This window comes from Pezoporus flaviventris, unplaced genomic scaffold (genome assembly GCF_033815535.1).
Source record: "Pezoporus flaviventris isolate CSIRO_AGI_PZ_B2104156 unplaced genomic scaffold, CSIRO_AGI_Pfla_v1 ptg000131l, whole genome shotgun sequence".
In the NCBI taxonomy this organism is placed as follows: domain Eukaryota; kingdom Metazoa; phylum Chordata; class Aves; order Psittaciformes; family Psittacidae; genus Pezoporus; species Pezoporus flaviventris.
Genome location: NW_026892679.1, coordinates 1521495 through 1661538, shown reverse-complemented (window position 1 = coordinate 1661538; position 140044 = coordinate 1521495). Strand labels below are relative to the sequence as shown.

The 140044-nt window shown below is 41.5% G+C and overlaps 1 protein-coding gene across 1 annotated transcript; it reads left to right on the top strand.

The window, feature by feature from the left end:
* The first annotated feature begins 35504 nt into the window (after window positions 1-35504).
* ATG10 (autophagy related 10) lies at window positions 35505-128600 on the top strand. The gene is made up of 8 exons (XM_061478745.1): window positions 35505-35556; window positions 37424-37549; window positions 42722-42841; window positions 92804-92930; window positions 102186-102283; window positions 127300-127397; window positions 127661-127780; window positions 128138-128600. The coding sequence occupies exons 2-8, from the start codon at window positions 37424-37426 to the stop codon at window positions 128148-128150; spliced, it is 702 nt and encodes a 233-aa protein (XP_061334729.1). The 5' UTR covers window positions 35505-35556; the 3' UTR covers window positions 128151-128600.
* The last annotated feature ends 11444 nt before the right edge of the window (window positions 128601-140044 follow it).

Sequence of the window (140044 nt, the reverse complement as noted above, 5' to 3'; positions counted from 1 at the left end):
TTCCTGTTTTTCTGTTTTCCTGCTGATGTCCAGAGCAGTTAAATGTCTGCATTTCAGCAAGTCCAGTGGTTTTACACAATTCCATCAGTTTACAAAAGCATCATTAACTTAATTTTCCTGCTTCAGTGGCGTACAAAAGCCTATGCTCTGACAGTGCCCTCATTTTTTTCCCGTTACTTTCACCCACAAGCTTGCAACCCATCCATCTTCTTTCCCACCCTGGACTTTAGATCAATTCATGCACAGTCTTGATATGCAAGAAAATGCTACTTCTCTTTTACCTTCCCCATCCTTCCAGAGCAAGTTATACCCTTCCAGATTAACATTCTAGTCATTTAAATTACTTAACAAGTGCTTGCTATGCCAATTAACTTGCAGTTTTGATCATGCACTGAGACTTTCAGCTCTTCCTGTTAACCCCCCTACTTTTTGCAATACAGAATCATAAGATGTTGAATAGATGCCTTCATCCTCCTCCTTGTCCCTCCCATAGCCCTATTATAAATATCCCTAGCTGTCCTACTTTGAGTATCCCTACTGTTCTAGGCCTTTGAATTGTACTTCTTTTTTCTAACAAATTCATGGATTCTTTTAACGAATTATCATTGTTTCTAACTTAATGTCCTCATAACTAGGGTGGTAAGCCTATGCCATCCCAATTAACAAAGACAAATCAGAAAAATAAATTTTAAAGACACTTCCTGCTTTCCAGCTAAATTTCAGGTGGCTGGAAGCAAGAAAGAAAAGGGCTGACTAAAACAGGAGATCAAGTAAGCCTGGCACGCTTAAAAAGGAGCCTTCACACAGAGGAAGTCACCTGTTCAAGGGAACCAGAGAGAGACATGGAAGAAAGTCTGGATTGCAATCAGGAAGGCCAAAGGTCTAGATAGATAAACAGGTATGTAAACTACCTTTTGGAGGCCTTTCTTCCCGAAACATTATACTCCACTGCTTAGTAAGCAGTTCTTGCCCAATTCCTGCATACTGCTATGGCAAAGGGGAAAATATTAAGCACACATTTCCTTGAGGTACAAGTACATTGGCCATAACTGAAAGCAGAATAAATAGGATTTCCCCCAGGACGGGCTGAAGCATTAGTCCTGGCATTGTGGTTGCAGTGGCTGGTTACTGTCCCGCCCTCCATGGTCATGCCTGGCTTTGTGCATCGGTCTCACAGCCGTGCAGTTCACACCACGCATCGGTACTCACTACAGTCACATTTCAAGTGTGTGACATTATGTACCTACACCTGAGCTTTGCTCACAGAAGCATCTGGCTTTTTGTAGAATATCAGCAGAGCATGGAGCTGATACTCAGGCTTTAGTAAAGGATTGGGATTTAATCTTATGCTTAAATCCCAGACTAATAGAGACCTAGGCCAGATCTGGAAAATAATACAGGTATAGAATGAAACCAGTAAAAAGATAGAAATGCACAGAACTGCAACACAGCAGAAACCTGGGGAGCTACCAAACAGCACATTTAGACCTCTGAAGGCACATCACCAGCTCAGAGTGGCATGACAATGCGACGTGGCCTCAACTATTACCAGGCAAGTGAGAAAAATATAAATTCTGACACTTCTATTTTTGAAGATGGATGATTTTTTTTTTTAAATTATTTTTCTTATATCTACAAAGGGACACAATCACAAAGATGTCTTTAAATAATACTTTAAGTAATTAAATAAATAATGTTACAGATGTTACCAGAAGTCAAGAACTCTACTGAAAAATATATAAAATAGTAGGATGAACTACAGGCTAAACTGAAAGGTGGCTTTTGAAATGCTTGTTAAAATAAAGCCCAGTTTTGAGGAAATAATAAAAAATGTAAGAATTTCTGTAATTTAATAATATTAAAATTCCCTGGGTTATTGAAGCTCCACAGATACTCAGAGAAGCTATTAGGAAAAATTTGGGGGGATTTAGGAGAGCCTTTCAGCATCTTGTGAAAGCACATTTCCTACCACATGTTTGTAAAGAAAGAATAATAAAAAAAGCACGTATTTTGATTCCATTGAATCATCAGCTGCATGAGAATCTTTGTATTCTTAAAGCCCCTTAAGTGCTTTCTCTGGATCAAATATTAAGAGGAACTTCTATTAAATAATACTTTTTTTTTTTTCTCTCTAAATGGCAGCGAGTGGGTTTGGAAGCTTCTCAGGAAATTTTCTAACAATTTGAGAAACAAGTTCCTGTTTTCTGGGATTTTTCCAGAACATTACTAGCTAGGGTATGGTGGCATTTTTATGATTAGCAGAAGATGTTGTTTATAATGCAGAAGCCTCCCTTTTACAAAATCAAGTGAAAAATATCAAAATAATATATTTTAATGTCACTGATAATTGCCATCACTTAGCAAAAAGCAAAAGCAAATCATATTCATGTGGAAGAATTTGCTTTCTCTCTACTCAGGCTTTACTGAATTATGATTTTCAAACTGTCTGTGATGATCACATGCATAATTGCTGCTCTTGCTGTTTTTTCAATGCTTCCAGCTTATTTTATGTTTCTAATGAAAACTGATACATAGCAGTCATCATGAATAAGCCAACATTTATCAACAATGACCATACAATGACATCGGGCAGCTATTGCCTTCCCAATGTTCAGACAAATAGACACGGGTGACTTAGATGCAACCTCAACACTGGAGGGTCCTGTCTCCCTCGGTGGCAATACTGCTGAAGCCACGTAAGCAGCTCTTCCACCACTCCAGCTGCTTCTTCCCACCTCTGGGCCGCCCACAGCCAAATATACAGCTGTGCCAACACAATGCAGCAGGCGGTACAGGAACAAGGACTGGGAATGAGGAGGAATGCTTAAAACGCTGCAGAAATATGTGTTGTGGTGTTGTACAGAGCTTCAGTTTCTTAGGTGGTTGTTACAGAATCATAGATTCATTTGGTTTGGAAGGGGCCTTAAAGCTCATCCAGTTCCAACCCCCGGCCATGGGCAGGGACACCTTCCACTAGACCAGGTTGCTCCAAGCAGCGTCCAACCTGGCCTTGAGCACTGCCAGGGATGGGGCAGCCACAGCTTCTCTGGGCAACCTGTGCCAGGGCCTCACCACCCTCACAGGGAAGAACTTCTGCCTAAGAGCTCATCTCAGTCTCTGTCAGGTTAAAGCCATTCCTCCTTGTCCTGTCCCTACAGGCCCTTGTCAAAAGCCCCTCTCCAGGTTTCTTGTAGCCCCTTTAGGCACTGGCAGCTGCTCTAAGGTCTCCCCTTAAGGAGCCTTCTCTTCTCCAGGCTGAACCAGCCCAGCTCTCTCAGCCTGTCTCCAGAGCAGAGCTGCTCCAGCCCGCACAGCATCTCCATGGCCTCCTCTGGACTCACTCCAACAGCTCCACGTCCCTCTTGTTTTGTTGCCCCAGAGATGGATCAGGACTGCAGGGGGGGGTCTCCCCACAGTGCGGCAGAGGGGGAGAATCCTCTCCCTCAATATGCTGCTCACGCTCTGCAGTTTCAGCCCAGCACACGGGGTGAGTCTGGGCTCAAGCACACACTGAAGCTGTGTCATGCGGAGCTTCTCCTGACCCAGAACCCCCAAGTCCTCCTCAGGGGTGCTCCATCCAGTCTGCCCCAGCCTATGTTTGTGCTGGAGATTGTGCTAACCCAGGGGCAGGACCTTTTAAAACCATCTCCATTCATTCACTCAGCAGAATTACTCTGATGCTTTTGCCCACTTTTGTCTTGGGGACAGCCTCAGAAGAACAGGAGAACAGAACATCCTATGGCCAGCCACAACTTCTTTGCCCTGTCGGTCCATGCTGAGGATTAATTAGTGTTCAAGAGCACTTGATGAAACTTCAACTATTGGAGGGAACTACAGGACCAAATCCAGCAGGAGACAAACCTCCTAGGGACACTAGAGCAAATTCTGAATTGGTGTACGGGGCAGAAATACACGTGGCCTTTAGCCACCTATGGTGGCAGTCCCGCCAACGACAGCATGTGGAATGCAAGCTGCAGAGCTGGATAGCTGTAGAGCTGTGCTGTCCTGCTCACATGGGCAGGTGGGTGGTTGGGTACAGTGTTATCTCAGGGTACCACAGCTTTGCAGCCCTGGTTCAGCGGATTGATGTCCCCAGATATTTGCTCTGTCCTGCTACAGAAGGAAAGCAAGCAGATTGTTCCTAGTCTCTGGCAACAGGTAGGTACGTAGACTAGGAAAAACCTCATCCTGGCCTTGATCCCAGGCATATTGTTTGCCAACAGTGTCCTGAGCTGCATCCCCAGCAGCATGAGCAGCAGGTCAAGGGAGGGGATTCTCCCCCTCTACTGTACTCTGGGGAGACCCCCCCCCACCATGGAATTCTACCCACTGCAGGGGTTTGGAAACAGATAAACTTTAAGGTCCCTTTCAATCCAAACCAGTCTGCAATTCTATGATTCTGTGCAAAGTGAATATGCGAATTTAAAGGGTGTTACCCAATCCACAGTAACAGCCTGTGTGCACCTTTCTACTTGGAGATAAAAGTGATGTGGTTCAAGGTAGCTTAACCCTCATTTTATGCATGGACACACAGTCAGCACCACCACAGGAGATAACTGTTGCAAATTCACACCCCAACTCACCCTGCAGTGGCTTGTCCATGTGTTGAAATCCCATGGCAATCTGGCCTAACACAGTGTGACAACGGAAGCGAGGCTGTTAGTGTCCCAAAAATGAGATGAATGACTTTCTAGCTGTCAAAGTAAAATCCAGGTTTGTAAAATAAGAATCTGCTATATGAATAAATGCTTTGGTAAAGTGGGCTAATACTAGTTCTCTCAGTTTAAGAAACCCAAGTCACATCCACCAACAAATGTAGTTGAAAGAGTATGTCTCCACAGTAGGCATTTTCCAGCAGATGAAAGTGACCACACAGTTTGAAACAAGTCATTAATTTGCAATTTCTTCCTAGTTTAAAACAACATAGGTGTATCATTTAGGGATTAAATCTCCTATTCTCTTAGGTTCTGTAACTGGTTTCAGTAGTTGCTAGAATCAGATGTTTCAAATAAAAGCTCAAGGAACTGTCAGTAAAGATACTCTGTAGTACTCTGCCTAGTATCTGTGTATATCTCACTTGTTCTCAGATTGAGTGATGATCTGGAACCTGAGGTTTTATATTTCCCTTCGTACATGTTTGTTTTATGTTTATCTATTATGGCTTTGAATGTTCTTGCTACTCGTACAAAACCATTGTTTTCTTTTGTAACTTGGAAACTACTTAACCTCAGTTGTCTATTGTGGCAGTGCACTCCCTCATCTAAATCCATGTGGTTTGATAAAATGTTTTCTTTTATTGGCAGTGAATTTGTCAACTTTCATTTTCAGTGACTGTCCCACTGTCCTTATGCATCCAGCAGTGGGAACAGAAGCTCTCAATCTTTTGTCTTTAAAAAAAAACCATGAAATCAGCATTGGTGTAGCAAGTAAGGGGCAAAGTGATCCTTATTCAGAAATAACTGCCCAACTGCCTATGCCGTTGCATCAACAATGCCATGTATCTGTTGGAAAGAGTATCTTAAAACGACTGACTGTTAGTTATGACTCTTAGGGGCTCAGAAAAACACTAAAATAAAGACTTGAAAGGGGTCTTTTGCTCCCCTGTAACTTCTCAGTTGTTCTATGCTAGTTTCTAAAGGCAGAAAACAAAGAATCGTTCAGCTTCAGGCATTAGGACTGCCTACATGCAATCCACCAGTTCCCCATCAGTATACCCTTCTTTCCATGCCAGTGTAGATGCCAGCTCGCAGACAGATCTGCAGTCTCCTGCAGGATACTGGCTTTATTGAAAAGCCACTGCAAGGCGCTCCTCCAAATTTACAACTGAAACAGTACATGTCTTTTATCTTCCCAGCCGGAGATGGAAAACTTTTTTTCATTCCAACTTTCAATTCCCAAACTCAGGTTTCTGATGTGCTACATCACTGTGCTGTATGGCACTAAGCCTTAGATGATTTCTTCTCATGACCTTCAGGATCTCTGGAGAGCTTCATGGAGCTTCTGGATCAAACTCTTCCTTGACTGAACTCCAGACAGTGTTCCGAGTTCAGTGTTACTTGTGCATGAGACAAAAATTGGATAGAAAGTGCCTGGAAGCTACCTGTGTGGAAAACAGAAGACATGTGGAAAAGCCAGGGAGCTAATTCTCATTAACTGCATCCTGAACGCTTGAAATAAGTCTCTAAATAGCTAGGCCAAACATGTTAACTTCTCTGAAGTTGTAGAAAAGATTTAAAAAAACAAGAAAGAAACCTAAGTCAACTTTGTATAGGTTGTAATAGCAAGATTTGGCTCAGAGAGCCCCTTGGTGAGTGCAAACAGAATGTGTATTGGTGTTTCATCAGAATTACAGAAAATTAAACTGGAAGGCTGAATGACAGTAATGGGTGACTCTCAATAAGGGCAATGGGCAAGTCTGATATAGTAAGACTGAATTACCCAGAGCTATATACCCATCTGTCTGCTGAGCAAATGTTAAAGGTACATAGCTCTGGGTACTACATGTGAAGACCTGATCTCACTGAGCTCAGCTGGGATGTTGAACTGATATTCTAGCATCTGAATTTCATGTCACTTACTCTTTAGAAAGAGTTAATGCTGGTATTTGTGTGTGTCTAATCAAAGTGTTATCTTTTTTAGATTGCAAAAAAAGAAAAGAAAAAAATAGAGGCTTTAATTAGCAGCGAGTAGTGTAGTTGGGCAAAGATCAGTGTGGAGAATACAGCTGAGAGAGCAAAGTGGACCAGTCTGGAAAAAGCAGCAGACGGAGTGCAGTTCATAGGACGATGTGAAGCGATAGGCTGGAAGAACGACCCATCCTGGACAGGGAATTACGGAAGAAATTAAATAGGCCAGCCTGCAGGAGGCAGCAGGGCTTACTGGGCAGCTTTGGTTTTAATGAGCCTCTCACAAGCCCTGTTTGCAGGATATCAATAGTACTCACACTGTGTTTGTTTTATTCATGAATAGGCACCTCTGTGGCAAAGGTGGATGGTGAGTATACCAAAGACACAAAACCACAACAGCTGGCACCAACACCTTCACATGGTGAAACCATGTCACAACACAGTGAAGTGTGTCATGACATGAAGCGGCAGTTGATGCAGTGATGGGAGTATTGGGATACCGCAGCTAACGGCAGCCGGGCTGATCAGACATGCACAAAATGTGAGTGGCAGTGGGCCAGCCTCATCCTTAGTGGGAAGAACAAGAGTGACACAGAGTTAGTTGCTCCCCGGCATGGCACACTGCCCTAAAACATGGGTGCTCAGTGGTGGCTCCTTACGTCCCTTCTTCGGAGCCGGGTCCTCAAGGACGAGCGTCAGGGTCGATGGGGGTTGCAGGTAGCAGGCGTTTTTTAAGTTTAAAAGGGGCCTCTAGGCACAAATCCAGAAAATCACTTTTGTATTTTGGGGTGCCAGCGTTGCACCCCAATGCCGTCACCCACCTCCGGGTGTGCCCAACTCCGCCGGACCTCACCGCGGCGCCGGGTGTCGGCTCCTCGGGCAGGCCCGGGCGGTGGCGGCGACGGCGCCTCAGGGCCCGGCAGGGAGGGCTGGCCCCGGGAGAGCCCACCGCCCGTGGGGAGGGCGCCTGGCCGGCTCCTGCCCCACCGACGGACTGCGGGAGGTCTGCCCGAGCCGGGGCAGCGGCCGTCCCGCACTCAGCGGCCGGACGGAGCTGGGGGTCCGGCCGCAGCTCGGCGGCAGGGGCCCAGCGCCGGAGGGAGAGCTGGATGCCCACAGCTCTCCCCGGGCAGCGATCTGCAGTGTGAATCGGCCCTTGCCAACAGACGCAGTGCCTTTTCGAGCTTGCGGGGTTCCCGCGGGAGGGAGAAAAGGAAAAATAACTCCCAGGGACGGGAGATCTACTCCTCCGGCGCTGCCCCACGACCCCTCTGCCGGGTCCAAGCTCCGCTGCCCGCCGCACTGCACCGCATGGTCAGCACGTCCCGTCCCGGTGTGCCGCCCCACTTCGTCTTGGCAGGGCACCGCCATCAGACGGAGTGGGAGGAAGAAACATTAACTCCAGCAGCTGTTTCTTGACCCCGGCTGTCAGCCTGCCCAGCAACACGTTAGGGTTTTTTCTTGTTTTTTTTTCCTTTTTTTTTGTTGATTTTTTAATTATTTTTATTTTTTTTAAGTTATTTTATATTCTGAGTCCTATCGGTGGCACAAACGGAGCTTCGGGGGGAAAGATCACTACCCCACCCATCCGCAAGTCCGCGCGCCCACACCCGTACAGTCCCGCGCAGTCCCGCTCAGGCACACAAGCACTCGCACACTCACTCCGTCACACACTCACACACTCACACACACACACACACACACACACACACACACACACACACACACACACACACACACACACAAGAGCTAAGCGCCGTAGCTCGACTTCAGTAATTCCCCAGCATGGGCGGCTTGAAACTGCTCGGGCTGAATAGCATTTGCTGTTCCGTCCCCGCGGCCGCCTCCCGCCGGCCCGAGCCGCGCTGCCTCTGCTCCCGCCCTCCCTTCCTTCTCCTCTCCTCCTCCTGCTCCTGCTCCCGCAGCGGGCCGTTGTGCTGACACAGGCCTGGCTCTGCCGCACCAAGTTTGTCAGCAGCGCGCTCCTCCTCTTCCCGCCGGCGGGAATGGTGGGACCCCCCTCATCCCCCTTATTCCCCTCATCCCTTCAGTGCCTATGGTGGGGCTGTGTCCCCTGAGGTGAGGGTGTACCTCACGGTAGGACAGCAGCCTGGTAGGGGGGAGGGGAGATAGTTTCACCAGTTTGATTTTTTTTTTTGTTGCGTTTGTTTGGTTTTGTTTTATGTTTTATATACTATTTATTTATTTATTTTTCTCTTTATTTATTTATTTTCCCTTAACGTGGGAAAAGTGACAGTGCACCATGGTCATCCTGCCTTGGAAAAAGGCAGCCCAGCAGAGTCAGGGGTGAGATTGATGTGGAGGCATCTGCATCTTCCTTCAGACAAAGAGGTGCCAACAGTGTCCATCCTTCCATCCCTGTGCTGAGCAGAGGTAGGGATCACTGGCTGTGTGAACACATGTGTGGTGTGTAGTGGGTATGCCTGCATTTTTATTGTCAGGCAGGACCAAGACTTCAGTCAGTGCCTTCCGCTTGCATCACACCGAGTTTGCTTGAAGTTGCTTCTGCATAGCAGTTCAGCATTTGGAGGTTTCTGGAGGGTGGTTTCTCTGTTGGCTTTGTGCCCTCTGTGTCCTCTGCAGGCTTTGTGTGAGGAGAATTAACTCTTTGCAGGGCTCGAAATGCACATTACCACATGCACAGCCCTCTGCAGCCCTAGCCTCTGAAAATACTTCAGTGGAGCCATAACCTGGTGTACCTAAGGGTCACAGCTAAAGGGAGGAAGGAGCGCAGGAAAGTAGCAACACTTGAAACTACTCCCCTGGCTCTTCCTCTCCTCTCAGTTTCTTTGTGTTTTACAGTGCTGGACCGTTGGTGAGCACAAAGCACACAAGCAAACCTGCACCAGTGTTTGTATCATAAAAACCTAACAGCTGGAAAGCTTTGGCTTGCAAAGTGTGGCTTGTGCTGAAGAGGTGCTCAAAGTACACAGTTTACCTTCCACCAAGAGCAGTCCCAGTGGCTTTAGAAGGATACGGTCGTGAAAGGGAGGAATGGCACTACTGGCTGTGAGGTATTCCTGCTGCTCACGGTGCCTCAAACATGCTGCCTAAACTGAGCATCTGTCCTTAGTGATCTGGTGCTATAAAGATGCAGCAGTGGTTCAGTCCTCCCCAGCATCCCTAATAAGGGAAAAGGAACTAGGAGGAGAAGGTGAATATTAAAAAGAACGTGCCTGTGGGTGTTTGTGTGTTGGAGAAAAAGGTGTGAGGAAGAGTATTGTGAGGGCTGGCTGAGGACAACCAATTCTCCAGGGGCCAAATAAAATGATTGGCTCTACATGCTATGCCATAGACAACAGGTGATTCATCCTGATCAACTTTTTGAATGAAACAGGTATTATGTGTTCTGTATTAACTGTAAAAGAAATCTTGAGAACATATGTTACAGATTGATTGAGGGATATTTGTCTTAAACTAGCCAAGAACAGTTTACCCATTTTGTAGACAAGGAATACATGTCTGTGACTGCTCAGATCTATACAAAGCCTCTGTATTTCAGGGTGATCAAAGAGATACATTTTAAGTTCCTCTAAAGTTAATTTGATTAGAGCTCATGGAAAGATGAATAGCTGTAGGTTTTGTTTGGTTTGGTTTTAAATATAAAAATTATGATTATATAACTGAAAGATTGCTGATGTGTTTTGGAATGTCTGGAGCTGGCTGAATAAAAAGCTGAGATGCTCTCACTGCTCTTTAAGAGAAATCATACCACCCTCTTACAGAGTTTCTGGAAAATACTGTATTAATGCCCAAGGTGATCATGCTGACCTATTTTCTTTTTTCTCTTTTTTCTCTTTTTTTTTTCCCTGGTCTTTCTAGTTAGTGCAGTTGTGTTCTGGGGAAATGGTGTTGAAGTTCCTGTAATACTTTGCCCATCATATGATTCTGCATAGGTTATATATAAACAGCGGTATTTCAGGATAAGTTTCCAGACAGCCAAGTCACTTTCACCAGTCCTTATTTCTAGCCATAATAGACTATAGTGGCAATTATACTGTGCCTAGTTTTTAAAAACTCCAAAACCTGCTGACTGACTAAGGAAAATAATGAAAGAGTGTATGGCTTTACACATCTGAAATATGCACACCTTTGTATTTTTGTGATGCTTTTACCTTGTTAATTGCATTTTTCTCCAACATTAATTGCCTGGTCTTTAGGTGAAAGGTATTATCCTATGTGAAAACTCTGAGCACTGTACACATTTGGATTCAATTACTTCAAAGTTAAATAAAAAATTAATTTGCAGATGTTGGTATCAGATGCCTTAGTGAAGGGCCAAAATAGGACATGCAAGCACAGAAGGCAGGTAGGGCTAGGTGCTGGGGGTGTTGAAGACATATTGTTAATTGGATATTTCATTGGAATTTTTTATCACACTTTGAAATCACATATAAATTACAGGTTGCAATTATATTATTTTTATTCCAAAAGTTTTATTTCAAAGAAGCTTTACAACACCAAGCTGTGTGGTGTGGTTGACACGCTGGAGGGAAGGGATGGGATCCAGAGGGACGTGGATCCCTGGAGAGGTGGGACCCTGTGAACGTCATGGAGCTCAACAAGGCCAAGAGCAAGGTCCTGCCCTTGGGTCGGGGCAGTGTCCGGGATAAACACAGGCTAGAGAAAACTGAATGTAGTAACCCTGAGGAGAACCTGGGGGTGACAGAAGCGCCCTGAGAAGCTCCCCATCGTCAGAGTGTGCTTGAGCCCAGAACCTCCCCATGTGCTGGGCTGCATCCCCAGAGCGTGAGCAGCAGGTGGAGGGAGAAGATTCTCCTCTTCTATTGCACTCTGGGGAGACCACCCCTGCATTCCTGTGTCCATCTCTGGGGCAACAACACAAGAGGGACATGGAGCTGTTGGAGGGAGTCCAGAGGAGGCCACGGAGATGCTGTGAGGGTTGGAGCAGCTCTGCTCTGGAGACAGGCTGAGAGAGCTGGGCTGGTTCAGCCTGGAGAAGAGAAGGCTCCTCAAGGGGAGACCTTAGAGCAGCTGCCAGTGTCTGAAGGGGCTACAGGAAAGTTGGAGATGGGCTTTGGACAAGGGCCTGTAGGGACAGGCCAGGGGGAATGGCTTTAACCTGACAGAGGGGAGACTGAGGTGAGCTCTTAGGTAGAAGCTCTTCCCTGTGAGAGTGCTGAGGCCCTGGCACAGGTTGCCCAGAGAAGCTGTGGCTGCCCCATCCCTGTCAGTGCTCAAGGCCAGGTTGGACGGGCCTTGGAGCAATGTGGTCTAGTGGAAGGTGTCCCTGCCCGTGGCAGGGAGTTGGAACTGTATGGGCTTTAAGGCCCCTTCCAACCCAAACCAGTCTGGGATTCTATGATTTATTTGAAGGCTTATTTTGAAATAACATCATGTGGGTAGCCACCCTCAAGTCACAGAACCGATGAGGAATTAAAGATATTTGGCTTCAGGATATTAATATGTACCTTCCCATTGGAAGTACATACCCATCTGCACTGCAGCTAAGGGATTATTCCCTGTGATTCTTCAGATGTATTTGGTTTTATGGGAGTCCTGTTCTGTTTAAACACCAGCCCCGTGAGTTGTTCATGGCCCTCTGGCAGAGCCGGTACTTTCAGACCTTTTGACTTCTGGAACCAGTGGTGCTCTTGGCGCACAACACTTGATAGATTGGGCCCTGGGCTGACCTCAGTCTGTTGCCTCAGTTGACTGGAGTGGGTCTGCCATGAAGAAATAATGCTTTAGTATTGCAGATAATTAGTGACTTTTGTGTGTTTGACTTCTTAAATCTTCTTGGAGAAATACAAATTATTTGATTGAGCTGTTTATCAAAGCTGTTTCTGAATGAGGTTTCAAGATGCACATTCATCATTGTCAGAAATTTCCTTCTGAGACCTATAAGGGGGTTCCTTCTCTAATCCATATGTATAGAAGTATTTTGGTAACTGAAAATTAACAATTTTGTGTTTCCATGCATGCTTATATTGTATGTAATATCAGCGATTGCTAATATAACCCACTCATTCTTTTAAATTTGCTGAGGCGTATTTGAGGCTGCCTATGAAAACTCTGAAAAAGGCAAATGAACGCATGCCTGTGTTCTTACTCTACCTACTTGCCACCATTTTGTTTGCAGGGCACATAAAGAGAAGAGCAAAATCTGTTCTTACACACGAGGTGGCGTACCTTGTGTCTGTGCAGAGGACACTGAGCCAGCCAACATTCAAATTTTCTTGTCATCAGTCACACAGATCCCATGACAAATTTTGGTATATTTAGTCCAGCTTCATGTAAACAGGAAAAACAGAAGTGTGGGGAATGAAAGGTAACCTCATTGTGATAGTTTATCTTCTGTGCTCTTAGTTTGTATACTCATGTTGCAGACTAAGGTTACTCTAATAAACTGTGTTTATAAAATAACTCCATTTATAACAGCGTTAACAGAAGCTGGTCATCAGCTCCAGCTGAGAGTGGATTCTCACAGGGTTGACCAAAACACAGTATCATGACTTTTTTGTTTTTGTCAATAGTTAGCATTTAAGTGCACACCTTTTTAAATTTATTTAGCATTTCTGTTAAAAACACTGCTTAAATGTTGAAATAATATCTGGAATGATGGGAATATTTTTGTACTTAATGTGGCATTCTCATGCAATAACTTTTTAACTCTTCTTGCAACAAACACCCAGTTATATATGTGTATTGCCATGTCTTGCAGGGCTTGTTTTACACATATTTAACAGTACGGCAGGAGGAGAGAATGTATTGCATGAGAGTAAAGATAAATCTTGTGTCACATTGTTCTGCACAAAACAAAATTAATGGTGGGATGGTAGATACAGCTGTAATAAACAGAGTTTGTGCACCAGTCACAGTTCACTGTGTTCACTGTTAGCTTGTGTAACTATTTAATGCACAGATGAAATGAAACTAATGGGAATAAAATGGTTTAATCTTTTTAGAATGCAGTTACTGAATGTTCAGTGAAGGCTATATCCTAGAATCCTACCTCAGTCGCAGCAGAGGAAAACATCAGTTTACAACAGAGCTGACTACATTGTAAATACTTGACTGATGTTTTACAGGAGACCTCAGTATTGTAGATCAATTTCTTGCATGTTACCTAGTGATAACTACGCAGCGTCCCAAACTTCTGAAATAGCTAAAGGGTTTTTCTACATCTAATCTGAGCTATAATCTGTTCCATATTTTAGACAAAAGTAACTTTAACTGCCTTGTAACTGTAAGTGCATCTTGTGCATATTTTAATCCACATGCAATATTTATCACTCACAAAGAGGGTGGTATGGTATTCGGGCAGAAGAGTAGTAATCAAAGTCCATACACATAAAACAACTTGGCAGGACCCTACAACTGCTTTCACTGAAACTGGTGACAAAACTCCAAGAGAGCTCATTAGTACAGGAGCAGTTTTCTAAAAAATCTTACTGTAATACAAACAGAAATACTAATACTAATACTAACTAATACTAATACTACTACTAATGGAGAAGAGTAAACAATTGGAAAAATACACCGTTTCATGGCCCATGCAGAAGAAATTAATGTTTTTCTGAAGTTTTCATGATAACTTTTTGTCCTTCATTGCAGCTGATAACTATCTCCATGATGTTTTGTGCAAGAGTGATTTTATATTGGCGTTGATGCCAGTTTTAACCCAAGCATACCTTGCCTGAAGTTGGAATCTGCGGCTGTTTTATAACATCATGTTTTTACATGTTTAGCAGCAGTGCTAATGAAGGTATGATATGTAGAGGGTGTGCTATTTTTATGTTTAGCTAAAACATGTATAATGCTTAGGTTTGAAAATGAAGGTGGTAACACTGAGATTAATGAGGTCTGATAAATGGTTGCTAACAGATTAAGTTATAATGTTCAACATACACGTTTTACTCTGAAAACAAAATTGCATTGTGTTGTCTAACTGTTAAAGAAATTTCTTAGCCTGGAAAGAATATGCTGAAAAAAGAGCTGATAATGTATAGTTATTATCTCTTAAATTACTTTAGATTTGGGCAGCAGTTTATTTATTGGTACAGTGGCTAACAATCTTCTAGTCATGAATCATGGCAGAGTATTTGAGATACCTCTGTGGACAAAACTGTAAATCTTGTTGTGGCACAATTTAGAAAATATTTTTGCTTACTGTGTATTAGGAAATTACTTAAATAATGCATCAAATGCCCATTTAGCATGTGGCTTGATTCATCGCTTATACAATAGGAAGACATAAACACCTGAAGTGTGGATTTAACATTTTAGTGGCTCTCTAAAATCTGTATTTATATCCTACTAATGATACAGGTCTGAACCACAGAGTAAAGGATGCCAGGTAGTGACTGCAAAATCCTCTGTATGGCAGACCTTAGATAAGGTAAGTAAGGTCAACCTTTTTGTCACTACTTCATAACCCGTCTGTGAACACTGCCAGGGATGAAGCAGCCACAACTTCTCTGAGCAGCCTGTGCCAGCACCTCACCACCCTCACAGGGAAGAACTTCTGCCTAAGAGCTCATCTCAGTCTCCCCTCTGTCACATTAAAGCCATTCCCCTTTGTCCTGTCCCTACAGGCCCTTGTCAAAAGCCCCTCTCCAGGTTTCTTGTAGCCCCTTTAGGCACTGGAAGCTGCTCTTATGTCTCCTGGAGCCTTCTCTTCTCAAGGCTGAACAAACCCAGCTCTCTCAGCCTCTCTCCAGAGCAGAGCATCTCTGTGAGCTCCTTTGGACTTGCTCCAACAGCTCTGTATCCCTCTTCTGAAGCTCTTGGGAGCTTCAGAGCTGAACACGGGGCTGCAGAGGGAAGTCTTGCAGGAGCACACTATTAAGGTGTAGCTCTTGGCAAGTAAGTTTTTTTACCATTTAGAACATTTCAGTAGGTAACATTTGTCAAAAGATTTTATTCTGGATCCTGGCTTTGCTACTGGTGGCTTAGGGTTACACGGTGGGAGTACTTGGTTCCTCTGATCAGCAATTAGGGGACAAATGTTGATTCAAGTGCAGAGCCATTTCAGGGTCTTTCTGCACCTCAGTTGCTCAGATACATGGTATGACTGAGAAATGCTGGATTGGTCTTGAGACAGTTTCTCTCTGCTAAAAAAACAGCGTTGCAGTCTACACATGGTTGATCAGAAGGGTAATGTGCTAGTCAGAGGTCTGATGCGGATGATCTCTGCAGTTGACTTCACGGGGTGCAGAATTGCTCTTTGCAGGAGGAAAATATGATGCAGTATGAACAAGGACTGTATTGCCAAGAGTGTGAATCTCCTGTGGTAGAACCAGTCCATGCTATTCAACACAAGGTAGCACAGCAGGATCTGTTCTTCAGCTAAGGTGGAATGAACATGGTTCTCCCCTGGAGCAGTCTGGAAAATGTTATTTCAGAGTAGTGCACAATGACTGTTTTTACATAGCTCTGTGTGCTAATGTAGCTTCCACAAACTGTAGCAGGAGCTACACTGCAATACAGAGATAAATGGCTTGATGCTTGAGAATCACTCTCAGTCTTTTTTGCCTGTACATTTTTTGAAGGATACTGTGGTGCTGTCAGAGTATATTAAATGTATCCCAAAATTGAAAGTGTTGTGACTGATGATGAAAAAGATTAAATTTCTCATCTACGAGCTGAGTTTGGTAATACAAGGATAGGGAGCTCAGCTAGGAAGCAAGTTTAATATTTTGTTTGTGTTATAAAAATGCACTGACAGTTTACAGTGTCCAGAGACTGCTCACAAAAGTCCCGTGAGAACTAACCTGTTCTCCACAGCCTGGCAAGCAGTCATCATTGGTCTTCATCACCATTCACCACCACCCTGCCCAACCTTAACATTATTTACTTTCCTGTGGTAGTAAAAAAGTGTATCCTGTCTGTTTTGTATACCAGCAGTTAGATGTAGCAAAGATGTAAGAAGTATTTCTCCAAAGTATAAGTACACACATCAGCATAGGAAAGGAATTTTTTTTTTTTCATAAACAGAATTAAACTGATTGATCTGATTAGTACTAGGAAGTGTGTTAATTATATGATTATGCAGCTATTACATAGTGGCATGCCTGTATTTATAACTATTCTGTGCCACCACTATAATTTCTGTAGAGTATTTTGTGTGTCCTTCATGTTTTCTCTTTTGGGAGGGAAAATGGTTACTGTTACTCTGTTAAGTCTACATACCAGTATTTTTAGCTGGGGAGGATAAATGGCTCATCAGACTGGCATAGCTTCACACAAGTATTCTAAAAATGTATGTGTTGCAATCTGGGAGGGAATAATACAAGCATGGATGGCTGTAGCCAGTGTCAAAGCAGCAGAACACTTGGTTGTACAATCTAAGTTGTATTCCCTCTGAAAAAAATTAGCTGAGCAGGGTGTAATAGTTCTGGAAGTTGAAGAGGAAGAAGTGAAACCAAAGCAGAGCTAGTGCTGCTGTATTTTTAAAACAGGGTGTGTGAGAGATTTGAAAAAAGATATTTTGTTTTTGTTTTTTTTTTTCCCTGGAGAAAGAAAAAAAAAAGAGTTAAATGAATTCCTGTAAGATTTTTTGAAAAGGCAGGAGTTAGAACTTCTGCTCCTTTTCATTGAAAGAAATGTCTTATTGATATGTTGGAAGGTTTTTTCTTGCAATGAAGCATTCCTGAGGCACTCTGGATCACCTCCCCTGATCCCCCCAAATTTTTTTGTGGGTTTATGCAAGAGCCATGGCAGTACCAGAAAAGTGGTTCCTGATTTTAGGCCCTGCTACTAAAGCCTTCATGCGTTTGTGGGTTACAGGAGTCATGAGGGGATAATCAGTGAGTGCTTCAGAGGTTGGGTATGACAGAACAGCTTCCAAAATGGCAGCAGGATTGCTCCCTCCCAGCTCAGGTCATAGCAACACCCTTCTGGTCTCAGCACAAAGCTCTGGTGCTTGAATAGCAAATAAAGTCACAGGATGGTTCTCTCTTGTATTACCCAGCATCTTCATCTTCATTTCGATATAGAGGGTTTCAAGCCAGCCCTTTCCGGTGATTACAAAACCCCTCATCTCCCATCCCTGGTCTTTGCCTGTGTGCATCCCTTTGAGCCTCTGCTCTCTAAACTCTGCTGATGTATTCTGTCCCTTCTATATCTACTCCCAGTCCAGGCCTAATGCACTCACTTCATGTGAACTGGTAATCCTGAGTATTAGATCACCTATTTCATCAATATTTATGTTACTAAAAGTTTATCGTAAGTGGTATGGTATGGATAGTAAGTTCCTGTGACTGACATGCACATTTCCTGCTGACACAAGTGTGTTCAATTGGTAATAACTCCTCCAGTCTTCTGTCTGAAGTTTTCCAGGCCAATTGTCCACATCCAACTTAGGCATGTAAACAAACATGCTTATATTTTGGAGTTAGGTGGTTGTATAGTGTTTTTCACAGGTACTTGCCCCGTGTCAGCATCCAGGGTAATCTGCTTGTACATGAACCATCACTTGGAAGAATGTTTTCTGCAGGACTTCTAACTCATTTGGCCTCGAAAGCAGAAGGTATTTGGCTGTTATTAAGTCAGGATACTGCTAACATAGAAAGGATCCTGTAATGGTTAAAACCATTGAATGCTACTCTGGTAAATCCCATGACAAGACTCTGGCTCTGTCATGGGATTCATATGTGACATGAAGCAGGTCATTAAACCAAATTTATCATAGGTGGCCACTGTCTGTGCCCTCCTCTTTCTAGCTTTCCTTCCTGGAGACTCTTCAAACCTAATTTGTGAAAACTGTGATTGTTCAGGGTTGCAAACAAAATGAGGGCGGACTGTCTTTGGCATATATAAGTTTTCTGAAACAAAACAAACAAAAAAAAGTCCTAGACAGGATATTGACAGATATCTCCATTTTTCCTCTATGCACCACAGTTCTCTGCTATAAAATGGTGTACAGTCATAGAAAGTACTGCCCATCTCACACAGAACAGGGAAGATTCCTCTGATGAAGTGGAATGTTTAAAAGACACCCCAAAAGTATTTATTAACTCAGTCTTCCAAACAGGGCTTAAATTCAGTACAGTAAATAAAACCTGCAACAACTAGAGAATGAGGAAAAGCATAAAAAATGTATAGCTGCTCATTAAAAGAACGTAATCTATGCTCTGCTCTGAAAAGGTGGACAGGTACTATACAATTCAGTCACTAATTACTATACCAGAACACTGATCTGGAAGGCAGACAAAGTAAAGCTTAATTCTGTATTTTGTGACTTTTGAGTACTTAACTTTGCAAGTCTAATAATATTTTAACATATTCTTCTGTGTGCAGTATGTACAAATGCTGATAGTATTGCTAATACAACGTTGCTCTTCAGAGGGCCACTTTAGTAGTGGGAGAGTATCTTAAAGTTCTGGATGAATCCCCATTTTATGAAACCAAAGAAATAATAAACATAAAAGTACCCAAAGAAATAAGCCTGTATATATATTTTAATCCCTCAGCAGGCTTCATAAAATACTAAAGGGCACTTCTTAATGAGGCAAACACAACCAAAATTGAAGCAAAGATTCCAGAGAAAAGTTCAGCCAAAAAAACCCCACAACCCAACAACCCAAAAACCCAAACCAAAAAGAATTTTCAGCTTGTCTTCAAAATAACGCAATTCAGTATCTTATTTTATACATTTTACAAAAATAGCATAAAAAAACTTATTTGGAAGGGTGTAACATTTTAGGGGAAGTTGTTTTATTACACAGAATCTAAAAAGGGCAAAGGGAAAAAATGCTTAAAACTGTGTTTATATCAGAAAGCAAATTTTTACTTTGCTACTCTAAAGTAGCTATTGCAACCTGTTAACACAAGATCAGGATAGATATGAACACAGAGATAATGCAAAGGTGGTAAGGCTGTTTTTCGTTCATATAGTGGGTTTTGGAAAGAGAGATGTCGTGATTTCATGTTTGATTTTAAAACTGTAGCTTTTAACAAAGAATTATGTTTTAATTGCATAATAACTGTACAGTAACACTGAGCTCTCTGGCAAAAGTCTTAAGGTTTCTAAATACACTGGTAGCTGTTGAGGAGTATAATACATACCTAGTGCTCTGAGTGCTGACATACAAGCTGTCAGCAAACATTTCAGGTAACCAAAATAACCCAGGCTGGAAAGGACCTCAGGAGGTTTTCAGTCCTACCTTCTGCCCAAAGCAGGGTGAGTTATGAGGTCAGACCCAGTTACTCAGCACTTTGATCAGTTGAGTCTTGAAAGCCTCAAAGGCTGGAGACTGGAGACAACCTTGACTGTACTCACGATGTCTTCTCCCCATATCTAAGCCAGAACTTCTCTCATATCAGCCTGCATTGTTATAAAGCATATTTTAATTGGATTGCAGATGTTATACCTGACTCCTCATCAAGAGCATTTTAAATAAATAGGTAATTTCAGCTGTTGCTGAAAGTGGTTGATATTAAAAGTTATTTTAGTATGGAATAGTAACTTTGTATGATTAGAATGCTCCAAATTCCAACCAAAATTGTAACATTGAAGTAGAAGATTCACTGGGTGATAAAATATGTTTGTTAGTGATGTATGTAAGTGATGCATAATGCAGGTATTCCCCAATGAGAGTACCACTCAGCAAAATGAATCTAAATACAAAACTAGACAAGCTCCAATTTTACAAACTTGTCCTGCACACACCTTCAAGAAATATTATATACTGCTGTGATCAAAAGGATCATCTGCAGTTTCCATATGATACCATCATTTTATGACTGGCATTTAGTGTTATAGCTCATGGATACAAACTCTGAAGAAAATTAACAATATCCCATCTAATGACCCTGTCTTCATTACCTTCTCTGCCTCAGCATGTCTACTCAGTGAGAGGTTTTCTTTCAAACAAGCTTTTCTCTTTACCATTCAAAAGGTTTGTGATGTTATTAGTTGACACTGACAGAAGGCATACCTGGAACTGAAGTGCTGAGTAAATAAATCAAGAAAAAAGGGCACAGGACTACTAGGAAGGTGGCATCCCATTATAGTTCCAAACTATTCTTAATCATCCATCCCATTAGGCAGCGGGTCAGGGATATAGTAAAGAACACATAGGACGGAAAGTTTCCCTTTATGAACTACATGCTTTTTGCAACATGCATTTATCTGAGTAAAATCTGAGTCAGAACATTCCAGTGTTTCAGGCTACTTCTTTATAAAGCTGCAGGGCAAATGATGTCTAAAATGTGTAGTAAGTTTTGATCACCTACAACCAGCTGCTATACATCCTATAGACTTAAAAAGACTACATACAAACATTATAGGACAAAAGGATCTATACTCACAGGACAGATACATGTTTCAAAAGTAAGACCAAGTGCCAGCAGAGTCATGATGTTTATGCTAAGCATTGCACTGTAACCACATGCACTGGAATGAATTACTGAGCTTCTTAAATGGTCATGCTGACGTTTTTACTTATGAGTTCTTACCTGTAGAGGTATGGTCTCATAATTACTGTAATTACAAGGCTTATGAGTCTCATCACTCAAATCACCTTGCTCCCTCAAGACATTCTCAAAATTGCTATCTGTCTGATTCTCACGCAGTAAAAAACGTAATTTTGGAGTAAAGTTTCTACCCTGAAAAAAAAACAGCCAAACAGTCAGTGGAAAGAAATATGCAGCAATGTCATTCAATCCCCTATAGACACCCTAAAATTATGCCGTGTCATCTCCACCATCCGGAGGTGACACAGTGACCCCTGTGCTTCAGTCAGACACACCACGGCATGTACAGTTAGCTTCTGATGATGACCACAGGTAGTGTAGATCGCACAAATTATGTAGCGAAAACTGCTGACTAGTGTTTGTGAGTGAATGTCAGATGAGGTGGTGATGAAGAAATATTTATCTGTAGTGCCACTCTTGATGTTTCGAATAGCATCAGCTACAATTCTGAGAGCTGCACAAAGGCATGCACTGGCAAGTATACTCAACATTAAGGCTGTTGAATATTTACTGAGTTTTTTTTTTGCCTTTAAAACTAGCATCGTGGCGTGGTTTGGGTTGGAAAAGACATACAGTCCAGCCCCTTGCCATGGGCAAGGACATCTTCCACTAGACCACGTTGCTCCAAGCCCCATCCAACATGGCCTTGAGCACTGCCAGGGATGGGGCAGCCACAGCTTCTCTGGGCAACCTGTGCCAGGGCCTCACCATCCTCACAGAGAAGAACTTGTCCCTAAGATCTCATTTCAATCTCCCCTCTGTCAGGTTAAAGCCATTCCCCTTGTCCTGTCCCTGCAGGCCTTTGTCACTACCTCACTTTTGTCACTACTTCATAACCTGTCTGTGAACACTGCCAGGGATGGGGCAGCCATAACTTCTCTGAGCAGCCTGTGCCAGGGCCTCACCACCCTCACAGGGAAGAGCTGCCTGACAGCTCATCTCAGTCTCCCCTCTGTCAGGTTAAAGCCATTCCCCTTGGCCTGTCCCTACAGGCCCTTGTCCAAAGCCCCTCTCCAGGTTTCTTGTAGCCCCTTTAGGCACTGAAAGCTGCTCTAAGGTCTCCCCTTAAGGAGCCTCCTTTTCTCCAGGCTGAACCAGCCCAGCTCTCTCAGCCTGTCTCCAGAGCAGAGCTGTTTCAGCCCTCGCAGCATTTCAGTGGCCTCCTCTGGACTCCTTCCAACAGCTCCACATCCCTCTTGTGTTGCTGTCCCAGAGCTGGATGCAGGACTGCAGGGGGGGGCATCTCCCCAGAGTGGAGTAGAGGGAGAGAATCCCCTCCCTTGACCTGCTGTTTATGCTCTGGGGATGCAGCCCAGCACACAGGGGGGTTCTGGTCTTTGAGCACACACTGAAGCTGTGTCATGGGGAGCTTCTTGTCAACAAACACCCCGAAGTCTTTCTCCTCATGCCTGCTGCATCCAGTCTGACCCAGCCTGTGTTTGTGCTGGGGATAAGGGCCAAGAAGACCTTGCACTTGGCTTTGTTGAACTTTGTGAGGTTCACATGGTCCCACCTTTCCAGCCTCCACAAGTCCCTCTGGATCCCATCCCTTCCCTCCAGTATGTCAAACACACCACACAGCTTGGTGTCAGTAAATTTCCTAAGGGCACATCAATCCCACTGTCCATGTAACTGAAGATACTCAATAGTATTGATCCCAGTAGAGACCCTAGAGGGACACCACTCATTACTGGTTTCCACTTGGACCCGAGCCATTGACTGTAACTCTGGACACAGCCATCCAGACAGTTCCATGTCCATTGAACAGTCCATTCTTCAAGCCCATCTCTCTCAGCAGAGAAGTCTGAGTCTAGTTAAGCATCCCATAGAGCTAAGTAGTTCCCCTGGCTATCAAGGCAGAAATTATTTAGAATGCAAAAGAAATCTATCCTACAGGGAATGGCTGTGTGCTTAATTTTGAAAGTTCAGAACTGCCTTATGGCTAAATACATGCATGTGTGAAATCTGACATTTGTGGCAATGGTACTTCTTAGCCCCAAAATACATAAAAGAAAAACAGGAAGAAATGTAAAAGAGTAACATTTAGAAATGTGTCCTCTTTCACAGACCCAAAGAACTATAAAAAAGCATCTTTTGAAAGAATACTGGGTAAATTTTGAATCTAAATTCAGTTATTAAAGATATCTTAATTCTGCTTTAAGGGCCTAATTACCGCCTCATTGAAATTAATGGAAGGGCATCCAATGAAGACAGAGCATGCTATAAACAGAAATCCCAACTTAGAGGGCTGCTACTGCAATGTTCATGTGTAATCCAAACAACCGGATAAATTAAAGAAAGTTCAATGAATTAAGTGTAGGGTAATAAAACTTTCACTTTCCTAGTGTTACATCTCATGTATGTCTAACTGTACATCATGAACGGTACAGGCACAGCTAAATCTGATCTGTGGCAACCCAAGATTTATAAATGTCACCCCTTTAGCCTTTTCTGGATTAAGTTCTACATACCCCATTTCATGAAGTACTAAATATTCTCTGAAAAAAGAACATTTGTTACAGAAATAACATTGGCTTCTCAGGAGAAGTTAGGTGCCATGGGGACAATTGTGAGTTAGTTTGGACCTTTCATCTCTTGAAAATCCATATATGGTACTTTAAAAAGTCTCACAATATTAATAAAGTGATATTGTCTCCAGTAGATCTTTATCTGACAGTGTAACCAATAATAATAAAACAGGAGAGACCTAAATTGGGTCATACCTTGTCAATGTTTTATCCAATGGGACTGTGAACACAGTTAAAGGATTGTGCCCTTAAAACACTATTTTACAACTTCCTATTTCCAATCATACTGTGACATCTTACATCTTGTTTTACATACTGAAAAGAAAAATAAAAATAAATCATGAAGGAAATGAAGACTTTTCTCTTTTTTTTTTTTCTAGGAAAACCCTCCCTAAGCTCAATTAAGTGTTCTGCTTTCTACTTATTTAATACCATGTCTCAAAATCCTTCACTTCCAGTGGTCTCATTATCTCATCATCCTACCTTCAATTCCCTTTTACTCTAAACAATAATGTACATTTTCGTAATAATTATACTTTGATTTTCTATACACCCATGTTTTCACTTGCGTGTCTGAAAAGGCCTGAAGTACCATTGAGTTAATCTTCAAAACACCTATGACGTTATGATCCTCATTCCGCAGGTAGATGGAAATAACAGCAAGAAGCAAGTAACCCGACAAAGGTAAAAAGGAGTGGTGGTGGCAGAGATGGATGCAGATGTGAGCTGGAAATCGATGACACCACCCTCATAATTAACCACCAGTAATCCTCCAGTTGATAAAAAAAGGACACAGCAGCTGTTTCTCAGCTTCTGGATACTTGCAAAGAGTTGTCTTCTCCCAAGGTGATAACCACAGCTTTTAAATGAGACAACACTTGTAAGTGCTAATTTACACTTGAAAATGTACATGAAATTGTTCTTTACATAAACAAAATACATCCATCCTTAAAGCCATGCCATTTGACTGTGAGAGAGTGAGGGGACAGGAAAAGTTACGGACTGTTGGTATAGAAGGGATTAAACAGAAAGTGACATGGGTTTGTGTATGCCTTTGGGATGGAAGGCAAAAGAAGCAGGGCTGGGAAAACACAGCACTCCTCCTGTGCTGGGTGGGTCTCATTTGAATTGGTGCTTGGGGGCACGTTCCAGTATTGTTATGTAGGAAACTTCTACCTCTGAATTACAAATCACATAATAAGATGTATATATTGTACATCAGGGATCCACAATTTAAATTTACATCTTATTTTGCCTTTGCTTCTTGAATTTGGCTGGTTTAGTGAAAATTTCTACAAAAAGAAATCTCTTAAAAATGATTTAGTTTGAATCACATTCAGTTAACTCTCAATTATTTGTGGACAATATGTGCCAGATGTGGCCCATTTTGGTATAGAGCTATATGTAATCTAAATGCTTATAAGCTGTATTTTAGCGATATATCAGCAATAAACCAACTATAAATTCATGCCAGCTCTGTGCAGATCCAGCCACAATGTCTCAGCATTGTCCTGCAGCTACAAGGACCATGGGGCTGAGTTGCTTTTCTGACTCTGCATGGACCTGTCTGGCTGGTGCTGAAATGGAGCAGTAAAACTGGTAGGAGAGGACCTGATTCTTCCACTTTTCCACTGTGCTGCTCTGTGCTCAGGGAGGACGTACCAGCTCTGGAATGTGCACTTGGCCTGCAGCATCTTGGAGGACTGTACATAGATACCAGAGAAGTTCAGTTCATCTCCCATTCTGGGCCTGCGCTGGCTATGCTGGATCTCAGTTATTTCCAAGCTGTGTGCCTCAGTAGCTGTTTTATCCAGGTTTGTCTGCTGCCAGGTGTTGCAGCCCCACCATTACTCCACATTATGGAGAGTAGTTGCCAGACTAAATTAGTTCTGACATGCCTTCATCAACATCAGCAGAGTTAACGCTAGATGCAAATTTGGACCATGGAAATGTGGGACCTCTCCAGAAGGAAACAGGAGACCTGGTTACCTGGGACACAGAGAAGGCCAAGGCATTCAATGACTTTTTTAAATTGGTCTTTGCCAGCAGGAGCTCCAGCCACACTGCCCAAGTCACAGAAGGCAAAGGCAGTGACTTGGAGAATGCAGAACCGCTGCTGTAGAAGATCAGGTTCAAGATCATCTGAGGAATCTGAAGGTGCACAAGTCCATGAGACCTGATGAGATGCATATCTGGGTCCTGAGGGAACTGGGGGATGACCTGGCAGTGAGTGCTTGAGCTCAGAACCCTGCCATGTGCTGGGCTGCATCCCCAGAGCGTGAGCAGCAGGTCGAAGGAGGGGATTCTCCCACTCTGCTGCACTCTGGGGAGACCTCCCTGCAGTCCTGTGTCCAGCTCTGAGGCAACAAAACAAGAGGGACATGGAGCTGTTGGAGAGATTCCAGAGGAGGCCACGGAGATGCTGTGAGGGCTGGAGCAGCTCTGCTCTGGAGACAGGCTGAGAGAGCTGGGCTGGTTCAGCCTGGGGAAGAGAAGGCTCCTTAAGGGGAGACCTTAGAGCAGCTGCCAGTGCCTGAAGGGGCTACAAGAAAGCTGGAGAGGGGTTTTGGACAAGGGCCTGTAGGGACAGGACAAGAGGGAATGGCTTTAACCTGACAGAGGGGAGACTGAGATGAGGCCTTAGGCAGAAGCTCTTCCCTGTGAAGACAGTGAGGCCTTGGCACAGGTTGACCAGAGAAGCTGTGGCTGCCCCATCCCTGACAGTGCGCAAGGACAATTTAGATAGGGCTTGGAGCAATGTGGTCTAGTGGAAGGTATTCCTGCCCGTGGCAGGGGACTGGAACTGTATGGGCTTTAAGGTCTCTTCCAACCCAAATCATTCTGTGATTGTATGATTTCACTGTTATGTTAAGAAGCTCCATCAGTGTCAGTGCTGCATACAGATTAGGGGAATTGACACTGATGAGCTGATGAAGCTAAAGCATGCTAGGTCATAGTCATATTAAATAAACCATTCCAGTTTCATTAACAGTCTGCTCTGCATCCTCTTGTCTTCCTGAGTCTGACTCTTGTATTATTTACCTTGCACAAATGCTGCATGACTGAAGTAGAATGGCTGAAGCTCAGGACTGGCAGTGGTCTAGGAAACCTCTACACCTAGCCTGTGTGAAATATTCCAGTGCAGTGTAACTGTGTTGTAGGTAAATGTCCATGAATGAAGTGGAGCTACAGCCTCTTATGCCAGGGTAAATTTAGTCAACTGGGTCAGTGCGTTTGGGAATCACAGAGAAGTAAAAGATGACAAGTGAGTATTAGGAGGGAAAGGAGTAATGACACTGCAAAATAGCTTATTTTGAAATTCTGCTTACAGTGGTTTGGAGGACGACCCCTTCAAATCCTTTTTTGCACTCACCTCTGTAGTGGCAATTATCAGTGGGTAAAGGGTCAGGAGAGTATTCCTCCTGTTCAAAGGATCATCTTACTTGATACAAGCAATGATTTTATGCAGCCATGCTGCAAGTTAAACTCCATCTGAATAAATGTATGTTTTTTTTTTTCTGGGGGAAAAGAATTACAATTGGATAATATATCAGTAACTTAGCAGCTGATTTTAATTTTGAAGATCTGGGTAATTTCTGGACTATATCAAAAAATGCCTGTGGCCTTGACCAAATAAGGATGAACAAAAACTGAGTGTCATATATTAACTTATGCTAGTTAACAGAATTTTGGGCAGTCTAGTATAAGGACAATATTTTAGCATGTGCTAACCTGTCAATTTTAAATGGCAGGTCCTTCTTTAGTATAAAGAAAAATATTTACATTACTAGTTCACTGTCAATTGAATGGTCAGTTCCTCACTGCTCACTTCCTCATTTTACCAGGACAGCTTCTGATTTTCTTCCAGTCTGGCAGGTGACATGTATAATGTTCAGGCAACAAGTATGTTCTTTGCTAGTCCAAATTGATAAGGAAACAAACTAGGCAGATTTACTCCTGAAGTCTCTATTACTTGATGCAATGTTCTTCCACTGGGCTTCTACAAATTTCATTTGTATACCCTCATGAAAACAGCTGACATGCTGTTCTTGTCTTGCATTCTGAAGCACTCAGTACATTCTTAATATTGGTAGTAAGTCTAGAAAACAAGACTCATGACAACGGAAGATTGAAGTGTTAGGAATCAACCTTATTCTCAATTTGCAGTACATGCTGTATGATGAAATGTAATTTTAGGAAGGATTGTAACTGTCTCACCATGCTGAGGCTCTTTACTTGCTAGATTTCTCACAAATGGGATAAAGAGGTATACTAAAAATGTTAAGTTAGAGGACGTGATCTTATGTTGATGAAGACAATAAACTAGGGGGCTTTTTTCCAGTGCTTTACATCAAGCTGGACAAATACTCTTTCTCATATTTCTGTGGCAGGAACTTCCAAGTATGAATAGGTGGCTATGCCATTTGGAATGATGAACAAGTAAACAGTCCAGCATTCAGGAAATGAGAGCAAATGTTAGATGCTGTGTTTGAGAAACAACACTGAGTGAGGAACAGAAGAGGTGGATTTGGCAGCTATGAAAGGGAACTGGCAACAGAAAGTGAAAACTGAAGTGACAGCCTGGTTGGTGAGGCCCAGGGCCTACAAAGCTGACTAGCCCACCTCTGGAAACAGCAGCTGGAGAGGCCATTTCAGGACCAGAAGTTAGCCTTGCCTTTTCTTTGGTCCGCTCCTTGGCAGACACAATTGTATTAGGAACACTAGAGAGCAATAAAATGCTAAAATGCCTTTAGTTTGTGAGGAGAGGCCTGAAGGAGAACTGTGCAGTGACCAAGTATATCAGCAGCTGCTCTCACCAAGTGCCAAATACATGGTTGTTCATGCAAGGGCTGTGTAAGTGCAAATGCCTCCTGCTTCCGCTCCTTGCTGTGAACAGCTCCACAGGGTCTGGGAATCCTGTGAACTGGATGTTTCAGCCTTGGCCTGGGAAGAGGCCAATACACTTGAACCTCTGTGTGAACCCCTGTAACACATGTGAGAAGAAGCATTGAGAAGGGCAGACAAGGGGTATACCAGATGGCAAAACCAATTCTCCCTCTATCTGGTTGCAGTTTTATTTATTGCTTTCTCTGTTGCATATTAAGGTGGAGTTCTGTGCTTTATGTTGATTTGTTTCTGCACCCAGTTAGCTTACATTTTAAAAAGTGGCTTTGAACTGGTAGCAGAAAGATCATCACCAGGCTATGCACCAGCAGCTGAAAGATATTTAATAACATTTCTTCAGAGTAAACTTGTAAATTTCTTACAGAAGTATCTCCAATTTGCACTTCCTGACACCACAAATAAGTTTAATTTCACTATTGTAGGTCCATGTCCACAGCCAACAGAATCTTTTTTAGGGTACAGAAGTCCACAGCCATACCTATTGCTTTTACCTAGCTGGCATCAGAAGTTATTTTCACAGCACCAGCCAGTCATATGCACACTCCAGTTCCAATAAACCACTGCTAGCTGGGGAACATTTTTCTCCTGGGACCTGTGCAGTTAGAAAAGGATTCCATGGTCTTTAATAAGAGAAACTGATTGTTAGTAAAATATAACAGGGAGCTGTATTATTCTGTGGGTAACAAGATTACTGGGAAGGACCTAATTTTGCCTATGAGCTAAAGCACTCATGTTCATTACTTCAGTGTCACAGGTTTTGCCATATTTACTTTACTGGTGTTCAAAACACTGTCCTTATCCATCAAGCCTTTACTGAGATAGAACACATCACTCTTCTGGCTTGTGTAAGTCTTTAAGCACAACCCTGGGGCATCTTCTCTCCCTTAGTATCTCTAGACATGTCCAGGACCTATCGCAGCTACAAAACCATTGGTCTCTGAAAACCATTTATTTCCCACTTCAGGAAAAACAAGGGTTTACAAAGCAAAATGAAATTCAATAAACAATCTAATTCCTGGAAAGACACCCATGATGATCAGATTGTTACCTGATCCCCAAAGACATCAAAAACCAAAAAAGTGGAAGAAATATTATGACCCCCAGAAATCAAATGTATAGCACACATACATCTCTAGTGTGCAGGACATTGTGTGCATACAATGACGTAGCATGAATAACACATATTAAGTCAAATGGGCTGGGATCCAAAATGTACTGAACTATATACATAAAGACTTTTTAACAGGCATACCTCTGCTCTGGGGAAACCCCCCCTGCAGTCCTTTGTCTAGCTCTGGAGTCCCCAGTACAGGAAAGACATGGGCCTGTTGGAGAGAGTCCAGAGAGCTGCTGTTATCTTTTATATTAATGACTTGAGTATTTCATATAGTAGCCTGTCTCAAATTGATTTCAGTTTTTCTAATAGGAAATAAAACCAAAACAAACCAAAACCCCAAGACATCAGCAACCCCAACCATCAGTAACAGCAGCAGAAAGAGAACACAAAACAATAAAAAAAATCTGAAAGAAGTATTAAACTTTTAGATAAAAGAAGTAAAAAGAAGTAGGAAAAACTGCCAAAACCAGAATGTGGCAACAATTGCTGCATTGTGCTGTTACTTTTTTTCCAGTGCTGGTTGGTAGCCGCCAGAGTGGAATAAAAATACTCATGAAAAATGTATGCTGTTTGTATACCTCTCAGTTTGTTTCCTTTTGAACTTTCTCTCAGCGCAATCAAAGGGCCCAAGAGCAAGTATGTGCAAGACACAGACCATGCGTCTACAAAACTGAGCTCTGTTCACTAGCCTAACAATTTCCACACCTTGTACAACTTACTTAATTCCTATTTTTCTGCCAGCAAAAGGAAAATATCACTACTAGTCTACTTTGTAAGAGCACTGTGGTATTGTGCTCTTACATGATTACTGGGAAGTGATTATTGGAAAATAAGCTCTCAATCTACCAAGCTCTTAACAGGAATTTCAACTACAAAGTCTCCCAAAAGAACAAAGCAAAATAATAGAGAGTAGTTTAATTTTAATTCTTATTATTCATTACTGGTGCAGAATCTCCATAAGCACTGTTTATCTAATGACAGACAATGAAGAGATTTAAATTCAGCAGTCACACATGGTGTATGACTGCTAATATTAACTGGAATGAGGTCCAGCATTTTGGTTTTGCAGACGTTGCCTGTATATGTAGTTCTTCCTACACTGTAGATAGGGAGCATTTCCTCCTGTGACCATACTAGTACATCAAATTAAGAAATTATTTGTTGCAGCACAAATGATATGCTGGGTTTAAATGTGCTGCCCAATAGCCTCATGAGATATCTTCACAAGCATTTTGCTTTGGTGATACCATTATTTCTCATTTGGGTTACCTGGCAATATTCTTTTATTATAAAACTTCGCAACCCAGGTCCTGCCAGGCACTGGTAATAACAGATTGTGATCTCTTTCGCCTTAGCAACATTGCTCAGCATTGGAAAGTACAGGTAATCAAAAACCAAAAAGTAGAAGAAATAGCATTAGAATTACTGTGGATCTGAACCATACTAAAGAGGATTTGTAAAACTGAATGTACAGGATGTTAAGCCTATCAGAGCTGTAATGTTACCTGTTTTCTTTGGGGAGTTGAACTGCTTGAATCATCAATGGACTCTGGGACCAAATTACAGGATGAAGAGATGAAAAAGACCTTTTAGAGATCAACCAGTTCTCAGCCTGGCTGATGAAGGATTGCTGTCTAAGCTCTTAGTCTAGTTCTAAAAATCTCAGCCAACAAAGTTCCTACAACAACCGCAGTTTACTCTTAAAAATTATCAATATGTGATAATTCATCAATTATAGAATCACAGACTGGTTTGGGTTGGAAGGGACCTTAAAGCTCACCCAGCTCCAACCCTCTGCCACAGGGACACCTTCCACTAGACCAGGTTGCTCCAAGCCCTGTCCAACCTGGCCTTCAGCACTGCCAGGGATGGGGCAGCCACAGCTTCTCTGGGCAACCTGTGCCAGGGCCTCACCACCCTCACAGGGAAGAACTTCTGCCTAAGACCTCTCATCACAATCTCTCCTCTGTCAGGTTAAAGCCATTCCCCTTGTTCTGTCCTGTCCTGGGTTCAGCAGTAGCAGTCATGTTTCTCCTTCGTGGTAGCTGGTGCAGTGCTGGGTTTTGACTTCCAGCCTGGGAACAGTGCTGGTGAAGCTGATGTTTTCGGTTGTTGCTAAGTGATGTTTACCCTGACCAAGGACTTTGTGAGGCTCATGCTCTGCCAGGGAGGAGGGGAAGCCGTGAGAAAGCAGAGACGGGGTGCCTGACCCAGGCTGGCCAGGGAGGTATTCCATACCACAGCACGTCATGCTCAGGGTGGGGGGTAACTGGGAGTTACCCAGAAGGACACAGGCTTCCGGGTGGGACTCGTTTCTTGGCCGGTGGTATTGTATTCTCTTCCCTTGTTATTTTCTCTTATCACTGTTGTCGTTGGTAGTAGCGGTGGTGCTTTGTGTTGTACATTGGTTGCTGGACTGTTCTTGTCTCAACCCGTAGGAGTTGCACCCTTTCGATCCTCCTCCCCGTTCCTCCAGGAGCAGGGAAGAGGAGAGCCTGGGGGGGGGGGGGGCCTTGACTGCTCTCAGTCTGGCACCACTCACTGGGAGTGTGTGAACAAGCTGTCTGGCTAGGGTTTAAACCATGACATGTCCCTACAAGCCTTGTCAGAAGCCCCTCTCCAGCTTTCTTCGTGCTTGTGATTGCCCTGACACGTGCAGGACATTGCACTTGGCCTTTGTTGCTGATGTTCAGATGCTCCCTTGATGACCTGTGATCACTCTACAGGCTCTGGGCACCTACTGGCACCAGAACCAAACTGGTCTGATGACTTATTATGCATTTGCTTGAAGTATATAAAATCTCAGTAGCGACTCAAGGAACAGGACTATCAAAACCTTTGTATGCAGAGATGAGATGGAAACCTGAGGCACTGATTCAGAGTACAGGCAAAAGAAGGAAGAGAAAGGAGAGAAACCCGTGTTGGGAGTTCTTGTCAAGTAATTTTAGAACTACAGCAAATGCATTTCCTTTGATAAACTGGCACTCACTGCAACTTCCTGAAACACCCTGGCAACAATACTGGAGATGACCAAGCTGATACCAGATGCTGTAAGAATATTCCATGAATCTGATCTGCTCTGCAGACAGACAAAAAGGGAAACAGACAAAAAAACCTGAAACAGCCCAAATTTGTCAATAGCAGAGCCAGGATTAGAACCCATCTATAATAAGTAGAGTATACTGTCTATATATAGAGAGATGGAATTTCTGTTAGCAGTAACATATGGATACTAACAGTTTTTCAAAGCTAAGTGCTTCAGACCTTAACTTTCATAACACAAGTCAGTTAGGCTCACCAGCAAGTCCTGGAAGGAGATACTCAGGTAAACTGTTCATTATTTTTAACAACACATAATTACTAAATTACAATTTAAGGCCCATAAATAATATTTGTGATGCTCCGATGGTATGGCTAAAGCCTATACTCTTTAAAAAAGACCACTAGTGTTGAAATCCGAGTTGCTGCATGTTCTTGATTTTTATAGCAACTGCATGCTCACAATTTTAAATAAAGTAAATGAATCAGAGTAGATAGATCTGAATATATGGAAACTATGGCTTAGCTTCCTAAAAGATGCCAGTCATGGTGACTCCTTTGCTAACTTCAGCGCAAATTAGGGCCCTATCATGCACTTTTGAAATGAGCCATGCCCTAAACTTGATGATTCTTCCCTAAGAAAATCCAGAGAGACAGTAACAAAGCTAAAATTAGAAATCAGGAGCTGTAGCTTCCAAGGCAATACACACTGCTTGACATTTTTTCAATACCACAGGCATTTTCTGCTAGCAAAAAAATGGTTTAAGGAATAGAATCCCACAATGTAAAAACCTTCCTTTAAAACTCAGGGTTGGATGACAACAGAGTGTTTACTTACCAAATTTCATAAGCCCAAACATTTAAAAGAATCAGTGAATAACAATATAAATAATTAATTCTGATGATTAAATAATGACTACAGCATCACAATTTGTGGTTGTAATAGCATAACCCAAGCTGTGTAGCTGCTTTCAAAAATAATATACGTAGTCAAAATAGCAATCTGTGGAAGTACTATGATCCATTCAAAGCACATCATACAATCATTCTCCAGAATAATTTCACAAAAAAAACTTTGCTTACCTATACCTAATGCTGAATATTACAGACTTGGATAGAACTTTTCGCTGCTCACAAATAGTTGTGAAAATTATCTTTAAATATGACTCACAGTGCATATTTGAAGAACTCTAACTAACAGCCACAATCCAGTAAATGGAATTTTAAGTACAAAGAAAAATGGTTTACCTCAGGAATATTCCAACAAGATGCCTTGGGCCTTGTGAGCTCTCCACACCCAGCAAATTACAATCAAATTGGGAGCTCCATGGTTGCAGAATGTCACATTACCACCAACAGCAAAACACCATTTGCCTGTGGAGGTTCTCCATTGCAGTATGGTCTCCAAAGCTCACAGGGTAGCTCATTTACTCTAAATGCAAATCACAAAACTCTTTAAAATGGCAGTTTCCTGCTAAATAGGTAAACCCCACATTTTAAAGCAACATTTTAAAGCACTGGAAAAGGCTGCCCAGAGAAGTTACCATCCCTGGGGGTAATTAAAAAACCATGTAGGTATGGTCCTTAGTGACATGGTTTAGTGGTGGACTTGGGAATGTTAGGTTAACAGTTGGATTTGAGGATCTTAAGGGCTTTTTCCAAGTATTCTCTGATTTTGGGTTCCATTCATCCATCCAGATATATTACTATATACTATATACTGTAAACCATAGTTTGGATATTTGGATTTCTGCACATACTACAGTTTGGATGACTTAGTCATGCCAGACAAGACCTTACCACTAAAAGATGCATGGCTTAATAGACTTGTAAATTTTAAAAATAAGTATTTTAGCATTTGTGTAGCAAAACAGCTTCTGTGCACTTGGCAAATTTTCACACCTAAAAGCAATTATACTGTCAACAGAGCTGGGTAACAAAGTAAAACAACACCCATCAGGCATCTTGTGGAAGTAGCTCAGGATTAGTATTTTGGTGAGACCATTAAATTTTTCTTGTTTTCACCCAGACAGCTGCCTAACCACAGAATCAGAATCCCAGACTGGTTTGGTTTAGAAGGAACCTTAAAGCTCATCCAGTTCCAACCCCTGCCATGGGCAGGGACACCTTCCACTAGACCAGGTTGCTCCAAGCCCCGTCCAGCCTGGCCTTGAGCACTGCCAGGGATGGGGCAGCCACAGCTTCTCTGGGCAACCCGTGCCAGGGCCTCAGCACCCTCAGACAGAAAAACTTCTTCCTTGTATCCAATCTAAATCTTCCATTTAAATTTGAAGCCATTCCCCCTTGTCCTATCACTAGGGTCCCAGATGAAGAGTCCCTTGCTTCATCATGGATAACCACACTGGATACTCCTTCACTCATCCACCATGTTACATTCCAAGACAGTGCAGAAATGAGCTGGCCACTTCAATTTTGCGTTTCCCCCTCCTCACTAGGGGGAAGTAATAACATTTTGTATTTATCTTGTAAGGAGAGAACGGCGGTGAAGCCAGCGAAACCGATTAGGAACACGCAGATGCGTCATTGCTGAGTTCTTCGAGCGAGGCAGCGAGTCTGAATTAACCCGGGGCTAGTACGGTTGACGGTGGCGGAGGGAGCGGACAATGGAGCTGGGCAAGAGTTCCGGTGCCCCGGCAGCTAGCCGGGAGCGCTCCCGAGCCATCACCTCACACGGGCAGCGCCACGAACACCCACGGCGACTAAACCCCCACCCCCCTTGTACCTCGCGGCCGAGACCAGCACCTTCAGCCGCGCATGCGCTACCGCCCCCTCCCTCCCGCCGGCCGCGGTCCGCCGCACGGCGCGCGTGCGCGGAGGGCTGGCTGGGAGCGTGGCGCTGGCGGGAGGCGGAGGTACGGTACGGTGCGTGGAGGGCGGTATGGCGGAGCAGCTATCCCCCACTCCCCGCTTCCTCGCTTCAGTTCGCCTCACCTCAGGCGGGACGGTCTGCCCATGGCTCCCCCCGGGGCCCGCCGCCTGCCTGTCCCTCCAGTAGCCCCTCCACCACCACCCGGCGGAGGGCCTGAGGGGCTCCACATGGCGGGGCGGGCAGGGAGGAGAGGGGCCGGCCTGGCCGGGGCTTGCCTTGTCCCTGCTGCCTGGGGGGCCCTGAACTGGCGCGGCTGGCTAACTCCGCTTTGCTCGTCGCTGTTAAGTCTTTTCGGGTTATTGTAGGGAAGAAAGATGTGCTGCGCGAGTGCCAGCAGCCTGGTTTCACTTCACAGCTGTTAATGTTCCAAAGCATATACCACTTGTCCAAGACAGCGGATTGAGCTAAATGATCTTAAGGTCCTTTCCAACCTTTTCACCATTCCGTGATTCTGTGATCTCTGCTTAAAACGTGAGAGCTGTACTTTCCTTTACATTGGACGCAGTTGTGCGGTCCATCATCTGAACTGGGAAATTTGAGAACTGCAGAAGCCTTTACCCTGCCTGTTTTCCACATTTCCTCTTTCTTGGCATCCGGGTGTCACAGGGTAAGGGGGGCTTGAGTTAACTACCGTTGAAAATGAGGTGTTTTCAAGTGCGAGACTAATGATTAGGTCATGAGTGGACAGGGTGATACTGTGATTGTGGGCCAGATCCTGAAAAATATGAACATAACATGAGGTGCTGTGTCCTCTGTGGTTTTTTTTTTTTTTGTTAAGAAAAACCATGTAATAGTTAACTGAGTATTTGAGTTTGGTGCTGCATTGATGCCTGATGTCTGTAAACTGGCTGTGTTTATGAGAAATCCTCTTTGAAAGAGGGTAAAAAAAGTAAAATTGGAAAGATCCTCTGGAAGCTTTTATGTTACCTTTAAGACCCTGGAGGGAAGCATAAGAGGGAAAGGGAAGGTGCTCATTCGAAGCATGTTGGGACCCCCTGAAGCCACATTGTTGGGCCATTGAGAGCTGTGATGCTGACATGAGCAGGAGCAATTGCTTCTTCGGGGCTCTGATGGCTATTGTGGAGGTTCTGGGTCTGCAAACACTTTGTTAGGGTGTTGTGGAGCCATTCAGTTCCCCAAGAAAAAGGTGGTAAGCCTATGGAAGTAGTCCTCTTCCATGCAGTACAGTCACTGGCTATGCAATGCTGCTAAGGAAATGTATGTCAAAACATCCAGCTTTGGTCTCTCCTGTACAAGAAAGACAGTGCCATATTGGAGCAAATCCAGTGAGGGGCCACAAAGATGATTAGGAGTGGCTGACATACAAGGCAGGGCTGAGGAATTGGGACTTACCAGCCTGGAGATGAGAAATGTCAGTTTGAAATACTAATGGGAGAGAATAAGGAAGAGAGAGCCAGGCTTTTTGCGCTCTATGTTGTGAATGCACAAGAGGCGTTGATCACCAACAGATACATAATTTTTTTCATTTAAACAGCAAACTATTTACTGCTGTGGTAATTAAACACTGGAACAGATTTTCTGGAGAGGTTGTGGCATCTCCAGCCTTTGAGATCATCAAAACCCAACTGGAAATGGTCCTGAGCAACCTACTGTAGTTGATTCTTCTGTGAACAGGGGGATTGGACTAGATTATCTCCAGAGGTCCATACCAACTTCAGCCATTTTGTGTGTCTGATTTTCTAATGTATTTGAAGAAATTTGTCTTCATTTTAAAGAACCTGTTTTTTCTCCTCCTGCCCTTCCCAATGCTTTGTTGTTTTTAATTGCTAGAAATGAGTGAAAGTTTTTAGTGTTCACTTTATGTGCCAGTACTAACATCTAGTTTGCTCTGCAGATGTCCTGTAGGACAGCAGGTGGAGAGGACTTCCTTTTGGAAGAAGAGAGATTCAAGCAGTACTGTGAAGAATTTATTAAACATTCACAGCAGATAGGAGATGGTTGGGAGTGGAGAACTAGCAAGGTAAAATAATCATGTTAATTTTTAGATACCTTTTCTGTCATTTTTGAAGTGTTGACAACTGCCACAAGCTGGAACATCCTTTTTGAGGGCAGTTTATTTCAACATATGAAATAAATGGTATTTTGCACAGCTTGTCCAAGAACAAAATAGTGTATAGATGGTTTACATGAGGATATATCTGTATTGAATAGGGTTCGTGAATCCAAAAACTATGGCACTTTGTGGTGTAACTTTGAAGGGTTACCCAAGATGATTTCTGTTTTGGTCTGAAAATGTCTTTTAAAGTATTAGGCAGTCTTTGTTTTCAGAATTCCCAGTGTTAGAAAAACAGTCACAGCTTTCAAGAAGACTTTCAAGTGGCTGGCTATGCTTAAAGTGAATTAAAAAAAAAAAAAAGAAGCTGTTCCTTCTAATCTTAACTGCCTAGCTTCGTGTTCCACCCACTGGTATCTGTACCTTTGTCTTCTAAGCCGGCACCCTTTTTTCATCAGAATTCTCTTTGGTTTGGTACTTTAGTTTTAGATCCTTTAGAACCTTGTAATTGTAAAAGCAAACCATGTTGAGCTCCCTGACTATCTGACATGTTTTCCAGTAGTTTAACCATTCTTGTGGATCTCCTCTGAATCTTGTCCAATATATAAAAATCCTTTTTCAGCTGTGGGCAGAACTAGACAATGGATGTTGTATCATTGTGAAATTCAAACCTTCCTACTCTGGGCAAGAGGTTGTGGTCATGTATCCAAGGATCACTTTAACCCTGTAAACTGAAATAGCACATAGTTTTTATTCTAAATGTGTGACTTAATGTTTTGCATTAAAATACATGTTAGTTGCATACAGCAAGCGGAAAAACCTGTATAAGTGATCAATCCTCCTTATTTGCTGGTTCCCCATAATTTTCAAACCTCACCAATAATAATTACATACTGTTTCTAGGTCATTAATCAAAATTTTGAGTAACAGGGACGAGTCCCACAGGACCCCATTAGAATCACATATGATGGTTCCCCATTTTTTTAAGTTACATTTGATATCTGTGAAATTAATCATATTTTCATCCTTTAGTGGGAGTCAGATTAGCATGGGATTATTTTAATGTTTTAATTTCCACTTATGGAATTAGCAGTTTTCTTACAGAAGTCTGAGCATGTATTGTTTGTGTTTATCAAGCAAACATGTCTTTACTATGATAAAACCTATTTTTCTTACAAAATAATTACATGTACTATATGCTTTTCTTTATTTACTGCATTCTACGTAATGTCTTCTGTTCTTTTGGTTGGGATGACTTCAGTATGTGAATATGTGTACAGTTACTCAAATTAGCCAGTATATAAAGATACATTGATACATGCTGGCTTTATCCAAGCTTCTCTGAAGCTTCCACAATGCTCAAAAACCTAAAGATCAGCAGTTATTATGTACTGATTTAAAAATACCTAACAATAGTCATGTCATGTTAATGTCCTGCTTACCCACCACTGAAATGAAAACTTCTTAATAGTTATGGTTTATGGGTACATAATTTGTATTTGTTCTCTAAATAAGAACAGAAATATTTTGAGTAGTTGCAGTTTCTACTTTGAATGCTTCTGTTATTTTCCATCTAATAATAAATCCACATTGTTCTAGGATGTCTCTGCCCCACTTTTTTTGATGTGTGGGCAATACAGGTTTTCCTATGTTTTGCTTTTCTGACTGTATCTGTATGATACTTTGGGGTACTCATTATTATCTGTGTATTTCTTCTCTTTGCTGTAGAAGATATGCTGCTCTAGATTTTGTGTTTTACATTAATGGATTTAGTGGTTTTGCATGCTTTCATGAATTTTGAGGAGAAAAATCATGCTTCTACCATTTTGAAGTGCAGTAAGTCCTGCAGTAAATACATGCCATCACTTCTGTGGCAACTGTACATTAGCATTTGTAAATCACAAATTAACAGAATTTCAGCAAGAAGCAGGATTCTGGCCTTAGGTACACTCTGTTTAGAAGTTTTTAAAAGAGTTCAAATACTAGCTAAGTGTTATAGTGAACCCTTTTTTACAATGAGCCATTTGAAACTTTAGATTTCAGTCCAAGGCTGTATTTGTGAGGATTTATTCAACAAAGAAGGATGCTCTAAGCCTCTATTGGGTCAAAGTTTGAGCTTTCTGTGAAATAAGAGGCTTTGCTGAAAATAGCAGAATGAGATAGAATTTTGTTCTTACCTATGAAAAAAATTTTAAGAGATTTTGTTTTTTTCTTTTTTTTAATGGGTCAAGTTGGTGACTCTGATTTCAGTGTGATAAAAACCTGGCCATTGAGACCACCCATTTATGTAGTACGTAGTCTGGGAAGGAAGCTTGGCTTGTCGTTAACAAGATGTCCCATTATTTTTTTGCCTTTTTTTTTTTTTTTTTTTTTTCACCCAATGTATGCATTGTGGGTAGTTCAGGGCACTCTTAGTTTTGCTGATGTAATGCACTTGGGTCCTATTCCTCATTCGGTACTCATGTGAATAGACCCATTGATAGCAATAAGACCACACAAGTAAACCAGGCTTATAGAACTGTGTTCTTGTGTTCCTGAGTTTTCTGCAGAGATTAAATTTGCATGATGAAATACTCATTGTTTTTGTGGATCTGGCTCTTGTGACGTAAGCTCACATGGCCCAAGCAGAACCATGTATTTATAGCTGTAAGTGAAATGTTCTAAACTATGTTATTTTTATAATCTGTTTCTTTCTCCCAGAAGAAAGCTGTAAAAAAGCCAAGAGCACCTCTACTGTAGGACTTGAAGCTAAACTGGAGTGGTTATTAGGGGTGGATGGTTAAATCTTGGCTGTGAAAGCTGCCCCCTGTTAGCTTTCTGCTTTATGTTTCTTATTCCCACTCTTCTCTCCCAGCAGCACTTACTCCAGTATGATGCTGTTGATGTCCTGAGTGAAGAATCTTTCTCTACCTTCTCCCATGGCAGCTGGAAATTGGGAAACAACACAAGGCACGATAAATTCCCAGCTACAGACAGTCATAAGCAGTCAACAAGAGCATCACAAGCAGAGATAAAGATGCCATTATCCCACTCAGTGCTTGTCAGGCTCCCCCTTGAATACTGTACTCAGTCTGGGTCCCTGACTTACTCACTTAGGTTAATCTAGATAATCATATCAGGGGCTGTATCAGTTCACTTTTGCTTATGATACTCAAAGGATAGCTGGAGTAGAAATGAGCTTCCTTTCCTCACTAATGAGATCAAACTCCTTGCTAAAGTATTGATATATTTATAGGGGCAGAAGGGTGCAAAACAGGTATCACACCAGGGGGTGCGAAAGGAAGGTTGCTTCTCTTTCCTGCCACCTCTCCTCTGGCCACTGACATGCGGCTATCAAATACAGAGACGGCTAAATCCAATTGTCCATAGGTATTTTTTCATGGCACTCAAATGCTACAGAATGCACAGGCTGTGGCACTTGGCTCCTTCCTGCTGACAGGAAGAACTGGTTCAGAGAGGTGAATGCTTCAGTGAAGCAGTCCTTCTCTGGCAAACCTCACTGTGCCTTGGGGCATTTTACCTCTGTGGGTGGCCGTAGTAGTTTCTTTGCTGCTCTTAGGGGGATGAATACCTGTGCGCGTAGCTGTAATCCTGCTGACACTCCCATGAAGCTCAACAAGGAGAGATTTCAGAGAGTGTTGAGGTTGAGGGAAGTGGCTGCTGCACTGGCAAGTTAGTGTTAATTTTTCTGTCACTGTTGCACCCTGCATACACAGTTCTCCACTGCACAGGCTGCAGTTTGGTTCTGCACCCATGACATCCAGCAAAGTGAGGCTTAGTGACGAAATAGGGCAAGCAGTTGGAAAAATTGTAAGCCAGGGCTGAAGTATACAAACGGTGTATATGTGTGTGCATATGAAATATACAAACATAGTATGATTCATGCTTAAAAACTCATGGGCAAAAATAGGTGTAGAGAGCATTATAATTTTTAATGTGTGAAACTTGGTGAGAACAAAGTGAACAAGTAGCCCATAGTGGATTTTGGAGGTACATGTATTCTACAGTATCCTTAAAAAGAGAGAACTGATGTGTTGGAATAAAACTGGTGTTGATTTAAAGGTCAGAATACATAAGATAAAACTGTGTCAGCAATGACAGATTAACCAAAGAGTTAAATTACAGTGTGAAATTTGCAGCCCTGTCAACAATTTAATGCTACATTAATGAACTTTGTAGAGACTGTTCTGAATAGAATCCTTTTTCATCCGATGTTGTGCATATGCTTTCTGTGTTTCTTTAAAATAAAATGTAATGAAACAGCTAACAAAACCCCTATTTATTTGTTTCCTTTGAGAAACAAGTTTTTAACATGTAGCTACTGTTGTGTTCTGTATACGCTTTCTCCCTTTCAGAGTGTTTTTCCAGTGATCTGTTACTAAAGTTTTTCTCTCTTCTTGCTTCTAATTAAAAAAAAAAAATACATGTTTTTATATGTGTGTAGACAGCCAGGTCAGCAAGGGGAGAAAGCTCCTAAAACCGTCTCCTGCTACTCTGAAATTGCAAAAGGGCTTTTTACAGGAGTAGACCCTGTGGCCTGGGAAGCAGAATGATAAGAAAGAAACTGGGATAAGGTACAGCCTTGTCTCTTTTCTCTTACATTTGACCCTCAGAGGTGATAAAGAGAAGGGAGCAAGTAGTGACACTGCACACGTGTTCTGAAGTGTTGCTGGATTGTTTTTTTTGTCTGGGTTTTGTTTTTTTTAGGACTTTAAGAATGTTAGAGGGGGAACAGAGCAAAAAGAAACCAATCTAGCAAGAACGGGGAAGTTTATACAGGCAAGTATGCATTGCTAGAAATAGGTCAAAATCATAAATATCTGCTCATCTCTTCATGAACTTGGTGCAGTGACTTCCTGTTTGCTGCATATCCTGATTCCCAGGTAGCAGTTGTCCTATTCAGTTAATAGCTGTATAAAATTTTATTTTTACTGTTCAGGTCTTTGACTTCCTTTAATGCCAACAGCTAGTATAAACTACTTGGGAGAAGATGCTGAAAAGCAATGCAGTCATTGGTGACTATAAAAAGACCTGGGAGTTTACACCTAAATATCATGCTCTCTTTATTTTCTAGAACAGTGATAGCATTTAGAATTTTGGTTACAGATTTTTTTTTTTTTTCTTGTTTTCTGAACCCAGGATCTTGGTGATGGTTATCTCAGTAAAATACACTTCCAGGTAAGAAATAGAAGCATCCCACCAGATCTCAAGGAGAAATGCAGTGCTAACATTGAACAAGCATTATTTACACATGCTGAAGTAAGTACACGTTCTAGACTTGTGTTTGTAAAATAAATGATGAACAAGATTTTTAAAAGATACTATACTGTTAATTAAGTCCTGCCAGAAAGATTTCAGATTGACCAGTGGCTTTAATTGTTTTCCCTGTAGTTGTTCTCATTCAGGTGTACAGCTCTATTAGCGATGAGGACTGGGATGAAATGGGAAGATTCCAGCATCTTTTATGTATATGTTTTCCTCATGGAAGGGTATCTCTTTGCGCTTTGGTTCACCAACATTAAGGAAACTTTTGTGTGTGTGGAAAAAAGATTAAGCATCTAGTTATCTTAGAGATAAATATTAATTAAAAAATAAAGAAAATTTTAGGTTAATACTCATGTAAATGAAACTTACTGAATAAGTTGCGTGTAAATATTTTACAATCAGTGCATATTTTTCTATTGTGGAACTAACATAAAATATGGAGCAATGTTTTGAAACTGGTGATGGGAAATAAAATAGATCTGGTGTTCTTGAAGGAGAATAAACTTCTTTCTTGCAGAAGATGAAAATGATTCATTAAATCCAGGGTGAACTGATCTGAATAATTACTTGATTGTTTGATTCTGCATTAGACCTGCAGATTACTGACTAATCAAGATATAAACAGTAGATATTCACTGTCTTGTTATGTTGTTACCATAAATATGAAGAGAAATCTTGGGTTATAATTGACTGAAAACAATGCATTCTGTATACTATAAAATATTGAATAGATGGAGATGGTGTATTTTCCAGGTACCTTTTTCAGTAGCAGTTCCTTTTCTTTTTTCCTCAGCCTACTGTTTTTTCTTTCTTTTTTTTTTTATTTTTTTATTTTATTTCACACTGTCTCTGGTACAGGGTCTGAAATGAGTGTTATTTTGGCCTGGTTTCTGAAGGAAATGACACTTAAAACAACCATGCTGTTTGATAGTCTGTGGAGTAGTAATTTCTACTGATTCTTTAGTTCACTGACAGCTTTCAGCTGTATTTTGAAGAGGGGTAGGTATCAAAAAGTGTTTGGTTCTTAAAAATTTTGTGAAAGCAGATATTTGACTAGAGGAAAAGTACTTTTACTGGCAGGTAGAAGCCTGGTCTTCATATTCTGTTTGTCTACTCAGTGCAAGTGACTAGTGCAAGCACAGGGCTGGACTAAAGCAGCACCTTGGTCTCGCAGAGTGCCATGAGGAGCAGCAAGGATTCTCTTGACACAAGGAAGCTGTAAACAAGATGTGGTTCTTTTATCAGCAAGACAAATTGTTCAATCAACTGAAAAAAAACCAAACAAAACGTTTTACAACCCCTTAGCTTTGATATGAATTGGAAGCTGTATAATCTTTAGAACCATAACCTTGCATTTGTTTGATAAATACCAGTTATAAGCATACTATGTAAGTCACAGCTGAAGCATTTTAAGTTTTCTTTTAATTTGCATTCTAGTATTTGTTCAAATGAAGGTTAACAGTGCTTCAGAAGTTGTTACTTGTCACTATGACATTGTATACTTCAGTCCTGGCTAGTAAGAACAGATGAAGAGTGAAGCAAGGTCTTGGAAAAAATATTGTAGATTATGAGACATGGGGGTGTGTGTAAGAGAAAAATTGAGTTTCTTCTCCAAAATACTCACTGCCTAATGCAGATTATGTTGCATTTTCTTTCTTCATTGAACTGAAGGCTAACCAGGCTGTTAAAGTTATTTAATCTAGAAAATGGTAGAAGGATACCAGTAAATTGGAAAATGAAATTTGCTACAGATACATAAAGTGAAACTATGCATTTCACCCTAAGGAGAAAGATGGAAACAGTGACTCTGTAGGGGATTAATTTGCTCAAGCACAGCAGTGGCTGTATAAGATGCATATTCTTGCCACAGATGTTCCATGTGAGAGTCCTGTTGCACGGTTCTAACAGTCTGGTGTTACGGAGTTACTGCAGTGTCTTTCAATAAATTTCTGAAATATATTCTGTTGAATAGAGTTCAGCAAAAGTTGTGGTCTTGTTAGAAACTGGAAAGGTTTCCACTGGCTACATACTTTCAATATTTGCCAGTTTTTTTCCTTAGAAAATTTGTAAATGTTATATATTTGAATTCTGACAGAGTTCTAGGTAAGAGTTTTAATTTATTTGGAAAAAAAGTCATCTGATAGTTGCGTATTCAATTTTCAGTTTCAGAATTACTGTTATGATCTAGTTTTTTCTATATTGTATCTCTACTGCTTGTGTCTTACTGAGGTAATTCCATCTGCCAGTAGTCAGATCTTCAAGGCATGGTGGGAGATATCATATATAGTTTTATGTGAGATAATTAAACTAGGAACAGTAAGGAAATTAAAGTCAAATCAATATCCAGTGTTAGGAACAACCCGTGTTGTCAAAAAGACGAGGGAAAAAATGTACTGTAGCATATGACAGGCCATATGAGGCCACAAGATTTTCCTCTCCTCTTGCTGGGAAATCAGTTGAGAGATTACAAATAGAATGTTAATTTTGGGAGGCAAGGTGAAAATTAGGATGCAAATTAGAAATCAGATTTTTGAAGCTGTGTGGAAATACGGGAAAGTTATCTCGACTGAGTACTTAACTTCTGTTTAAGTGACCAAAGACACATCAGAGGAAAGGTGATGTTGAGTAAATCAGTGAGTATATTGTGTTGTAGCAAAGAGTACAAGAGTACAGTTAGGATATTGAAACTGCAGAGAAGCGAAAGTACCTGTTCTATTTGTATTTAATCTGTAAAGGAATGGTAAAGTCTGTGATACAGTACAGAAAATATACAGAATAACTGAAGCAACTTTATTAAAACAACAAAATCAGTTACCAGTCAACACAGGATCAAAAATGTGCTAATTATATGGCATCTCCAGAGAAAATGATAAAATTATTTGAGCAGTTTATTTCAGCTCATTGGCCATATGGATAGTTAATGTTTCCAGTTTTCTGTCTCATTGTCTGGTGTCTAAATATTTGGAGCCTTCCTGGTGAAGGAGTGATGAATAACTGTGTATTCTGGTGTTTTCTAGAGCAGTCTGTAGTATGTGGTATGCTTGGTGCCATTTATACAAGTTGTGTTTTCCTCTGAGAACCAAGAATAAATTTCTGTGTGGGTTTCTTTCTGCTTATTTTAGATATCTGCAATACAGAGCGTGTCACTTAGATCTTTGTTTCAGCCTGAGGAGGTAAAAAATGCATTTTTGGGTACAAATCAGTCAACCTATTTTAGGTGTCTTCTCTAGGAGAAGATGAGCTAAAAAGTGTCTGTTTTGCTTCCATGATGATCAAGGGAAGCTAGATGGTTAACCTGGATGTAGATGTCTGCCTTTTGTCATGTGGATCTCATACAACAAAATCTCATATGACAATACAGGGCTGAGCTCCTTAAAAGTAGTAGCAGTTTTTTCTGGTGACTTCACTGAAGCTGAGATTTCACTTCAACATTGAAGCTCAACCTTAGTTGAGGCCTGTATTTTGTAAAGTAGCAATTAAAAAAAAAAAAGAATTTAAGGATAAACCATTAGAACAATTTGCATTGATTTAAGTTTTGACTGAAATCCCTGCATTGTCACTGGCATGCCCATGCAGTGGAATGCCTTGGTCATACAGGAGATCAGAATGTGTACTCAATGCATGCAGTGGATCTGCATGTGCGAGTGTGGCAAAGTACCACCCTTCTTTGGGGTGGTGGTAGTGTGAATTGTTGTATTCCAGTTCCTGTTGGAACAGCTTACTTGCACAGAGGTTCCTGTATTGCATGTATTGTGAGAACTAGAGGTCAGTTGATAGACAGTAGGTTGCTGTGTTGGAGGCAGTCTTCTCTATAGAACCAAGAGGAATACAGCAGAAGCTAAGAACAGGTTTGGCAGTCTGTCCTGAGTTCAGCAGTAGCAGTCATGTTTTTTTTTTTTTTCCTTTGTGCTAGCTGGTGCAGTGCTGTGTTTTGACTTCCAGCCTGAGAACAGTGTTGGTGAAGTCGATGTTTTCAGTTGTTGCTAAGTGATGTTTACCCTGACCAAGGACTTTGTGAGGCTCATGCTCTGCCAGGGAGGAGGGGAAGCCGGGAGGAAGCAGAGATGGGGTGCCTGACTCAGGCTAGCCAGGGAGGTATTCCATACCACAGCACGTCATGGCCGGGGTGGGGGGGTGACTGGGAGTTACCCGGAAGGACACGGGCTTCCGGGTGGAACTCGTCTTACCTGCCGGTGGTATCGTATTCTCTTCCCTTGTTATTTTCCCTTATCATTGTTGTAGTTGATAGTAGCGGTGGTGATTTGTGTACATTGGTTGCTGGACTGTTCTTGTCTCAACCCGTGGGAGTTGCACTCTTTCGATCCTCCTCCCCGTTCCTCCGGGAGTGGGGGAGAACCCCGGTGGGGGAAGGACACGGACCTCAATTGTTGTCAGCTCGGCACCACTCACTGGGAGTGAGTGAACAAGTTACCTGACTGGGTTTAAACCACGACAGTTCTTTTTGGCGCCCAACGTGGGGCACGAGGGGTTGAGATAAGAACAGATCTGACTGGATTGGTAGTCACTCGTCACAATGCTGATTTATTGGCTCTCAAGGTTGTTCCTCTTGATCTCACAGTTTCAGTATATCGTATCTTACGTTCATCCGGTATTTGCTGTATTAGTGTTTTTCAAGTGTGGGGCTTGGGCTAAGGTTTTTGTCCCATTGTACTTTATGGTAATGACTTGTAATACAATAGAATCATTGATCATGAAACTGATCTGGCTTATGTTCCCAGTGTGGTCACCACCTTTATACTTTGGGAGGTATATGATGGAGGTGCTTAGCAATTACACATCTTTTTTGTCCTTCTCAGGTGCTCAACCTGTGAAGGAGACATTCTTTTACCCTCCCAGTCGTCCCCCCAGACCATTTACATTTGAGAGTTTTGAATTTTTTGAATGGCATTTTAATGCTGTTGAGACTTGTTTGCTGATGGTGATGGGAATCACCATGCTAACACGCATACAGAGTGTGTTTTGCCCACTACTGATTTCAGGAGTTAAGCAGAGTCAGGTTTGGGTCTTGTCTGGGGTCAAACGACAATGTAGGAGGACCGAGAGATTTTCCCTGAGGCTGGACAGCCATGAGTGGCAGGGTGTGTGGGATAGTATGGGCAAGTATCTAGGTCAGTGGGCCCCTCCAGTACTTTGGAATTTCACTACCGAACAACTGCAAAATCCAGAAGAATTAGTAAAACGGTGTTGGTCATTCTGGCCATACCAGAGATGGACAAATCACGGCAACGTGCTGGGGCTTGGCCTATGCTTACAGGATCTTGTTCAACACTATCCAGCACCTTCAAAAGGAAAAGAATGTCGGCGGATCTGAGGGCAAAGCAACAGTCACTACTCAAACTTTGGCTGCAATGAACTGCGCAGCTACCCCAGTGGCAAGTACAGCAGCTGCTCAAACTTCAACTGCAACAGACAGCGCGGTTACCCCAGCTCCAAGTACAGCAGCTACACCACCCCCAGCAACAAGTACAGTTGCTACTCAAACCACAGTGATAATCACTGCAGCCAAACCAGAGGACCAATTCGTACCAATATCGGTTGCCCCTGTACGCAAGAGAACAAGCAAAAAGGAGGCAAAAAGGGTGAAGCGAGATGAAGAACCAATGAATTCACCACCCGGTCCAGAATCTGATCAGGAGTCATCATCACATGACGAAGAAGAAGAAGAAGAGGTAACTTCTCGACCTCGGACCTCAACCGAGCTGCGGAATATGCGAAAAGATTTTACCCGTCAACCAGGGGAGCACATCATCACCTGGTTACTCCGATGCTGGGACAATGGGGCTGATGGTCACGAACTAGAAGGTACAGAAGCCAAGCAGCTGGGATCACTTGCTAGAGAAGGGGGAATTGACAAAGCAATCGCAAGAGAGAAAACGTCCCTCAGCCTTTGGAGGCGGCTCTTGGCAGCTGTGAAAGAAAGGTTTCCGTACAAGGACGATGTTACGAGTCGTTCGGCCAAGTGGACTACTATAGACAAAGGCATCCAGTCTCTGAGGGAATCGGCCATCGTAGAGATGATCTATCACATCAAGCCGAATAACGGGGATACACCTATAGATCCAGATGAAGTTGAATGTACACGACCCATGTGGCGAAAACTTACACGGAATGCACCGTCATCGTATGCCCATTCATTGGCAACAGTGACCTGGAATGACATAGTACCACTAACAGTGGATAAAATGGTTCATAAACTCCGAGAGTTCGAAGACAACCTCACCCCTTCCATCATCTCAGCTGTGGAAAAACTGTCCCAGGACCTCAAACAATTGAGGGACGATGTATCTGATTTATCCAGCTCCTCACGTGTACCAACACACGTCTCAGCTATTAACAAAAGGCGTCCTATTGTTCAAGAGAGGAGATACAGGAGGTATACGCCACGGGGTACCCTATGGTTTTACCTGCTGGATCACGGAGAAGACATGACAAAGTGGGATGGAAAACCTACTTCAGCTTTGGAGGAACGGGTGAGTGAACTGAAGAAGGGAGCAAGGGCCAAGACTGATCGTCCCATGAGAGCTACGGCTTCAGTCTCTGGTGAGCAGTTTCCCAGATGGAATGGAAGAGCTGATTTTACTCCAGCTCCTGTGATAACGAAGAATAATCCCTTTCACCACGACTTAAGTGTCCAAAGCTGTGACGACCATTAGAGGGGCCCTACCTCCAGCCAGGTGGAGGTAGGGGACAATCGGATTTACTGGACTGTGTGGATCAGATGGCCTGGCACATCAGTCCCACAGAAGTATAAGGCTCTAGTAGATACCGGTGCACAGTGTACCCTGATGCCATCAAGCTGTCAAGGGGTGGAACCCATCTATATTTCTGGAGTAACAGGAGGATCCCAAGAGTTGACTGTGCTGGAGGCTGAAATCAGCCTGACTGGGAGGGAGTGGCAAAAGCACCCTATTGTGACTGGTCCAGAGGCTCCATGCATCCTCGGCATAGACTACCTCAAGAGAGGGTACTTCAAAGACCCAAAAGTGTACCGGTGGGCTTTTGGTATTGCTGCTTTGGAGACCGAGGAAATTGAGCAGCTGTCCACCTTGCCTGGTCTCTCAGAAGATCCCTCTGCTGTGGGGTTGCTGAAAGTTGAAGAACAACAAGTGCCAATTGCGACCACAACAGTGCACCGGCGGCAATATCGCACCAACCGAGACTCTCTGATTCCCATCCATCAGCTGATCCGTAGACTGGAGAGTCAGGGGGTGATCAGCAGGACCCGCTCACCCTTTAATAGCCCCATATGGCCAGTGCGAAAGTCTAATGGAGAATGGAGACTAACAGTAGACTATCGTGGCCTGAATGAAGTCACACCACCATTGAGTGCTGCCGTACCGGACATGCTAGAACTTCAGTATGAACTAGAGTCAAAGGCAGCCAAGTGGTATGCCACGATTGATATTGCCAATGCATTTTTCTCCATTCCTTTGGCAGCAGAGTGCAGGCCACAGTTTGCTTTTACCTGGAGAGGTGTCCAGTTCACTTGGAACCGACTGCCCCAGGGGTGGAAACACAGCCCTACCATTTGCCACGGACTGATCCAGACTGCACTGGAACAGGGGCAAGCTCCAGAACACCTGCAATACATTGCTGACATTATTGTGTGGGGCGATACAGCGGAAGAAGTCTTTGAGAAAGGGAGGAAAATAATCCAAATCCTGCTGAAAGCCGGTTTTGCCATAAAACGGAGTAAGGTCAAGGGACCTGCACAGGAGATTCAATTTTTGGGAATAAAATGGCAAGATGGACGTAGACAGATCCCCACAGATGTGATCAACGAGATAACAGCAATGTCTCCACCAACTAATAAGAAAGAAACGGAAGCTTTCTTGGGTGCAGTGGGGTTCTGGAGAATGCACATCCTGAATTACAGTTTGATTGTAAGCCCTCTCTATCATGTGACCCGGAAGAAAAATGATTTTAAATGGGGCCCTGAGCAGCAACAAGCCTTTGAGCAAATTAAACGCGAGATAGTTCATGCAGTAGCCCTTGGCCCAGTCCGGACCGGACCAGATGTAAAAAATGTGCTGTACACTGCAGCTGGGGAGAACGGTCCTACCTGGAGCCTCTGGCAGAAAGCTCCAGGGGAGACTCGAGGTCGACCCCTCGGCTTTTGGAGTCGGGGATATAAAGGATCTGAGGCCAGCTATACCCCAACTGAGAAAGAGATACTGGCAGCCTATGAAGGGGTTCGAGCTGCTTTGGAAGTGATTGGCACTGAAGCACAGCTCCTTCTGGCACCCCGGTTGCCCGTGCTGGGCTGGATGTTCAAAGGCAGGGTCTCCTCTACACATCATGCAACTGATGCTGCATGGAGTAAATGGGCTGCAGTAATTACACAACGAACTCGAATAGGAAATCCCAGTCGTCCAGGCATTCTAGAAGTCATCATGGACTGGCCAAAGGGCAAAGATTTTGGAATGTCACCAAAGGAGGAGGTGGTGCGTGCTGAAGAGGCCCCACCATATAATAAACTGTCAGAAAGTGAAAAGCAGTATGCCTTGTTTACTGATGGCTCTTGCCGTATTGTGGGAAAGCATCGGAGATGGAAGGCAGCTGTATGGAGTCGTGGACGACAAGTTGCAGAAACTGCTGAAGGAGAGGGTGAATCGAGTCAGTTTGCCGAGGTGAAAGCCATCCAGCTGGCCCTGGACATTGCTGAACGAGAAAAGTGGCCAGTACTTTATCTCTATACTGACTCATGGATGGTGGCAAATGCCCTGTGGGGGTGGTTGAAGCAATGGAAGCAGAGCAACTGGCAACGCAGAGGTAAACCCATCTGGGCTGCTGCACTGTGGAAAGATATTGCTGCCAGGGTGCAGAACCTTGTGGTGAAGGTACATCATGTAGATGCCCATGTACCCAAGAGTCGGGCCACTGAGGAACACCAGAACAACCAACAGGTGGATAAAGCGGCTAAGATTGAAGTGGCTCAGATAGACTTAGATTGGCAACATAAATGTGAATTATTTTTGGCCCGGTGGGCCCATGACGCTTCAGGCCATCAGGGCAGAGATGCAACGTACAGATGGGCCCGTGATGAGGGGTGGACTTAACAATGGACACTATTGCCCAGGTTATTCATGAGTGTGAAACATGTGTTGCAATTAAACAGGCCAAGCGGTTAAAGCCTCTTTGTTATGGAGGACGATGGTTGAAGTATAAATATGGGGAGGCCTGGCAGATTGACTATATCACACTGCCACCAACCCGCCAAGGCAAGCGCCATGTGCTTACCATGGTGGAAGCAACCACCGGGTGGCTGGAAACATACGCTGTGCCCCATGCCACTGCCTGGAACACCATCCTGGGCCTTGAGAAACAGATTTTGTGGCGACACGGCACCCCAGAGAGAATTGAGTCAGACAATGGGACTCATTTCCGGAATAACCTTATAGATATTTGGGCCAAAGAGTATGGCATCGAGTGGGTATATCACATCCCCTACCATGCACCAGCCTCTGGGAAAATTGAACTGTACAATGGGCTGTTAAAAACTACACTGAGAGCAATGGGTGGGGGAACTTTCAAGCATTGGGATACACACTTACCAAAGGCCACCTGGTTGGTCAACACCAGAGGATCTGCCAACAGGGCCGGCCCAGCCCAGTCAGAACTTTTACATATTGTAGAGGGGGACAAAGTTCCCGTGGTGCATATGAAGAATTTGCTGGGGAAGACAGTCTGGGTAATTCCTGCTTCAGGTAAAGGCAAACCCACTCGTGGGATTGCTTTTGCTCAGGGACCTGGATATACTTGGTGGGTAATGCAGGAAGATGGGGAAGTCCGATGTATACCTCAAGGGGATTTGATTTTAGGGGAAAACAGCCAGTGAACTCAATTGTATGCCGTTGCCTGCTGTGTAATGCTTTTATAGCCCATCAACTAGATGTCTCCAGGTCACCAGCGACTGGCCCTGACTTCCCTCCAGCCATCATCCCAACAGAGAATGAACTTTGAACATCATGGACCGAATGGACTCGGCAGCATTATAGGGATTGGTCCATGCACTAAGAAAATGATCTTTTCCTCTTGGTCTGTATGTATATGGATGTATATATGTGGGAGAGCGATGGTGTATTGAAAATGTGGGATCTGAGCACGACGTGAATGGTATGGAATAAGGGGTGGATAATGTCCTGGGTTCAGCAGTAGCAGTCATGTTTTTTTTTTTTTCCTTTGTGTTAACTGGTGCAGTGCTGTGTTTTGACTTCCAGCCTGAGAACGGTGTTGGTGAAGTCGATGTTTTCAGTTGTTGTTAAGTGATGTTTACCCTGACCAAGGACTCTGTGAGGCTCATGCTCTGCCAGGGAGGAGGGGAAGCCGGCAGGAAGCAGAGATGGGGTGCCTGACTCAGGCTAGCCAGGGAGGTATTCCATACCACAGCACGTCATGGCCGGGGTGGGGGGTGACTGGGAGTTACCCAGAAGGACACGGGCTTCCGGGTGGAACTCGTTTTCTTGGCCGGTGGTATCGTATTCTCTTCCCTTGTTATTTTCCCTTATCATTGTTGTAGTTGATAGTAGCGGTGGTGATTTGTGTTGTACATTGGTTGCTGGACTGTTCTTGTCTCAACCCGTGGGAGTTGCACTTTTTCGATCCTCCTCCCCGTTCCTCCGGGAGCGGGGAAGGGGAGAACCCCAGTGGGGGGGGGACACGGACCTCGATTGTTGTCAGCTCGGCACCACTCACTGGGAGTGAGTGAACAAGTTACCTGACTGGGTTTAAACCACGACACAGTCACTGTGCTGTGCTGCAGCAAGTTGTCATGTTACCTAGAATGAAGCAGGTTTTCAGTTTTCTGGAACTTGAAGACTTACGCCATGCACGTAATAGTTAATTGATGTTTTCTTCAGCTCATTGGCAAGCCTGCTGAATTCAGACTGTCTCCTTATTATCCTTGGATATCTGCTCGTTTCCAGACACACTCTTGCTAATTCCTGAGCTGTCCTAGGCAGTAGATGAATTACTTTATGAACTCATATGGATTTATGTCCACATAAATTCACTGACACTATGAAGCAAGGTATCTGAAGACAGGTATGCTTAAATTCTAGTAACTACTTAGAGCAGTTTTAGAAAATTTCTCTTTATACTTGGCAGTAATTGAGTTGTCAAGTGTGGGGACCCTTTGTTTCGTTTGCCATCATCTTTCATTTGCCATCTTACTAGAAAGAGATTGAGAATGTTCTGATTTCTGTGAATCTGGTTTAATAAAGGTATTTGTTTTGATGTCTGGCTTCATAAACAGAAACTACTAATGACATTATGACTAACCATAAACAAACTTTAGACCAGGTTTGTGGAGGACACCCTTCTAACCAATGAGATCAGATTCAGTCCCTAGGATATCATTTTGTATGAGTTGAAGGATACATAAATGTTTTAGAGCATCTTCCAACAGAAGAAAAACAGCATGAGATGAAAAGCATGTAGCTAATACAAACACATGGTGCTATTTGAAAATTAGGAGGTTGCAGTTTTGTTCTAGTTAAATTTTTATTGAATCAGTTGTCTTTCTGTGTTTTCCTGACTTTATGCCAGATGAGTGTCATCTGTACTTCTCCACAGACAGCGTAAATCTTGTGTAACCACCATACTGTGTTCTGGCTAATTTAACCACAATCTTCAGTGTATATTCTTTCTTGATTCAAGTCAAATATGTTTTGCCAAGAGATCTGTCAGGGTCTGTATCGATGAACATGGAATTACATCTTTTGTGTAACTTAGTTCATACGTGGAAGCATGTTTCAAATATTTCTTTACTGACATTCTTATATTACCCAAACTTATAGCAGAGATTCATGTAAGTTGTTCATCACAAGCTTGTCAGTGAGACTAGATGCAAAAATGATCAGTTTGATGAATTTAACCTGGGCTTGGTTTTGAGGGATGCCTGTGGCACTGGTATCTTGACTGTCTGAGACAGTAGCTTCTGCTTCCATTGAAACTGGAAGCATACCCCTATGTATTTGTAGACTTTTTTCCTGTTTCAGTCATCCCTTTTTCCAGTCTAAGTATATCATAGTGACTGGAGTGGTTTTTCCTCCCTATGACTGAAACTATTCAAATGCTACAAAGTCATATTTCATTTACTTTATTTTGAACCCAGGTAGGCAAATGCAGTGAAATTATGCCTTTCATTCTAGATTTCAGTATTTACCATTATCCAACTCCAGCTTTTGTTAAGTGCTGTGTAGACACATCTCCAGCAAGGACAGAAGTTACATACATTACTATCTGAATTGTTGATAAAGTGAAGGATATGATAAAAATTTAAAATGAAGATAGTCTTCCTGCCTCAAAGAATTTATATTCTAAAATAGCAGAACAGAAAAATCTGGATTCACTTTATGCATTGTTTTGTTTGTTACTCAAATAGCTCAAGGGAGGCAATAAGTTGGAGTAGTAATTATCTGTGTGTGGTTTGTCTCAGCTCCTCTGGGTATTGCAGAAGTGAGTCAGCATGGAACCATTTCTGAAGCTAGAGCCTTTGCGACTTTATAAAGGAGTGGGCGGGCTGGGAATGTTGAAGGTCTGTTAATACCCAAAAGTAGCCTTTGGAAAATGACCACTGAACTTCACAAACATGTTGAGTAAGTTACATGGTTACTTTTACGTGGACTCCACCTTTGCTGACAAAGGTTCCTTGGTGTTAGCGAAGATCTGCCTGATGGAGGACGTGGGAATGAGTCTGACATCTTTCTTAAACTTCATAATGCCATGTGATTTGCTGTTCAGCTGTGCAGTTCAGTGTATAACAACTAAAAAAGTTACAGTTCTTAATAATTATTAATGTTTTTTCTATAAACAAGTCCGGTATTTTTAGAATTAATAACAACTCCTTTTTTTTTTGTGCAGAAGTAAATAAGATGAACTCAGTGTAAACATTTGCATAACCACAGTATTTGTTGAATGGTTAAAACATGTGAACTGAAAACCCAGCAAACAGTACTTAAGGAGAAAAATGTAAATACATTTAATAGAATCCAGCACTCACTGCAGGAAGTAATGAAAGGACCTTAGTAAAAAGGGAGAAAATCAATTATGACATACTCAGGTGAAACATCAGTTTTTAATGAACTGTCTGAGCTTAGGAGCAGTGCAGTTGCTCAGAAACAGGTGAATTTGCCCTTCGTCTTTTTGATAGTTTCCCTGTTGCTTTGAGGAGGGAAGTAAATCATACTGCATCTGTATTCAACCCAGAATATGTTCCCTTGAAAAACCAATGTGGAAAGCTTGGATATGAAGGAAGTACTCTCAGTTTTGTCTCACATCTACTCAGACCTTTTTCATCACACTTGGCTTCCTATTCCAGTTCCATTGTCTCCTGGGAGTAAGCTCTTCCTTTGGTGCTGCTACCCAAAATGTTGCTAGTCAGCCTTAGCTGGGCCACAGAACATGTTTGTGCCCTGTAGAAACCACTTAGTCTGAGGAGATCTAGAGTGCGTTGCAAAACACAGTGAAGATGCTTGTGATTTTGCTTAAAAATATATTAATCTGCAAATGGAATTAGCCTTTATTGAACCACAGGAAAATATTCTGGTGTGGATTTTATTAACTGTTTCCTGCATGAAAAGGGTTGGCAATAGAAGGACATTGTTTAGAAATATCAAGGCTGGAAGAAACCTTGGTGTAGACGTTACACCCCTTACTTGAGCGGGAGAAACCTCAATAAAGGAAGAGTGCTGTGGTGACAGAAGTAATTTGAATCCCAGATATGTCCTACTTCTGGGCCACTTCACTGATGGGGTGTCTCAAGTTTTGTGGAAGAGGTTAAATGCTTCTGTTCCTGTAAAGTTCTGGAGACAAGGGAGGTTTCTGTCTCCCACGCACAGACCTTTGTAGATAATTTTCTGTGTGTCACTTCGGTATCCTGGCAAATCTTGTTAACAGTTAGTTACATTTAGTTTTCAGTGCCTTTGATGACATGATGTTGGCTTGACTATCATTGTGGGTGGTGGGACGCTGATCTGAATTCTCTTTTACATTCTTTAATTGCTGTTCTGTTTTACCCAATAGGGTATGCTTTCTATTCACAAAAATTAGAAATTGCATCAAAGCAAATACATAAACTAATTATGAAACTTTTGGAATAACTGAAGAACCATACTGTGTGACCTCCAAAAGTGATTTCTTTTTAGTTTAGATGTTAGCATCGAGTGATTCCAACTTTTTATCTTCTCTCTTAGTATTCAGAGTTGTCGCTTAACATTAGCAAATGAATGCTACATCAAACACAGAAAAAGATGCTCTAATTCAGATTTGGTAACTGAACGTGACAGTTTAGTCAGAGTTACCATGGCATAATCCCAGCAGAATGCCTGCCTTCTGCAATAAATAAACCTTCGTTTCCCATGGAGCACACTTGCTGTAGTAAGTAAAGATGGTTTTCTGAGAATCTGAACTTTGAGAGACTATGAAGTATTTTAAACTTTTTAATTACTCAAGTCAGAATTTAATTAAATACTTTTTAAGTGTGATTTAATTTCATAAATATACAGTCTGGTTTTTTTTGTGTGTGTGTGTGTGTCTGTGTATGTACCTTTTGGTAAATTAAAGCATTATTATGAGAGTGTAAAAAATAGCTTTTAAAAATGGTGCCAGAGTGGACCTCAGCAGTTGTCTTTGCCCTGTAAATTATGCTAATTCATCTTAAAGCTGTGTATGATTACATGTACAAAGACGTGACAGAGGCATGTATACCACATATTCAGATACTTACCTACCTGGGCCGTGTGTTTTACCTCTCAGTTTGCTAGAGCACTGTCTTCTTGTACAAGGCTCAGTGACTTTTTCATCAAATGTTTTCATTTCCACAAGGTTGATGTGCCTTGATGCCTGGGCAAAACATCCAGAAATCCCAACTTCTGCAGTTTTATTATGGGAAGGGCTTGTGAGAAATTAAAATGTATTTTTTTTCTGTTTTCAATTTAAAAATATTACTGTAATAGTCTAAATAAGAACTGTCGTAAAAATAGACATTTTTGTTTGTTTTATTGCTATTTAAAACAAAAAAATATTCACGATACAGTGGTTTGCTGCTACTATGTATTGTTTATCACCTCTCCCTTTTCTGCCAAAAGTTGAAATTTAGCTACCATGAGTAAAAGAGATAATCATAGACTTTAGAATCACAGACTGGTTTGGGTTGGAAGGGACCTTAAAGCTCATCCAGTTCCAGCCCCCTGCCACAGGCAGGGACACGTTCCACTAGACCAGGTTGCTCCAAGCCCTGTCCAGCCTGGCCTTGAGCATTGCCAGGGATGGGGCAGCCACAGCTTCTCTGGCCAGCCTGTGCCATGGCCTCACCACCCTCATAGGAAAGAAGTTCTGCCTAGGAGCTCATCTCAGTCTCCCCTCTGTCAGGTTAAAGCAGTTCCTCTAGTCCTGTCCCTACAGGCCTTTGTAATGAAGTCGTATGTATATCAGCAATGCTTGTGGTGGCACAAATGGCCACACCGTGGCATTCTATTATATTATTTAACATATTAAAACTAATTTGTGTGGTGTTAAGTCATACTGTTGTGGCATTTCCTAAACTGGGCTGTACTTGTTGATAACAAGAATTAAAGGTTTGGGGGGAGAATATCGGTAGTATACAACGATTCTTTTTCACATATGAGTAAGTAGATCCCAAATAATCCCAGTTAAGCTTCCAAAACTAGATTGTTTGGGACAGTTGTATACTGCAGTGTTTTTATTCAGTGCAGCTCAGAAATGGGGACAGGCATGTGGGAATACTCACTAGGATGCATATAAGACCCACGTGCGTTACTCTGAATTTTACTCTCTTTGAGTTTGTGTGGTCTCTAAACTGTGCATTTTTGTACTAAGACTTCACTTCAGGATTTGGTAGAACACATGATAGGTATTCGTGGTAGTTGTTTGGAGTTGGTTAATCTCTGAGATGTGCAAAAGTATTATGCCTCAAGCTTGTCCATTAAAATTGATGGTGATGTTAAATATAGTAGAAGTCTAATGTTAAAATTCTTGCATTGCTAAAAACAGTTGTTCATGTATGTTTTTAATAACCTGGCCTTAAGAAGGTAAAGGGAAAGGATTTTTTAGCAATAGAAATACCTTTGACATTAATTGATACAGAATTGTATTTTAGTTTGGCCAGTGCAGGGTATGGAAATGTAAGAGCCAACCAAATCATGAATAGTGTTTTGGAAACCTGAGTTTTAAAGTATGCTTCTCTTTCATGCCCATACATACGTGGTAAGCTAGTGATGGTGGCAAATAGGGCTGAATGGAGTGACTAAGAGTGATCTTTGTTTCCAGTGCTCTGGGTGGCATTCCTGCGCCAGAACCTTGGGTTTGGATCAGTTTGCTTCCACCCAGAGTAGCCAGAGCATCCCGAGGGACATTGTAATACTCCGCTCATAATCCCAGCCTTTGGCTGCTCCAGGGGCAATCTGGCGATTCACTACCCTAACTCCAGACAGAGCATTGTCTTTCTGTCAAGACTGTATTTTTTCAAATGTTTATGACATCAGCTCACAAAAAAGCAACATGACACCATAGTGTTTATCAATACTCTTTTACCGCAAAGGAAACAAAATCACAATCCAGTCAATTGTTAGCATTTTCCTTTTTATAGTGGATCTCAAAATACTTCATGTTGCCAGCCTTGCATATATGCCTTCCTTTGTTTCTTTTAAATTAAGCTGTACTGGTGCAGTATTATGCTCTAATGTTCTAGGGACAGTGATTATCCATATTGGAGCAATACTTTTATTCTGGCTAAGGGCCTGTATTTTGTAGCAGTTACGTGATTCAGTGTGTTTCACCTGCAACACACAGGTTATGTTGGCTTGGAGAGAATATTACAGATTTAGGGCCCTACAGTGAGCTTCCTGAGAGCTAGGCAAAATGGCCAAACTTCCTTATGTTGCTGCTTTGTAGAAAATTTGTTGTTACTGTCCTTTTAGCTGTGAGGTCTAACCAGTAGTTTTGTTTCCTCTGCAGCACCATCTTGCCATCACTGTCTCTGAACTGTTCACCTGGGTCAGTCTTAAGATACGTGAAGCAATCCTTTTCTTACCTTTGTTATGGAGAAGAGTTATTATTTCCTACACTGGAAAAAGATTCCATTTCATACTTCCTTTCTACATGCTGAATCTTTCTATACTCCAGATCTTACTTCTTAGCTTTATTAATGAATAAGCAGCCATTGTTGGTTTTATGTTAATATTGTAAAGATAGTGATTTAGCTTTCTTTTTGAGGTCAGAATGTGGTGTTCCTTGAGGACATTATAGAGTTATACTGTGTTTTTGAAGTCTAGTCCTTCTTAGATAGAACTAAATAACACTGATATTGATTGAGATTTAGGAACTTATGCTGTGGAAAATATGTTCTAGATTTATGAGTTGTTTTGTTGCCAGTAGTAACAATAACTGATTTTTCCTCATGCAGACAAATGCACAGTGAGGAGACACTGCTTTCTTCCCTTTTATAAGTCAAATCTTAGTGTATGCCCTTTAAAAACACAGTGAAAGAAATAAGATTTTTTTTTTTTTGTACTGTACTGGTATTTACATGATACTGCAAAGACAGAGAGTTAAATATGGTGGTTATGAACACCCCAATTTAAAAATTATTATTCCTGTGGTTTACAGCTGAAAGGAATTTGGTTATGTGAATTTGTATGGGATACAGGTGTTTTCCTGAATGAACAAGATAATACATCTTTAATACATAGCGGGTATTTTTTCACTTGAAATCAGCTTGTTAATGTTGTGTAATCTTTCTGCCCTGGTTTGCCAGGGACTAGATCAGACATTGCTTATGCATGCTTATTGACAACTTCAATGAGACTCTGTCAGTTCTACTGTATACAAGATACTGAAAGAGTCAGGGCAAAGGGATGATTTGGGGCAGGAAGATACACTGCTTAACGTAAATGGTTATCTGTAACCAGGAGTATTTTGCTCAGTGGGTGGGTAACTTTTTTGTTATAAACTGTGGTGGTAGCAGTGAAAATAAGTAATTTCAATTGACCCAAACATCTTTTACCATTTTCCTCTGAATTGTGGAGAAGGACATAATGTCATATGGTAAGTAAGATCTAAGTTCGCTTTCTGAAAAAGGCAACAGTAAAGTGTAAAAACTCCTCGGGATCATGAGGTGAGCATTTCTCTGGGATAAGTAATAAACCAAGATGCAGAAAGGCAGGCCATTCTAGTACAGAACAGAGAAAGCTGTGGCTTGTGAGAGGTGAAAGACTTGTGCTGTAGGTAGTAGGTCATACTTCATAACATAAGCTTTGAGTCCGTCTAGTGATTTTTGTAACATGATCATTAGTATTTATTTCCATTTGTATTTTCTATTTTTCTCTGTTTGATAGCTTGCCAATAGAATTTCTTCCCAAACAGTTGAACCTAGCTTGCAGACTGACAGGGCACAAAAAACCACCTTCAGAGAACAGCACATTAAAAACCTTAGAAATCACCAGAAAGTGTTAACGGCTCTGTTGGCTGTTACACAATGCGATGCAGGAATTGCAGTAATGTTCTTCTTCCATCTGGTGCCTGCAAACTTGATGTTTTCACAGGCATTCATTGCTGTGGCAAACTGTTCACTTATTCATTCATGTGTAGTTGCCCGTTATTCTTTGGAAAAAGAGTTGGGTTGAAATCGGATCAGTTCTTTGTTACAGAAATGCTCAGTGTCAAACATATTACAAGAATATGTCAGTCCAAATGCAAATAACATGAAATTTCAAAGCATCTTTGCATGTTCTATATATTTGGAATGTACAGTGAAGGTGTAGTCCCAGGAGTGAGGATCTTGACTGACAATACTCAAAGGAAAATCATGCAGTATCAGTGCCAAAATGTCAGTCTTAGACTGAAATTTCAATTTCCGTTTTAAATTTCCTGGCTTATGTTAGCTAACATCCCAGCCTTAAATTCCCTTCTTTTCTTACAATCTCTGTAGTTTTCTTTGTTACATCTGGACTGGGTGATTTTCAGGACTGTGAGATAACCTGCTAACTGCAAGGGTGTCACTGTGAGAGTGAAGGTGAACTAAATGATGGTTTCATGAACTAAAGGAAGGAACTGGCGCTTCTCACTCCCTGTAGCAAAAGGAGACAACTTTATTTTGGAATGTGCTGCATGATTTCCTTATATTGGTTGCTGGGTGGGGCAGTATTGGGATTGGCAGTTTTGTCACTTCACTGCAAAACAAGGACCACCTTAGGTCCTCATGAGGAATGCTGGAGGAAGCGTGGGACTCAGCTTGCTGGTGCGGTTAGTATTTACAGCGTCATAGGGAAACCTTCAGAATTCTCTTAGCCGGAAAGTGAGTGAAGACAGAGACAGGACACTTACTTGTTGTTGCCAGACCCGGAGATAAAGGAGTTGATCGGTAATTTCTGAGGACAAACTGGTTAAAAATGTCTAACTCTTGGTCCTCCCAAGGCATCTGAAATAACTACATCCATGATGAAGATGCTTGCAAGAGCTGGAACAGCTCTGCTCTGGAGACAGGCTGAGAGCTGGGCTTGTTCAGCCTGGAGAAGAGAAGGCTCCGGGAGACTTAAGAGCAGCTGACTGTGCCTGAAGGGGCTGGGAAAAAACATGGAGAGTGGGAAAAAACACGGAGAGGGGCTTTTGACAAGGGTCTTAGAGACAGGACAAGGGGGAATGCCTTTAACCTGCAGAGGAGGATTGAGATGAGCTCTCAGGCAGAAGTTCTTTCCTGTGAGGGTGCTGAGGCCCTGGCACAGGTTGCCCAGAGAAGCTGTGGCTGCCCCATCCCTGGCAGTGTTAAAGGCCAGGTTGGATGGGGCTTGGAGCAGCCTGGTCTAGTGGAAAATGTCCCTGCCTATGGCAGGGGGTTGGAACTCTTTTCTGTGATATGTCAGGAGTCTTTGATGGTGTTTTCGTAGCAAGACAGGCTTGGAGGTTTATCCATTGCCTATAATTTGGGCTGTTCTTCCAGAATATAAATTAATCTCTCCAGTCCTGCAGTAGTGAGCAGGTAATGAACTTACTAGTAGTTTTCCTGAAAATATAGGTTTTATAGGCCTTGAACACTGCCAGGGATGGGGCAGCGATAACTCAAATGACTAATTTGTACCCAAGGATGAAGAAGGGGAAGAGAGGGTTTGGAAGCTGTAGTGAGATCCTAAGGTGTATTTAACCTGTGTCTACATTAGTACTGTAGTTCAGAGGAGTAGTGTAGTTTTGGAGCAGAGCCTCCAGCTGACCTCACTTACTATGAGTTGTTGATTCGGTGTACATAAACTAGATTACTTTTGGAGGAAACTTGACTAGATCTGTTCCAGCTATCTACTGCGTGAGCATCAACTTGTAATGGAGGGATAAAGGTCCAGATCAATGACTGATTTTTATAGCTTTGAACTACGTGGAGTTATCTTTCAGTTCAATGAATAACACTAAGTACAGTCTTCAGTAAAATCTTGGAGCTGCATACAGTGTAGGTCTGGGGGTCTCTGAACCAACTATTGATGCCCTTGATAGCTTCCTGTAGTTTTGCATTACTTGGGGATGCAGGGGTAGTCCTAAGTACCTTAGTGTGCCAGCACTTTTGCCTAGGAAGTGTTCTTCCTAAAATAAAGACTTAAGTTCCTCAGTAATCAGTGGAGAGCAGTATGTATAAAGATGTTGTCTGTTTGAGTTTAGGCAGCAGTTAATCAGACATGGTCTGCTTTGGAAGATCTTCAAAGCCAGTTATTTCTTTGGCAGCTAAGTTGGGACTTAAGACCTGAATCTGAATTAATCTGAATTAAGTGTCTAGTTTAAGCAAGCTCAGTTCTCTCTTCCAGCTTCATTAGTTCTTCAGCTTGTGGGTTTTTTATTTTCCCTCCTATATGTATTGTTCAGTTAAATCCATGCTTTTGGGATGTTAGCAGATAATGCTGATCATGTTAGAAGCAAGGTGTGTCAGAAGAATTAGTTAAACATGACTAAAGATCATCCCATTTTTGGCATCTGGGCAATGATTTTGAGCAGTTGATAGAAGCTAAGTGTAGGTTTTAGAACTGACCCGATACTTAGCAGTGGTGAGTACTTTTGCAGTCTTTAGTGGAAGCTTCTGAGTGCATGATGCTTTGGAAAATCAGACCACATAGGCAGTTAGATAGAAACCTGCTAATCTAAATGGAAGTTTGTGATTTGAGGGTTTTATCCCAAGATTTAGAAGCTAAGGCAACTGAAGAGTTACATGGATTTGCAAGAATGAACACAAACAAGAAAAAGCTACCTATCTGAAATACTAAATCCCAGGTAGGATGTATTTGTCTCCTTTATAGGATCCTTGTGCTTCAGCAGTGTCACAGCCTGTGTTTTAATGTATGTTTAGTGTATGTTTAACTAATCCACTGATTAAGATGTAGAAATGCAGTTAAGGAGCAGCTGAAGTGAGTATACAATCAAAATTTTGATCTCATGGTCTGGTCTTAGCTAGAATTCTTCAGCTTTCAAAAATGAACATTACAATTGCAGCCATTTAAACACAAGTGTAAATGGTAGAAACTCTCATGAGTTTCTAATTTTAAAAATATTTTTATTTGCTGTCTGTTGTTAGATGGTTATTTTCACATTCCTCAGTTGGTTTTTTTTTTTCCCACATTTCGAAAGAATAGGAACATACTTGCCATTTAACATCAAAGACATAGTTTCTGTGTAAACCATAACTGCACAAATTTGAATTCTAAGAAAAACATTAAGCATTGGAAAGATGAGAATGCAAAAGGTCTGCTATACAAGAGTTAGCAAGGCATAATGCTCTCCTTTGGGTTGTATTAGGAAAGCTGTTTTGATTTGATTTTCTGTGATATATATTTCTGTCTCTTCCCTTGCCTTTATTCAGAAATTCTTCCAAGGTGGAGCAAGGTAGAGGTTTTTAGAGATAATTAAGTTCATTAAGCTTTAAAAAGTTAAATAGCTGAGTGGAGGACAGAGACTATAAAAGTTTTCTGCCTGAGGGAAAACTTGAAACATGTGCTGGTAACTTACCATGTGCCAGAGAGTCCGCATGAGAAAGACCTTGTAAATGTCCTAGCTGAAGAAAAGCCTTTCCTTGAACACGAAACCTGGTTGACCACAAGTTGCAAACCTGCAGGAAATAAATATCGATCAGGCAAAACATTTCAAAATAATTCAAGGTAATTTGCAGTGTACAGTATTTAACAAGCAACTTGATGAGCAATTTCAAAATGTTTTGTCATGTGGATTTGATGCAATATGGAAAAAAAAACATGAGTTGATTAAAGAGCTATACTCACATAAATAAAAGATTGGTTTTTGCCATTCATTCCCCCCCCCCCCCCCTGCTTCCTGAAGTAAATGTTTCGGGAACGCAGAGGGTGCATTTGACTCAAGTGTTTTGATGGACAGCCTTGTAGCCTTGTCAGAAGATGCTGGGTGTATGGATATTAAAACGTTACATTATTTGGTGATGTCTGGCGTACCTTTAGTTGCTCCTGTCCTCGTTAATGGAAGATTTGAATGTCTATGAATAGTTGAGCTGTGCTGAACCTTTTGTTTTTAACCTTACATTCTATAGATACCCGGGACTTGCTAAATCTGTCCTAAATTAGTGGACATAAAAAAATCCTATGCAAAGCTGCTCTTGTGTCCATTTATGGTGCTGAAGTAAATCTATAATCTATACAGCACCCAGTGATTCCACCAAGCTTTATTACCCAGTTCTTCATATATGCATAATTCTCAACACTTCCACGGAGAACATTGGACTTAAGATGTTGGCACTGTGTAGTGTGAGGCATCTCTCATACTTAGATGTTGCCATCTTTGAAAGCAACATTCAGTGGAAATACTGTTTTTTAATTCAGTATGAGGAGTGCTTTCTTTCCCTATCTTTCTGCATTTTTGAAGATTTTATTTTTTTTTGTTTTCTTGGTCGGTTTAATAATTTTACAACTGTAGTATTGCATGGGCATTGATTGATATAGCGGATTTCAGAGCAAGGACACATTAAAATTCTGTTCAGCTTTCATTGAAGTTAATATAAGGACTCACTGTACTGTGGACTGTATCTGATTCTGCTTTGCAGGTAACAGTCTTAGTAGCCAGACACGCAAAGCTCCTTAATATCCAAATTCTTCAATCAAAGTGAATCATACCTTACAGATAAAGTTATTTCTAAACCCTGTTTTCAAACACTGGAGCTAGTCTAAACTTCTTTTATGCAGAACTTCTTGAGCACCAGGAGTAATCTGGCCATCAGTAATCTAGACAAGGTATTTTTTGGCACTGCTAATCAGATTTGTTGTATTAGACTTTATGTAATACTCCATGTAGTTCTCCAGGTTTTTCACCTTTTCTACTAACAGTACTTTTTCTGTGTGAAAAGAGCATTCTGCTGCCGCTGCATAGTCTCATTACAGAATTTTGTTTTAAAAGTATCTTGAAAAATACCTCTAAAAGTAGCTAGATTTTAATGTCATTTTTTAAAAGTACTTCTTTTTGAAAATTGTGATACTGCTTTGCTGGAAATATTGGTAAAAAGGAAGAAATAAAAAAATAAGATGAGAGAGGTTGTCACTGGTGGCTTTTAGTTAGTACGTCTCATTGTCTTCACTTGAAATCCCTGTTGTAATCTGATGCACTTATTTTTCTGGAAGGTGTCCTCACAGTGTTTTATTTAGCTGGTATATTCATATTTTGTCCATTTATATTTTAAACTACATCTGAGAATTCTCTTCCATCTGTTGGTTTTCAAAGGCAGCCCTTAATCGTAGATGCCTTAACTATGCGTAAACATCGGTTTTGTAAGATAAGCTGTCCTGGCAACTGACTATGTTGTAGGTGTTCCAGAGAATGGTATTCCTTTTTTCAGTCAGGTCTAGAAATCTTGCTGTGATGAGTTGTTCTCATATATGTGTGACATCCTTCATAAAGGACAGCACTCTTCAAAGATGTAAATAATGCGTAATTAAAAAGCGTAATCTGTTTTGTGATTGAGTAATATAACAAGGTGCTTAAGCAAATCAAATTAAAATCAAGGGCCTAGAAAATTTTAAAATAATAATAATTAAGAATTAAACACGTAACACTTTGAACTGAACTTACTAATAATATGTAGACATACGGGGAGCAAATGGATGAATAAAAACAAATGTTAAGAGTAGGAGAGGTGTGAGCTGATGCAGTACTTTGATGAGGAAAGGGATGAGCCTGTTCTAGTCAGAGATCAATTTAGAGCATTTTCAGAATGCCAGAAGTTAGATTACAAATAGTTGCATTTTCAGATCAAGGAAGCAGAATGGTGGGGTTTTCCTCCTTTTCATTTTTTTTTTTTTTTTTTTACTCCCTCCCTCCCTCCTTTTCATCTTTTGATCTGCTCTTAGATTTTCCCCTACCAGTGTTAAAGAACAGGTATTTAAATACTTTATCTCTGACTGTAGAGTAGATACAGTTGCGTTCAGCTGGTTCTTAATAATTTAGTAAAATGCTAAAAAACTCGAAACACTGAGTAAATGTTATGAGGTGATGGAATTAGCCAGTAACAGATGCCACTTAAGAGTAGGGAGAACCTTTGCAAATGGATTCTCCCCCTGTACTCACGCAGTTTCCAAATATGCGTTGTACGTTGCAGATAATAAATAGAAAACAATTTTCAGATGTCTCATGGCTAGAACAAGGGCATAAGTTAGGTCAAAAGCTGTTTTTCAAAGACGCTCTATTTATTTTCTTCTCGATGAAGTTGTGTGTACTTCCGCAGGCAGAGTAGCTATTATTCATGCATTGTTTTGTTAGACATAATTATCCCGAGCAGAGTAGCATACTCATATAGCTGTGTTCTTTCTGATACCTGACCCGTCTCTCTGTAAGTTGTGAACATGCCTTGCTGAAACAGATGATTCATTCTGATAATGTCAGGAAACCAAACAGTATAATAAAATGACTGCAAACACTGAATAGTTTCCATCTGACCATACTTTATATATTTAGTATTACTAACACAGTAGTGTGTTATTCCCTGAATCTTATTGTAAAACAAACAAGAATACATGTAATCATTTCCTTATTTTCCACCTTTCTTTTTTTTCTCCACTTTTTTATTTTTATATTTTCATTTTTTTTGAGTGTTTTTAGTAATGATAGGGAAACAGCAAGTCATATCCATAGTATCTGGAAGGATACAGAAAGGTTTCTCAACACGTCTCCAAAAGTAGGTTAGGAAAAGAACTTCTTATGGAACTAAAAATTAGTTCTGGAGTATTTACAATTTTTTAGATTAAAAGAACATTTGAAACGAGTTTTTATCATGTTAGTAATAGCATTTGAAGGTAAACTTACAAGATTATTTTTCCCCGGTAGTCTATTGCAAGTGGTTTGTTGATAACTATGACATTATTAAACTTAATTATTATTCTGGTATTATTTCTCAAAGTGGTAAGAGTCTTCTGTATGTAACAGCTAATGGGATTTTTCAGTAGTTGGGTTTCTTATCGAACAACACTTGAAACTCTTTCAGATTTGGTTTTAGCATGTAGTAAGAATTACAGAATAGTGGTCCTTAGAAAAGAGGCTTGAATGGATGTATTGTGAATTGATTCTGTTTAAAATAAATAGATGGACAGCTTAAGCATTCAAGTTTCATAATTTCAGAAGGACAAATTTTAATTCCTTAATGATATTTAATGATTTTGGCTGAAGTATGCCTTGACTTCCTTTCAGTCTAAAGTGCAGAATAGTCTGAAACGTATCCATTGTAGCAAGACCATTGGGAATATAAAGCGACCTTAAAGGATGAGGCAAAGCTATAACTTAGACTTTCATAGGTAAGAATTCCCCAAAAGAGAACTTGGTTTATATCTTGAAAACAAGTCTGAAAAGGTGCTAAGACAAATGTCAGAAAGTTCTTCAACCCTGCAAATGAGAAGATTAAAGGAAGAGAAGCAAGCCCAGGGAAAAGATTGCAGACAAATTATATTTTACTCTTTCCAGGTAGCAAGAGTTCCAGGAAATGTATTCCCATTTTCAATAAAGATGATGTCAGAGAAGGCAGGATGGCTAATGAGAATGGGGGTATATGTAGATGCAAATTACTTCACTCAACAGGGAAGCAAAATTAAAGAGATTATCTGGTAGAAGGCAAGAGATAACTTCTGTCCTAGAATTCCTGTCAGCTATCAGTCTTGTTGCATGATAGTGTTGAAATGAACAACAACAACAAAAAAGTTATTTCTTTTTAAAAAGCCAAAAAACTATAGGTTTATTAGCCTAACATTAGAGTTACTCAAGGTTTTTGAACACATTCTTAAGAAATAAGTAAAGGTTGAAAATAGAATCATGGAATCATAGGATAGTTATGGTTGGAAAGGACCTTAAGATCATACAGTTCCAACTCCCCTGCCATGAGCAGGGGCACCTCACACTAGACCATGTCACGCAAGGCTCTGTCCAACCTGGACCTGAACACCACCAGGGACAGAGCATTCACAGCTTCTTTGGGCAACCTATTCCAGTGCCTCACCATCCTTACAGGAAAGAACTTCTTCCTTATATCCAGTCTAAACTTCCCCTGTTTAAGGTTGAACCCGTTACCCCTTGTCAGGCCACTACAGTCCCTAATGAAGAGTCCCTCCAGAGCATCCTCATAAGCCCACTTCAATGGAAGGCTGCTGTGAGGTCTCCATGCAGCCTTCTCTTCTCCGGACTGTACAGCCCCGACTTTCTCAGCCTGTTTTCATACGGGAGGTGCTCCAGTGCCCTGATCATCCTCGTGGCCCTCCTCTGGACTTGTTCCAACAGTTCCATGTCCTTTTTATGTTGAGGACACCAGAACTGCACACAATACTCCAAGTGAGGTCTCGCAAGAGCAGAGTAGAGGGGCAGGATCACCTCCTTTGACCTGCTGGTCATGCTCCTTTTGATACAGCCCAGGATACAGTTGGCTTTCTGGGCTGTGAGCACACACTGAAGCCAGCTCGTGTGTTACGTTTCTCATCACCCAACACCCCCGAGTCCTTCTCCGCAGGGCTGCTCTGAGTCTCATCTTTGCCCAACCTGTAGCTGTGCCTGGGATTGCTCCAACCCAGGTGTAGGACCTTGCACTTGGCATGGTTAAACTTCATGAGGTTAGCATCAGCCCAGCTCACAAGTGTGTCAAGGTCCCTCTGGATGGCATTCCTTCCCTCCAGCGTATGAACCAAACCACACAGCTTGGTGTCATTGGCAAACTTGCTGGGGGCACACTCAATCCCACTGTCCATGTCACCAACGAAGATGTTAAACAAGACCGGTCTCAACACTGATCCCTGAGGGACACCACTCGTTACTGGTCCCCAGCTGGATGTTGAGCCATTGACCACAACTCTGCATGTGGCCATCCAGCCAGTGGATGGAAAATAGGATGGAATGCAAGATGGGGTGACAGAAGATAGGGGTTGTATTGAACCATTACCTGTTGTTTTGCAAAATAATCTGATTTGTTGGAGAAAGAAAATTCAGTGCTTCTGATCCATTTGGAGTATATTAAAACTTTTTATATTAGCAGCACAGAGGAAAACAAAGCTGATTGATATCACAAAAATTCACATTTGAACAAAAGTCTTGTATTTTAACTACTAATTATAGTACAGGAGGTAGGAAAGGGTTAATTAAACTTGCTGATGGCAAAATATCTGGAAGCGTTGCAAATACAGCAAAAGACTAGAAACTCCTGTGGAGAGAGCCAGAGGACCTTGAGGACTGACATATCAAAACGAGGATGAACTTCAGTGGTGCAAAGTGTAATGTCGTGTACTTGGGGAGTAAAGTAAGAATTCTGTTTCATGATCTTGTGGCTCATTAGTTAGAAATGACTGAGGAGAAGAAATAAATGGGTGTTTGTAGCTCGTTGTAGGACTACTGTGAACTGCTGAAAGGCATGAATGAATTAAACAACTGTCTGGGTGTTGCTGTCATCTGAAAATGGTATTATACAACAAGGATGTTGAGGACTCATCTGTTATGCAGCATGTTTAATTTCAGTTACTCCCACTCAAAAAAAGGGAATTAAAAAAAATGGTAGAATTGTTGCTGTGATTGTGCAAATCAGGTAGGGAAAAGTTATGAGAAAAGACCAGAAGAATTCATCTTGTTTAGCCCAGGAAAACAAACCAGATCAAAACAAACCCAAAGCAACAAAGCCTGAAAGGAAATACGATTTATCTCTGTTAATACGTTGGGAAAAAAAATAAATGGTTTGAAATGCCAGTGAATGAAAAAGTTATTTAAACTAGAGTGTTGGCACTGGAATTGTAAGTTATAAACTGAACTTGGATAAACTTGCATTAGAATCAGAAGAAAAGTGAGATCCTGAAATGCCTTTCCAAAAGAAAGTAGTGTCCTGAAGTTTTCAGATAAAACTATATAATTTTGGTAAAAGCCATTATAGGATGTTTGATACGTGTAATAATGAGATAGTGAACTTAATGACCCAGAAGCTCCCTTGCCCTCCTATTTTATACTTCATTATTACTCATTTTGTGTTAAGCCAGTACTGTGGTTAAAGATGGGTATTTAGAGTTTATGCCTTTATTGATACGTATGTACATATATATATATCATATTTTGCAAGTCTGCTCGGAAAGTGAGGAGATTAGAGCAGAGGTTGCACAAGAATGTGTATTTTCCCTTGTAAAACAGGGACTTCATCTTTATGTTATCTGTGTGAGAAATTTTCACTTTTGCTCTAAATGAAAGGTCCAAAAAGCTTGGGGTCTGATTTTGAAAACACGTGATTCTCAAAATCCCTCAGATTTTATTAATTCAAAACCTGGATCCCAAGTTCCGTTTTCATGTGAACTTTAGCTAGAAATTTTTCTTTCTTCTGTGTCCTTCCAAAAACAAATCAGAGAGATCCTTTACCTTCACAGCAGAGGAAACAGAGGGAAGGGAATACAGGAAGGTCATCAAGAATTAGGCTAACAATTCATAGTGCTAGCTTTTTTTTTTATCGTTTTGAGTACTGCTTCATCACTGAGATTCCTGTATACTGTTGGGAATGCCTGTCTTAAGGTAAGCATTCAAAAGAAAATGAGGAAATAATTTGGTTTAGTTAGACCAAGTCAGCTGAGAATTCATGGATGAGGTTGCATGAATGGTCACCCTGCATATGTGTGAGAAAGAGGGCTGATTGTGTTTCCTGGAGTTAGACTGTGAAGAGGAGCATGTAGAGAAGGTCTGGGATAATCAGACTGTTGTTGGTATTGACTGAGATTGTGCCTTGGTAAGACTTGATTAGTGATGCTACGCATTGCAATTTTTTTCTACAGAGTCTGAAGAGGGAATTTTCACAGAATCCCAGACTGGTTTGGACTGGAAGGGACCTTAAAGCTCATCCAGATCCAACCCCCTGCCACAGGCAGTGACACCTTCCACTAGACCAGGCTGCTCCAAGCCCTGTCCAGCCTGGCCTTGAGCACTGCCAGGGATGGGGCAGCCACAGCTTCTCTGGGCAACCTGTGCCAGGGCCTCACCACCCTCACAGGGAAGAACTTCTGCCAGGTGTCTAACCTAAATCTTCACTTCTGTTACGTTTTTTAAACCCAACTGCTCATCTGCCTTTATCTCCATGTTAGGACTAATGGTCCTAGTTTGGATTTGTGTAGACACTAATCTCTTGGCTCATCCATACTGGTGTTCTCCCTCTAATGTGTCATGCAGCCTCAGGAGTATCCCCCAGGAAACAGATCTGTATTTCATGTAAGGGTTGTATATGTTCCATAGAGATTTGTTGAAGCCTGTCCTTTGGTCAAGTGTGCCTGTTAAAGCACATCCGTGCAGTCACTGCAGTCACAAGTGGGGAAGAGGGTAGACCATCTGTATAGTCAGTGTCATTGTAGAGGTTTGTACTGCCAAAAAAAAAAAAAAGCCAACCCTGATTATAGAATTACAGTTTTACATGAGAAAATCTAATATTAATGTGCTCTTTTTAGGTTAATTTTCTCTGAGTGACTCAGACAGTTCCAGTTGTGGTTGGCAATCAATAGCAATAATATGAGCACTGTCATGTTTCTTCATCAAAATGACAAACCTCAGAACAGACAATATAATTGTTTGCTTTTCTGCACAGATAGAGACTTGATTGCTCTGCCTTTTTCCAAAGAATGAGTTCACAGGAACTGAAGAAATTAACCTGTAAAGTACCAGTGACAAGACTTCTGTAATAATAGGGAAGTGTACATCTAAAACAAAATGGGCATTTAAAAAGTCACCCTAAACGTATGCAGCACCCTAAAAATAGGGACAGATATTTTATAAATACCCTTTAGAAATTTGACTCAGGGTGGAGCTTGTACATGACATCTCAGAGTCCTTTTAATGTGAAACTAGAACTGTGTTAGGTACACATGTAAATCACCTTTATGAAGATAAACAAGGATTTTAGAGTTCATCAAAGTAATACAGCTGATAGAACTGCTATATCCCAACAGTGTTTAACCTTAAAGCCAAACTAAAATATCTAGCCTTTTTTTTTTCATTTTTCATCTTCCTAGCATATGATTTTTCCTGTTTTCTTAAATCTTGCCTACGTAACACAGAATTAAATATCACTGTTTTCTTTCTATTTTTAATTAACAAAGTTACATATTTCTGTTTAGCATCTAATTTTTTTGTGTGTGTTCCGAAGGGTATTCATCTTTTGGCTCAGTTATATGTGTGTTGCTTGATATCTATGATATCAACAATTCCTTTAATACCCCTGTGATTAAGAGATAAGCCAGAAAAAGTGTTATTTTGAGAGCATCTGGTATCAAAGGTGAAGGCTACATAAATCCTGTTGAAAGTTAGGTTGTTTCTCAGTATGAAATTCCAAGACCTTTAGCAAGAGGAATAGGGTGAGGAGTCTTAATGCTTTCAAGATGGAGCTAGCATGTCTGAGAGAATCTGTGGTGTGGGATTCCTGGGCTTGATGCTGCATCCTGTTCTTGTTCATTATCATCTAAATGACATTTTGTTTCTGGTAACAGTTATTTTTCTCCTTCTTAGTAGCTAGTGCAGTGCTACCATGGCACATTTCAAGTATTTTGGTTAATGTGCGGGCAGGAGTTTTATCTCACATTAATGCATTTTAGAAATCCTGGACACCAATAAAGGCCAACAGGTGATCTGCCAGGCTAACATTGATTCGAGTGTTACACATTCATTTGTATGGTTCCTTCCCTCCCCCCACTTTAAATTCCAGATCAAATGGAATTGTGTAAAGCTATCATGTATCAAGAAGGTTGCTCATGGACAACCACCATGAACAAATAAAGCAAATACACTGTACTTGGTCAGTCTGTTCTAGAAAGCTGATACCTGCTCTATTTTGCAGACACATAATCCTTCATAATTTTAAGGGAGTATGTGTATGTTTAGTTGTTCTTACAAAATTAATTTTTTTCTTTCTCTTTTTCATCTTTTTTTACAGAGGTTATGGTAAGAATTGTGATTTTCTACTACTGTTTTATGTAAAAAACCTAAGATTATTTACCATAAAGAAAAACTTTATGATTGAAAAGCTAACAGAGGAGAACACGGGAAAAGAATTTTTAATAAGAATATGTTAAACTGTGTTGTAAGCATGCTTTCAGCACCTACTCCTGTAATTAATGGATTTGTGAAATAGTTAATCATCTCAGTGTCTAAGTTATATTTCTAAGGTAAAGATACAAACACATCTCGCATCTGCAGTTGCTTCTCTGGCATTAAGTTTTGTGCATGGGTTTAGACTGGAAGTTACTAGTGTGATAATACTAGTTTTAGAGGCACAGTTATATGGGTTTCCTTGGTTATATGCAGCAATAGTCTTGCATGAGCTGAAGAAATTCACAAATCTTGGTGTTACCAGGTTTAGGTATTATTGCATTGTGTTCTTTGAGGTTGCTGAAAACTGTTTATTTTTACTGATGTAGGGCACCCAGGTTTTGAATAAGGTTTTCTAATAGTTCACAGAACATCTTGGCACTATTTTTGTTCTTAGGTATTTAGTAAAGAGAGCTATCACTCTTCTTTAAGTTATTTTTTAGATTGTTTCAAAGCACAACTTTTATAGTAGTTAAAGCTGTGAAGGTGCCAGGATGTATAAAGTCATCTGAGACGTGATTATGTTAGTATTGTCCTGTGTTGAAAAGTGGTACTGGCCTTTGATAAGCCATTAAGCATGGTTTGTACTAATTTCAATTTTAAAATAAACCAGTTACGAAAAGAACTTTCTAAACACGTTGATATTTCACCACTGAATGATTACAGCTTGGTAATATTTGGTCTGTATTTCAAAATGTTCGGTTTTGAAAACAAAAATATCTTCAATATGTCTTGCCTGTTTTACTGCCATTCCTTGTTTTAAAGGTTCCTCATGTTCATAAACGATTTACCTACTGAAGCTTCAGAACTGGTTTTGAAGTTATTTTGCCAAAATAGTGAGTTGCAAGGTAGCTAATTATTATTTTGAGTGTTTGGAAATACACAGCATTTTGGCATTAGGAGTCAGAATAATTAAATTATACCCTCAGTTCTCTTGTGAATTTAGCATGTAAGCTTGATCACTTCACCTTTCTCAGTTTTCAGAGAGTAGCTTGTGTTTGTAGGGGGTAGGAGTTAACAAAGTAAAATAACTTTGTAAAAGAGTAATGTTGATACAGAATATGCAGTGAATGTTGTAATGTTACTTTGTATTGAAAAAAATTTCTTAGAGTATTCAGTAAAACTGCTAAGGTGAGAACTTTACTTTGGAATAGTCCATCATTGCGTTGTAGTGGCTGCTTTCCTTCCCGCTATTCCTATCATAAGCAAGGAATAGATATGTTTAGGACTTTGCCTTTCCCTGTTGTATCTTGGTCCTCCTGGTCTTATTACTAAAAATTTTGCTCGTTATTTTTGTTAAAGCTGTAACTGTTGAATAAGCAAAGATGGTGCAACTTTAAACGAATGAATAAAGACTGTTTTGGAGGGTAAAAATCTCAGGACAGAGCTGTTTGGAATTCATGTTACAGATGATCAATGTATAATTTAAAGCTATAACAGACTGTTTTTCACAGTAGGACTGTATATAACCAGTATTAGTGCAGTGGTTTAACATTCGTCTTCCACGCGACATGTTAAAACATGTAGAATTAAGAAAGGGGTAAATTTGATCCCATTTTCCTTGTTTTTATTGTCATCCAATTTTAATTTTACAGTTTTCCCTGAGCAGTGGAGAGGGGGAAACTTTACGTTGCCCAGATGAAAGACAGTGTATGATGTGAGGAATTCCTACTGCATGTTCTGTAGTAATGAGAGTGTGTTTATCATTATGGATTCCCCTGCTGCAGGTTGTTTATTCAGCTTCAGTAGCAACTATGTTTTCTGTTTGAGTACTAACATGCTGTACTGTAAGCAGTTACACATTTCTCTGGTGACTCATATCTCTGAGCAGTTGGAGGACAATTCAAAATGAAGAAGTGGCATTAGGGGAGGACTAGAGGGCTAACTTAACGCCCTCTATCCTCAAATTAAGTTTGAAATACAGCTTCCTGTTGCAGGTCTGCATCTCTAGTGGGAGTGGGAGGAAAATACTATTTTTTTCTTACTCTGTATGTTCTGAGTGCTGGGAAACATGGCATGCGTTCGTGTGAATGTTGAAACTTGAGGGGAAGACAGGACCATTGTTTCTAATTCCATTAAAATGCAGATATTTTTAAAAGCTTTTTTAGGAAAATGTAATAAGCTACTTGCAAGTGTCTTAGTAATACAGCAAGTCTGCACTAAGGATGTTGTACCAGCAGCATATACTGGCAAAGTGCTGGTGGTATGAGCACAGTTCATAGAATCACAGACTGGCTTGTGTTGGAGGGGACCTTAAAGTTCATCCAGTCCAACCCCCTGCCATGGGCAGGGACACCTTCCACTAGACCAGATTGCTCCAAGCCCCGTCCAGCCTGGCCTTGAACACTGCCAAGGATGGGGCAGCCACAGCTTCTCTGGGCAACCTGTGCCAGGGCCTCACCACCCTCACAGGGAAGAACTTCTGCCTAAGAGCTCATCTCAGTCTCCCCTCTGTCAGCTTGAAGCCATTCCCCCTTGTCCTGTCCTTACAGGCCCTTGCCAAAAAGCCCCTCTCCAGCTTTCTTGTTGCTCTTTAGGCACTGGAAGACTGTTCAAGACCCACTGTTAGTGATTTCTGCCATATGTAGAACCATCCCTTGCCCCAAATAAGACAAACTTGGCTGATGAAACCACAGATTTGCCTGTATGATTGCACCTCCTGCACCATCTTAGGGGCTGCTGCTGTCTCACTTCTTCACATTAGATGTTTAGGTGATACGTTAAGCAGATTTGTAGAAGTGGTAGATGCTTTAACTCTGGACCTTGGGGACTGGGCTGTTTTGAAGTTAGACCTTCAGATTTTATATTAATTCTGATTTGTGTATTGTCAGTTGTTTTCAGAGGCAAAGAACAAAACTGATGCAACCATAGTCTTCTATGTGGTGAACTGCAATAAACTGATTTTGGTTTTACATTCTGTAATGTAAATGCACACTTTGGCTTTTTTTGTCTTTTTTTTTTTTTCAGTATGTGTGGTATGTTCATGTAGTAAAAACCTTACAAAAGGATTTGAAATGTCCCTGGTATCAGTATGAAATAAATGGATTTTCTTTGACTAGTGATTTTAATTTTTTCATAGTTATAATTGCAGTCAGGTTTATAAACATACTGTTCTCTTTCCTTTGGTGTTCTGTGGGTTCTGTGGCAGGGGTTATAGGTGTTAGAGAATTTTTAAATGGAAAATTAATTTTCTGCAAACTGATATTTTCTTCAGGAATTAATTTTTCTAATTAGACAAATGAAAACAAAGTAGCTTACCTGGGATCAGTTTAATCCTGTTGAAAGTGTGACAGTGTGTTGAAGTTTTCTGGATTTTTTTTATCAGCAGTTCAACATCATGCTCTGTTGCCCAGCAGAGCTGTATTTTTTTCAATCTTCTGCTACTAACGCTCTGTGGGGGAAAATGGCATTATACTTCTGCTGGTGTAGTGGTTCCCTTGCCTATACGGCCATTAGGGTAGTGAAGTGCCTTTGAGTGCCTCAAGATAGAGATAGGCTGCCTAGAATCTGTGTTTTGTGGGTGAGAATCAGACGTGCATTAGGTTATGCACACTGCTAGGCTTATCAAACCAAATGTGCAGCTGATACCAAGTGAATTGGTTCAGCAGATTTGTGTGGCACCCTTTAGAAATACTGATACTGTCTTTTTAATATTTACCATCTCTATTCAGAAAGCTTTTGTCCTCTGAAAAATGTTGTATTTAACTTTTATGTTGATTACAGAAAAAGACAAGTGTTAAAATACTAGAATTTATTGTGGAATGGAAATAGCAGGTTTTGGTCAGGTGTCAGCATTCTGAGTTCTCTTTTCTCTGTGTAAAATATAGTTGAGCTAATGAAGTCTGTGTAGTGTAGGGGGAATCCCTAGTTGCAATAGGAGAAAGAGGGGCATTTGTCTTCTGATTTGTTGATACTGTTAGTACTTTTGTGACAGAGAGGGACAGTAAAGCTGAGATCAGCTTGTGGGTAATCTTGATGTGGCAACACTTGTGTTATAAAGTCTATTTCCGGTAACAGTTTCTATCTCCTGCTCTCTTGACTGTGCTTCCCAGCTTCCTATCATCAGCAAAATTTGTCAACAACTCTTGCTCTTGTGCTTGGATTATTAAGGAATATTTTAACTAAGATTGCTTTACAGGCCAGTTTTAGAGGTATTTGGTAAGTTGACTATCCCCAGGTCAATACTTTGCATTTTGGCATATCCCATTATGATCTCCCCTTTTAACAGTTTCTCGTATATTGTTTTTTTAACATAATCCTCATCTTCTCCAGTTTAAACAATAATTTCCCATTTGGCACACTACCGAGTGTTTTACTGAATCCAGCCAGACTGCATTTCCTTCTCCACTAATTGAGTTATCTAATCAGAGGAAGATACTAGGTTAGTTTTGCATGCTCTTTCTTTGGTAAACCAGTGTTATGTTTACCCCAGTTTCTATATAGCTCTGTATGTTTAATTATTCTTTCCTTCAACAATGGTTCTAACTGCTGTATGCACAGGTTTGTTCCAGTCCCCCCCACCTTGGCTCTCATCCCAGTGACCGAGACACATCTTGGTCATCTATCACAGGATGAATGTACCCTCATCCTCATTAACCGCTATATCGTACTCCCCTCTTCTGAATGCACAAACTGGGCCCAGGGACAAAATCTGAATTAGGCTTGGGGCTGTTGCTTTGTTACTTTTAATTTAAACCTCAGCCTTACTACATTTTTGCACTGCTTCTTTCCTTGTTTTTCTTCTACTGGTGTGTGTGAGCCTTTTGCCATTTGTAAGTGTAAATCCAGCTTGAATTTTGGCATTTCTTGCTTTCTGCTTTTAACTTAGACTTCCAAGATGTAGCTTTTTTTGCTTGCCATTTCTCTTTGCTATTCTCTGTAGAGTTTTTTTATGCATACTCCTGGTATCCTTTCTGAAGTGTTTATTCACTCAGTTAAGTCTGCAGTTTTATGCTACAGTGAGTTTTCTTCAGGGTGTGGGTTTTTTTTTTTGTGGGTTGTTTTTTTTTTTTTTAATTTCAGGACTTTTTGTGTCTCTGATTGAAATAAATCAAGACTTTCTTAAATTCCAGTCACTCACCTATTTAATTTGGCTGCTTTAACTCGTTATCTCCCTTAATTTCTCAAATATTTTTTTTAAAAAAGCATAAGATTTAGAAAGCCTTGTCATAAACAGTTTCTCTGAACAGGTACTCAGTACAGAAGGATCCGTAAAATGCTTGTTCTGGAATCATCTGCATAGTGCAGGCCAAAGCACGTTTCTAAGTTCATAATGCAGAGTGAAGATCTGTTGTAAAATAACCAACAGCCACTTCTTTAACTTGTAAAATTCCTAGCTGATCCTAGAAAGCAGAGCACACTGGCATTAAAATTTCAGTGTTCCCTGCCAGTCTGATGATAGAGAGGTTCCCACCTGATTTGCAGTCTTGCAGTTGGTTGTTTTTGAGAGCTTGAGCAAGACAGCAGTCAGATAAGTTTAGTATCACATATGCACCTCTCATTCTATATTTGTTTGTAACTGAAGTATTTGAGTCACATTAATTTTACATAAGCAACCATAATTATCTTGAAACTTTGTTAATCCACATAAAAATATTTTTTTGTTAATTCAGTGACTTTTCAGTGGAGAAGCATCGCTTCTAAGAAAAAGTGAGTCTTGCCAGTACTAGAAACATCATCTCTTGCAGTTCCTGGCAGTACTTTTCTCTCTAAATAGTATTTGAGACATTTCTATCCAAATGAAATCCTATTGGTCCTACACATATGACCCTATTTTTGTAATTCCTCCTCCAGATGATATTTGACCCAAGCTGAGGCATTTTCATCTGCATTACTTGTGTTTTCCTGCAGCATTCACAATTGGAATGTAGGCACTGAAAGCATTTTCTTTCAAAGGGAGAAACTACTGTGATACCTTCCTCCAAGTCTTGCACCCCATTTACACCACAAGTCTCTGGTTCTTCCCATGGTACCAGAGTTCTTGGGTCAGTATACTGATGCTGTAAGTGCTTCCCTTTGACATCTCCCCATCTCTTGTATAACTCAAGATACAGCCCTTTCACTAGCAGTGAGCACCTGTGTAAAGAATCATACTTCCTCTGTGCAAATGATGTTTCCAGCACTGTTCATTTTTAAAATATTATTTTACTTTTACTTTTTCTTTAGTTATGGTTTTATTCTCTGTTTGGATAACAAAGAAGTTTTTCACAACACTTCTGTTTTAAGACACTAACCACTAGACCTGACTATAAACATGAGAGAGCCATGCTTAAATGGTGTCTTTTTGTGGAGAGTATTGTATGAATGTCTCCCAGTGATGAACCATTCCCAAACCTTCTGAACTTAATTGTTGTGTGCTGATTGACACTATGAGTTTATGCTTCCACCTTACTTCTGTTGAACAGGCAAATCCCAAAGAATCACAAAATTTCCACTGAAAGTTCCATGCAACTTTTATTACTTTGAGCATTTTCCTCTGCCTGGTGCAATTGTCTAAAATGTCTGTAGAAATGCAGATTTGTGGTTTGTCTCAGTATGAGAGACATGCAGTGTAGTTTGGAATCATAGAATCAACTAGGTTGGAAAGATCATAAGGTCTGTCCATTGCCCCAGCACTGCCAAGGCCACCACTAAACTGTGTTACGAAGAGCCTCATCTACGTAGTTTGTGAACACTCCCAGAGGTGATGATCCACCACTGCCCTGGGCAGCCTGTTCCAGTGCCTGACCATCCTTTTGGGGAAGAAATTGTTCCTAATATTCAGTCTAAACCTCCCATGGTGCAACTTGAGGCCATTTCCTCTTGTTCTGTCGCTTGTTCCTTGGGAGAAGAGATCAGCCACCTCCTGTTTCCATCCTCCTTTCAGGTAGTTGTAGAGAGCGATAAGGTCCCCCTGAGGCTTCTCTTCTCCAGACTAAACACCCCCAGTTCCCTCAGCCGTTCCTCATCACACTTGTGCTCCAGGCCCCTGACCAGCTCCATTGCCCTTCTATGGACCCACTCCAGCACCTCAATGTCTCTCTTGTAGTGAGGGACCCAGATGTTTCTTACGCTTCATCTCCATCTGGGGCTTGAAAGTCACATACTGCATGACAAGAATACAAAGTGTGGCACTGCTGATGCCTCTGTCCTGTATGCCAAACAAGGTGAAGAGTCCTGTGGGAAAGAATCTGCTATTAAAAAAAGGTATTTAATCTATTTGTGTTTATCCTGTGCATAGGTATGCAAATGTTTGTGGAAACATATCCATTGGGGCAAAAAGCCAACATTTGCCTTTTTTCTGCAAAATGAATACAGTCCTGTAGAGCTCAGTATATGAAAGATCCTGATACTTGGAAACTGATTCCTACAGCTATGACTTCGTGATCTGCTCATGTATTACTTCCAGACTCAGAAAAGTCAAAAATGCCGGGGTTCTCTTTTACCTGAAACATTAGGGAATAGGGATTTCAGCCGTACTGTTTGAAATAGCATATGGACAGCAGGCCTTTATTCCAAAATTACTCCTTTAGGGATTTCAGTTGAGTGGTAGAAACCTATAAGCAGAAGTTAAGAAAAAATCTATTAAATTGTGTCTTTGATTTTGGTGCAACATTACCAATCATAGCCCCAACTTATGATATGAATAAAGTTATCATATAGGATGTTAAAAATATATTCAATGTATTTTCAGTTGCCTTTTCTTCCCTTGCTTCGTTTTGTGCATGACTGAAGTTTAATATTTAGGAAAGCATGGTCTTAGTTGATGCGATACTGATTCATTTATATAATCAGAAATAATTTGAAGTAGTAAATATCTTGCCATTTCTGTGAGACCCTGTTTGTTGTACATGCAGCAGCACGCAGTACAATAAAAGGTTCTTTCAGCAATTGTCTAGGAAAGTACTTTCCAAGAGATCTGCACATGATTAGAATTACTGAGTGCCCTCCAGCTTCCTGTTTTGGAATTAAATGTCTTTGGGACACTTGGAACATAATCAGTTTTGAAAAGCGAAAGCAATTTAACCAACTAAATTCTTCATCGTCTTAGCTCTGATTTCAGTTAGCTGTAGGTAGGGATGAAGATGTGAAATAGTCCATGGGATACATTAATCAAATTGAAGGACTAAAATAACTCCAGTAGCCACAGAAGTAGCTTTTGAGTGAAATGAGAGCAGATAAAACACAACAGTCAAAGCAACATTCTGGCGCTTTCCTTGCACATGTATAAATATATACATATATATATATATATATATATATAAAAAATACGAGTATTTTTGAATCCCAGACTGGTTTGGGTTAAAAGGGGCCTTAAAGCTTATCTAGTTCCAACCCCTACCATGGGCAGGGACACCTTCCACTAGACCAGGTTGCTCCAAGCCCCGTCCAACCTGGACTTGAACACTGCCAGGAATGAGGCAGCCACAGCTTCTCTGGGCAACCTGTGCCAGGGCCTCACCACCCTCACAGGGAAGAACTTCTGCCTAAGAGTTCATCTCAGTCTCCCCTCTGCCAGGTTAAAGCCATTCCTCCTTGTCCTGTCCCTATGGGCCGTTGTCCAAAGCCCCTCTCCAGCTTTCTTGTAGCCCCTTTGGGCACTGGCAGCTGCTCTAAGGTCTCCCCTTAAGGAGCCTTCTCTTCCCCAGGCTGAACCATCCCAGCTCTCTCAGCCTGTCTCCAGAGCAGAGCTGCTCCAGCCCTCACAGCATCTCCACGGCCTCCTCTGGACTTGCTACAGCAGCTCCACATCTCTCTTATGGTGTTGTCCCAGAGCTGGACACAGGACTGCAGGTGGAGTACTAGCTCTTGCTTTACTTGTTGTGTCACGTGTTTCCGATCCAGTGTGATGCTGAGCAAATCACTTTTTGGTACAGTCCAGGAAGATGGGGCTGTGGAGCTCTCATGCTTTGTACCCTCTGAATACAAAAATCACCTGCAGAGGATAGTATATCATGCTGTTCACTATGTAACATTTGGTGACTTGCACAAAGTGGTACAGGAGTGATGTGTCCTCTAGTGCTTTGTGGCTCCACATCTGAAGGAAGGAGAAATGTCCCTTTGAGCTTACCCATGCAGGAGAATCTGCAAAAATACGTGAACACATCATTGAGTGAGAAGAGGCTAAGGTACCAGCTGTCTTTCTTAAATTTTGTGCTGCTCCCAAAAAAGAAAAGCTTGAACATTTTGGAGGAACAATTTGCTAATAGCTTGAAGTATTTTATGTAGGTTATTTATGAAGTTTGAAGGAAAATTTAGGTATGCTTGTTGAATAGTCGTGCACAGAACACTCTTCAGGTCCCTCCATTTCATACTGAGCAATTCAAGTGCAAGAAGAATTTCTTAAAAGGAGATACACTAATGTCTTTAAAAGCTCACCCATTATATGGATTTTGCATGTGTAAAATCTTTATGGTAACACTGTTCATGAGCTTGCCCAGGTGTACCTATGTACAATGTGTACCATTTCTTGATTTTTGTAAGCCAGTGGTGTTGTCTGGTTATTATATTAAAATAGTATTGTTAACCATTACAGGTGTTTTCCACCACATACTGCATGGGGGACATTTGGGTATTCCTAACTCTGCACTGAGCTTTCTTGTCAAGTAAAGCAAGAGTTTGCATGAAGATGGAGACTGTTAGAAGATTCATTCCAAACAGAAACATTATGAATAATTCATACAAATTCTTACAAATTCATACAAATTGTCTTTAAAGAATTGTAAAGCAAATTTCAACTTCCTAGTTTTCAAGTATGGTTGGCTTCAAAGTGCAGTTGCATTGAATTGTACAAAACTCTTGGTGGTGTATTACTGTAGCCAAGATCCTTTTCTACTTTGTATTTTCTTTATTTCTCCACAGATGTCTCCTAGCCGTATAGTTCAGCCATAGGAACATAATATCGATATGCTTATTGTTAGCTAAAGCTGACACGGGCAATTTTTAATTGCAAGATTTATGTATTGTGTTTTTTCTTCTCATTTGTTTTTTGTGAATTTTAGCTGCATTTTGTCAAACTACAATTATTTTTTTTGTAAAGCTCACTAGCAGTTGAATTTGGTTTGAGGTCTATTGTATACCACATTCCTGGAAATCCATATTACTGTGTTGTACAGCATGGCAGGTTTCATTTGACATCACAGTACTTTCTTTTTGGCTACTGTGCACATCCTCAATATACACTGGGGCTGGTTGTGATTGATGACATTGGTAACAGTATGTTTATTAATATTTAGAATAAACTTAGAGTATTGTGTTTGAAAATGAACTGAAGGGTTTTCTACCTCCCAAATCTGAATTAGGAATTGCATTTTCTAAGCAACAGTAATTAGAGAGTAGAAAGTAAGTACATCTGTGTTATATCATGTATTAATTAAATAAACAGTTTTTCAGGACAAGCAGAAGGTGAGCTAACTTGACTTGGTAGGGTCTGACCCTGTTACATTGAAAACCATATTTATTATATTTAGGTGTTTCTAAACAGAAAAACACCACCGGTATCCTAATATGCTACAAGTTGTAATTTAAGTAGGATTTTTTTTTTTGAGAATTTATAAGAAAATAATTATTTGCGTGATAGTTATAATTTTTAAATTAAGATTTTGAATTTTAAATAGATCATTGTAGATCTATTACCTTCCTGTTAATACGAGAATAATATATATGCTTTAGCCTTAACCTGTAGTTAATATCTCTGAATTTCTCATACTCAGATAAACTAGTTGTAAGTAACGAGTCTTCTTTCTCTTTTCTTATTTCTGTTTTCTACTTTCTCACTTCCCCTTTCCTCTTTCTTCTTTCTCCTTGTCCTCCTTTTCTCCTTCTCCTGTTCTTCCTTCTCCTCCTTCTCCTACAGGCATCTCAGGTACCTTTTAAAGTTTATCATTTGAACAGATACTAACTTAACTGGATCTTCTTTCCTTTTTTGAGTGGGCAGCATGCAATTCTTACTGCAGTAAGTCACTGTCCCAGTGACACTGTCTTTCTCTTATGGTGTCCTGTGTGGGCATTGGTGCAGACAAACCTCCCTGAAGTGCTTCCCTGGCCTGCTTGCCCTTCAGCCGCTTTTAATTGTAACCTTTAAGCTGAAATTCCTTGTTTTTTCACATTTTGTAACAACTTGAGCATTTCTGTCTAACTTTTTCACTTGAATTACTGCTAAACACTGTCAGTCTTGGCACCATTTTCGTACATCAGAAATGTTTCACATCAGAGAAATTAATGAGTATGTGAGTTTGTCTCCTGTAAAGTAAGGTTGTATGCATTTGCTTTCAGCCTCCCTGTTGAATTAAGCATTGCCAAAACTGGGTTGCTGCTGAGATTATCAAAGCAGAAATAATAATTGTTGTTCTAAAAGAAATGACTGACCTAAAATACAGCTGAACTGCTACTGTTGTCTTCTAGTGTGGCAGGTTTTTTTTTACTTATTGTCTATTATAAATCATAGATCCCAATCCTGGAAGCACTTCAGTTCAAAAAAGCAATAATCCTGTGAAATAGTACTAAACTTTTTCCAATTTGTACAAATGCAAGGTCATGGCAGAAACAATGGGAAAATCCTGCAGTCTGCTTTATGTTTGGATGAAATTCAGTGATACAAAACTTCGCTTGTGTGTGCATTTTTGTTATTGCACTCTAATAACTGCAGACTAACTCTGACAACATGTGGTATACCTACCTGATCTGTTTTTGATGAGCCTTGAAAATTCTGCACACCTCTGCATGTGTGTACCTTGTTCTCGTACAGTAGCACTGTTGAGGTCTCATGTCCTGAACACGTGTTTGGCATGTGTTTCTTGTGAAGGCATGTGAATGAAATTCCAAAACTTCCTGTTAAACATATTTTTTAGTTGTTGTAATCCTAGAGTAGGAAAGGTCACAGATCGAAATCACTAGAATTTATATCCTTGAAAGGATGTGGATGCATTTGGCAGCACTGCCCAAAATTTGGCCTGATAGAACCCCTTCTCACATGCCCCCTTTACCAGGGATATGCCTGGGAGCAGTGATCCTAGGCTGTGGATGAACTTCCACAGCCTGTCTCGCCCTCAGGACTGGATCTAGCAAGGCTTCTGTGGACACAGATGCCAAAATATGCCCTGCAAAAGATGGCTGGAGAAGACGAGAAGCTGTGGCTGCCCAATCCCTGACGGTGCTCAAGGCCAGGGTGGACGGGGCTTGGAGCAACCTGGTCTAGTGAAAGGCATTCCTGCCTGTGACAGGGAATTGGAACTGAATGAGCTTTAATGTCCCCTCCAACCCAAACCAGTTTGTGATTCTGTGATTCTAAATGAGTAATTCCAAGAAACAATATTGACAAAGGATATTGGTTGGAAGTAGAGCAAATAAATCAATCTCTGCAGCTCACATCTGAGATTGCTTTGTTTTTCTGTGAAATGTGTGTCCTTAGCTTTGGGTGGACCCTTCTTCTAAGAATTTCAGATGGCTTAGCTTAGTCTGTCTTCCTTCAGCATATGGGCTGTGTTCCTCTCACTCCTTCATCTCCTGGTTTTGCAGGGTCTTAGCTGTAGTTTCTCCCAGAAGAGGTTTCCTACGTACTGTGTGAATCACATCTGTTCAGTCAGTCTCACCTCTGAGCCTGGCAGGATCATGGAGCAGATTCTCCTGGAAACCATACTGGGGCACATGAAAAACAACGAGGTGGCTGGTGGCAGCTAGCATGGCTTCACTGAGGGCAAATCCTGCCTCACCAATTTGGTGGCCTTCTGTGATGGGGCTACGGAACTGATGGACGGGGCAGAGCAGTTGATGTCATCTACCTGGACTTGTCCAAAGTTTGACACTGTCCCACATGACATCCTTGTCTCCAAACTGGAGAAACATCAATTTGATGGATGGACCACTCGGTGGATAAAGAACTGGCTAGTTGGCCACACACAAAGAGTTGTGGTCAATGGCTCAGTGTTCGGCTGGAGACCAGTAACGAGTGGCGTCCCCCGCAGATCGGTGTTGGGACCGGTCTTGTTCAACATCTTTGTTGGTGACATGGACAGTGGGATTGAGTGTGCCCTCAGCAAGTTTGCCGATGACACCAAGCTGTGTGGTTCGGTTGATACGCTGGAGGGAAGGAATGCCATCCAGAGGGACCTTGACACGCTTGTGAGGTGGGCAAATGCCAGTCTCATGGAGTTCAGCAAAGCAAAGTGGAAGGTCCTACACCTGGGTCAGGGCAATCCCAGAGGAGCCCTGAGGAGAAGGACTTGGGGTTCTTGGTCAGTCAGAAGATGAACATGAGCTGGCTTCAGCGTGTGCTCGCAGCCCAGAAAGCCAGCCGTATCCTGGGCTGCATCAAAATGAGCATGACCAGCAGGTCGAAGGAGGTGATCCTGCTTCTCTACTCTGCTTTTGTGAGACCCCACTTGGAGTATTGTGTGCAGTTCAGGTGTCTTCAGTGTAAGGATATGGAGCTGTTGGAGCAAGTCCAGTGGAGGCCATGAGGATAATCAGGGGACTGGAGCACCTCCTGCATGAAGACATGAGGTGGGGTTGCTGGCCAGACAACCCCCTGTTCTTCTCAGTGGTTACCTCTGACTGTCTCAACTCCACACTGTTTTCAACATGGAATGGAGAGAGAGGATCAAATACAGAGAGTCAAGGTCTGTGTAAAGGTAGGGACTTGAGACTCTGCACAGAAGGGATGAAAACCACCAGCATAATGACCTGCAGAGACTAGACCCATGGGGTCTGCTGGCAAAAAAGTGGGACATGGTCCAAATAGATGTTGAGAACACCCAGGAGGAAGAAGGAAGCACACAGATAAAATCTTACCATGCTGCCACACCCGCCACATTAAGTTCTAATTCCATCTGATGAATGCTGTCCTGCCATTCAGTTTCATGTTCAGATCTCCCTGTTTGCCAAAGGAAAAGTGTTGGATGGGGAGGGGAACTGCTCCCTGAAAGCTCTTGTGTTTCACAGGGTAGCTTACAGACATCTGAAGAAACACTACTCTGGGGAAACAGCGATATGTTTATTTTCAATGTTGGAGGCTGAAATGAAATTAAGTGTAAATGTATTCCAAAGCAGTGAAATCAAATTTGCTTACTAATCTGGATTCCACCTCCTTTCTTCCCCCTCCCACTGAAACTAACAGTACCAGTCACTGTGCCTGTGTCGCCTCTTCCTCCCTTTCCTGCTTGCAGCCCAATCCTGCTGTGCTCCTGCAGGAGAATTTCCCAGGAGACTGGCCTGCACCAGAAGTAAATAGAGGTCAGGACAAGAAAAGAGAGGAGGAACAGGGGAATTGGAAGAAAGGCAGCAGTGACTTGAGATCCAGGAGAAATGTGCCTGCTGTTCTTAAAACCACCTCTCTTAGCTTTTACCCCCAAAAAGGGCATTAGGGCATGCTTCTGCATTTCAAAGGGAATTTAGGCTGAACAAGGAAGGCTGGCCTCCCTCCAGAGGTGACCTGCCTTAACCCATGCCTTCCTGCTGCTCTTCAGTCTCTAGAGAACAGCTCTCTTTAAGGAGTATCAAAGCATACTATTAACTCTCTCCTGCTGTCAAATTAACTTGTTGCAAGGGGTTTTAAACTGGACTTCTTCATCAGGAGGAATAAAAATATGTGTTATTTTGCTTTCAGAATGATGTGCAGCATCATTTCTTGTGTATTGATTTAAATAATGTTAGCATTTTAAAAGGAGCAAATTGACTTAATTTGTTTAGGGGCTCCTTAAAGTTTGAGAACAATTTTATATGAGTTAAAATTAGTGATAATTCATTTATGATGGAACTGATACAATTTACATAATTGCTGCTTATCTTTTTTTCTAATATGTATATTGCTTTTAAACATCTGCTCAGTAGTCCATTATGGTAGCAAGAAAATGATTTTATGTGAGAGCAATGGGGGAGCAGATGCTTCCTGATGACAACTTCCGTGTTAGTTTAGGAAACAGCCAGTGGGTCCTGGTTTTAACTTGAGGCATGACAAGCATGCAAGCAGATTTGCAAAGCAAAAACACAAAATTGAGAAATCAAATTACTTCATAGCATCTTTAATGATTGCAGTTTTGGCAATCCCCCCTCCCCCCCCATTTATTTATTTTTTTTTTTCTTAATGCCGGTATGTTTGCTTTGTCTTTGACAGATCTAAGCAAAATGATGGATTTGTTTTGTGGTGTGTGTACATGCATAAGTGTTTTGTGGCAGTTACAGAGTCTTTCAAACTTAAATTGATTCCATGTTTGATGCAGTAATTAAAATTCAACATTAGCTCAAAAAGAGATAGGACAACAGTTAAAGAATGAAAAATGAATGTCTTCTTTTGGGCTGATACAAAACTTTCTGGGGCTCCATAGCTTTATTCAGCCATGCATAGTTTTTCAGATGTTCCAAAAACCACCTAAAATGACTGCACTCATTTTGTTCATCTCATCAGCAAAGTTCATCTCTTCAGCTAGGGAGATACCATCAGAACTTTTAAGCTCCAAAATGTACTTTCCCTGCATAGATACTGTATGCTGTGCTTACAGAGACTAAAGTACAGGATTACACATCAGTGCTCTATCTTTTTTATGTAAGAAATCTTGAAACTGCTGTTTATGGAAGGAAAGGGGATTAGACGTAGCCCTAATAAGATTCAGCTATCTGCCTTTGTATGCAAATCACAAATACAGTGTGCTGATTTTCACTAGAAACAGCAGAAAAAGATTTGAGTATCTGAAACATATTTTGAGTGTGAAAACTTAGTACACGACTGAAGGCCATGTTGTTACAGAGCAGAAGTGTCAGTTTCAGAGTTTTTTTGAACTTTGTATTCAGCCGAATACTTGCTTTCAGAACCTGCTTAAACCATCAGTCAAAAAAAAAAAAAAAAATCCAGGATAATACAGAATAAATGTGTCCAAACGTATTCTGCTCTCCAAAAGAATAAATCAGTAAAACTGCTGCCTTCTCTTCTGTGCTGCTTCTCCTGCCATCAGACTGTGTGCATCTACTGGGAAGGCCACTTTGGGATAAGATCAGCTTTCTCTGGAAATAATAGGATGTTTGGAAAAGTACCTGTGTCTGGTAATGGCAGGAATTCTTATGACTTTTCCATGGCTGTCTGAAGGAACAGTGAAAGTAGAAAGTCTTCCCTTTGTTTTCCTTTACCTAATCCAGCAAATGATACTTACCAGCTGAAATCTGTGCTAACTCAGTAAGCTAAATTTTAATGATGAAGTTGTTGCTAGCTATATTTATGACTTTCTGAGATAATAAGCAGGGTTTTAGTAAAGTGTGTTTTCCCTCATGATATACAAGCTTGAGTATTTCATTTTTGAACGAGTATTAACTTACTTATTTTCCTAAGTATTTGGAGGTAATAAAGACTATGGCTTCTTTATCAGTCTAAAATAGTCACAAATTAGGTACCAGTATTTGTGTAAGGGTATGCAGTCATTTTACCATTATATGTAGAAGCGTATATAGGAGGGGAAAGTACATACAGTTTTTTTCTAGAACAATAATATTTAATACATGAATGGGCAGTCTTGCCATTTCCATGCGAAGTATTTTTCTAGAACAACGTAAACTAGTGACTAAGAAGTAGGCAAGGCCATAATATCTGGTGAAACATTAATGTCTGTAAAGCAGTATGATTTTCATTCCAGGAGGCTCATCTGAAGGGCCTTTTTAAAGTTTAATGTAGGTTCAGTTCTGAATAAGAACTCTTTCTCATCCCCACCCCTACAAACTTGAAAACCAGTATTTGTCTTTTGTTCCCACAGGCTGCTGCTGTTCTTTCTGTTAGTATTCTCACTAAGAAAGCTCAGCTTACTATAGAGAAGAAACTTCTTGTTTCAATCTGTATTTCGCATCTGATCTGTAGGTAGGACATGTGTGAGGAGGAAAGAACTTGCCTTCATCGTCTGTTACACATTTACATGGGAACTGGACATACAATACCTAACCTGTGAAGGCAGATACTGTTATCATCATTGTCCTTTATGTCCTTAGGATCCCTTCACATACAGTTGTTAAAACTAGGTTAATCTTTAAGATTCCTTTTCAGTGCCTCAGATATCTGTTTCCCGGTAAGATAAAATCAACCATTCCTGCAGCCATCCAGAATTTCCCAGAAACCTTCTGTTCTGTGCCCATTTATGATTTCCCATTCAATGTCCAAAAATGTATTTACAGTACTTGGGTCTGTAGCTTCCCAAAGTCTGGCCTTTCCATTTGTGATCTTCTCTCCATGTGCCTCCACAGCATCTGGTTGTCCAATACACTCAATCTGGGGGAAATCACTTCTGTGTGGGATATCAGAAAAAATTGGAAGTATCTTGTGTATCAGTACTGTTATAGTTCATCAGGTTTTATATCTCTTCATAGATCAATTTATTGCTGAGTTAAGGATGTGAGATAAAAATGCAGAATAGCTTTAAATTTCGTGTGTGTTAAACTCGCAGTGTTCAAAGGAGGTTCTTCTCTGTTCAATCATTTTTACTTTGCTTGGACAGGGACAGTAAGCCAGCATTCACCGTTGCTTGGCAATAGTCAAATTATGAAATGCACACCCAACCTGTGGGGTGTTACGGTTGCTTAGTTCATGTATGTAAATTTAGGGGTTTGAAAACCAAACAAGTCCACACCCATGGTATCTTCTTGGAAAGTTCGTTCTAACATTTAATCTTAATGTTACTATTAATTTAATGGTTCCATTTTCAGAGAGGTTGGGTATCTACAATTTTTAAAAAGTCAAACCAACTGTGTGCTTACCGCTGTTTTACTATAGATTTGAAATATTAGGAAATCTCTGCTGCAGCAGGTATATCTCAATGCAGTAGGTTCAGTCTCTTCTGTTTTATTTCAAGTTTACAGTAAGTTTTACTTGCTTTACACCTGAAATCTACATTAACAGAAAAAGAAGTCTCAGTGTTAGAAGTACTATTAGCAAAAACAGCTGCTGGCAGAAAGTCTTTAGAGAAGGTAGAACAGAATTTTTGGTGGATACATCTGATTTGTCTTTTGGCAAGAAAAATCATATTATTTAAAGATACATTTTTGAAGTGATTTCTACTAAAGGTACTGAGGAGAGCTGCAGCTGTAGTCGCCTTGTTGTACCAGTTATTGTGCCATAAACATTTTAGAGAGCTTTTGTCTTTTGCTTAGAAAGGCAGCCTGAACTTAGAAAGACTTGAGTTCTGCAGATGCTTACACACAGTTCATGTTTAGTGGAATTAAGTCTGTAAGTTGTCTTTGTAGGGTTTGGACTTTGATTTTTTTTTTCCTGTGAATCCATATGAGTACTGCTGTGAAAGGGGTGATGGCCATTATTTCCGTTCTGTGTATTTACTGAATTTATTACAATAGTAGCAATTACTTTTCTCTTTATACACAGATGCAAAAGTTGATTTATTACTGTATTTGTGTTTGTTGTTTTAGGAGTCCTTGGATGATTCTCAAGTAGCTGGAGTTTGTGCAACAGAAGAAGTGATTCGCTATGAATATCATGTCTTGTACTCCAGCAGCTACCAAGTACCTGTGCTCTATTTTAGGGCATGCTTTTTAGGTAAGACCAATCTTCTGTTAGACAAAGTAAAGAATAAAAATAATTTGGATTAAATATTTGTTAAATACACAGATTTTGTATTAAATTGAGGTACATAGTAATGATCATACGTAATAAGAAAGTAAGAGATGAGGCTGTTCAGTAGATTTTGTGGTAATCCTGACACAGCTTCAGGACCTTGGAGTAGATGATACCATCTCAGCCTGAAGGAAGCTGATCTTTGGCTCCTGGCATCTTGCCTGTGGTTGACTGAAACTGCAGGTCATTTTTCTTTTTCTTTTCTTCAACTGAATACAAAAACTTAAAGGTGCATGTTTGAATTTGGCTATAAAATGAGGGGACATAATGACAGTGCTTCTGCAGAACTGTCTCTGTTTATTTTGGATCCTGAATTTGAGCCACAGGGCTGGGGTCTAAATGTACCTTTAAAAGTATATGCTGTTTTCCATTTAAATTTGCTTTATAATAATACCAATAAGGTGTTGCCTTCTTCTACCTGTTAAAACTGGCTCCTGAAACACTGATACTCTTTCCTCCCTAATACACACAACTTGTAATCCATTACTTAATTGCTATAGCCACTGTGATTTTACCCACCATCCTGTCAGGAAGGAAAGAGGAGCACACAGCCTCCTGCCAAGGCCACTGTTAGAGTCACTTACTTAATCAGCAAACAGAGAGTAATCACACTGCAGCACTGGCTCTGCTCAAATACTGTGTATCTAGAGTGGAGGGACTGAAATCTTCCAACTCATTCAGTCTCCTTCATGCGTCGTGGTCGGCTGGGGAAGGGTGGCCAGGAAAAGGACCTGGGGGTGCTGATTGACAGGTGAACGTGAGCCAGCTTGTGCCCAGGCAGGCAAGAAACCAACAGCCTTTTGTCCTGTATCAGCAATATTGTGGCCAGCAGGACCAGGGCAGTGATTGTGCCTCTGTACTGGGCACTGAAGGTGACCAGAGGCGAGGCTGCATCTTGAATCCTGTGTTCAGTTCTGAGCCCCTCACTACAAGAGAGACATTGAGGTGCTGGAGCAGAAAAGGGCAATGGAGCTGGTGAAGGGCCTGGAGCAGAAGTCTGATGAGGAATGGCTGAGGCAACTGGGGGGGTTTAGTCTGGAGAAGAGAAGCCTCGGGGGGGGGCCTTACTGCTTTCTACAACTACCTGAAAGGAGAATGGAGCCAAGAAGTGGCTGATCTCTTCTTTCAAGGAACAAGTGACAGGGCAAGAGCAAATGGCCTCAACCTGCACCAGGGGAGGTTTAGATGTATATTAGGAACAGTTTCTTCACTGTGTGAACTGGTGGTCAGGCTTTGGAACAGGCTGCCCTGGGAAGTGGTAGAATCACTGTCCCTGGAGGAATTTAAGTGTGTGTGAATGTGGTGCTTAGGGTCAGGGTAGACTTGGCAGTGTTAGGTTAACAGTAGGACTAGATGATCTTAAGGGTTTTTTCCAACCTAGTTAATTCTATGATCAGCATCTTTTGTGTTGTGAATAATCTTATAATCTTTATTTAGATAAAAATGTCTGAATGTTGACAGTGATATCTTTTCCTTTTTAATTAAAAAGTTAGCTTAAGCTGCTTTGAATGTGTTTGGAAAATTTAATCACTCTCTGCCTTATATTGTTTAATGGTTTCTAATTTTGCAGTGTTAGCTTTTTAAAAGGCACTTCAGATTTAGAATTGAAGAACAAATTCTCATAGACTCCCTGGTGGAAAGGTTTCAGTCTGAGGTGCAGTTTCAGGAATGGATAATTTGGGGTAAATTTACAAACTGGGACATGGAGAACTGGGGACATTGCTCTGCCTTTACCACCAACAGAACTCATTTGCACACATCCTACTGCAAATCTATTTCTAGAATTATTACAGGCATTTACAAACGTGCAGTGTTTTGCCTTTAAACTTACTCTGCTGACAGGAAAATGAAGAAACTTTTGCTGTAAGAGACAGATTAACATATCTGTGGTCCTGAGAAATGTCATCTTCTTAGTTTTTAGCTGAATTAATAGTTCTGTGTCTCTAAAGAACGTAGAGGAAGTAGGACACTATTTCTGTTGTACTGTACTTTCATATAATTAGTATTCGCCATAAGCAGTTAATCACCAGAGAAGAACTCACAGAGACAAAACAAGTTGTTTAGCTTGTCAGCATCAGAGAATTCGAGGTGTTGAAACATGACTCCTTATAGCTGGAAGTGCATATTATAAAGCTAGTGGATGGTCTAATGCACAATCGTAGTATTATGTGCCAACAGCTCCCCTTGCAGTACAAACCCGTAATTGTTCCTACAAGTACCATTATGTTTTAAAACACTTCTTGAGAACCTTCACAATGAAAAACAAGGACTTTTTTTTAGGTAACTCCTAAAGTCACCTGGATTCTCCTTAGCATATAACATTCTCTTTTAACATTCAAGAGTCTCTGACTCTGCAAGATAGAAGGACCCAGAATGCTGGCAATAATTGCATTTCCTGTAATGTTTTCAGCTAGTATTCTCTGATTTTAATTATTAATAGCTTACTGTTGAAAATTAAAAATTTTTTGTCCCTGCAAGTTATTTGCTTGCATGTGTCACACTGTGTGAAGGTCCAAACATGGGGTTTTGAGGAACGTGCAAATGACAGTCACAATCACATGGGGTGTTTGAGCAAAGTATCTTTTGTCTTGTCCTGAACCTGTTATGAGGAAAACTCTAGGTAATGCCCTGAATTATTTTTTTTTTCATTTGAAGTAATTAGTAGTCTTCATGTGATAGGCTTCTCACCTTGTTACCCAGAAGGTAGTAATACTCACTTCTCTAAAATAATCAGAGAAGACTCTTCTGAGACCTACATCAATTTCCCAGTCAAAATTCCTAGCATTATTTGTAGATTAAGTAATAGAATCGGTTCCTCATAAGTCTCTCATGAGCTGTTCTTGGTTTCCCTTGAATTCTGTCCATACTGATCCTCATGTTAATTAGAACTTGTTGCAGAAGGTGAAGGTGAGCTATCCTCCTTCCAGTGTTTCCACAGCCCTGCCCTGTCTTGCCTTCCCCAGGAGCAAGGCACAGAGTTTGAATTAAAAACTCTGCTTCCTCTCTGGCAGAATGTTAAATGGCCATTACACCTCTAGGCCTGCCTAGAAAATCATAATTCTTCTGTTCAACCTAAGTAGTTTTGCTTGTTTTACAATATTCACTTCCTCACTTTGTGTGTTATAATAGCAGCTGGTACCAGCCTGTACAAATCTGTGCTCTTCCAAATAGTCTCTTTAACTTCTAGAACAATTAAACCATGACTTTCTCCCAACATACGTGAGTTCAGTTTTCATTGACTTGCAGTCCCTCCCAGGAAAAAGGCTTCTGATAGAGTTGCTGAGAGATTTTCCTGTTGTCTTTAGTGTAGTTACCATCTGCAGGAGCTTGTGTCAGTGAGGACACCCAGTTTTCACTGCTCTCTGCTAGCAGTTGTGCTCCAACATTGTAAATCAGTTCTTCCTGCAGAAGGGTAGAAGTTCCATTCTATGCTTACCTTCCTGCTGTCTAAATTTGATGGTTCAGAGGGACCTTGACAGGCTTGTGAGGTGGCCAATGCAAACCTCATGAAGTTCAACAAAGCTAAGTGCAAGGTCCTACATAGGGGTTGGGGCAATCTGAGGCACAGCTGCAGGCTGGGCAGAGAAGAGATTCAGAGCAGCCCTGCGGAGAAGGACTTGGGGGTGTTGGGTGATGAGAAACTGAACATGAGCTGGCTTCAGTGCGCACTCATCCCAGAAAGCCAACCGTATCCTGGACTGTATCAAAAGGAGCATGACCAGCAGGTCGAAGGAGGTGATCCTGCCCCTCTACTCTGCTCTTGCGAGACCTCACTTGGAGTATTGTGTGCAGTTCTGGTGTCCTCAACATAAAAAGGACATGGAACTGTTGGAACAAGTCCAGAGGAGGGCCATGAGGATGATCAGGGCACTGGAGCACCTCCTGTATGAAGATAGGCTGAGAAAGATGGAGCTGTTCAGCCTGGAGAAGAGAAGGCTGCGTGGAGACCTCATAGCAGCCTTCCAGTGTCTGAAGCGGTCTTATGAGGATGGTGGGGAGGGACTTTCCATCAGGGACTGTAGTGACAGGACAAGGGGTAACGGGTTCAAACTTAAACAGGGGAAGTTCAGGTTAGATACAAGGAAGAAGTTTTTTTCCTGTAAGGATGGTGAGGCACTGGAATGGGTTGCCCAAAGAAGTTGTGAATGCTCCATCCCTGGCAGTGTTCAGGTCCAGGTTGGACAGAGCCTTGGGTGACATGGTCTAGTGTGAGGTGTCCCTGCTCATGGCAGGGGGTTTGGAACTGTATGATCTTAAGGTCCTTTCCAACCCAGACCATTCTAGGATTCTGTGATTTTCCAGAATTATTCTTTAGACCTCTATTTTTGGTGAAGCAAAGTGTGATATGTGAGATAGTTTAAGGTAAGGGTTTGAATTTTTAATTGCAACTGAACGCTTTTGAGAGATATCAAAACTTCTTTAGATTTACAGAGAAGATCTTGTTTGTGCAAGGACAAATACTTCAGCTGAAAATAATGATTAAGTATTATGACTGTCTGAAAAGGTGTTTGGGAACATTACAGGATACAAGAAGGTATGTTTATGCTGCATATATATACACAGGTAGGAAACATTTTTCACTACCTTATGATTCTTCCCATGTGGCATGTAGTCATGAAATCAGACTTACTGAAGCCCCACTCTGTCAGGAGCCCAAGGCAATGGTCCTCAATACTTCAGAGCATCAGAGACCTAGCTATTACTTCTCCAAAATCAGTCTTATGCATGCCACACTGTTCAGAAATGGGAGCCCTTCTTTTTTACTCTGGCTTCTGAGATTACCAAATAGCTTGTTGAAGAAAAGCATGAACCCCTGCTGATATCTGATGTCAGCAATTAGCCCTCTTAGAGACAGATGGTATAGCAAATTAGCCTTTCCCTTCAATGCTGGCATGAGCCAGATGGGCTGGGCTAGGTCCAGTAAGCTTTCTTTAATCAGCGGAGTACTTTTGCCTTTTCTTAGTCTTTAAGATGTCAAGGAACTTTGGTCTTTTCCTGAGCTGTCATTGTGTGAAGCCAGACATTCAAAAAGTCTCTTCCGCCAGTGGTGAGGTAGCAGCAATACAGACATCGTTCAGGAGTCACCCTGCATTTCTCAAACGTTTCTTCTTATTTTTTCCTACAAAGGCAGAAGAGTAATCATGAATGCTGAGCACTGAAAAGAAAGAGCAGAACTAATGGGAGTCAATAAGGACTGCAGCCTAACTCCTCTAGAAAACAGAGAAGTGATGGGATTCTCATGCTGACCTGCTCAAAATACATCTAGCTCTCTGACATGCAGATAGATCTCTGCCAACAAAAAAACATGCTAATCAGTAGTTATAGAGAGAGGAAGCTTGTAAAGGTAATGTAACTTCCTCCAGCCCTGAACGGGTGACATTCTGTACTCATAACCATGTTGGGCATTCACTGATGCTCTTTCCAGAGTATGAATTTACTCCCTGAACTCGGAAGCACGCAACCACTGTATCCTTTCTCACAAAGATAGTTCTTCCTAAGGCCGTGTCCCATATGAACTTTTATTGTGGCCTTGGACAGAAATAAAATGGAATAATTTGTATACTCAGATATTCTCCTAAGGTGTAAGGGTATTTTTTTCTTTTGTGGCAATGTTTTCTTAAGAGTGTTTCTTTGGAAGGCATGCCAGAATGAAGCCTCAAAATGATTTGTGCACTGTTTCACCAGAAGTGTCAAATAACCTTTAAATGGAAATCCAGGAAATTATTAAAAGCCCTCAGTAAACATCAAGAAAACAGAATACAGCAACTTGGGAAGCCTGAAAATTTTCTCTGAAAACGGATATGAAATTTGTATGCTTAAGAAATTTCTGCTCTTTGCAGAAATTAAGGTGCCAAGTCAGCTGGGATCTGCAACTCATATGTAGTCTTAATGCTGCACCTTGCTGCTGTGTGGGGGCACTCAACCATCTGCTTTGTAACTGTTTCTTACTTGGGTGACCTAAGTGAGTTAACCCCAAGTGGACCATCAAGGAGCTTTTCTCAGAATAAGGTTGTCATAGTCTGGACAGTTTGAATAATAAAAATTTGAGTGTGTGGTAGAAAGGCTGTAGTTACTCTTTCCTGACTGTTAAGACGGATGAACTGGTTGATGGAGCCCATAATTATGGCAGAGACAGACCCCATAGTTTGGAGTGCTTGACTCCTATCCTTTATCTCCTTTCTCTTAATAAAAATCTTAGTTAGCTACTGCCCAGGTTCTTTTGGTCTTTCTTGCTAGGTACATGTCAAGTTCATTCTGTCTGAGCCTGGGGTTAGTACTGATGAGCTGGAGATGTGTTACATGCCAGATTTGTGGCATTATCGGCAAGAGCTCTGGACAAAAGTACAGTAAATCTGGCATGACTCACAAGCAGCTGTTGCTTTGTGATATACATTTTCTTTCACCCTCTGTCATTATTTAATGGGCTGAATGATAGAAAATGTATATGTAACCACAAGCTTTCACTTTGGTTTGCATACCTGCTGCCAGCTAGACTTGGGATGAGACTTGGGACAAGCTGCAGGCACCTCAGCATCTGTGTTGTCGTGGGTGGATGATGAATAAATGTATTGCTGGGTGAATCTCAAGCCTTTGCCTTCCTTTCCTGCCACTTCTCTTGGCTTGATGCTGATGCTGCCTTCTTTTTCTGGCTGAACTTTTTGAGTTCAGCTCCATCACGGGAAAGAATAAAACAAGAAACAGAAAGGCTGCTTGGCTTAGCAGGTACCACAGTGGCCTCTTGTTGCTAGCAGCAACAATTACAGACTGCTCTGCCACCCCAGCTGGATATTTGAGGTCCCAGTGGGCTGCTAAACATGTGAATACTGGCAGCCTTCGAAAAAGGGGTCTCAGAGTGTCCAAAGAATACAGATTCATGTTTTATGCAAACCTGGGAACTTGTGAATAAAATGAGTTCACTTATATTACCCTAAACAGATGACCGAATTCACACAGAAGTTCTGAAATATGAAACACAGACCTAGATGCTACCTGAAATGAGTTTTATTGTCCACACTTATCTTCTGACACAGAAACAGCAACAAACCCAAAATAGACTGCAAAAAGTAAAAACTATTCTTCTTCCTCCCCAGATGCTTTCTAACAGATAGTCCTTCTGTTAGTCATTTTAAGACCTTACCACACTTGGGGTTTTTCTTTGACTTTTCTTTTTCTTGTTCCTTGTTTTCTTCTTCTTATTTCTTTTTTTTCTTTTCTCTCCTTTTTTATTTATTTATTTATTTATTTATTTATTTATTTATTTATTTTAATGAGAAAACATCAGACTTTTAGGTCTTCATCCTGCAAAAGAGGATGGGGAAACTACCCATCCACTGCATCTCCTTTTGCAGGGGTCTTGAGTTCCTAGCTCTGTAGCTGAACTTCTCATCCATTTTAAGTATTGATAACTTACTCTTTTTCTGCTGCATTTGGCCTTCCATCATCTAGAAAAGTCAGCTAGTCAGTTAAATAAGAGTTTACAGGAATACACTTCTTGGGAGCATGTGTGAAAGCTTATTCAGTTTAAAAAACACACTCCATTCAAAACTCATTTAAAGCTTAGTGAATTGTATTAAAATAGTGCAGAGAATTAAAAACTTAGGGAAATTTAAATCCAAGCGTATTTCAATATGTAAGTGCATTATTAGAATGCCCAGGTCAATTTTTTATACCTATGTGAAACACTGCATTTACTATGTAGTTACTGTCTGTGATCTCACTTCAATGTGAAGTGAAACTTCTGGATTGGATGTATTTGTATTTTTTTGCTGAAATTAAAATAATTTATACTGAAATAGGACTGAAGATAAACTGCTTCTCATACATGAAGTAATAAAGACAAAACTCAATTTTAACTATGATTAATGCTTGATTGTTTCTGTAAATGAGATTAATGGTAAGGGTCAGAGTAAAATCCATTCCATATGTACAGTCTGAATTTGCTTGTTTTAAAAATTCACCAAGAAGGGTGTACAGAACAAAATATAGAATGACATATCAAATCTTGCATTAGAATGTATGTTGTTGTAGATGTTACATTTGGGCTTTCTCTGGATTCTTTTTGCAGGGTGAATAGAAAACAGAGAATTATAAGTATGCACAGCATCTTGCTATTACCTGCACACAGATGATCTGAGCATAAATATATCCTTCTAAACTTAACTTACATTCTTGTAATAAATTTCTTAGAAATGTAGACTATCTCCAGCATAGTTCTGGTGTCACCATAAGACATAGGGCATGACAGCTTAAGTAGTCTCATGTTCATGAGAATGGCATAGTACAGCAAGTTTATAAGCTGTTGCCCCATCAGATACATTAATTGCCACATGCTTCTGCTGTATGGTGCTTTTGTAAATTCAGAGTTTGGTGCTTTTTTCATAAAGATGTGCAGAAAATAAGATAAAGCAGAGGCTGTAGGCAGCTGGTTTTAAGTTACATCTAAACATGGCATTCAAATGTTAATTGGGTGAATAAATCTTCATTTTAGAGACATGAAAATGTTAGTAGAATAAAATTATTTATGACAGAATAATGGTTTCTGACACCTAATAAATACTAGGATGGAGCCACTTACTGAAAGTATATAAAAATATTCTGTTGCTCTTTGCCAAAAACAAAAATTCAGGAAAAAATTGGCATGCTTATTTTCCAAGAGGTTGACACTAATATCTTTGGCATAATTCTAATATCACAGATAAAAACCTGATGCAACAATGCTATATAAATGCTGCTCAAGAAAAAAATATGGGCATGTAGGTTACCAAATTGTGGTAAACTTTGTTAGCAGAATTTTGCAGATTTTTTCCGCTCTTTCAGTGTGAATTGCACGTATTTACAGTGGAATAGCTGTTCATGATATTATTTTGTGGTTTTGAATTTATCTTACCCAAGCATTATTTTACAAAATCAGTTTGACTTCACACCTTACAAACAGAATTGTTGCTCTCAGGTGACAGAGAGGAAGGCTGAAGAGGGAATCAGGGTAGTTTTATATGCACCCTCAGTCAGCATTGAAACAATGTGGTTTTGGAGTTACGGGTCCAGGAGGGACTGTTTTGCTGTTCTTTTTCCATCTGTTTCATGGTAATCTGTATTTTCAGATTTTGCTATTCTGTATTAAAGATACAGCATGATTAAAAGCTTTGACTTTGGGTGGTGGTTTCTCCCCCTCCACAGATGGAAGACCTTTAACTCTGGGTGAAATATGGAGAAGTGTTCATGCATGTTACCAGGATCGTCTGCAGGAGGGGCCCTGGGACACTATTACACAGCAGGTGAGAAACCATTGGTCCTTTACAAAACTGATGAATGCAATATGTGCCTGAATCCTCAGTAGTCTTATTCCCTTCCTGGACACAAGTGGAATACATAAAAGCCTGAGGTTGTGCTGAGCTACAGCTACCAACAATAGTTTTAGCCCTGAATTTGAAAGATGTGTAAGTGTTCACCATATAAGACTTAATGTATCTCACTTAAAATACTTTTCCAAAGCCAGGCCTGAAAACATCAGGCCATGTCTGAATAATCATGGATTTGGGTAAATACAAAAGTAGACTTACTTGTGTAAGTAATATATACTAGTGTAACATTTCACAGATTGTCTGTGAGTCAAATGAGCAAAAAACACTGTAGTTTTCAATTTTAAATAGACTTGCAGTCCTTAGGATTGAAGGAGAGAAAAAATTGTTCTCTCAACCAAATGGTAAGTTATTGCCAACTAAAGTCCTTAAGAATCAGTAGCTAATGGATGCTGTGTTTTACAAAAGGAATCAGATTAGTAAACTGTGATATCACTGACTTCTTTTACAGCTATTCAACTCACTTTTATTTAAAGTGGTTTTAAAGTCACCACAGCATTTCAGCAGCTCTTTCCAGACTTGTGATGATGGCTGTCTTGGAAATGGCCATACTTGCCTCAAGGAAGAGTCAGAAATGTTTCAGAGCCGAGTTGTTTCCTGTGGTTTCTTCTTCCAGCTCCAGGCCTCCAGTGCAAGTTTGGACAAAGAATAGAGACCTTCCAGGTGTGAATTGTTTATCATCAAAGATACTAATGTGTCCTTTTTTCCTTCCCTTTCCTTCCTTGACTTTTTGGGTTTAGCTGTTCCAGGTATACAGGTCTCTTACCGCACAGCTGGCACAACAGGGATGTAGCCTCAACTGAGTTCTGCAGGTGTTTCCTTAATTCAGCTAATACAATTTAATTACAGGATGCCTGTTTGTCGATGGTACTCAGTCATAGGAACACAAGCAGAATTCACGTTTTTGCCACCATGGACTATTACTTACATTATAATAGCTCCCTGAGAACCTAACAAGCATTGATTTTCTGATGTTTGCTATGCATATCTGAATTCCAGGTGCAAGTTTTCAGATTCTTACTACACGCATTTTTACATAAAACATCAATTACCTGACTTGTCTAATGCAGAATGAAGATGAGAGAGGTTTTAACAAAATAATGTAAAATGGTAGCAGATAACTGATCTGCACAAGAAAGTTCAGATTTTTCAGTAAAGTTTTATGATTTATATCTGAAGTTTCAGGTATGTTTCTGCATAGAGTGTCCTGGGTTCAGCTGTAGCAATCATTTTTCTCCTTCTCAGTAGCTAGTGCAGTGCTGTATTTTCGACTTTAGCCTGAGAACAACACTGGTAACCCCGATGTTTTTGGCTGTTGCTAGGTAATGTTTACACTAATCAAGGACTTTTTCAGTCTCATGCTCTGCCAGCGAGGAGGGGCATGGGAAGCTGGGAGGAAGCAGAGACAGGACACCTGATGCAAACTAGTAAAAGGAGTATTCCATACCACAGCATGTCATGCCCAGTATAGAAACTATGAGATCGCTGCTCAGGTCGGGCTGGGTATCGGTTGGCAGGTGGTGAGCGGTTGTATTCTCTTCCCTTGTTATTTCCCTTATCATTATTATTACTGGTGGCACCAGTAGTGATTTGTGTTATACCTCGGTTACTGGACTGTTCTTATCTCAACCTGTGGGAGTTACATTCTTACAGTTCTTCTCCCTATCCCTCTGGGAACTGGGGGGAAGAAGGTGAGGGAGGGAGTGAGCTGCTGTGGGGTTCTGAGTTACCAGCTGGGCTTCAACCATGATGGAGAGGCAGAGGATTCAGGTAATTTTGCCTTCACTGCATCTGCATTCTTCCATTCCTAGTTGACAGAGATCAGTATCCCTGTGGTCAGATGCTAGGAATCCTTTAGGGCTGACATCTCTGGTATTTCCCAGCTGAGCTGTTCTGGCTTGTGGATAGTTTATATTGGAACTGTATGATCTTAAGGTCCTTTCCAACCCAGTTCATTCTATGATTCTATGATTATTTTTGCCTCTGAAGGAGTAATAATGTAAAACTGTCCTGCATCTAATAACTAGAAATGTGTGTGAGATACATACACACAAAGGCCTGCAAAAACAGATTTTATGGGTGGTAAAATGTGTGGAATGCTGAACCTGTGACACTGCTCCAGAGGTGATTCAGCCAATGTGAGACCAGTGGCAAAACACACGCTAAGATGTAAGAAAAAGCATTTTGGAGAAATTAGCAAAGGTTATAGCAGCAAAGAAACTGTTGAATATAACATCAGTGTGAGTTTACATTAAATAAGGAGATTACAGAATAAGTTAAACTGTTCATCACAGAGCACAATACTGGAACTGCTGGCAGGTAGCAGAAGCCAGAGAAGTTAAAATCCTCCAGCAATGCCACTACATAAATTGGAATTACTTTACTTCTTTTTCTACACTGTTTCATGTCCTCCGTCTTCCTGAATACCATGTACCTGTGGCTTAAGGTGGTTGAATTCCACTTGTCAGTGAGCTTATTGTGCTTTACATCAGTATTGAACTTTGTCCAGAGGCCCCAGCTGTATTCCTGGATTGGAAATATACTTTCCCACATGGCTGCAAGAGAAAGCCTCTGGGAAATCGACTTTAAGAGGTCTACAGTTTTAATTTTAGATGAAAGCAAAACGGCACCAGGGAGGGTACGTTTGCTTGTGGTTATTGAGCCAAATGATAAGAAGACAAAGGAATGTGTGATTGATAGAAGCATACATTTCTGGAGCTGAATCAGAGCTGAGGAAAGCACTAGTACATGCAGCAGTGTCAACACTATCACATACTCATTGCCAGCAACCACTGGTGCAACAAACACATCCCTCTGTAAGCTGAGAGATGCATGTGCCAGTCCAAATACAAATAGCAGTAAACTCCAGAGTATTCTCAAAGAATTATGAAAGATAATATAAACATACTGTAAGCACTAGCTGTCAAGCCGCAGATCAAAGCAAGAGTTAGGTCTAGGAGAAAAAGAGCATTCAATTCAGGGTTCTGACTTGAAACACAGCCTTCTCTTTCCTTCCTGCTTTTGTGCTGACCCATTTTGTTATGTGGGTTAGGCTTTGCCTGCAGGGACACAGATCGTATAATACAAGTCACTGGGCAAACTCACCAAATCAGGCTTGAAGTCTCAGTACAGATGAACAGCAGAGAGAAAAGGTTTAGGGTTTTGCTTCAAACAGTTACAGATTGAAAATTCTACAAACAATCCATCCGTGGGAAGAAAATCCAAGTTTTCCATTGGCCATGCATGTTACTTACCTTTTAACTAGGGCTGATTTTGCACTTTGATTCAATATTTGGCAGGTTAGGAAAAGAAAGTCATACTGCCTTTTTTTTCGCACAGATTCAGGATTCACACTAATAATTTGGGACTTATATCCAATGTATTAGGAAATACTGGTGTCATGCCTGTGCACATTTTTGATACAACTGTATTTTGGCTTATAGTCTCTTTGGTAAAATGTATGAGATCAGGAACTGAGACATTGCCTAAACTCCAAACAGTTTAATTTTTTTGCAATTATATTGCCAAAAAACAAATTTAGGTAAAATTTGAACTTTTTGTAGTTATTCTTGATTATTGTGGAAAGCCACACTCAGTTTCAGAAAAAGAATCTTCAGATATTGTGCTGACTAGATTATTCTTACTGCAAAAAAGCAAAAATCAACTAGTTACCTTCTCATAAATAAATTAACATGATAAGGTTGCATAGTATTTTATAATGATAATTGATAAATGGTGATGATTTAATTGCACTTCCTCTAGTAATAATCTTAAAATGCTCAAATGAAGTTCCTATGATTGGCTTTCTTCTGAGTTAAATCTCCCTAGGGTCTTCAGTCATCCCTTTTCTACATCCGGTGACAACTTGCTTTAGCTGTTTTAAATAATACAAATCAATTATAACACACAGCTGTTTAACAAAACTTCTAAATGTTGCTACAGGTCTCTCAGTATTTCCTAATGGCTTATAATGACATCAGTTTAGCACACCTGGTAAGGTCTGTGTGAGCTGGAAGTAGTTTAAATCTGAAGTGACAGCAAAATTAAGGATTATTTATGGATTATATTGCATTTCAGAACCATTGCCTACTGTTACTTTAACTTCTTTTTATGAAGAGTCAGAAGTGGAATTGCAGACGTTGCTGAATAGTTTACTTGTAACTTGGTGGGTGCGTTTGAGGATACCCTTTGTATTAGTTACATTTCTCTACAATCTACATGAAAGAAAGTCTCTTCATCTTTTTGAATCAATGGATTCAAGAAATGTACTCTTTCCAAGAAGCTCCCTTCCAAGTCTTTATAGCTTGTCCTGAACTGTAAACAGGGCTTTACTCAGTTGTCCCTTACTTGGATTTTCCTGTTCAGCTTGATATATGATGGATGGAATCCCAGCCCTGCATCCTCCATATTACCCTGCTGTGTAACCTTCTGGGCTCCTCAGCCTCCCAGCCCTGGTGTTTTCCTGCCTGCATTGCTTTTTAAAAGTACTTACTAAGCCAGTTATCTATCAGCCATAAGAGCACATAAAAGATCTAGATGTTTGAAAGAGTGCTAGGTGGGAGAAGCTGAAAATGGATGAATATAAAGATAACACTAAGGCTCTTGAGAACATTTCAGTTAATAGTGTAAAACAAAACCAAGACACATTCTCCAAAAACTCAGGCAGAAGTCTCCAGCTAAAAGAAAGTTACAGTAGAGGGAAAGAAAAGTCTCGGCAAAAGAATGATGATGTCATCGTGGTAATGGATGACATCAAGAGACATGTATTTCTCTCCAGTGTGCTTTGATACTTGACAGAGATGTCCAGTAGAGCTTTAGATAAATACATAATGGCATTGTGTAAACCAACTCAAACATGAAAGTCCTTCTTTGTAGTAACGGAGCAGCAGATCCACCACACTAATATCCAGGTATGATATTCTAGAGGCACAGCTAAGCTGGCAGCAGTCTGAAAGTGCCATGGTCAAATGCTGAATGCTGAGACATTTTGAAAGGAAAAAACCAGCAGAATAGGGAAGAGGTTCAAAAATGAAGAACAGAGAGTAAAGAATACAAATGAAACAAAGGGGAAGAAATCTTTCTGATGATAAATGTGTACATATTTTGCCACATGGTAGTGCAAGATTTCACAACCAGGAATTTATAAAACAAAGGCCAGCTAAAATATAGTTAATATGTAAAGGTTACATTTTACCTTTTATCATTTTGGAAATCTCTCCCAGGGTAGATGAAAAGATGTGAAGCAGCCGAAGGCGACTTCATAGCTGAAGCTGGAACTTCTGTCTTCAGACTATGTGGTATTAGGTAGGTCCTTGCTGTAGAAGTTAGAAATACAGTGGCCATAAGTACTTGAGAATTATCACATTTTTTCATATAATTTTTAATAGCCCACTTTTCAAACTTATGGCCTGGTAATCATGAAGGTTTAAGAGCATAATAACTTTACCAGATAATATATATGCACTTCTATATAAGCTATATGCATTATTGCATACAGCAGTAAAGCTGCTTTGAAGGTTTTAATGTCTAATGGCCAAACTTTAATAGTTAAAGTATTTAAAAATACAAATTAAAAAAATAAACCGAGATGGTCAGCTGTCCTAGTAATCCATGTTGATGTTTCTTCTACCTATAAAATGACTGATTATCTGGGAAAAGTTGCTGAGATAACAGTTATTGAAGCCCTCTTTTTTTGTGTGTGGAATGAGCATAGGGTACCTGCACTGACAGTGCATGAGTTTTCATCCTGGTATGACTAGGTGCTCCAAGCCTATTTTGAAGTACCTGCATCAAGGACAGTAGTATAGCCTCCACATTCGGTTGAGCCATTATTTTCTGCAGAGAGTGTGAAGTGGTACTGGATTAGTGATGTGTACAGTCACCTATTAGAAGGTAAAGACACCTATTTATTTCCCAAATTTGTTTAAAAATAGTATAATATTTACCAGATTGGGTAAAAAAGGGGGGGGGAAGACACTAGTAATTTTTCATCCTTTGCCGTGATGGGTCTACAAAGTGGAATGACTTCCAACAGGAGGAAATGAAGCATTCCTGCCTTAGAATACTGTGTAGGTCAGTGGTGAACTAGTCTTCTTGGAAGTCAGGACATCTACTCTAAAGCAGAAAAGAAATTTCAGTCTAGGTCTCTTGTGACTCAGGTAAGTTCTCTGTGTGCTTGTAGAGTAAAGGGGAGGTGTAACTGCCTTCCTGTCTGTCTTTACACTGGCTTTAACCTGGCAGAGGAGAGATTGAGATGAGATGTTAGGAAGTTCTTCCCTGTGAGGGTGGTGAGGCCCTGGCACAGGTTGCCCAGTGAAGCTGTGGCTGCCCCATCCCTGGCAGTGTTCAGGTCCAGGCTGGATGGGGCTTGGAGCAACCTGGTCTAGTGGAAGGTGTCCCTGCCCATGGCAGGAGGTGGGAACTGGGTGAACTTTAAGGTCCCTTCCAGCCCAAGCCAGCTTTGATTCTGTGATTCTTTCTAGTATGTGTGTGCAAGGCCTGCTTCAGCAGGCATGCTGCATGAATGCCTGCAGGCTGCCTGCATTGCTGTTGTAGACACACTCTTGGAGTTCTGTCAGGGCATAGGCTGTAAATGGATCACCCTTTCAAAACGTTTATGCATGTGCCCAGTGACAGGAAAGTGTGTGTGTGGGGTGTTTCTTTTTGTTTTTTGTTGTAAGCAGCGAGGAGAAGCAAGACACACCAACCCAATATGGGTGATAAGCAAACTTGTACTTTATTTGTGGCGCACTTCGCTTAAATCCACATGGTGTTTAGCCACGCCTACGAGTCAGAACAGTTTTGGTTAGTTCTACACAGCTTCCTTCACATTCTCCTCCCACATCCGGTATCCGGTTACCTGTGAGGCCTACACCTTGCTTTGCTCCCACAAGGCCTCTAAGGATCCATGGCCTTGCTCTTAGAGCCATTCTGCAACAATTCCCCCCTTTTTCTTTTGTGCGAGCAAAACATTGTGGGTTATTCTGTTCACTTGTTTTCATCACACAACTATAAGCAAGTCTAACAACTACAATGATTGAAATAACAATGATACATAAGCGCAGTCCTTCAAATAGCAGTGTTTTAAGTCAACCTGTGATGCCCCATGAGGACAACCATTTAGTTATCCCTAGGTCATTGCTCACTTGCAGTTGCTGGGTAAGCTGAGCCAGGGTTTTCAGCTGTGCATGTATCGAATTAGAATGACCAGAAAGATTCATACAACACATTCCATCAAACTCTTCACATCCATGTCCCTGTTCCAACAACAAAAGGTTCTGCAGTGTTGCATATCTTACAGAGTCAACATCAAACAACAGATCAGAAATTGCCTTCGGTGTAGCATTTGTCTGCTTAGCAACTCAGGAACTCAGTCTGTTTAGTTGAGCCAGGGCCCCGGCTGAAGCACTTACACTGATTTGGCATATTATGATTGGATACGTGCCTTGAAGACCCTTAGTGACTAGCACATAATTGGTTAAACACAGGTGTGAGAACTCAACCTTGAAAGCTTGCCAACAGTCCACAGTTCTCATTAACTTGGTGAATTCCAGCCTCTTATCTTGCTTGCTTAAGCTTCTTCGGGCCTCTCATGGCCTTGCTGTATCTTTCAGGATTATTCAAAGTTTATGTACCAATTATGCATTCTCCCGTGAGAACACTGTCTCCACATCTCCCCCCTTTTGTTTTATCCAGTAACAAGTCGCTACTACAGCAAGGCACACACACATTTACATTAGCAGAGTAACTATTACAGGGTGCAGCAGCATGTTGAAGATGCTGATGGCAGCGAGGTACTAGCCAAAGAAATTTCTTACCAGTGGAATTCTCCCACCCTCTTAATTTGTTCCATCACCTGCTTTATAACACTACCATAGTATTAAAATCTTTCTAGCTTTTGCCTTAGGATTTTTCTAGCAGCTACTGCAAATTTCCATACTCTGACATCTCTTTTACAAGTGACAAATCTATACAATACAAGGTGCAGTTTCTTATTAGCAACTAGCTAGTAAATACAGGTGGTTTTATACACAAAATCACAACCTCTAATAATAGCTACTTTACAAGCACACATATTCAGGATGTTACTTTTCAGTTGCCCCCAAGTGATGTTTTGCAGTTATTTGTTCTTTCTCTTCCTCTATCTCATTCTGCTTGGGGTAATCACGGTCAGCTCCTGTAGCTGAGGCATCAGGTTTTTCCATTCGTCTGTCCAGCTCATGGCAAGGCTTGACAAACTTTGCAGGCAGTCGCCATGGACCTGTAGGCAGGAGGACACAAATATACCCCCTCCCCCAGGTTATCAGTTCTTGAGAAGCACACAGGTTAGACATGTTAAATGCAGCATCATTACTCTCTCTCTCTCCCCCCCCCAACTTTTTTTATTTATATTTTTTTTAATCCCTGCAAAAGCCGTCCTGCTGGGCAGCAACTAAAGCAGCCTGCCTGCTTCAGCAGCAACCATAAATACCCGCCGGCAACCACACCTTTACGTTAACCCTTTCATGCCCAAAATGTTAAACAGCTACCTGTTGAAAGCTTTTTTATGAACCCAAGAACAAGAAAAATACACAGAACACCGTCTGCCCTCAGCACACACACACACGTATGGGATCCCCCAAGCACACACCGCACAACTACAATATTTGAAGCACAAAATCCAGACAATCATTACTCCCACTACAGTTCCACATACAGAACGTGGCACAAGGACCTGTGGAGACTAACAGCAAACCAGCTCCAAGAAGCAACATTGCAGTGCGAGGTGGCAGGCTCAACCTTAGCGGGCGTCCCGGCAGAGGCTCTGCCTCCCCCACATCGTATGAGGCTTGGGCTTTTATACTGACCAAAATGCACACTCATTCCGACACAGGTGGCCAGCCTGTGCTGGAAGAAGTGGCCAGCAGTATCTACAAAGGTCTCCAAGGGTTGATAGAAACCTGGACATACTTATATTTACCAACTTCTAGTACATGAGTATCACAGAGAAACTGTATGGGCTCCCCCTGTCAATTGCAAGAAAAAATCATAACATATACAGCTTGAGTGTAAGAGGATTTTAACGCATACGTGGTCACTGTTTGTCAGGCCTCCTTAACTATTTTGAGATCAAGAGCTTCCCACTCTTTAGCCCCCTGCTGTGTAGTAAACACAGGATATGCAAAGATGCCCATTGCAGAAAATTCACCAGTAATGATCGCATCTTTGGTTAACCATTGTTACAACTGAGCATCTCCAGGGCCAGTGAGTCTGAGCAGACCGACCCGGGAGACGAAGAGTCAGGGTCTGGAAGCAGAGGATATAAATCTGGCTCGGATTCAGGGGATTCCTGGGCTGAACTCAGGGTCTCTGTTGCTCGCAGCTGTGTCTTTCTTATCAGATGTCTCTCGTTCGGTATGTAGCCATCTGCAGACCTGGCTCCTCCATAACCGAGTTAAAAATTTCCACTCTAGGGCATAGTGGGTTGGAGAGGCTCGCAGTTCCTTTATATCTCCCGCTAGCGCATGATCCCTATTTTCTACTGCGTGCTTCAAAATGGCGCTGCAATCGATCCAGTGCCGAGGCACCACCCTCTTCCTTTCAGCTTCCTCGACATTCATCATGCGTATCCCTCCTAATATACTTTCTCTGTCCTTTTCAAAGTCCCTACTTTCGGAACTGGGGTGGTGGGGGAGCAGGGGGTTACACCTCCTCCACGGCACCTTCTGATGAAGAAGGAGGGGGAGAAAAGGAAGGGGGGTAAACCCTGTGCTCCCGCGAGTTGGGGGAAATGAGCTGTAATCTTCCCCCGGTTTCAACCGACTGGGGACGTCTGTTCCTAGTTTCTCCGTTGCTACCGCGGCAGTTTTCTTTTCCGCCTTGTATCTTTTTATACAGTTTATTATTTCTCTCCGTGGTTTACCGAGTTTCTTTGCTGTTTTATCATCATTAAGCATTGAGTCAAATAGTTCATCACCAAACTTTCTCCACTCACTCTCCTCAAAAACTGTATTAGGATCTACAAAAAAATCCCTTAGCCTTCCCTACAGCCACTAGACCTGCTAGCTGCTTTAGAGTCTCAGGCTCAATTCCCCGCTTTTATAAAAAGCGCTGTAAAAAGTTCAGGGCTCAGTTCCCCGCTTTTATGAAAAGCACTGTAATAAGTCCAGGGCTACCTCTCGGTCCATTTTCATGGCCAGCCTTTTCCAGATCGTCTTCTTCTGGGTTGTCCTGTAACCTCGGTCTCCGGATCGGCCTCCTGACGCAGCAGTGTCTGGCTCGCCCCAGCGGCGGATTCCTTTCGGTTAGTCCAAGCACCCGGGTCCGTCACGCCACCGCAGCAGGATTGCCTGCGCTTCCCGGCCGCTGCCGCCAGCGCTGCTCACTTGCCGTTCCGGGTCCCTGATACTCAGGGCCCTGTAATCCGGGTCCCCGCTCAACCAGGGCCCTGTATTCCGGGTCCCCGGTAGCCGGGGCCCTGTAGTCCATGGTCCCTGTTCAGGCGCCATTTGTAAGCGGCGAGGAGAAGCAAGACACGCCAACCCAATATGGGTGATAAGCAAACTTCTACTTCATTTGTGGCGCACTTCGCTTATATCCGCGTGGTGTTTAGCCACGCCTACGAGTCAGAACAGTTTTGGTTAGTTCTACACAGCTTCCTTCACATTCTCCTCTCACATCTGGTATCCGGTTACCTGTGAGGCCTACACCTTGCTTTGCTCCCACAAGGCCTCTAAGGATCCATGGCCTTGCTCTTAGAGCCATTCTGCAACATTTTGTTTTGCCTTTTTTTCCCTTTTTTCCCATGGGGAGAGGCAACACTCGTGAGAAACTTGCATTTCTAAGGCTGCAGTGAAGCTGAGTAATAATTTTATGAATTTTAGATACAAGCCCTTGAACAGGCATGCTCAAGTCTGGTTTGGATTCTTCCCCTTGTGCAAGTCCATGTCCTAGTTATTTGTTGCCTGTATGGAAGCAAACTATCAAGAGAATTTTAAAAGCTGATGAATGAACCTGATCACAGCACTGAGTATCACCAGAAGTTCTAACAGTGTGATGTTGTCTTAAAGCCTGACCTTTCCCTGAGAAAACAAAGTCATAAACACAATCAAGAGTATGTGCTAAGGCTTAATCAATGCTTAGTGATGATGGAATGTGAAATCAAACATCCAAGGATAGAAATCGAATTTCATTGTTACAGGAGGCTCAGCAGTTGAAAAACTGCCCAATAAAACAAGAGTGAAAGCTTGGTGACTTGAAGGTCCTGCAGAAATAGTCTAAAGAAACCAACCTGTGAGACAGGACTCTGGAGGATTGTGGAAGTTATAGAACACATACGCCATTACATCCTTCCCCGTCCTGCCCTTTTTAGCAAAAACTGTTCAGTTCACTTCTTTTACCAAAATGTGATTTAGAGGTGTATGTGCAGGGCCCTCCCCCCAGCTGTGGGAGGGGACACATTTCATATGTAATACCTTGGTTGTCGATTTGACAACAATAAATAGCATTTCAGTTGTTTATGTTCAAACAGACATTCAGAGCATTTAGATACTTACTGACTGTAAATAGAGCAGTTTGTAAGGACAGTGCAAAGGATTATATTAACTGAGGATGTAATCCACAGGATTGTAGTAGCTCAGATCTTCTGCCAGTCAGGAATTCTGCTTCCATCAGGGTGCAAAAACACTCTGGGTTTCCTAAGAATCAAAAGTTTCCTGTGGTTGCATTGATTGTGTTATTCTGCCACTCTGTCTTTTCATAAAACTTCTTCAGGAGTGTCTCCTTCAGGGCACTGCAGAAAAGATAAACCTAATGGTCTAATTTATCATAGAATGGTTGGGGTTGGAGGGGACCTTAAAGATAATTTCTGCAAATACACTTTCCTTCAAAGTTTATTTCTCCTTTGGTGTGTTCCTGCTGTTTTGTAACCTTGAACAAATTTTTAAGTATGGAAGATCTTTGTTGTCTGTGGTGCTCTATTAAAAGGTCCTCCACAGTGCTTCAGGCCTTAGCTGAAAGGCTCACCTTGAAATAAAAAGGTGTGGACTATTGATAGCCGTGCTAGTCAAGTGAGGATTAAAAGTGATTCTGCAGGTTTCTTTCTGGATTGTATATGCATCTTCAGGTCCAGACTGCTCAACCCTTTTTTGAATCCTCATCTGCAGTGAATAGAGCTGTTCTCGTTTACTAATAGCACTACTACTACTACAAGATGGGATAAGTTAGCAACTCTGTTCCACAAAGTACCAATCTTAAGTTTCAGAATAGTGAGTGATAAGGAATTCTGTGTCTGGTTTGGGATTTTTTTTTTCTCCTGAACATTTATTTCTCAATTTCACGTGAATGAAGCGGTTTTCTTGTATTGTTTGAAACTTAGCAGGTAGGTGTAATATCATCTCTGTTGTATGTCCATTCTGTCATACAAGAAGTAGTCAACCAAACCTGAACTACCCAAATAACAGCACAGAACTGCATTATTTCTACATTAATCCAGAGAGTGCTCTTTTTAAACATCTAGTTAAGAATCTGGAAGACATATTCTTTGTAGTGCTTCAATAATCCTGTCCATTACATCACTGAATTTATAGCAGTATTAACAGAAAAATCAATAAACATTATTTCTAAAATGTCAGGGATGTTAATGGTGTGATTTAAAAAAGGGGAAAGATTCAAAACTCTGAACAGAGCACACTGGTGTAGTATTGTAGATGCACATCTTGCTGAAACTGTGATAGGGAGGATTTAAATCATTATGGCTCAGTCATCTTGAAAAATGTGTATGTAGCTATTCTTAGACATACAAATCTTTCTTGCCATATTGTGGGATTTTGCTAAGTGGGAGAGGCTGTATACAGTGTATCTCAACAGAAGGTTGCTAAGATTGCTCTTAAATCATTTTGAGTCATATCAACAGTTGCTATGGAACCCCTGCTAATATTTTTGGAAAATTATTAGTAAAGCTTCCTGAGGAAAGGGATTCTTACCAATAGAGATTGGAAAGCTGCTTCACAGGGAAAAAATGTAAGAGTGGGAAAGCTGGGTGGATATTTATTTCCAACTAACCTTTTTTTGTGATATATTGAACTTCAGTGATTTGAACCAAGTGGTAGTATTGTACAAGCTAGCAAGTAGTTTTTATTTTAAAACTAAGCATTAATTAATTTATAGCTTCCCTACAGTTTTATCATGTTTTTCCCAGTAAGACTTCATGGATATGAACCTAGTTCAACTAATATCATAGGAGGAAAAGACCAAATAGAGGACTAATACTAAACGATGTAAAGGAAATACAAAGGCTTAAGGGATAATTTACATGTAGAGATAAGAAGCAGTAGGAGGATCCTTGCCAATTTCTGGAGCACAACTGAGGATAGACTTTCAGGTCCTGGTACGATGGTTACTAGAGCTGATCAGTTACTCTGAAATGAAGATTCAGTAATACAGAACACACAGTTATGTAATTAATTGAATGAATTACGGAGTAATAGTATTGATTTTCTCGATTTTTTTCTACTTCTGCGGGAAAAATGTTTCAGTGCTATACATTGCATTTGCAGATAATTTATCTAGAAGTGATTTTCCTTCCACAGCTTTCCATGCAGAGATTTTGTGGCAGAAGTTGTAATAGCATGCTTTCTTTTTGGTCTGGCAGTTCTCCTTGTAGGCAGAGGTGGGTTGCTCTTCTGTCTTCCCGCTGCCGTGGCCTCTTAACAGTTCACTACTGGCATAAAGCTGTTGCTGAGCATTACACCTTACTGAACGTTATTGTGAAAAAGTCTAAAATACGAAACAACATTGGTTGCAAATATGAAATAATTGGATGTCAAATATGACACATTCAGCTCCATTTGAAAGGCAGCTGGTATGGTCACAAGGCACTGAAAAACTTACAATAACTTCCCTGTTTGTTTTCTGCAGCAGAGGTCAAGCCCTTTGGCAGATTTTTTTTCCTTTTATTAATCTTTTAAGTGTTCTTCAAGTGCCTTATAAATGGAACTTAGGCATACATGTTAACAGAAAGCAGTTTATACCTAAGCACCTGTGCTCTGTGGAGGCAGATGGTATCAGCAGTTCAACAGCTGATTCAGACAGATTCATGAGACCACTTGTCCATGAATGGATGCAAAATTACCAGGCAGAAATGTGTCCTCCATCATCCTTAATATAGAAGACATGCTGGAGCAGTACAAGGAGATTGAGACACAGAAAGAGGCCAGACTCGTATTCTCCTGAAAGAACCTTCTATTGGAGATGGGTATGAAGCTGTATACAGTCTCAAAGACTCACAAAACCAGTTGAAAGTCATCCAGAGTCCCATTTTGGCTCCTCTTTTTGTATATTGTATTTCTGATGGTATAGCAGCCTGATTCAAGAACAAAGGGAGAGACCACCCAAAATCCCCCTGCAGAGCAGGCGCTATGTCTCCTGCAGAAATGGTGACTTCAAGCTTCCATAAGCTATAGCTCTTCTGTGCTCTCAGAAGAGAGCTTGTCATTTCAGTCCTGTGTTGGCCGAGACACTGAACTGATCAAAGTCTTTTCTAAACTCCAAATACTGGTTTTGTCAAAACATTTACTTGCAGTCCTGAGGCAGGCACTTCAGCCTTGCAGGAGATGGTTTCAGTGTCCTTTTGGGGTTTTCTTTTGCCATGCCAGCATCTGTTGCTCTGGTGGTTGCTAATCCCTATTCTAACCTCTGACTCTACCATGCTGTGTGTAGACATGCGTAAGTGTCTTGGGCAAACTTGTGACAGAACTGACTTTTAGGTGGTACCAAGTTTATAGCCTTATATTGAGACTTTCAAGTTGTAGGAGACTTACCATGAATACTGACAGGCCTTACAGTGTCTGTTCTAGAACACTGGGAATTCAGTTTCAGTAGTGATTCAGAGTGCTTGGTCCAGCAAATGTTTCAAGTGGTAGCTAATGTAAAATGGTTTGACTGGAGGAGGAGAGGACAGACATCTGCCACTGCAGGGAGAGATGGAAAACAAAGAAAGCCTTCTCTTGTCCTGAACTAAAAATGAGGGTTGAGTCACAGTTCTGTGGACATGTCATTGCCTCTTTATATTTGATACGATTAGATAAGTTTTCTACTGCTCTGCTGCAGGAGAAATTTGCTTTCCATTCATTACCCAGTGGTAATTATTGTCTGACTTCTGTTACAGTTATCGTTTATAATACCTTCTTTATAAACTGTAAAGAGGAGCTAGGAATAGATGCCATCCATCGCATTTGCTGGTTACAGTATTTCAAACTCAAAAGTGTTATGAAATCTCTCTTCAATATCTTTCTGTCCAGGAATTCCTGAGATTATAAAATGAACGCTTTCAGGGCACATTTATGAAATGCTGGTATGGATTTTTTTTTTTCTTATCTTACAATTTCTTTAATCAGTGTAGGAAATCTGTCTGCAAAATCTTTTGCATGCTTCCACAGCTTGTTGGATCGTTCAGTTTTGCACCTTAGATGAATCTCTTAAGAACAGATTTTAAATATTAATTAATTAAGACTATATGCTACATAGCTAAAGTGGTGACAACTGAATTAGTCTTATTTTGGCAAGTATGGGAGGAGAATCATCTGTTTGTTTTCTTAAGGAAATGTCTGAGATGCCATTTCTTGACAATATAACTATGGGCCTGCCAATTTTTAACTGTAAAGATTTCTTAAAGAATCCTAAAAGGAAGTTACATGCTTCCAAGACGTTTAAGCTTTAAAAATACAGTCTTGTGTGCATCTCCTAATGCTTTGATTCTTCTTGTTCTCAAAATTAATAATTCAAATGTTACTCTATATACATCTAAATAGATAAATAGGTAAATAAATATATACATTTATAAATATATATCAGCAGTGTTGGCTGTTCTTGATTAATGCTGTGCTTGTCCTGCATTGTCTTTTAGATATGCCTCTCATGGATGTTGGTTTAGCTATTCAATGTCTTTTCAAAAACTGAAAAAATTATAAACTGTAGAAAAGGATCACCACCCCTTTAAAACTGTAAATATTCTGGAACTGGGCAGATTTTGGGGAAGAAATACAGAATATTTGGTCATCTAGTTATTATATTTTGTATTCTGTAGTATCAAGTATTACAACAATAAGTTCTGCAGAAAAAGCACATATGCACATCAGGTATTATGGCAGTTTTCTCAGTTGTTATCATTCTCCTTGTTATAGAAATCACTGTATGAAGAAAATATGTAGTTTTTGAATACACTTAAAACAGGAAGACGTAAACTGAAGTAAAACTTCTGATTTAAACCCATTTCCATCTGCCACCTTTGCCACCCTTGAAAACACTTTACTTATGGCAAACTGGCTTTGTCTGTGATTTTCTAGCTTGCAGGGAGCAATATCCAAGAGAAAGCAAGCTGTCTTCAGAGATTGTAGATAGAGGTATTGTTTCTGTTTTGGATGCACCCGGATAGTTCTGATAGCTTTAAAAATGGAAAATCAACATTGATGTTTCAGTAGCGTCAAACTATAGATGTATTCAGCTGTCACATTCAGCAGAAGCTGCAGCTGCCAATATAAGCAGCAGTAAGTTAGCAATATAGCACTGATGTGCGTGCTGGGAGCATGGGAGCCAGAGCTCTATCCGAAGGAGAGGGTGGTTTTATTCAGAGCTGTAGTCGTTCAGGCTGTGATCAGCCAGGCTTGATACCATAAGCAGGGGCATAAGACATCCTTTACACAAAGAGCAGTTTGTACCATGAAGTCTTTGTTTCTTCAGAACCTGCATTTCCACCTTTGTGGCCACGTGGGATTGAAACAACAGGTATGAAGTGGTAGGTGTGGTTGATCTGAAAGATTAATTCTGGCTGTGTTAAGTGTCCTCTATGTTTGTACTTGTAGGATCTGCCGAAGCAACTCCATTTTCCTCAGAAAAACTTGTTTGATTAATTGCCTCTTCAGCTTGTACTTTGTACTTGATGGAAGAAGGATAGGATCCACCTTAGTTGGCTGTGTGGGGTTAGTATTAGTAAAAGGGTTGATAAAAACTTGTCACTAAAGTTAGTTGGTATGTATTTTGAAATACACCAGGAACAGATATATTAAGTCATAAGGGCGATGCAACTGTTCATTTGCAAAGAAGAACTTGAGCATAAATCAAAATCCCTCTTCAGCCTTCTCCTCCAAAAAGAGGTTCGGTAATGACTGAAATTTGCTTTTTTGTTCTAGTTTGCACTTCTTTGTCTCATCGGGGCCCCTTCAAGTTTTCTCTTGCTCAGTACTATTGCAGATTTATTTTGATTGTCTAAGAAAATGCAAAACAGTGGTAGCTGCACTTTTGTAGTCATTCTTCAGTACTCATTACAGACAGAAGTAGGTTGTTTCATCTTCAACAGGCTTATCAGTGGGAGTGCTTCTCTGGGTTTTATGGCAAAGTTGTGGAAACTTTCCTCAATTATATCAGTAAGGATGACTTGGGTTCTTCCTGTAAATTGAAATCAAGGTGACTATGTTGTCTGTCCCAGATAATAAATTTCATCCCAAGCCCTCTAGATAAATGGCCTTTTTTGAGGTTTTTTTTTTAGGCTTTTTTGGAGTTGATGGCTACTTCAGCAAGCACATCTTTTCAACAGCCATTTTCGCCCTCTGAAAATTTTTAAGATTAGAATTTCTCTCTATACAGTACTATCAGTAAAACATTTTTATGAAATGGCTGCATTAATAGTAGTGTTGCAACCTGTGTCAGTAGGATGGAGCAGCCCCTTACAATTAGTATCCTAACAACAGTTTTGTTAGTATGGTCTGTACTTCCTCTCAGGATGATAAAAGTTCCCTGTGTGATTACATTTTCTTCACATTGCATCTGCAGTGTAGTGATTCCATATTAATAGAGTTTCTGTTATAGTAATTCCTTTATTAGAGGAAAATCTGTGAGGAGAAGGGGATAGGGAGAAGTTTGGAACATATTTCTTGTGACACCTCTCACTCTCCTGTTGCCTTTGCAAGCATCATTACTGGTCCTTGTAAAGACAACATGCATGTACTTGTCCAGATTCAGTGCACAGGCTTAAAGTCTCTCAGCCCTCATTCATAAAAATGTTACGCACTTGAACCTGAGCATGTGTAATTTAAGCATACAGTAATCCCTTTGAACTCTAGTTCTACTCTGTATAGGTAAGTTCCACGTGTGCACAGTTAACTGTTCTGGTTGTGGGACACACAGTCAATCTGAAGAGCAAAGTTGTATTATTTTCTTTCTGAATAAGCAGAGTTAAGTTTTGTTAACAAGTAAGTTATTAAGGTGAAGTGTGAATTCAAGGACATAAAAAAGTAGCATAATCTTGAGTGAAGGGTTTTTACTTAAAAGCAGGCATTTGTTTCAGTGGTGTGTAATGTGTTCAGTAATGGGTGAAAAAGGAAAAACATGCAACTTCTTTATTTACTGCATCACTATTTCTGTTTCTTTAAATGGAAGAGATTATGGAGGACATGTTTTATGTATTCTGCCTTCGTTTTCTGACCTGATAACTGGGATTGTGAACGCTTCTGGGAAAATAACTGAAAAGAATTGGTCCTGGCTGTGCTGTAAAGTTTGGTGGTAGTTACCTGCGTGAAAGTTTTGACCCCCTTCCATGAATTTATTTTTGCAAAGCAACATGATGCAAACTGGATCAGGGAAGAGGCAATTTCAGGCACAAATCCCTTTGCACTATCATAAATGGAGAGACCATAAATGTTATGATGGGTGCTCAAAGGCAGTTTAATGTAGCACTGGAGAAAATAGAAGCCATTACTACTGGAAGACCTTCAGTTATGACAGAGAAAATGAATGGTGCTGTTACAAGAAAGATACAACAAAATACCTGCTGGCTGGGGAAGAGATGAGCAGAGCACAGTACAGAAACCTACAGGCAATTACCCATTACCTGAAGTAATGCTTATTTTTAGTTTAAATCTGACAGGGATAGTATTTCCTATATTCACTGCTGACAAAATTATATAATCAAATCTGGTGGAAGTTTTAGACTTAATTATACCTGTACTTAGGAACTACCCAGTCTTTGCCAGTGTCATGTCTTTAATATTTCTCTGTGCTACAAGCACTGCATAGGAGAAAGGATGAAGTTAGGTTTTACATCTTAACTCTTGATGGCTCTGTGAAGTCCAGTTCCATTAGTAAATGAGGACAGAGCAGGTTGATGAAGCCTTCTCATCCCTGATGCGAAGAGTCTGCCACACCTCATGAAAAAAGCTGCTCAGCTGATTTGTGTCTCAGTCCTCAAGGAGCCTTACCACTCAGATTTTGCTGTTGCTGTGGGCTGAGGAACACTATCTAACCTAAACTTCAGCAAAAGAGGCTTAAGCTCACCAGTTTATCTTCACACCGCAGCTGCTCAGCATATGTGCATGATGGTTATAATTGAGCAGCTAACGAATAGGAAGCTGTTGTGCTGTCAGCACTCAGTCACATTCAATCTTGTGTAGCATTCCTGAAACAGAGCTACATTAATTTCCAAACTACCCAATGAAACATTTCACATCTTTGATCCATCCATCCCTTGCATAGTTTTGCATGGGAAGAGTTGAGGTAGCGGCTACAGAGGTGGGTACAGAGCATCCTTACAAATCTTTCTTGAAGTCACCTAGTAAGGAAGTCTTCCTGCAGAAAATAGCTGAAGCTGCATTTTGAGCTTTCCAATTCAGTGAATCTAGTTGCTGCCTGGAAAGATTTTCTTTCACACAAAAGTTGCTTAAGAGGAATATGCAGATGGATAATGGACTACAGTGTATGGTGCAGAATGGGCAGTGTTATGAATTAGCCTCATAGATAGATACATGATTATACATAGATACAAGAAAATAGTGCTGTTGATTTCAAACTGTGAGTCAGTGTGTTACTGTACAGAAGAGTTGTAGGCAACCTTAAAATGGCTTCATGCTGTACAATGCCAGCGAGTAATTGTGAGAATTGACTTGAAACTCTCATATATAGGTCTCTAAAATGCATTACTACATAACTGACTGGAAAACAAGATTAATTTCTAAACTAAAAGGGGGAAGACTCTTTTAGACTATTTAAAATTTTGTTTGTTTGGGGTTTTTTTTGGTTTTGTTTTTTTGTGTGCAGTCCAGTGTGATTTTACATTTTTTATGTAGCTGGCTCATGGATCAGGCTAGCTGAAGGCTAATAACTGCTGCCCTAGTGTTATGTATAGGATGCATTCACTGTGTGTGGAACATCACAGGTAGTAGATAAGCTCATGAAGCAGATTCAACACAAGCTTTCATTTCTACAGTTTTGGTAGTGTTTGAAAAGGACTTGGGACATCAGAGACACGTAGCCCTGCCTCAGGGTGTGCCATAAACAGCAGAAGTTTGAGTTCCCTGGTTTCCCTGACTTCAGAGCTGGCCTACAGGGACTTGTCCCTGTAGTGATAAGATAAACCATCATCTTCGGTTGTGGACTCATCTGCAGTGACTACCAGCAAGGGCACTAATGAATGGCACTTTGAAGGTGTGAAATCTGTCAGTTGCATATAGTGCTGTTGTACTGTAATGAGTTCTAGCTACTGCTAGCCTGGGCCAAGCCTGGACTGGTGACCTGGCAAAGAAAAGTCTCTGTAGCCCATTACCAATTCTGAAATAATCCAGGGCTTTGATAACTCTTGCATTCTTACTGGCAGCTCTCTGTTACTTTGTTCTCAGAGCTGCTGTGTCAGTGATTTCACCTTGAGTATACATTAAAGCCTCATGGGGATGCTGTTACATACAGGATTTGGAATTTAGGATTTGACTGAATCAGATCTGATGTTCTCAGTGTTTTCCCTGATGCTCAGGAGCTATTCTTTCCTGTCTCAGCCTTTTCCCTTTTTTAGAGGCTCCCGCTTAATGGGTCTTGGCTCAGGATTTCTTTTAATGTCTTGTGTTTTCTGTTTTTCCTATTAGTGTGTGATATATTCCTATCTTTCAGGTTTTGAATAAACAGCATGGCATTCTTTCAGTTTCATGCCTTTCATTTAGGGTAAGAGAAGTATATGCAGCAAGATGATTGAAAAATTCCAGCTTTGGACACAGCTCTTTTGCATGACATTTTTGTGGACTTTGAGTGCTGAAGGATCTGTGCAATAATGAACTTCAGTTTCCTGGATTAGAGGTAAACAAATAAGTGACAGTATTCAGTTTTCAAAAATGATCTGCAAATGGAAGCCAAAGCAGCTTCTCCTGAATGTGTAGACATGCCGCTTTAGTGCACATGCCATTCTCAGGGCCCAGCCAAGGAGCAGCAAGAGTTTAATTAAACCCCTGGGTCATTTGTTGCTGTTCAAAATTCTGTGGGTTATAGTGAGATTTACACCACCCTGGCACAGCTGTTACTTCAGGATGTATATGAAGGACCCCTTGGTAATTTGAAGAACAAAGAGACAAGCTAGGAAGAGGGTTTGACTAACCAGGACCAACTGTCCTCATAGGTTTCATATCAACGTAGAAGGTGATGGCTGTGTCCTGTAACAGAAGCCTTTCCCTATTAGATCTGGAGGGATTCCACCCATGCAATGGGTTCTGTCCATTCAAGAAGAATGGAGAAGGGATTGCAGTGAATTCAGAGTGTGAATAGATTTCATCTCTGTCACATGCTCTTAAGCCACAGATTGATGCTGAAGATGGTGGGACCAAGGATTTTTACTCTTTTGGAAAACTAAGTACCAATGCACTCTGCTTTTTCTTATGAACATTTAATGGTTAAAGTTTGGAGGTTTCTTCAGTGTCACGCTGTCATGTTGTAACAAGAGGAAGGACATGACCTATCAGTGTATGCTGGCAGCCCAGAAACCACCCATGTCCTGGGCTGTATCACCAGCAAGATAAGCAGCAGGTCAAGGTAGGGGATTCTCCCCCTCTGCTGCACTCTGGGAAGAACCCCCCTGCAGTCCTGCATCCAGCTCTGGGGCAACAACACAAGAGGGACTTGGAGCTGTTGGAGCAAGTCCAGAGGAGGCCGTGGAGATGCTGTGAGGGCTGGAGCAGCTCTGCTCTGGAGACAGGCTGAGAGAGCTGGGCTGGTTCAGCCTGGGGAAGAGAAGGATCCTTAAGGGGAGACCTCAGAGCAGCTCCCAGTGCCTAAAGGGGCTACAGGAAAGGTGGAGAGGGGCTTTGGACAAAGGCCTGTAGGGACAGGACAAGGGGAATGGCTTTAACCTGACAGAGGGGAGACTGAGATGAGCTGTTAGGCAGAAGTTCTTCCCTGTGAGGGTGGTGAGCCCCTGGCACAGGTTGCCCAGAGAAGCTGTGGCTGCCCCATCTCTGGCAGTAATCCTGTGATTAAAAGAAGATGTTGCATGCAGAGTTAATAAGCTGTTTTAAAAGATCAAGTCTGGCATCCATTTATCACTCACTGATGGTTTGCTGAAGAAGGAAGTGCAGGACAGAATCAAATACCTGGTAACAGGGTAACTGGCAATGACTTCAGGCTGAACATTCAGCTTTGGAATTCTCTTTATCCCTTGTTGTTAGTGCTAAATCACTTAAAGACCAGATTCTCTTCCCTCTTTTTCGGAGTGTATGCTACATCTTTAGGCTCTTTCTTTATGTAAGGGAGGGAGTTGGCTGAAATTGCTGCCCAGTCTACCTCAATCTACAATTTTTTTTTTTTTTTTTTTGGTAATAGTTTTGTAAACATTATCTGTCTTTTTTTGCTGTCTTTAGGAATACCATTGGTACATTTTATATATATTTTTAGAATTATTGAGAGACCTAATATAAGTAATCAGATAAAGGGGTTTTAATTCAAACTACCACTTTTTTGTCAATGGAAAACATCATCAGTTCACTTCTACCAACAGCAGATGATAGCAGTCTTGAACAGCATTACCTGCTTGCACTGCAGTGTCAAACAAAGCTTTCTGCGTATTGCTTTTTTTTCGTGTTCTGAAGCTTCTGGAAGTGTTTTGAAGTTCTCTTAGACATAAGATGATTGATCCTCATGAGTGCATTTTCAATATAACAATCAGTTGTCATTCAACTGTAAGAGACCCTGTTTAATATTTAATATTATCGAACATGTTTTTTTGCTGAACATGACAGGAGAGGATTTGGATTTGTTTCTAGCTGTGTTGGATCATCAATTTAGTGTTTCTTCTTTACTGTTGAGAAACAAAGCCACGGAAGAAGCACATCTAAGGAAAACGGTCTTTTTTTCCAGGATAAAACACCCATCACATTAATCCTTACAGTCAGTCTCTGCTGTGGCTTTGGTGAGTAGCACGACACAGTGGAGGAGGTTCACACAGCTGAATGGAACTGTGCAGAGGTGGTGATCCTGTGGTTTATTCCATCATTGTCCATGCCTGCTTCTCCCCACCCCACTGCCTTGCATTGTGTGCTTCTCAGCTCCAGCTTAGAAGCTGGCTGTTAACAGGCTGTTCTGGCATTTCATATTTGACATCTTGTCTGGAATCCCTTTCTAGCCATTCCCTGCTGTACTGTTTTGCCTCCTCCTGCACATGAGGATCCTAGAATCACAGACTGATTGGGGTTGGAAGGGACGTTAAAGTTCATCTCCTGCTACAGGCAGGGACACCTTCCACTAGACCAGGTTGCTCCAAGCCCCATCCAGCTTGGCCTTGAACACTGCCAGGGATGGGGCATCTTTTGTTTATTTTGATGTAGAAATACTTAGCAGTTTGCTCAGCAGCATTAAAGGAAACTCAGTTCCCTAGGGCATGGTACGTAAGACAGTCAGGCTGATCTTGTGGTATCACCCACATAAGAGCTGGTGAGATCACTGTTAGGGCTCTGCATTGACTGCAAGTTCGTTTAAGTCGGAACATGTATTCTGTTCAAGTGCTGGCTGGAGATGAAAGTGAAGACTTTACAGAGGATTGGGTTCAGTTTTCAGCAGTATTGCATGTTGTCTGAAGAACAGGCAGAGTCTTACCGTGTCATAGGAAGTGTGTTGACTTAACTGTTACTGCATGATTTTTCGTGTTTTCCTCAGGACAGTTCTGACTGGGCTGCTTGAAGAACAACTGGTTTAAGACTTTTTTTTTTTTTTTTCTTTTTCTGTAGAGTAGCCTAAAGTGGGGATGTGCCACTTCGTGCCAGTCAAAACCACCTCAAAGGCTCTCCCTTCTTGCTCTGCCTCTAAGGCTCCAAATTAAACAATGTTTACTTCCCAGCTCCAGTATAAGATACAAGGATAAGAGGTCAAGGTTGTTAAAGAGCTTTCCATGGAGTGGATTTGTTTTATTGTCGTGGTTTAAGCCCAGCCAGTAACTCAGCGCCACACAGCTGCTCACTCACTCCCCTGTTCTTCCTTTCCCAGTTCCCGGAGGGATGGGTGAGAGAATCGAAAGAATGTAACTCCCACGGGTTGAGATAAGAGCAGTCCAGTAACTAAGGTACAATACAAAACTGAAGCCCAACCCGAGCAGTGATCTAGCCCTTCCGGTTAACTCCCCCCACTTTATATACTGGGCATGAAGTCCTGAAATACCCCTTTGGCTAATTGGCTAATTTGGGTCAGGTGTCCTGTCTCTGCTTCCTCCTGGCTTCCTGTGCCCCTCTTCCCTGGCAGAGCATGAGATTTAAAAGTTCTTCATCGGAATAAACATTACTTAGCAACAACTAAAAACATCGGTATTACCAGCGTTGTTCTCAGGCTAAAGAAATCAAAAACACAGCACTGCACCCGCTACTAGGAAGGAGAAAAATGACTGCTACAGCTGAACCTCGGAGATTTATATATTAATTATGCTTGATCAGATACTTGTTTATTCAGTATCTTTGCCTATTTGTATTCAGGTAATAGCAGTAACAGTAACTTTTTTATTTTTTAGCTAAAATGGTGGTGTACCTTGGTTGGTGATCTTACTTCCTTTCCAAGATAGGAGAATGGGGTTTCAATCTGTCATGACTCAGTAAGAGAGCAATGTGAGTTAGATTCTGAAATGAGAAAAGTTACATCAAGGATTAATTGGACCCTGCTTTGCCCCTTAGGAGCACCCCTTACTTGGGCAGCCATTCTTTGTTCTACACCCTTGCCGGACTAATGAGTTCATCTCTTCCGTACTGATCAGTTCACGGACATACAACAGGTGGGAAACACTTCTGTGCTTTGCAAGGCTTTATGCAATGCAGGTAAAGTCAATTAGCTGGCAAGTCAAAATGGTCAAAACAACTTCCTTGGTCCATACAGAGTAAGATTCTATATTGTCACCTAAGGGCTGACAGTTAAAAAACTTTTGCTATAGATGACATGAAGGAATAACCTCATATCAAGTTATTCTATGATTGTAATGCAGAAAAGGTTGTGATAATGTTTATGGTGCTTTCTTGTTTGTTTTTTTTTTTTCCCTAGACACACAAATTACATTATATTGTGGCTCAGTACTGTAGGCCCAGTTGTGGGTCTACACCTGCCCCTGAGTTATGCAGCAGTAGCACCTGAGCAGAATACAAATGCTGATTCGGTTGAAAGGTAAGAGAAAATCAAATCACCCTTTTTCTCTCTCATCCTCCTGTGAAATTAAAAACATCAGACAAATAACTGGCAAAACCATTATGTTCTCCTTTGGAGCTCTTGGTTCAGGTCATTTAGGACTCACCTTATGATATTTTGCTTACATGCCCATGCACTGAAAGAGATGTGCTTGGCACACTGCTGATGCCCTTCATAACTGTCAGAAAGTCCTCGATGTCCTGAGTTCTTTCTCAGGCGTGTAAAAGCATTTTACAGGGTTCTCTCCAGCACATAGCGCGTTTAGCATAATTCTGTACAATGATTTTAATTTGATTTATTTTTTTATTTTCCTCCTGTTTGATGTCATCACTTCAGACCTCTGAGCTGATGACAAATGGTGGTTAGCTATAGCAAAGCTACTGCAGACTGTCCTAGGGTTGAAATCAAACAAAGGAGTCCTTCCTGAATGGTAAGCAGTGCAGAGTGGACGGATGACTGTCATGGCTCTTTTTTTCTGATGAGAACTTGCCTGGTTACAGTGGAAGACCTAAAAGCTGCTTGCAGTTGTGACAACTTTCAATCACCAACAAGACCTGAACCCCTTGCAATTGCTTTGACCTCTTGCAATCATTTTATTATCATTAATGAAGACATTTCATTATCTCCTTCCTCTGTTTTTCTGTGGTTATGGCCTTGGTAAGACTGCACACAAACGTGCAAGCAAGCAAGAGCTGAAATGCTGAGTTTGGATCTACTAAATTTACCTGCTAAAAATCACATCTCTAGAAAATGTGCACCATCTGTGAGGATATGTACAGTAAAATACTTTAAGGATGTGGTTTATGATTTTGGTGATCCATGTATGGACTGAGTCTGCTTCACCTAGGGACCACCTTCTCCACCACAACATGATGCATGGGTCACTGTCATGTTCCACACTGTCCTGGGTTCAGCAGTAGCAGTCATGTTTTTTTCCTTTGTGTTAGCTGGTGCAGTGCTGTGTTTTGACTTCTAGTTTGAGAACAGTGTTGGTGAAGCCGATGTTGTCGGTTGTTGCTAAGTGATGTTTACCCTGACCAAGGACTCTGTGAGGCTCATGCTCTGCCAGGGAGGAGGGGAAGCTGTGAGGAAGCAGAGACGGGGCGCCTGACCCGGGCTAGCCGGGGAGGTATTCCATACCACAGCACGTCATGCCCGGGGTGGGGGGTGACTGGGAGTTACCCGGAAGGACAGGAGCTTCCGGGTGGAACTCATTTTCTTGGCCGGTGGTATCGTATTCTCTTCCCTTGTTATTTTCCCTTATCATTGTTTTAGCTGATAGTAGCGGTGGTGATTTGTTGCTGGACTGTTCTTGTCTCAACCCGTAGGAGTTGCACTCTCTCGATCCTCCTCCCCGTTCCTCCGGGAGCAGGGAAGGGGAGAGCCCCGGTGCAGGGGGTTGGGAGACGGACACGGACCTTGATTGTTGTCAGCTCGGCACCACTCACTGGGAGTGAGTGAACAAGTTACCTGACTGGGTTTAAACCACGACAGTTCTCTTTTGGCGCCCAACGTGGGGCACGAGGGGTTGAGATAAGAACAGATCTGACTGGATTGATAGTCACTCGTCACAATGCTGATTTATTGGCTCTCAAGGTTTTTCCTCTTGATCTCACAGTTTCAGTATACCATATCTTACGTCCATCCGGTATTGGCTGTATTAGTGTTTTTCAAGTGTGGGGCTTGGGCTAAGGTTTTTATCCCATTGTACTTTATGGTAATGACTTGTAATACAATAGAATCATTGATCATGAAACTGATCTGGTTTATGTTCCCAGTGTGGTCACCACCTTTATACTTTGGGAGTTATATGATGGAGGTGCTTAGCAATTACACATCTTTTTTCTCCTTCTCAGGTGCTCAACCTGTGAAGGAGACATCCTTTTACCTTCCTAGTCGTCCCCCCAGACCATTTACATTTGAGAGTTTTGAATTTTTTGAATGGCATTTTAATGCTGTTGAGACTTGTTTGCTGATGGTGATGGGAATCACCATGCTAACACGCATACAGAGTGTGTTTTGCCCACTACTGATTACAAGAGTTAAGCAGATTCAGGTTTGGGTCTTGTCTGGGGTCAAATGACGATGTAGGAGGACCGAGAGATTCTCCCAGAGGCTGGACAGCCATGAGTGGCAGGGTGTGTGGGATAGTATGGGCAAGTATCTAGGTCAGTGGGCCCCTCCAGTATTTTGGAATTTCACTACCGAACAACTGCAAAATCCAGAAGAATTAGTAAAACACTTAAATGAGGTGTGTGGTCATTCTGGCCATACCAGAGATGGACAAATCACGGCAACGTGCTGGGGCTTGGCCTATGCTTACAGGGCCTTGTTCAACACTATCCAGCACCTTCAAAAGGAAAAGAATATCGGCGGATTTGAGGGCAAAGCGACAGTCGCTACTCAAACTTTGGCTGCAATGAACTGCGCAGCTACCCCAGTGGCAAGTACAGCAGCTGCTCAAACTTCAACTGCAACAGACAGCGCAGTTACCCCAGCTCCAAGCACGGTAGCTACACCACCCCCAGCAACAAGTACAGTCGCTACTCAAACCACAGTGATAATCACTGCAGCCAAACCAGAGGACCAATTCGTACCAATATCGGTTGCCCCTGTACGCAAGAGAACAAGCAAAAAGGAGGCAAAAAGGGTGAAGCGAGATGAAGAACCAATGAATTCACCACCCGGTCCAGAATCTGATCAGGAGTCATCATCACATGACGAAGAAGAAGAAGAAGAGGTAACTTCTCGACCTCGGACCTCAACCGAGCTGCGGAATATGCGAAAAGATTTTACCCGTCAACCAGGGGAGCACATCATCACCTGGTTACTCCGATGCTGGGACAATGGGGCCGATGGTCACGAACTAGAAGGTACAGAAGCCAAGCAGCTGGGATCACTTGCTAGAGAAGGGGGAATTGACAAAGCAATTGGAAGAGAGAAAAAGTCCCTCAGCCTTTGGAGGAGGCTCTTGGCAGCTGTGAAAGAAAGGTTTCCGTACAAGGACGATGTTACGAGTCGTTCGGCCAAGTGGACTACTATAGACAAAGGCATCCAGTCTCTGAGGGAATCGGCCATCGTAGAGATGATCTATCACATCAAGCCGAATAACGGGGATACACCTATAGATCCAGATGAAGTTGAATGTACACGACCCATGTGGCGAAAACTTACACGGAATGCACCGTCATCATATGCCCATTCATTGGCAACAGTGACCTGGAATGACATAGTACCACTAACAGTGGATGAAATGGTTCATAAACTCCGAGAGTTCGAAGACAATCTCACTCCTTCCATCATCTCAGCTGTGAAAAAACTGTCCCAGGACCTCGACAAATTGAGGGACGATGTATCTGATTTATCCAGCTCCTCACGTGTACCAACACACGTCTCAGCTATTAACAAAAGACGTCCTATTACTCAAGAGAGGAGATACAGAAGGTATACGCCACGGGGTACCTTATGGTTTTACCTGCTGGATCACGGAGAAGACATGACAAAGTGGGATGGAAAACCTACTTCAGCTTTGGAGGAACGGGTGAGTGAACTGAAGAGGGGAGCAAGGGCCAAGACTGATCGTCCCATGAGAGCTACGGCTTCAGTCTCTGGTGAGCAGTTTCCCAGATGGAGTGGAAGAGCTGATTTTACTCCAGCTCCTGTGATAACGAAGAATAATCCCTTTCAACACGACTTAAGTGTCCAATGCTGTGACGACCATTAGAGGGGCCCTGCCTCCAGCCAGGTGGAGGTAGGGGACAATCGGATTTACTGGACTGTGTGGATCAGATGGCCTGGCACATCAGTCCCACAGAAGTATAAGGCTCTAGTAGATACCGGTGCACAGTGTACCCTGATGCCATCAAGCTGTCAAGGGGTGGAACCCATCTATATTTCTGGAGTAACAGGAGGATCCCAAGAGTTGACTGTGCTGGAGGCTGAAATCAGCCTGACTGGGAGGGAGTGGCAAAAGCACCCTATTGTGACTGGTCCAGAGGCTCCATGCATCCTCGGCATAGACTACCTCAAGAGAGGGTACTTCAAAGACCCAAAAGTGTACCGGTGGGCTTTTGGTATTGCTGCTTTGGAGACTGAGGAAATTGAGCAGCTGTCCACCTTGCCTGGTCTCTCAGAAGATCCCTCTGCTGTGGGGTTGCTGAAAGTTGAAGAACAACAAGTGCCAATTGCGACCACAACAGTGCACCGGCGGCAATATCGCACCAACTGAGACTCCCTGATTCCCATCCGTCAGCTGATCCGTAGACTGGAGAGTCAGGGGGTGATCAGCAGGACCCGCTCACCCTTTAATAGCCCCATATGGCCAGTGCGAAAGTCTAATGGAGAATGGAGACTAACAGTAGACTATCGTGGCCTGAATGAAGTCACACCACCATTGAGTGCTGCCGTACCGGACATGCTAGAACTTCAGTATGAACTAGAGTCAAAGGCAGCCAAGTGGTATGCCACGATTGATATTGCCAATGCATTTTTCTCCATTCCTTTGGCAGCAGAGTGCAGGCCACAGTTTGCTTTTACTTGGAGGGGTGTCCAGTTCACTTGGAACCGACTGCCCCAGGGGTGGAAACACAGCCCTACCATTTGCCACGGACTGATCCAGACTGCACTGGAACAGGGGCAAGCTCCAGAACACCTGCAATACATTGCTGACATTATTGTGTGGGGTGATAGAGCGGAAGAAGTCTTTGAGAAAGGGAGGAAAATAATCCAAATCCTGCTGAAAGCCGGTTTTGCCATAAAACGGAGTAAGGTCAAGGGACCTGCACAGGAGATTCAATTTTTGGGAATAAAATGGCAAGATGGACGTAGACAGATCCCCACAGATGTGATCAACAAGATAACAGCAATGTCTCCACCAACTAATAAGAAAGAAACGGAAGCTTTCTTGGGTGCAGTGGGGTTCTGGAGAATGCACATCCCAAATTACAGTTCGATTGTAAGCCCTCTCTATCATGTGACCCGGAAGAAGAATGATTTTAAATGGGGCCCTGAGCAGCAACAAGCCTTTGAGCAAATTAAACGTGAGATAGTTCATGCAGTAGCCCTTGGACCAGTCCGGACCGGACCAGATGTAAAAAATGTGCTGTACACTGCAGCTGGGGAGAACGGTCCTACCTGGAGCCTCTGGCAGAAAGCTCCAGGGAGACTCGAGGTCGACCCCTCGGCTTTTGGAGTCTGGGATACAAAGGATCTGAGGCCAGCTATACCCCAACTGAGAAAGAGATACTGGCAGCGTATGAAGGGGTTCGAGCTGCTTCGGAAGTGATTGGCACTGAAGCACAGCTCCTCCTGGCACCCCGGCTGCCAGTGCTGGGCTGGATGTTCAAAGGCAGGGTCTCCTCTACACATCATGCAACTGATGCTACATGGAGTAAATGGGCTGCACTAATTACACAACGAACTCGAATAGGAAATCCCAGTCGTCCAGGCATTCTAGAAGTCATCATGGACTGGCCAGAGGGCAAAGATTTTGGAATGTCACCAGAGGAGGAGGTGGTGCGTGCTGAAGAGGCCCCACCATATAATAAACTGTCAGAAAGTGAAAAGCAGTATGCCTTGTTTACTGATGGCTCTTGCCGTATTGTGGGAAAGCATCGGAGATGGAAGGCAGCTGTATGGAGTCCTGGACGACAAGTTGCAGAAACTGCTGAAGGAGAGGGTGAATCGAGTCAGTTTGCCGAGGTGAAAGCCATCCAGCTGGCCCTGGACATTGCTGAACGAGAAAAGTGGCCAGTACTTTATCTCTATACTGACTCATGGATGGTGGCAAATGCCCTGTGGGGGTGGTTGAAGCAATGGAAGCAGAGCAACTGGCAACGCAGAGGTAAACCCATCTGGGCTGCTGCACTGTGGAAAGATATTGCTGCCAGGGTGCAGAACCTTGTGGTGAAGGTACGTCATGTAGATGCCCATGTACCCAAGAGTCGGGCCACTGAGGAACACCAGAACAACCAACAGGTGGATAAAGCGGCTAAGATTGAAGTGGCTCAGATGGACTTAGATTGGCAACATAAAGGTGAATTATTTTTGGCCCGGTGGGCCCATGACACTTCAGGCCATCAGGGCAGAGATGCCACATATAGATGGGCCCGTGACCGAGGGGTGGACTTAACAATGGACACTATTGCCCAGGTTATTCATGAGTGTGAAACATGTGCTGCAATTAAACAAGCCAAGCTGTTAAAGCCTCTTTGGTATGGAGGACGATGGTTGAAGTATAAATATGGGGAGGCCTGGCAGATTGACTATATCACACTGCCACCAACCCGCCAAGGCAAGCGCCATGTGCTTACCATGGTGGAAGCAACCACCGGGTGGCTGGAAACATACGTTGTGCCCCATGCCACTGCCCAGAACACCATCCTGGGCCTTGAGAAACAGATTTTGTGGCGACACGGCACCCCAGAGAGAATTGAGTCAGACAATGGGACTCATTTCCGGAATAACCTTATAGATATTTGGGCCAAAGAGCATGGCATTGAGTGGGTATATCACATCCCCTACCATGCACCAGCCTCTGGGAAAATTGAACTGTACAATGGGCTGTTAAAAACTACACTGAGAGCGATGGGTGGGGGAACTTTCAAGCATTGGGATACACATTTACCAAAGGCCACCTGGTTGGTCAACACCAGAGGATCTGCCAACAGGGCTGGCCCAGCCCAGTCAGAACTTTTACATATTGTCGAGGGGGACAAAGTTCCCGTGGTGCATATGAAGAATTTGCTGGGGAAGACAGTCTGGGTAATTCCTGCTTCAGGTAAAGGCAAACCCACTCGTGGGATTGCTTTTGCTCAGGGACCTGGATATACTTGGTGGGTAATGCGGGAAGATGGGGAAGTCCGATGTATACCTCAAGGGGATTTGATTTTAGGGGAAAACAGCCAGTGAACTCAATTGTATGCTGTTGCCTGCTGTGTAATGCTTTTATAGCCCATCAACTAGATGTCTCCAGGTCACCAGCGACTGGCCCTGACTTCCCTCCAGCCATCATCCCAACAGAGAATGAACTTTGAACATCATGGCCCGAATGGACTCGGCAGCATTATAGGGATTGGTCCATGCACTAAGAAAATGATTTTTTCCTCTTGGTCTGTATGTATATGGATGTATATATGTGGGAGAGCGATGGTGTATTGAAAATGTGGGATCTGAGCACGACGTGAATGGTATGGAATAAGGGGTGGATAATGTCCTGGGTTCAGCAGTAGCAGTCATGTTTTTTTCCTTTGTGTTAGCTGGTGCAGTGCTGTGTTTTGACTTCTAGTTTGAGAACAGCGTTGGTGAAGCCGATGTTGTCGGTTGTTGCTAAGTGATGTTTACCCTGACCAAGGACTCTGTGAGGCTCATGCTCTGCCAGGGAGGAGGGGAAGCTGTGAGGAAGCAGAGACGGGGCGCCTGACCCGGGCTAGCCGGGGAGGTATTCCATACCACAGCACGTCATGCCCGGGGTGGGGGGTAACTGGGAGTTACCCGGAAGGACAGGAGCTTCCGGGTGGAACTCGTTTTCTTGGCCGGTGGTATCGTATTCTCTTCCCTTGTTATTTTCCCTTATCATTGTTTTAGCTGATAGTAGCGGTGGTGATTTGTTGCTGGACTGTTCTTGTCTCAACCCGTAGGAGTTGCACTCTCTCGATCCTCCTCCCCGTTCCTCCGGGAGCGGGGAAGGGGAGAGCCCCGGTGCAGGGGGTTGGGAGACGGACACGGACCTTGATTGTTGTCAGCTCGGCACCACTCACTGGGAGTGAGTGAACAAGTTACCTGACTGGGTTTAAACCACGACACACACTACACACAGAGTATCCTAATCCCAGGACTGAATAATAGTTTTGTTTTGCTTTGTTGTTTTTTTTTGTTAGCATATTTCTTGTGTATTTTGTGTACATCGTGCTTCAGGGAACAAACAGCATCAGGATTGTAGACGAACAGAGTACATACAGTCTACATCTGATTAAACAGGTACAGTTCTAGAGTTCAAGGTGGCTGATACTGTTGCATGAGAACATCTTGACTTTTCCATGCTTCACTGCCTCCAAAGGAAGCTTTGCCATGCTCTGTGGGAGTTGCTGTTGTAGTTAATTAGTATTTCTCATTGTACTGGTAGTTGTTCACAGGTTTAGTCCCTGTCGTGCAGTCTTTATGCAACCCTCCCCTGACAGCTGTTTACTTTTTGGGTAAGTAGGAATTGTATGGTAGTTCAATCAGTGAAAAAAAAAGATTAGAAGTAACTTCCACACAAGTCCTCTTGGATTCTTTCCCAATCCCATTTTATTTGTAGTATAAAACAGGCCACAAGTCCTGAGCAGTGGAGATGGAATTACACATTTTACTTTGTGTGTTCAGCAATATATCACTTGCCACTTGCATACAGAATTCAACTGTGACAGAGCCACATCAGAGCTGGAAATGTGAAAGTCATTGGGTTTTGAATTCTGGGTTTTCATATATTTTGATTGGATGCATATTTTAAACTTACGTCATATGTTATTGGTGGATTGAAATACAGTGCAGTCCTTAAAATTCCATTGGTGCAGAATTGTTTTGCCAGCCATTTGGAATTAATAATGAAAGTGCATAATTTATCTCATTCTGGATCATAGCAACCTGCAAAGCCATTTTTCCATGTAAGATTTATAAAATGAGGCCTTCCATTCATGTACAATGCCAGCAGCCACACTGCTTTTTTTAACACACTTGGTAACATATGCTTGATAATTCCATCCATAGCCCATTTTCAACTTTAAGGAGACCTACACTGGAGGAAAAAACAAAAAAATGCCAGGTAACAGCAGTTTTAAGAGCTGTTAAGTGTTCCTCCTTGCAATGTGATCTTCATTTGTGATACAGTGTAACAAAGGAGTAAAAGCAATCATCAGCCCTTCTCAGCTGCCCAGCATTGCAAATTATGTCTGTCAGCTCTTCCTGCTCTACCCAGCATATTGGCACACTCACACTGCACTGGCTAGCACTGGGGACCTTTATTCCTGGTATAACTTAGAACTGGTAGCTTTATTTTAAGCAAGTTCTGAATTAGGTCCTCCTGACCTTAGGATCAGGTAAGTGGAAAGGATTGATAGAGCTGTTCCATGTGAACTGTCACCACTGAATGCTGCCTCAGCATATCCGAGGACCAGTTAAGCTTATTTTCCCAAAGCATCATAGATGTTACTGGATACTGCACTGAGGGTTGAATGTACAGAGCAAATTGCAGCTTAAAATTCTCTTGTTGGTTTGTTGTGGGTTTGTTTTTGTTTTTGTTTTTTTTGGTGGTGGTGGGTTTGTTTGTTTGTTTTTCCCAAGAATTAGAAGAAAGTGGGATTTGTATGTAGGTATAAATAAATATTTTTCTTTTACATGGAGGAAGTCTCAGCACCCAGTACTTTCTACCTTAATTTATCATTTGTAAACAGAATCAAGAATTATTTCAACTGGGCATTGCACGCTGTACCACACTTAGGATTTCCTCTGTCAGAAACAGCTCTAGGCACTTGTCCAGTGGATGGCTGCACACAGAGAGATACTGCTTTGTCACACTCTTAACTCCTCATCAGCCTCTGCCAGCAATCTGGATATCTTACAGCCATACATTCACTGGGCTGCACACTCAAGTTGTTCCCAGTTTCTGAAGTTGTCTTGGTTTTGCTTCCTTCCTGCTGATAATGCCCTTCCAAATTCCTCTTTGGTGCCTTGACCTTGTTCCCACAGTTACAGAGACACAATGGTGTCAGATAATGGGGATCATGAAATGGATAAGCAAACAGTTCCCCTGCCCTGCTACAAGTCTTAACCATTTAACACCATAAGCAATGAAGTAACAGAGCAGTATCATCAGGAGGACCAGTGTTCCCCTGAAATTTGTCTAGAAATACCACTGGCCAAAAATTCAGCTCAGTTAGTACAAATACACTACACTTAGATTGAGAAACGAATGCAGGATAACTTAAATATTTGTAATCAAGGGAGATACAGTCCTGTTTAGATATCTACTTTCTAATGGCTTAAGTGGGAGGTAGGCATCTAATTTCCCTTAATGCCTTAATGACGTATAGGATATTTTGTACAGAATGTTTATGTACGAAAATCCTATTTTATTTCAAAATCAAGTTAATTGCAGCACCATGTTGTAATTATATATTGCGAATCTACTGAAGATTCTTAGATCTGAACTTAGGTTTTTGGCTACATACATTATCTGAAATCTTGTAGTTTACCGAAAAGAAAATTTCCAGTTCCAAACAGTTTTGTAAATCTGTTTAGTCATTCATCCTTGCTAATCTGGAAATACTTATTGAGGACCATTGCTTCTGGGGACTTCTGCTTCTGAGAGCTTACTCATACCTGCCCTTGGGTACAAGAATCAGCAAGAGGAATGGATTTTATATGTTCACCTAAGCCAAAAATATGCTTTGCTTTGCAATATACTGCTACCTACATAATCCCTCATTTCTGCCAGCATGATCAGGTTAGAGTTTAACCCCCATCTGGTCTGCCAGAAGTTTTGCAGTTAGTTGGTTTTGGTTGCTGAAACAAATGTTCCTTTGGTCACATTGCATGCTTGTTTTCATAACAGTAAATGTTGAGCTAGTTGGTTAGAGCTGAATATAGTGAAGTAAACAGTGTAAGTTACATTAATTTCAGCAAAACTTTTTCAGTAACTTTTTTTTGCTATTTGCCTTAATGAATTTGTGTGGACATTTATATCACATAGTGTTTCACGTCCAGCACAAAGGAAAACTGATTGCTCTTTCCTCTGAACGAAAACTGATTGCTCTTTCCTCTGAACTGTGAGGTTAGTTATTTCCTCCAAAACACTCTCTTCTAGAGAACAGTATATGTATGAATATCTGCGTGTATTTTTTGTAACATGGGCTTTTAAAAGGGTTTCAAAGTGTTTAGAATGTTTAACAGTAAGTTCTTATGATTTAGAATTAAAAAAAAAAATACATACTGAACTTCAGAGCTGCAAAACAAGCTGTGTAGTGACTCCTCAGGACAAATTATGAAGGTGTCACATGTGTTACCTTTATGTTGGAGACTTCACTGGTCTTAAAACACACTGCACCACAAGGAAGCTTTTGCTTCACCGCTTGAGACCTTGCTGTAACTGTCACCTGGTGAAGATGAATTTCAGCTTAAGATGAGAGAGAAGTTTACTGCCGTGCATGAAAAGAGACTGGATTTGCAGAGCCTTGCATTGAACACCACCTTTTTCCTCAAGCCTGTTAGAAAACAGTGTGTTTTCCTATAGTATTACTTTTCAGTAGTGTTGTTATTACAGCATGCTGGAAGAGATAGCCCTGTCTAAAGAGACTGGGTTGTGTTCTTCTCTGCACTGCTGGGTTCAGCACATTAGCCTCATCAGCAGATGGAGGGAGATACTGTTCAGGTGCTTTCTACCTTTGTTGCTGCCGAGGATTAGGCTATAGATAGAGAAGAATCCCCTTAAGCAGATTTCACCAGTAGTCGTCTCCATCACCAGAAGCAATCCCTGATGTTGGGTCTGTCTCTTGGAATACATCACTTTCAAATGCAGAGGCTGGTCTTGATTTTTGCTTCTGAGCAAGCAACATGATGCAAGAGACCACAGCTGGAGAGAGCACAGGCTGAGCATTGGCTGGAGAAGATTTTGTCAGAGAGTGAAAATGAACTAACTCTTCTTTCCTTTGCACCCGATTCAAATCAAAATCCTGAACTGAATTTTGGTGGATTCCAGCCAGGCCTCACTCTGCCAAGCACTGATTTCTTTCAAGGCTTTGTAAAGTTCATTCTTCTGCATCCACCAGTCACATATTGTTGGCTTCATATGATTAGCCAAGTGCTTTAATATTTGCTCTTATATGTTTGGTAATGAAGCAGAAACATGGACTACTGTATCTGGAGAGGGACTTTAGGGACAGGACAAGGGGGAATGGCTTTAACCTGACAGAGGGGAGACTGAGATGAGCTCTTAGGCAGAAGTTCTTCCCTCTGAGGGTGCTGAGGCCCTGGCAGAGGTTGCCCAGAGAAGCTGTGGCTGCCCCATCCCTGGCAGTGCTCAAGGCCAGGTTGGACACAGGGGCTTGGATCAAGCTTCTCCAGTGGAAGGTGTCGCTGCCCATGGCAGGGGTTGGAACTGGATGAGCTGTAAGGGTCCTTCCAACCCAAACCGATCTGTGATTCTGTGATCCTATGATCTAATGCATGAGTTCACTGTTTTGTGGATTCCCCTCCATTAAAGAGGATTTG

Bases quoted from the DNA above. Each gene is read 5' to 3' on its own strand.
- ATG10 (XM_061478745.1), top strand. From the start codon at position 37,424: ATGTCCTGTAGGACAGCAGGTGGAGAGGACTTCCTTTTGGAAGAAGAG. The intron at 102,284-127,299 runs GTGAGAAACCAT...TTTGCCCCTTAG, and splicing joins GGGACACTATTACACAGCAG to GAGCACCCCTTACTTGGGCA. The intron at 127,398-127,660 runs GTGGGAAACACT...TTTTTTCCCTAG, and splicing joins AGTTCACGGACATACAACAG to ACACACAAATTACATTATAT.